Here is a 101,500-nt window from a genome sequence, read left to right as displayed (position 1 = left end):
TTATCAAAACAACAACCAGTCAACCATTCAATAAAGAATAATTTAAATATCACAAAATTTGATGTTGTGTGAGGATACTTTCATAAGAATGTCGTTTGAACATCAACATAACATTAAATAAGTTCGAACTTAGTAATACAGAAAATTAGTAGCATATTTACCTTTTTATCCATTTAAATTCAAATGTTTTCTTATTTGTGAAAAATCGAAACACTTCACCCCTGAATTGGTTTGGTGCCAACACGAGTCAATTAATTAACTCGAGTCACAAGTTGACTCACTGAGTTTTCCAACTATGCTTGCAGGTGTGGTCACCAAGGTTTGTTTAGTAGAAAACAACCTTTCAATGATCTAATTACAACATATGAGCAGGTTTTTATAAAGCTTCAAAAATCAATAGTCCAATTTTTTTATAAATTTCAAGACTTATAACAAAATCATATTTTTCTCATAAAAAATACATAATTCAAGAATCAGTTCCTAGCAAATAGACCATGTTAAACACATATATTGGGGTCTGATTTAAAAAACAAAACCTGAAACATAAAGAATTAGCACCTTAAGCACCATGTGATGCTCTAAATATAATTAGTCATTAAGATAATAAATACGTAAATAGTAAATGATTAACTTTTAATCCTATTTATTTTCAATACGCTGGTGGCTCGAAGAAAAGAAAGGTAGATTTGAGCTTTAAGGTGGGATTTAGGACACTGTCTGTGGTTGAAATAATGGACGATGGCTACAGATGGAGGAAATATGGAAAGAAGTCTGCAAATATGGAACTTAGTAACATCAATGAAAAATCACAAAACAGAGATGAGAAACCAAAACCTACGAGAAATTCCCATGTAAATAAATCACGATCAAGCTTCTTACCTTATGCAAATCGTCAGTAATTCCACCACCACAGCCACCTATCAGCCTCAGACTCAGGAACGAACTCCGCACCTCTCTTTCCGACACAACACCCTAACAGGCACCCAATACAGGAGTCAAAATAAAACCCAACCTTAAAACCAAAAAAAGGAAAAAAAAACTAAACAGAAGGCAGAGCCATCTTCTGCAACCAATCGTTGCCGCCATCGGCCTCACCGAAGCCATCTTTTGCAACCAAGAAGGCAACAACTTTGTTTTTACAACATCAAAAGGGGATTTCTTCCCTTTTGCTTCTGTCGGGAGGCCGATGGTGGCTGACAGCGGTCGCCCTCGCTGTCGACCGACCGTCAGAGCCAACTGCCCAAGTTGGCAACCGACAACCATGATCGATCGCCGGTGGAGGGAGAAACCCCGACGAAAAAAAAAATGTGCTAACCCTTACCTTTGTTGGGGTTTCCATCATGGGTCGTCCTCCGGACAAGGGGGTCACCTTCGTCAGGGGTCGCCAATTCACTGGCAGCCTAGCATTTCGATGGAGCGAGGGAGGGGCGGTCGACGGAGAGCAGCGCGGGTGAGAGTGAGAGAGACTGGCGCAGGTGAGAGCCAAAAAAAATGAATTCATGATCTAGGGTGTTTTATATCAACATTTAGCGACGGATGGGTGACAAATTGTTTTCGTCGTAAACGCCATCACTAACTAGCGATGAAAAACAATATGTCGCTAAGTGCGTCGGGTTTTACGACATAAAACTTCGGTCATGAATCTGTCGCTACTTAGCGACAGACTTGGTGCCATAATGTTTTTCGTCACTAATTTCATAAATATTTACGCAATTAGCGACAGATGGTTTGCTCTCACTAATCCGTCAAAACGTTGCGACGAAAAAAATCTGTCACAAAGTTTCATCGCTAATTAACATTTTTCTTATAGTCTCTCTCTCTCTCTCTCACACACACACACACATATATATATATATATATATAGATATATATATAGAGAGAGAGAGAGAGCTGAACATATTAGGCTCCATTGCTTGTTCTGCCCCATTTTGCCTTATAGATTTTAAGTGTTTTATGATAGATCTGGACCGTTAGATGTGTTCAACATTATCTATTTAGTGGGAATCAACTCTTAGATCATGTTTTTTTGACGAAAAAATATGATTTTATGAGCTAGGAAAAGCGGATACCTTCATAGCCATTGATTTTAAATCACCTGCAAAACCTGTTTGCAGATCAGATTCCGGTGATCCAAATGCTGGTTCCCACTAAACAAAACCTATAGATCACATCTACGGTGTTAGACATGAGAAAAAATACTTAAAACTATGATTTTTGAAGGAGCCTAATGAGACCTAACGAAAAGGGGGCCCAAGGTATATATATATATATATATATATATATATATATATATATATATATATATATATATATATATATATATATATATATATATATATATATATATATATATATATATATATATATAGAGAGAGAGAGAGAGAGAGAGAGAGAGAGAGAGGGTAGGTTTTCGTGCCTACCGCATGCCAACCGAGCTTTGAAAAGATTGTTTCTATTTTTTCTAAAATCTGACCATATAGATGTGATCTTCATGCTTGATTTTGTGAGAATCGACTTTTGGATCGTCCGATTCCAACACCAAGTTAGGTTTTTATAAGATTAAAAAATCAACGGTCTACAATTTCATAAAGTAATCAATGCTTAAAAAAACAATTCTTTCTCAAAAAAACATGATCCAATTGTGATTTCCTAGTAAATTGATCATCCAGAACACATCTCTGTAGGGTCAGACTTTTAAAAAACAACCTGAAAACCCCTATCCAAGCTCGCTAAGCACGCTATAGGCACAAAAATTGTCAGGCACCTACCCTTTTTTCCTATATATATATAGATTGCCCATCTGTATTTTCCAATGAAAGTAAATCCTGTTCGGTGCTGACATACGGGCTACCTAAGGTTTCCAAACCTAATGACTCGTGAATTGGCTACAGTTGTGACTCCACCAATCAACTTGTTTATTTTCTATAACCATTTATAATCACATGAAAATATTTGATTTTCTCTTAATGCTAAGAAAATAGTACATGTAATACATAAACACAGAATGCGAAATAGTTAAAAGAGTTCATATGCTACAAAAGGAAACAACATTCACTGTCTATGACCTGCGGAAATCAGGTGAAAGACAAGTGCAAACCCGACATTAGGTACTATGCAGGCGACACAAGTTCAGGTGTTTCATAATTTCACTCCAATATGCAAAACTAGACATTTAAGAACTAAAAGGTGCTTTTTTCATATTTTGATGACACCAGGAAAAATTAAGAAACAGAAGCATGCCTGGTTTCTGTACAAAATCAGGCTCTACCCCATTGCGATTGATGTCCATGTGGTTTGGAGTCACAAATTTCCCGACAGTCACAACAACACCGGATCCATCATGGAGTTCAAATACTGATTGGATCAATCCCTGCTGAAACGTTGAAATGAATGAGAATGACATGCCCCAAGGGGGGTTGCTGTAGTGGGGTGGGGCCTTCTGTTGACCAGTTTATTGAACGAGATATTGGCACTAAACTTACATTCAAGACTGTTATTATTATTTATTTTATTTTATATCTATGCTGAACTGTTGCAGGCCAACATCTCATAAATCTGGAAGTGGAAACTTGAAAATCTTTCTTGTCCATACACTCCCACTTCCATCATTTACCAAAGAAAAACATATCATCAACTGTGAACGTTAGTACATGTTCAATTTTGGCTTATTTAGCATAGAAAACTATGTCAAGGAACTGCCGTAAATTTGTGAACATACAAACATGGCATCTAGCCTGCTGTAAGGTGAGCTACACATTCTACGGTGTTAATTCTTGTATCAGTTTTCCAGTTCCATCTCCTCTTGCCTTCAAACAACAATTAACTTTTATCCATAATTCAGTCAATCCCTTTCATTTTCTTTAATCTTAACCTCATTCCACTTAGCCTCTGTTGCTCATCAAAATGTTCTCTCTTTTCCATGAATTACCACAATCTGATCATAGATTTATGAAAAAATCTTCCAACTCAATAGAAGTAGGCTTATGCATCAGGTAAAACTAGCTAGTCACATGAAAATTATCCATTTTTCATCAATTTACAATTTCATTGGTGTTACTCAACCTAATTCATATTCTAGATATTCATTTTCATCAGTTCACAGTCCCAGTAGTGTTGCTCAACTGAACTCACATTCTCGGTTGGAAAATCTGTGTACCCTGAGATTCACAGTAAGAATTTTTGTCATCTTCATGCTCACGTACACTTATAGATCAGAAATGACCTTAGCAAATGCACCTACCTTAATAACTTAATAAGCATGCACTTTAGGCAAAGAGGAACACATCAAAACGATTGTACTCCAGATCTTCAGCTAGCTTATCATTTTACATTGATTACAAAAGTTTTTCATTTCAGAAAATCATCAGTTTCCAAAGCAGTGGGCAAGAAAAGCAAACTATTTCTAGCGCTTTGTCCCCCATGAATTGTATTATTCTAATGTTAGGTTCATTTAATCATTATGGACATATGCAAAACTTGTATCAGAATGGGGTACTTTTACAGTTAGATGTTCAAAATTTAGAGAGGACCATATCATTACTTTCTACTATTAATTTTCAGGCTTATTTTCTGAAATTTATCAAGATGTGTTGGATGGCTTATGTACGTTACATTTTATTAATATCTGATTTTGAAAACCATATTTTCAGATCCAGTTTTCTGCCTATACAAAGTTACAAACCACTTGATTAATTTTACCACTGTTCATGCTCAAACCAATTTTAGGTTATAGTTCTCTGTTTCATAGACCTCTATATACCTACCTATTTGAGATTGAACATGATCTGTTTCTCTGGTGCATCCTCTGTAATGACTGCATGTCATTCTTCTCTTGTTATTTCTCACAAAATTGAACCAAATTAGGCACTTTACATAATTTTGCAGTACAAATTACAATTAAAAAAAAAAGATTTTATCAAGTTAAAGATACCAAATAAAATAGGTAAAGGCATTCAGAGACCATAATCACAAGATGGGAAACAGGAAATATATGAAACGAGATATCTAATTGATAAAACAGCCAAAAGGATATTGAACTCAACCTCTAACCATGACTGCCATGGTAACAAGGGGTGCAGTGTCAACAATAATACTTTGTTGGACCTGAGGATCCCTTCCAGCAATGTAAATGACCTGCATGCATCCTGAAAGGCAAGCTGGGGTTAGGCAGATCCCACCACTTATTATTCAACGTAGCACTGGGGTTTGAACCTGCAACGTCCCACCACAAGGAGACGTGCACTGACAGCTCCTACCAACCACGCTGAGCCCCCATTGGTATAGTCTTTTAATGATTGGTTGTATGACATCCAATGATTGGACTGAGTACCTTGCAAGGTGCTCCATCTGATTACTGGATCTTCTGGCCTTTTGATGGTCCAATGATTCAGACTGAACATTAATTAAGGCTCTGTTTGGGAGCCGTAGCTGATAGCGATGACGGGAGTCTCAAGCATCTCCGTTGATTGGAGTCACGGTTTTGAGAGTAGAGACGAAGATGGGAGCGGTGTTGGGAGTAGGGGTGGCAATTGGGTCGGGTTGGCAGGTTAGAATACCTCAACAGTCAACAGAACACGACCCATTTATTAAATGGGTCGGATGTGGCAAACACAAACACAATCCATTTATTAAACGGGTAACCCGACACAATACAGTTCACCCGTTTAATAAACGGGTCGGATTGACACGACAAGATTACACGACATGGCGGCCCGCTTATTAAACGGTTCAACCCAATAACATAGACACGATAACCGACCCGAGTAACCCGAATAACCTGTCTAACTGCAGGGCTACCCGTGTTGCCGAAAGTAAGCCATTGCAGGAGGTGGGAAACCTTCACCGTCTCTGTCATTGCTTTGTCGAGAAGGAGCCGTGAGAGACAACGACTGAGAAGGACATCCTCTCCCTCGCCATCGTCGCTCCTCTGAGCTGGAGAGGGTTCGGCCCATCTAGTTCACCGTAGATCACCCGCAGCTCCGACTTCTCTTCTCCCAATTAGGGTTTCTTTTTCATTTTTACTTGTAAGCATTTATTTAAAAGAAATAATTTCAGTTTTGGTGCTGAAATTCTTTTAAAATTCTAGATCAAGTCTCATATATTATTAATAGATTGTCCTGAATAATACAATTAGAAACACAAAAACCAGTTGCCGGTTGACGGGTTCGTGTAAACGGGTTGACATGCCTGCCTAACCCGTTTATTAAACGGGTCAAACGGGTTGACGGGTTGGCATACCCCAAACACGAACACGACCCATTTAATAAACGGGTTAGGCAGGTCGACCCATTTACGACACGAACCCGTTTAAGCCAAACCCTAACCCGGCTAAGAAGGGGGTTGGGAGGAGAGAGTCTTATAAATGGGTGGATTTCAAAAAACATTATCATGAGGATGTTGTTATCAAATCATTTCATCACCGCTCCCAAACAGAGCCTAATTGTTTTAAAATTTACAAGTGCCAAGGATTAATTCTTCTCTCAAATGTCTTAGTTTTCATTATTTAATTTCATGATTTAGTAGCCAACAATGAGGTGTTTTGGTGGTTCCTTTTTTATTAAGTGTTCCAAGCCAATAAGCTTGCCTAGAGGGGCAAAAAGACCGGATCTGATATCTGTTATTTCCAGTTTTGGCTTTTTAAAACAAGATTAAATGTAAATTCAGATCAGATTTGTTTCTGCTAAATCAGATTATTTTCAGACTCGGATCATATTTGAATCATTACTTTAGGTGGCACCTGATTCGGACATTGACAAAAGAAACCGATTCAGTTGCATTTTTTTGTTCATGTAAAGAACTTTTTTTTAATCTGTTTTTACTGGATCCAATAATATCACACATATTTCAGATCCAAATTCAGCACTAAATCTTTGTTGGATCTGGATTCAAATCTACTGTCTGCATTTGAGATTTGGATTCAGATCTGTAATGATCTGGACCATACCAGATCTGTAGATAATTTAGATCTGAATTCAACCCTACCTCTTCAGATCTGTTTTGGATCTGGATTTGAATTAGAATTACTGTTTGCAAGAGAGAGAGAGAGAGAGAGAGAGAGAGAGAGAGAGAGAGAGAGAGAGAGAGACTTGCATAATGAATATGGATATCCTAACACAACCACTCATCATTCCCGCTCATGTACAGAACCAACAGCAGCAGTACCACCACCACCACAACCTTACAGAAGAGACTACTGATTAACTCACAACTGCACCCATCATCCTAAAAAGATTCACTTTCCGGGGACGAAGTTGGTGGCGTAGGCCCAAGCGTTGTTGTTGACAGGGTCAGCAAGGTGGTCGGCCAGGTTCTCAAGAGGACCCTTTCCGGTAACGATGGCCTGCACAAAGAACCCGAACACGGAGAACATGGCAAGCCTGCCGTTCTTGATCTCCTTCACCTTCAGCTCCGCGAACGCCTCCGGGTCGTCAGCCAGACCCAATGGGTCGAAGCTCCCACCAGGGTAGAGAGGGTCGGTCACCTCACCGAGCGGACCGCCAGCAATGCGGTACCCCTCGACCGCACCCATGAGTATGACCTGGGTGGCCCAGATGGCCAGGATGCTCTGAGCATGAATCAAGCTCGGGTTGCCCAAGTAGTCGAGCCCGCCCTCGCTGAAGATCTGAGCTCCAGCTTTGAACCAGACCGCCTCTCCGAACTTGACTCCGTTCCTGGCAAGCAGCTCGGGGAAGACGCAGCCAAGTGCACCCAACATAGCCCACCGGGCGTGGATCACCTCAAGCTCCCTGTTCTTGGCAAAGGTCTCGGGGTCGGCCGACAGCCCGGCGGTGTCCCAGCCATAGTCACCGGGGAATTCACCGGTGAGGTAGGAGGGAGGCTCACCGGAGAATGGGCCGAGGTACTTTACACGGTCTGGGCCGTACCAGGGGCTGCCGGAGGAGATGGGCTTGGGCTTGGCGGCTGTCTTCCTCATGGTGACACGGCCCTCGCCGAGCACCTCGGAGGCAGCCGAGGGTGCCAGGTTGACCGCCCGTCCGGCCAGGGTGGGCGAAGACAGAGCCATGGTTGCCATGCTTAACACTCTCTAAGTTTTTTTTTTTTTTTTGTGTGGGCAAGGGAGTGGGTGAGAGGAAGAGATGGTTTGGGTTCTTCTTATAGTTGGGGGAGAGGAATGAGTATCCTTATCCCTAGAAAATCTAAATATCCTTCCTTATTGGTTGCCAAAAAAATGGAAATCTCGTCGGAGCGATACACTTGGCATATCTTTGAACCACAAAGAAGGCAGATATTTGGTCCAGATTCCAAATTTTCGGGTGGCAAATGTAATCCAGAATCTCTCTAAGCAAATCAGAACCTTCCACGTGGACTTCATATCTTGATGCGTATTTACTTTGCTCAAACTCGAGTACGAATGGCGGTTGCTGAGTTGTCGTGGTGTCATAATAACTAGGGGAGTCACTTGGTCAGGTTTGACCCGGACTCGACCAGTATCAAACGTTACAGGGTTGGTATTATGGTTTGGTGATAAAAAAAAGAGGTCTGATTAAAAACTGGGTTGGACTCAAGGGATTCGATTAGTATATGGAGTCGGGTATGGTTTGTAAAATTTTATATCAGATCCGAGCCCAACCTGATTTCCTGCTAAGACCCATGATTTTCAATATACAAAAAAAAAAAAATATTATTTTACCCGGTATGATTTTCAATATACATTTATCCTTCTAGAATATGACAGTTTTGCTCTTGCCTTTAAAACAGAGAGAGAGAGAAAACAAAAGGACTATTACGGAAGCCTCTTGGAAAAAATGACCTTCAAAATTTTGTAGTAGGAACTCCTACTACTTTGCCCATGCTAGCTGAACACATTCATTGGGTGAGATTTGGTAAAAAAAAAAACCACCCTCCATGAGTTCCAACCACGAGTTATTCATTTCAAGTTTTTCCAACATTGCACATAAGGGTTTCAAACGGATGGGATACGGGCTGAATCATGACAGACCCAAATCCAAAATGCAAAAAGTAGATCTAAATCTGAATCTAGGTTCAAATCAAATATGATTAAAGGGGGTTGAAACCAAATCCAGAATATATGTAATAAAATTGGATCTGGAATTCCAAGGAAAACAAATTAGAAATCCATCTACTAATGCTTCCGTCCTGTCTTGGTTTCCACTGCAGAGCCAGGAATGACCAAAGTGAGCTGAGACCCACCACTATCCAACCTAACATACTGATCTGAATCTGGTCCAAATCCAGAAACAATCCAATTTGCCAAATTCATAAATAACATGTCAAGTTTGGATTGAATATCCAGTTATATCCAATCCATTTGCGCCAAACCAAAAGCCGCTTGATACAAATTTCTATTAATGACAAGCTTTCAACCGGACTAAACACAGTAGGCAGCATACGGGACGGGGCCAGAGGGTTTAGCATGCAGCATAGTCCTACCTAGTAGGTGTTTTCTATTATCTTAAACATGGAAAAATCAAATTTAATGTTTGCTTGTGCAATTTAAGCCGCTGATTTCTCTAATCATTTTAGACCCTCCAAAAATTCCAAAGTAGGTACTTCGGAAGAAAGCCAAGAAGGTAGGTTCAGATTTTTAACAGATGAAAATTGTAATTTAAGTCTGAACGACGAATCTGAGGTTCTTGGATTGTGGGACCTGTGGTACACACTTCGAGAGGTGATAAGCCCTGTTGGATATGATGGGGAAGAGATCTGAAGTTTCTCGTGATTGTGGATTGAGAAAAACAGTAAAAACAAGGTTAAACAACTAAAATCGGGCAAATACAGTTTGGACTCGGTAAGTATTTCAGGTGCGGTTTCAGTCAAGAACTAAAAGGACCTAGTCCAAAACTGAAAGGACCTGGTTCTAGCGTAACCTAAGAATATGAGTAAGAGTCTAGAATATATTCTAAACACAGGGAAGGGTTGTTGATGGTCAAGGGTTACAGGTTTAGGGAATTCGTGTATTTTGGATACTTGACAGGATGCAATTTTGCGCTTCGGGGTTTAGAAAATCAACAAAAGTTATTCTAAAGTTAAGGAAGGGCTGCAAAGGTACCTTGGAGGTCTGTAGTAGTCTGTTATAGAGTTTTTCACGTTCTGAAACTCGGATACATGATATGCAATGTGAAGACACTACTCAACTCACTGAGATAGCAAAAAAGTACAGTTTGGAATACTAGGGAGAGCTCAGAGTCTTGAAAAGAGTTGGACGTTTAACCCTAGGAGGTTTGATATGTTGAGAACTAGGGAGGTCGTGAGAGATGAGAGAGTATAGAGAGAAACAAGAAAGAAAGAAGAAATAGAAAGACAAAAAAAAAAGTTTTGAGAATTTTACTTAATTAATCAATCCATAAAAAGAGAACCCCATATCTCTATTTATATATGGGTGGCCTGTGATAGAGTTTATATTTAATCACCTTATCCAAAGGTATAAAGAATTCTACTGAAAAATAAATATTGAACAATAACTCTAAAGTCCTTCATTTGACAAGACTTCTTAAAAGAACAAATCAACTAAAAAGACTTTAATAATTGACCAAACTTAATTAATGTTAATTACTTCTAGAACTAGGGGATGCCTTTTAAGACTTTTCGACATTATACAACCCTACGTGGACACCACTTCTTAATTGTCATACCTTCGGGGCTTACCAACATATCCATCTTCTCCTGCTCTTGATTGAGATTTTGAATCTTTGACTTGTCAACCATTAAGAAAGCAATGTAAGCTACCATGTCATCACTTTTCTAGGTCCTACCTAGGCCTCGATGACCCACAATGTCTGTGGGGGAAAACATGTAGATCCTGAAGCTCAAATTCATACGATCTTCTAAAATTCAGGTCATGAACAACACTTCTGAAACAAGAAAAATAGTCTGTCTATTGCATGTTTTCCATTGAGTAAACTATGATAAACACATTTACAACTTACAAATGTAACTATGATTTTTTTTCTAATACACTCCACTAGTCCCAAGGAAAAAAGTTCTTCCATACGTCATAATTTACTTAATGCCTGTCACAATTTTGGTGAAAATAAATGGGCAAATGAATTGGTTGAAGATCAGCTCCACAATCTCTTACATGAAGGTGAAAATGGTAACTACAAAAGTCTTGGGAAAAACCACCACCGCAATGGTTACCCATGTAGTCAATGAGGTCCAGTGTCAAGTTGAAGGCTCAGGATCGAATCCCGCTGCATTAAGACTACCATTGCTTTATCACGGTTGGGGCACATAAGTTTAGGTGGTCATGTCCTTGACCCATAGTTTTACCGTGCAGGTAGGTGAGCCCATTAAAGGTGTGTCTGATCGCTTGTCTTGCAGAATGTCGAGATCGCGGGGGGTGTTGTGGCGATCAAACGTCATGAAACAATGAAACATTGTCCCCTTTGGTTACGCCGAGAATAGGACAGGAGGAACATGACTTTAAAAAATGGGTGGAGGGGATCTAACCTCTCTCTCTCTCTCTCTCTCTCTATATATATATATATATATATATATATATATATATATATATATATATATATATATATATATATATATATATATATATTATGCAGTGTTTGGGCAGTGAGGCCAACATCGACGAAAGAAATTCTCTCTCTGTTTGCTTTGTTCTTCCCTCTTCTTTGTTTCTCTCTCTATCTCTCTTGCTCTCCTTTTTCTTCTTTCTCTCCCTTCTCTCTCTATCTCTCCTTTTCTTCCTTCCCCTCTCTCTCTCTCTATTCCCCTTTTTCTTTCTTCGTTCTTCTTTAATTAGAGCTCTTAATCAAATTTCTTTAACTAAGGTTTTTATATGATTAGGGTTTTTTTCTTTGATTTTCATTGATATAGGTTTTGAGTCAAATATCTTTAATTAGAGCTTTTAATATTTAATTTGATTAGGGCTTTCCTTTTATTTGATTAAGTTTTTTATTAGGGCTTTGAATTAAAAAATTTTAATTATGATTTCTTATACTTAATTTGATTAGGTTTTTCTTGTATTTGATTAGAGTTGCTTTTCCTTTGATTAGAGTTTGAATTAGGGCTTTTTATATTTAATTTTATGGTTGTTTGATTTTTATAGTTTGTTTTCTTGTAGTTTAGGATTTTTTTTATTTATGATTTATTTTCTTGTATTTTAGGATTTTGTAATTTATTTATGATTTTTATATTTGTATATAAAAATATAAATTCTTATTTTTCTCAAATTAACCAAAATTTAAATATTTTTCTTACTTGGATCCAGTTTGAGATACATATTTGGGGCAAAATTTTTAATTTTTTTATCAACTTTCATAATTAGATCCACTATGACACTGATCAAAGCATTTATATATCAAAAAAATATGAATTCTTATTTTTTTCTCAAATTATCTAAAATTTATAATTTTTTAGTCTTTAGATCTAATCCAAAATTCATATATGTAGTTAAAATTCATAATAAACATGTTAAAACACTCATATGATTGGGCAGATCAAGTCGTACTATCCAAAACAAAGTTATCTAATCCATTATCCATAATTATTCAAGTTGACAATACAACATAAAAATCAAACGCTAAACACAAGGCACACAACTCCTTATCTAGTTGTACCAAATATTGGACGTAATACAATTGTTACAAAACAGATTATGTTCTATTGTAAGCAATCAAACACACCCTAAAGTGACCAGGCTCTTGGTGAGTGTTCCTTGGTCATAAAAAAGAAAAGAAAGACTTGGCAAAAACCTCAAACAAAATGCGACCAATGACATTAATATCTGGGAATCCTGACAATATGAATTTCTTTGAGTTGAACATTGCAGTTAAGCCTACGTATCAGTGTACCTCAACTCCACAAGCCAAAGCCTGTAACAGATCTTACAACCAGTAATAGGCCTTTCGCTGATTGCAATATCACAATCGGCATAATAACAACGCCTACAGGCGGGTAACTATAATTGAGAACTTATCCTGAAACACAGGTAGAGCTGCAAGACAAGCCAAGACTGGTGTGACATGCTTGAGTTAGGCTCGTTTCGGTGCAGCTTGGGCTTGATCATTTATGTAAACAAGCGGAGCTTGAGCCTAATACCAGGCCTAACTAAATAAGCAAAGCCCAATGAGCAGAACTCAAGTACAATCTGTTTAAGTTTGAACAGGTTTTGGCTAGTTAGTTTATACTAAACCATATAAAATTTGGACCATTGTTTTCAGAAAATTGATTGTCCACGTTTAAGAAGTTGTCAATGCAAAAGAAAACAGTAAGTGTCTAGGGCTATGAATGAGGGACAAAGATGTTCTTTGTCTACCAAAACCAATGTTGTATCGTACCATATATGATACAATACATATCATTACTATGGGCAAACGATACACACTCATATCATGACATCAGTGTGCATCATATTGGTATCGAATGTATTATACGATACAAGACCATACTTTAAAATTAGTCGAATCATAATTTTTATTTTTTTGGGTTTTAAAGACCTCTTAAAGGTGACTTTTTCATTTGTGTATAGCTCATTAAAGAGGTATCCATGCATCCCAAGAGTCGTGAAATCTTTTTTTAATTTTTATTAATTTTTTATAAATTTTATATATTTTTTATTAAAAATTTATGATTTTTTATGATACGATACAGATCTTATTTTGGGCACGACCAATACGAATAACAATACAATACTTACAACCTTGACCAAAACAACTAGAAGACGTGCCAATTTTGTATGACCACTGATCTTTGATGGCTAGGAGCAGTTTATGACATGAATAAGAGTTTTTGGCAGCAAAAGGTACCCACGATTTCCTGTCCTTTGCCCTTCTCCCATTTGCTTCCTGTTTTTTTTCTCTCTTTTCTTTTCTGTTCTCCCTTTCAGTCTTGGATGTTTGATGAATAGCAGTTGAACTCACTTATTACTGTTTTTAAACTTCTGAAGATTGATATCTATCAGTAAGATGGGTGATTGTTCCTATATTCATGCTCCAGCTTGAGCTCAGCCTGTTTAAGTTGAACAAGCTGAGCCAACCCAAATTCGAGCATGGGTTTTAATCCACAAGCAGAGCTTGAACAAAACCTCTTAAGCTTGAGCTGAGCACAAACAGGCCCCTATCTAATTAAACCTAGCTTGAACAGCCCAGGCTTAAGTTTTCTTAGCCTCATGTGCAGCCCTAAACATAGGATAGAAGGCAACTGTTTTATCAGCAGCATCAGTCGATCTCAAAATCAGTGATAAAGAAACAGTTGAAACAGGCACTGTTAGTTTACTGTTTCTTACTTCACAATAACAATGATTTACCCAAGCACAAAGGTGGCACACAACTCTTATTCCAAACAAAAACTCAAAAGCTGAGGCAAAACCAGTCGGAAAGTTATTGGTTGCCAAGGAGATTAAGAATATAAAAATGTATTGGGTCCCATAACACAAAGAAATTGTACTAAAAAACGTTAACATTTATCATACAAGTTCAACAAGAAGCCCCATGTCCCCAAGCATTTTGCAACAGTGACCAGATCTAGTCCAGACTTGAAACACCACAAAAGCACACCACCAATTCACAAAGTTGTATTCAGCAAGAGAAAGAAACAACTAAAAAAGAAAAAAGGAAAAAGAAAAGGAGTAACATACAAACCTATCGAAGAGTACAAGCCATGCGAGATTGATAGGGCCCATTAACATGTGCCTAGTCCATGGTCGGTGTAAACTGACACCAAATCATACCGATGATATCACTTATATCGAAGTATGGCAAAAAAATGATACTTTTCAGTGTTGGTAGTTTACAAGATAATGCTCTCAGGTTTCGTGTGAAGGTAGAGCAGTTCCAACCAAGGATGAGCCTATTTGGAGCATAAGAGGGTAGACGGCTGAATTCTTTATCCCCCCTACTCCTAACATTAGCAGCATAATCATCCAGCGTGGCTCTGATTCCTTTCCATATCTGATCCTCACCTTGGGAATCCAACCATAGTGAGTACTGGGAAGGGGTAAGCTTGTTTCTCTGCATTGGTGACTGCAAATCATCTGGATCTCGAGAATAAAGGTGAAGAAGAATTACACTAGGAGGTAGTTCTTGCAGAAGTGGCGATGCAACCAACTGGGATGTTTCCAGAAATATAACAAGCCGTAAAGCTCGAAGAGCACGATATGGTGCACCTAGCTGTTCAACTGGGAATAAATTTTGCTCCACCACCAGTTCCAGCTCTGCCATATCCTTTGCCATTCTAAGTTTGCCTGATTCTGAAAGAGGCCTCACAAGAGCCGCATGTCCGACAAAGAATACAAGAACTCTAGAAGCCGTTCTCCTGATAAGCCTGGTACAGATTGTCTCCGTAGTTGTGCCAACAGCGTTTGACAGTGATGAAGGTAGCAATCTAGATAGGAACTCAGTTCTGAAGTGAATTATGGCCTTTTGCAATTCATCCATGTAACTGGATGGTACATTATCCACTGCAGAATCGATACCCTGTTCCCCAAAATTCTGTTCATGAATCTTCAAGATGCAGCTCTCAAGGCGATCTACCATGGCTTGAAATAATGTGGTTAAAGAATCACAGGCAACTTCATATATAGCACCCAAAGATGGAGATAGAACCTCAGCAGCAACAGCTGGCAGGCTCAACACCATGGATGTGATACGTGAGTGAACTTCTTGCAAATGCTGACAGAGTGTGAAGTTTTTAATTTGTGACGGGCTTGCTGGTCCCATAACTTGGCGGGATTCAGGACCAGTGGACATCTGTTTCAAGGGAAATGATAGATTAGAACATAAACGGACAATCTTAGGAACTAAACCTATCAATGGAACAAATACAAGTATTTGCAGTACAAGGATGCAAGAATTAGAAGTTGACATGCTGGTCGTATTTACTTATCATTTGAAATACACATTATTCATAATAAGTCTGAGAATCCCAAAACTGGCAAGCATCAAAGAAGATTCAGCAAAATTTCTAAATCTCTGCATAATGAACATAAGAGCAGCAAAATGGGAACAGGAAGGGCAATAGTGTACATACTTGAGAGTGCATTACATGTTGCACAATGTAAGGGAGATAAATGAATTTGAATGGTGAAAGTAATTTGTCAAAGCAAATTCAAGATATTTCAAAATATAATGCCCCATGAGATCTTCTGAATGGTACACCATGCTCAAGAAATTTCAAAATATAATGTAAGTAGTGATCCAGTCCTTTGACACAATATGGGTTCCATCCTACATTGAATCTCAGTCAATCAACCGTTAGGGTTGGTCTACTGATCTAATTCTAGACGTCTGCTTGATTGGACAGTTAGGATGAAACCCATCAAGGACTAGATTTTTTGTGCTTTCAAAGGAGAGAGTTACGAAAAGTGGCAGGTGATAGGAAAATTTGGAGCCTATTTATGCTACCATGACACTTATTTGATGTTTGTTTTACTGATGATGAGAAAGAAAAATAAAAGATGTTTGTTTCACTCCTGGTGAATAAAAACAGAAAAAGATGCTAGCTTAGCAATTTCTCATGAAGGTTACATGAAACAAACAAACCCTTAATAAAACATGAGAAAATGCAAGCTGCAATCGTAATCTTCATCTACGAATGGTCCTCCCTGGAATCCTGTGATTCTTGGTCACAAGGACGACATTGTGACCAACAATCACTTCCACTTTCTCAGCTGTGATTTTCTCATCCCACCCCACCTTAAGGGTATCAATGGGCCAGATTTGACTAGGGCCCAACCTGTACCAAACTCTATAGGGTTAGGATTTAGTGATAAATATCAGATTAATATATGAAGTTGAGTATGGTATGCGAAATTTCATACCAAACTCAGGCTCGACCCGAGTTCCAACTAAGATCTGCAATTTTTCAATGTAAAAAAGATAAAAAAATATTATTTTACCGGGTCTAGTTCATGTAATTCTTATAGGATCCGAGTATGGTTTCTCTTATGATTGGACCCAGGTCCGGACCTGGTACCATCATATCAAATCAGGTCTGGGTCTGGTTTTACCTGGGTCCAAACCAAACCCAAACGGTTGATACTCGACCAAAGTAGATGTGGAAGGTTTTGGGTTTAAGAAATTGTTTTCAATGGATTTGATTTTAAAATCCAATTTTTTCCCTTTTGAAATTTGATGAGAAGTGATTGATGGGAGAACATGTTGTGCCTTATGACTCGTTCAAATTCACTCTACTTGTGAAATAAATATACACAAACTTAAAAAAAAATTTGTAACCTGAACAAACCGTATCGGATCCGAAGACCTGATCATGCTGTCTCAGCCTGCCATACCTGCGGGGTATTTACATGTCAAGTCATGCCCTCTTCTACTAGGGGAGGGGATCATCCCTATATTCATTCCCTAATGTCGTATCCCTTGCGAGATTTCACATTGTTGTAGGTTTTCTTCATCAAATCTGGCCTGGCAGATGAGATTGTCATGATTCATTTCATTTTATAAAGATCGATATTTTAAACGTTGGGATTTAACATATGTGCAGGATTATGATTAACATATCAATGGCTGTAAAAAGTAAAAACACCAAAATCTTATGATTAAAAATTTATATTTTTTTGCTGAAAAAAACCCTATTCTTAAGTGAATTTCTATCAAATCGATCACACCGAGTTCACTTCATTTACGATATCAGATTTGATCAAAATAATTTGTAACAAAGAGATATCACAAGAGGGGTGACATTAGTGCGGGTCGATGGTTGTGGTTCACTATTGAGATATGCAAACAAGTGGATCAAGGTATAGGGCCCATGTCTTTATGCGAAAACCCCACTAATCCACGGATTTAAAGTCCTATTGTGGGGGTGGCCTAGAGATCCTTGGATCTCAGATCTGAGGTTCTGTGGTCAAGATACCTCCAATCTGAGATATGAGGGATTGGAACGGACTCTTAGGTTATGAAAATATAGATGAGCTCCTAGCTACTACTGGACTCTCTGAATGGTTCATGGGGACATCTCATATATGGCCAATTGTACTTGGGGAATACAGTACAATTACAACATCTATTATATTAAAACCTGGACCTTCCAAGTCTACGAAATCCATTCTAATTTTCTAGAGTATCTTAAAACAAACAAAGAAAGTGGAATATCTCAGCTTTAATCTCCCTGCATCCTTTGTTCAAGCTTATCTTGATCAAATTCATGAGACAAATCAAGCCTTCCCTAGGTGTAGTCAAATTTTTCAGAAATGGATCCTTGTGATCCTGCCTGATACGCAGTTTTAGCTTCTTTAAGTGGATCAGGTTTAAAGTTTTTTCTTGTTATAATCACATCTTTACACTGTAGGTTCTCAATCTATTCTAATTGATTCTGCACGATTATCTGATGGTTATGGATTCAAGATCATAACTCAGATCCATGTTATTTACCAAATGTATATTATCATGTAGAAAAAAATTGTAAGGGACGGGGGTAAATATAATGTGTTTGGGTCAAGGGTGGACTTTGGGTTTTCCTAAATTCAGGTCCAGATCCTACAACTTCATATAAAAATTACACTAGACATTGGTTAAATCTATTTTGGTGAGTTTGTATTGGATTTAATTCTCGCCCAGTTTGCTGAATAATCCTCGGCTGGAGATTGAAAAGCCTAAGAAACATCAGCCAAATCAAGTTCGAGTATGGTTTTGAGATTTTTTTCTTTTTTGTATTTTTACACGGAGAAACTCCCCACCGCATCAGAGACCTAGCCGCGCTGGTCTGTTATATGCATGAGATTTTTTTTTGTTCTTTTTATTAGTCAAGCCAGACGATAACCCTGTGAGATTTGAACTTAGGATCCCTCAATCATGATATTGTAACCTAACCATCCAATTGTCTCATTCGACTTGGCTTTGGCCATGGACTTTCTCATTCATCAGATAATGAAACATTTGTAGAACAGCAAGTAAAATAGATTTTCCTTCTTTAAAAAGCACAATAGCATAAATAGCAGCATACAAACCAGCGAAAGAATCAGCAATGTATCAAAATGATTATTGTTGAAACACCAATCCTATTATATTCTTCCTCCTTTTGACATGTATCTATGCATAGACGCATCCAGCATAACCTGCACATGCAGGAATGATTTGTCAAAAGCTCAGCTTCAGCAATGGCGAAAGATGTCGGCAACCAAATACCTGCTATTAAAAATCTTCTAGAACTTTCAGTTAGTCAGGTGATATGCCAAATCACCGATCTTTAGCGTTCTGATATCATCATCACCGCCGTTCATTGTGAAGTCCAGATCAGGTGCATTCACATCTCTGTACCTGACCACCCTTCATCTGCCGTTAGGCCCCGCATCTGTACAACAGGATATGGAGGGTGCTCAGGTGCTGCAGCAGATTGCATTTGTGTTATGTGATTGCATCTGATCCTCATTCTTTCATTGTGCATCCACACTGGCGGCCCGCCATTGATCGCTTAAATGATTGGTTACGATGCCAAAACACCGAAGATCAGTGATTTGGCATATCAGCTGATCTGCCGACGACAGGGATCGCAGAGATATTGGTGTTGGAGTCTCTTACTGGGGTCCGTGGCGGTGATAAGAGCAGAGCCTCCAAAGTAGCAATTCCATGCGTTCCTTCCGCTGGAGCTGTAGTAAAGGTTCATGGCAACAGAAGCATGGTTGATTAGGGTGTCGGGCCAAAAGCAGGGGCTGCCTTTCGCCAACGCCCGGCAATTGACGTGGGGTTGAGAGCATGAAAAGTTGAAGTTCCTGCGGAGAGTGTCATCGTCTGAAGAAGGCTTGGCGACACACCAGGTCTTTTGCCTATTTCTTTGTGATGACGTGAGATCGAGCACATGTTCATCAATAGTGACGTTGTTCCAGATCCAAGCAGGTTATATGTCCCCCCCCCTTCCCCGAACAGGGCCGGTAGCTCCATCTCATGTTCGGGGTTCCCAAAGAGCGCCACGTATTTAAACATGTGCATCTCGTATCCCCATGTTTGTCAGCATTAATTAGCATTGGAGTTTGATGTAATTGCAAAGACTTAAGTACCCTCTCTTCCATTGATGCAAAAAAAAATGACGATTCTAGAAAAGGAGTGGTTGTAAAGACTTAAGTGCCCCGAAGATGATTATTTAAGACTCAGTCTCTGCACTGCAGGATTATCCGAGAAAGAAATCTCTCCTGGAGGAGGCCATGAACATCAACCCTCTCACTCTTTCTCTTTCTCCTTTTGTGCACATCCAACAAAAGATCCAACATTGCTCCATCAAGCACCGACTGACCTGCACATTGACTGTTGTGGAGCCTGATTCAGAGTTTTTACTCTTACAGGAGGAGGGTTTGGGGGCTCTTCCCAGCGTTGGTAGCATCATTCAACTAAATGAGTTGTGGATCCTGATTCAGAGTTTTTACCCTTACAGGAGAGGGGTCTGGGAGATCTTCCCAGCGTGAGTAACATCATTCAACTTGAAGAGTTCTGGAGCCTGATTCAGAGTTTTTACCCTTACAGAAGGGTGGTCTGAGGGTTGCTCCAAGCGTGGGTAGCATCATTCAACTTGATGAGTTGTGGAGCCTGATTCAGAGTTTTTGCCCTTACAGGAGGAGGGTTTGGGGGCTCCTCCCAGCGTGGGTAGCATAGTTTTTGCCCTTACATGAGGGGGGTCTGGGGGCTCTTCTCAGCGTGGATAGCATCATTCAACTTGATGAGATGTGGAGCCTGATTCAGAGTTTTTTCTCTTACAGGAGGAGGGTTTGGGGGCTCCTCTCAGCGTGAGTAGCATAGTTTTTGCCCTTACAGGAGGGGGCTTTGGGGGCTCTTCTCAGCATGGGTAGCATCATTCAACTTGATGCGCTGTAGGATTATCCGAGAAAGGAATCCCTCCTAAAGAAGGCCATGAACATCAACCCTCTCTCTCTCCCTTCTCTTTCTACTTTTGTGCATATCTAACAGACAATCCTACACTGCTACATCAAGCATCGACTGACCTGCACACTGACTGTAGCATGGTTCAACTTGATGAGTTGTGGAGCCTGATTCAGAGATTTTGCCCTTACAGGAGGGGGGTTTTGAGGCTTCCCCCGGCGCAATAAAGTGTTTTGTTTAATCATGGTGCTCACGTTTCCTTCAGTTGTTTTTTTGCTAAAGGTTTTTGTAACACCCTTTTTCACAATTTTTTTGTTTTTTTTTTCTGGTTTGAAAATGGTGACTTCTGAAAGTTACCGTTCAATTTCAGGAAATGAACCTGTTACAGAACCTAAAATTTTGTAACCAGTTCCAGTTTTTAACAGATTTGAAATATCAAATGAGTTTATAAAGTCATAAAAATTTCTAAATATAAACTAACTAAATAAAGAAAGAAAACCCTTTTTACAGATTTGAAAAATGATCTCCCGTTGGGGAGATATGACTCTTGCAAAATGAACAAAAAACCTGAGTAACTCAAATGATATATAGTGTGACAGAGTCTTGATTTTTTAACAAAAACAAGTATGAAATGACCATAAAAATTTGTGAAAATTGTCAAAAATAAACTAGACTCAATAACGAAGATGTCACTTTTTACAGATCGGAAATTTGACCTTTGGTTAGGGAGATACGCCCCCGACAAGTTAGTCTTGATTCAAATAACGATTTACGTGTGACGGTTTACTAAATAATACTACAAATCGCTATAGACCTCTCTCAATCTTCCCAATTTTAGCAGAACCATGGCTAGCAGAGCTTCTATATTAGCTTTCGCAGGTAAGGAGGTGCTTCATTGCAATTTGAGGATATGAGAAGTGCTTGAGCCCTTAGCAGAGGTGAACGATCAAATCCATGGGTCTGATCCATGTGTGAGCTCAAAGACGATAGAGAGAAAAATGTGAGGAGAGAGACAATAGAGAGAAAGAGACATTAATGAGGGTAGGGATGTCTGGAGAAAAAAGAGAGAGAGAGAATCAACTTTATTTCGTAGGAGTTCTCCAGACCTCTATATGTAGCATGAGGTTCTAGAGTAGAGTCCTAAATAATAAAATTAAACTACTTTGTCATGATTTTTATTCTAATTAATAGTTTCAATTAATTAAAAAAAAATTAATTAGACTCTACCTAATTAACTTGACAAACATCTAGAGAGGGAGGGATGTCCCAACCTGTTCCTCTAATTAGACACACCCTATATGGGCTCCGTTGGGTGGATCTTCTTGGTTCTAATGTGGACAATATTCAATCACAAGCTTCTACATCAACATAATGAACCACGCACAAGCTGAAATCGCCCTCTATAGGCATTGTGGTGGCTTATGAGATTTGAAGAGTGAATCTTGAGGTGTCTCCTAAAAATCGGGCAGTAACAATGACTTCCAAAAAAGGCATTATGGGTGGGTGCCTCCTTCTAAGGGGATCTCTTTAAGTCTTGCAAGTGAATGCTAACACAAAAATCAGGCTTAAGCATCGGCGGATCCACCTTACAAGCAGATGTGTGCTATGTAGATGAGAGGAGGAATCACTCTCACACCTGTTTTGGAAGTGTACCTATATGTACATGTTGAATCAAGCTTAGAGAGAAACTGTGATTGTGACAGCTTCGGCTTCTCTAGAGGTGTTTTGATTGCAGCACAATTGAATCCAAGAGGTAAGTGCTGGAAATTTATTTGGAGAGTTTGGACTCTTATGGCACGGAAGCTTCTATGGAATTTGAGAAACCAACGAATTTTTCAGGGTCTGCATAGTGACCAAGCAGTCCTTCTCAACCAGCTGAAATGTGAAGTACCGGAGAAGGCCAGGAGGAAATGGCTAGGCTGCTTACTAGATTGGATTGGGAGGAGCATAGCGATCACATAGTGAACGTGACCACTGTGATCAGTTCACATTTTTCTGTAAGCTTTGTTTTATTTTGTAGTGTCTCTTAATCTCTGTTTTCTGATTTCTGGTGTGCCCTGTTTGCTGTGGCATAGGCTGTTCAGTTTTGCTGTTTTTTGCTGCTCTTGTAATGCAGATACGGTGGGTGTGATATCTCATCACTCCTGAACACCAATTCTGCTCTTACTACCTTTCTTTAAAAAAAGATGATACAAGTTAAGTATGACAACAGCTTGTACCAGTTGTCCAAAAAAGACCAACATTTTGTCCTCGAATTATGTACAGCCCAAGAGGACATCACAGTAAAGATAGGTCTCCAACTATTACCCTCTACAGAACTTTCCAATGCTATTTTCTGCATCAAATTATGAATAAAAAGATCAGAAAACTGAATGCATGCCCATTTAACATGTCCCCATGTGTGATAATGTGTGAAATACAATGCATGTTTGATTAGTAACCAATCTACCATCATTATCACCATTTCCTTATTCTGTTAAATAATTTATCAAATAATAGAAACTAACATCACCAGTTATAAACTTCAAGCTTCAGTACCAACAGAAAGAATCACAATTGAATTTTCAAGGAAATAAAAAGAACACACCTTAAGTATGAGAAGTTACATGTTGAGAAAGCCAAAAGTAGATCGAAACAAAAGGAGCAACTTGCCAATCTTGTGAACCTAGAAAGTGGAACTGGACCATAATCCTGGTTTATGCCCCAAAACTATCAGCGAAAGCAACGCATTCAAGCATAAGAAATTTGAAGTGATAATATAGTGTGGGAGCACACGCACACACACACCATTAATCACCACAGTTTTTAAAAAATATATCTTTTTAAAGTTAAAAATAATAGAATTTCGACCCTAAATCTATTAAGCCAATAGCTCAAACTAATTCATTTGTAAAATAAATAATTGCTTCAAACAATAGCAATAGGATTTGAACTTGAAACATGTTGCTGCAAGCTAAACACTTCAACCATCTTCACTCTATGATATATAATATATGTAAAATATATTTATTATTAATTAACTATGGTATGTGACCTGATCCAAGCCAAACATTGTTCACATTCGAGCTTGTCGAGCCCATTTAACGAGCTCCATGAGCCAAGCCATGAGCCGCTCATCTCGTTTCTCGGCCTTATTGGAGATGATGAACAAGAACGAGAGGAATGGGAGGGGAGGAAAACAGGCAAGGAATAAGGGCGAAGAACAGGCAAACAAGAGGGAAAAGACAAGCAGAAAGGGGGAAAGGAGAGTTGCAAAGGGAGATGCATATCGACCTTCCCAGTTAGTAACCAAAATTTGAAAGGAAATGATAAAGTATGAGGAAAGCCAACATCATGCAACCCATCACTTCACAATTCGAATCACAAGTACGGTAAGGAACCACATGACATTACACACATATACATGTAAATTTTTTGATATTGATGAACCACGTACAGAAAATAATGTAGCACATATGGTTGGAAGCTTCTAAATGATTGGCAACAAAGTTGTGTCACTGAATTTCCAGCAACCCCTCTGTTTGGGTTCTTGGAGTTGAGATACAAGAGGAGATGAAAGGTGAAAAGATCATTGTGCATTAAGCACCTGATCACCCTCCATCTTGGGGACAGGCCCTGTCAGTTGTGGCCCAAGGCCTGATGGAGGACCATCAGGTGGTTAATGCACAATTTTTGTGCCATGTGATTTCACCCGGACTCATAAAAGGGGATTTGGTCTCCCGAATTTCAACTGTATCGGTTCAAGGATAAAGTTGCAAGTGCATCCCTCTCTCTCTCAACACTATAAAAATTTCATGTCATTTAAACAAATATAAAATTAAAACTCTAATTCTTACATCATCAATTATGAATTTATTCTAATCAAGCATGTATAATCATGTTTAATGTTAATTAAAAATACAAAAATACTTAAATTAAATATCCATCTCATTTAAAAATAAAATAAAAAACTAAATATTATTCAGAAAAAATACAATAAACTCTAAAACCTAATTAAATATTCATACTATTTAGCAAAAAACTAAATAAAAACCTCATTCTTAGAAAACATTATTCATAGTTTTCGTACATAAGCTAATTGAAACAAAAAAAAAATAACAAAACCCCTAAATTTCTAATTAAAATATTTTTTCTATCCCACAAAGGCTTCACCCATCTCTGTTAAGGATGACTTGGGAATGTCACCAAGGCTCTGTTTGGGAGCCGTGATGACAAGAGTGATGAAACCGGTGGATTTGGCAACAACATGTTTTTGAAATCCACCCATTTATAACACCATATTCCTCTCAACACTGCTCTTCTCTCCTCTCAAAATGGCGACTCCAATCAACAGAGTCGCTTGAGATTTGGTGAATCCCCCGTCACTGCTCCCAAACAGAGCTTATGTCAATGTTATCAGAACTGGCATCAAGGACAAATCGATTTTCTAAACATTTCAGAGGATCAGCTGATTCAGACTCTAAACCAAATCGAGCTGAATCCACCAATTTTTAACCAGCAGATTATACTTGTCAACAAAATTATTAAAATAGACCCTAGGGGTTTGCCGTATTGGGATGGGGCCTAAGCCTTTTGACGGACAGCCTAAGTTCAAATCCCATGGGAAGTCGCCCCCTTGCTTAAGCCGAAGCTTGGCGACTCCTTAGGGTCGAGGGGTAAGCCCAGTTTTACGTTGATCACAGGATAGCGATTGTAAGTACGGCAGGCTGAGCCAGCAGGGCTAGGTCTCTACGCCTGGGGTAGGTTTGTCTGAGTAAAAAATTTATTAAAATAATATTAAAAGTATTATTAACCTTTTTAAAAATATTAAAAGAACTGAAACAAAATTAAAGGCTATTTGCAACGATACCGACAACAACAGCAATGGTTTTACCAACCGTAAGTCTGCTAATGTGCAACCCGTGAGGGCGGATTTTCCCTTGCCACAGCTAAAAACGAAAAAAAAAAAAAAGGATAACCATTTTTTTACTGCGACGTTTGAAAATCACCTTACCTTAAATGATAAGATAAACGCACAAGTAACCCTCACCGGGTAGACCAACAGAACAAACGGTCCGATAAAAACGTCAGTTTTTTACTACTAGTTTTACCCAAGGCTCGCAACTGACCCACAACGTTATATCATGACATTAAATTCCGCAACTGAAACCCAATTAAAATATAGGAAAAAAAAAAACAAGAGGAAACCGGAAGGCCATCACGTGCGTTACCTTTTAGTGTCGCCTCCTTCCTTCCATATTATTCTCCTACCACCATGACCAAGCCCACATGGTAGAAACGCTTATCAAATATAGCCGTTGGTTGTACTCCTATTTAAACCCCCCCTCTCCTTCACCACCATATGAGACATCACTCTCACCAAGCTCAAGGAAATACCATTCAAGTTTGTGAGCACTTCTTCTCTTTGGTAATGGCAACTAGAGCAGCCCTGCAGCCTCCCTTCTTCAACTTTGGTCTTATGCTACTCCTAGCCTTTGTTCTAGGTAATCCTTACTCTCCTACTAGTTTGTAATCCTTGTTTTTGGATCTCTTTTAGTTCCCAAGCATATGGGACTGATCTGTTACTGCTATATCTGACTATGGTGGCGATGCTTTCTCATTCTTTCTCTTTTATGCTTTTGCAGAAGTTGGGGTGAACGTGGCGTATGGTCAGGTTATGAACTTTTTGCACGCTTTCTTGATTTTAATTTCTTCCATGCTTCCTTATGAAGGTTACTTTTATTCCCATAGCGACGAACTTTTCATGAAAGCGTCATGATACTAGAAAATGTTTTTTGGCACATTTTTATCAACAAAATATTGGTAGAAATAAATAATTTTAAAGTCTGAAAATACGAAAAAAGAACCGCATAGTGGCAAATTTTCCACGAAATTATTATGTAAAAAAACTTTTTTTATCTCGCTTTTGTGTTGGCAAAATCTTGGTAGGCATAGATCAGTTTGAAAAATATGAAAGATACAATAAAAAGAACGAGGTCTGAAAAAGATTACCGATATTTTACTGATATTATGCCAATCTGAATGTAAATATGGTGAAAATTATCCTTTTTTTAATCAAACTATCACCTGATATTTTGTCACATAGTTAAACCCATCGAAATGCTAAAGTTTCTGCAAGTAGCGGCAGCCTAGCTAGAACCCTTTTTTTTTTTTTTGTACGTTTCTATGACACGCCAGCTGTGTGTTCCTGCCACCTTCCTAGGTTAAAAAACAAAAAATAGTGCAGGGATTCACCTTGTTAGGTTAAAAAAAAAAACGCTCACCTCACCATACTACGATTGTCCATTGTTCCTACGCACTGTTGCCTTCATTATGATAACACAGAAAATGGCTATACGTGCTGTGAGTTTTTTTTTTGTTTTCCCGTCACTGACAGTATCAGTGAAGATCTGTCATTCTGTTTTACTGAGTGATGTGTATAATTAACTGAAAACAGAATGGAGGAGGAGGGCAGAAGACATGGTGCGTGGCGAAGCCATCTTCGGATGACAGCTCGCTGCTCAACAACATCCACTTCTCGTGCTCTCAGCCAGGAGTGGACTGCGGGGTGATGCAGAAGGGCTGTCCCTGCAGCCTCCCCGACACCCTCATCAACCACGCTTCCGTCGCTATGAACCTCTACTACCAGGCATACGGCCGCAACCCATGGAACTGCCACTTCGGCAACTCAGGCCTCATTGTTGTCTCCAACCCAAGTATGCAATCCCAATCCGCGCATTCCATATTTCATTGGTTCATTTTTTTTCGCTTCTGGCTGTTTGACAAACAAAAGGCTCCCTGCATCTGAGACTGTCAACCCGCGTCGGGTAACAAATCCATCGGGGATCGAGTTCAAGTTTTGGTTTATGTCACTCAAGAAAATAGAAGCCTAAATCAGACAATATGCTCTCCTTTGAATGACACTCAAAACCTAAAAGTTTTAAGAGGAGACCTGGTCTTGTTAGCCACTTGGATTAACAGAAAACCAAAAGTGTTATAAAACTAGTTTTTGTCTGACCATGACAAACTGAGTTGGCTAATAACTCGGTTATTGACAAACCAAGTTTTGTTCGCTCTCCGTCATTGAAATGGGACCTAAAATTAAATTTTTCTTGGAATATAAATGTTCCCTTAAGAATACATAGAAAATACTTGTCACGAGCTAGGTTGGGTCAGACATCCAACAAAAATCAAAACTCAGACTCGACCCATGGACCCACACGTATTAGCCCAATCTATTGACAGCCCTGCTGGCATCCACTCAATGAAACTGCGTACAGCATCACAAAAGAGTATGGGAGAAAATGGGCTTCCTTTCCTTCTGGCAATATTTTTTCCTAATGACAATATATTTGGACAATGTGCAGGCTATGGAAGCTGCATTTACGCTTAGAGGAGCAAGATCTCTGTGGGAAGGTTATCCGTAGTTCTCTTTGAAGCCAATTCTGCAGATAGTAGAAGCACCATCCCCTTGGAACTTGCACACACACAGAAACAATGTACTTCTTTTTATTAGCACTAAATAGTTCTCATCATTTACCATGAAATGAACTTGCACTACGGAATTATGACAACTTAATTTCATTTCTAATCAATATCATCTTATTGTGCACGATGGTATATGTCCGATCAATATCACAAATCTCATTCCGGGGAAAATCTATGGAAGGGAAAATCCCGTGATATTCTGAGAATTTTGCTTTTTCTCATGAAAAACTTGGAAACATATCAGCAGGTAAGATCTATATATATGGGTAAATATTGACTACTAATGAAGGTACAACAGACCAATGAGCTAGAAATCATGTGAGTGACTCTATCTAACTACACAGATGCGTTCAGCTTGGATCGTTCTCTTCTGATGCAAAAAATGTGTTCTTTGGAGTCATGCAATTTTGGCACATTGTGGGCCATTGATTTTTGGAGCCCTTTAAAAACTTAGTTATCATAAAGCACATGATTCAAAACAAGTTTCCTACTAAACAAACCATGTAGAACAAAACAAGTTTTCTACTCGTTACTTGTTTTATGACAAAATTATTGCGCCATAGGGCTGGGAACATGACAAGCAGACACAATGCATGTTGTGGTTTGGGGTACACCTTCACAAGCATTGGACATTACTTCTTTTTTTTTGAAAAGCAAGCTGGGGTTAAGCAGACCCCGACCAGTTATTATTCAACTTACCATTGGGGTTTTGAACCTGCAACGTCCCACCACAGGGAGACATATAAGAGACTTTACTATACATAAAAATATAAATCATATAAAAGTAGAACAAAACTGTTTTCATTGCATTGATATTGCAATAAAAACATTGAATTCCCATCAAATCCTGGACTCCTCAATACGATGGAAAAAAAGTGTGTTTTTTCAAAATAGGTGATATTTTAAATAACGGTCTTTCAGTCACATATTGGCTGTTTTGAGAATACCACAATTTCTCAAAATATCAGTGATTTTTTCATATTCACAGCATAGCATGAAAAATGCATGCAGGTGCAAGGTAAGAACAAAAGGAAAAGCCTTTGACAGAACAGCTCATAGCAACAGTTTGCAAGGTAAGAACAAAAAGAAAAACTAGGGTCGACTTCAATAGCTTTTCATATTATTATACATAACTGTTTTCATTGCTTGATATTGCAATAAAAACATTGAATTCCCAGCAAATCCTGGACTCCTCGAATACGATGGAAAAAAAGGTGTGTTTTTTTCAAAATAGGTGATATTTTAAATAACGGTCTTTCAGTCACATATCGGCTGTTTGAGAATACCACAATTTCTCAAAATATCAGTGATTTTTGCATATTCACAGCATAGCATGAAAAATGCATGCAGGTGCAAGGTAAGAACAAAAGGAAAAGCCTTTGACAGAACAGCTCATAGCAACAGTTTGCAAGGTAAGAACAAAAAGAAAAACTAGGGTCGACTTCAATAGCTTTTCATATTATTATACATATGATTATTATCAATATATATATGAATACAACTTCACTAGGGTGCGCTTCAAAAAGAAAGAAAATGTAATGCACACATAAGTATATCATCATCTCATATGGTTCCATAAGCAAGTGAATCCCATATGAAAGGGCACAATGAATATGACTTCAGGAGGGCTTTTAAAGAGAATACTGACACAGACGCAAACAGCAGCAATGGCCACCATTGAGAGGATGGCAGGCTTGTAGTGTAGCGTGTGGTATCATCATCTCATATGGTTCCATAAGCAAGTGAATCCCAATGAATATGGCTCCAGGAGGGCTTTTAAAGAGAATACTGACACAGACGCAAACAGCAGCAATGGCCACCATTGAGAGGATGGCAGGCTTGTAGTGTAGCGTGTGGTATCATCATCTCATATGGTTCCATAAGCAAGTGAATCCCATATGAAAGGGGGCACAATGAATATGACTTCAGGAGGGCTTTTAAAGAGAATACTGACACAGACGCAAACAGCAGCAATGGCCACCATTGAGAGGATGGCAGGCCTGTAGTGTGGCGTGTGGTACCGCCCCAATCGGTAAAGAGATTGGCGGTCACAGAGCTTGCACTGAAGTGCATCTGTTCTGCTCATGTCAATCTCAAAACCATAAGACCTCTGCTTGTGCTCATTAACCAAAGACTCCGGAGCTGTTTTGGATGGGGTAGTAGAAGCACTTGACATGTCAACTATTACATGCCCAACAGTAGATTTCTTGTTTCTCTTCTGCAAAATTAGCTGAACATAGTGATCATGGCCTCTCTGCAATGCATAGCCTTCTGGAGTGAATCCAGCTTCATCCTGGTCACTCTCCCAAGTATGTAACCAAAGCTGTAAAAGGAAAGAAAAAAGACATTACCAATTACAAAGCTATGAAAAAAAAAACACTGAATGATCATCATGCATTTCATGTTAGGAAACCAGGAGTACCTCTTCAGGGCCACTAGTCAAGATATCTAACACTGCTTCTGCACCTTCAATAGAAGCTGCAAGATGGAGAGGAGTAATACCAGATGGTCCTCTCTTATCCACTCTAAATATAGGTGAAGCGAAGGACTGCAGTGTATTCGCCAGAGGCAGCATATTCTGTCCGGGGACATAATTCAAAAGGAATTCCACCATTGGTCCACAGTTTCGGCCAACTGCCCTATGAAGGAGACCAACTTCGTCTAAAAGCTGTTCCCTGTAAGAATTGGAAAATCTGATTTTCATATCAAATAGAATATCAAGAAGCTTCTTTATAACAGCACACCAATCATGTTCAACAGAGAATTCCAGAAGCCACATGATTTTCAAATTGGATGGATCTGAGCTTTGATGGGTTGGAAAGTGTAGGTCATATGCCAAGCGAAACCGCTCCAAAAGCCACCCAAAATCATGTAAAAACTCCAAAGCCTTGTCTCCTTTTGTGCCAACAGAAACACCACCATCATCTTCCATCAAACTCTCCAACGTACGGATTTCAGAACAAACATCTTGCTCCGCGACTATGAAAGGCAAGAATCCAGTACTCAGCTTCTGGTCTTCAATCTAAAGCAATCATAGTAAAAGGGTCTATTATCTGGCTTTATGAAATCAGATGTAGATATTGTAATGAGATATTGCGGAAATATAAAAAGTGCATACAAGCACATACAACAATGAAAAAGAGACAATATCACAAGTCCACGAAGGGACAATACAAGCACAAGCCTTTAAGAAGGCAACAATATACAAAGCCTCTTATTGAAAAGAGAGAAGATCTCAAGAATGAAAAATATACAAGGGGATCACCCCTATTTATACAAAAGGAAGAGGAGAGAGGAGGAGGCAAAATGCCTCAAAAGGGGAGCCAAAAAGGGGGCTCCCATGGAGTCGTTGGGAGCCCCCAACGGTCACATTTGTGACCGTTGGGGGCTCCAACGACTCTATGTTGGAGCCCCTTTTTGTTATTTAAAAAATACAAAAAATAAAAGGAAAAAATAAAAAAAGAAAAATACATTTAAATGAAAACTGAAAATAGTTGTTTTCTAAAACAACTATTGTGAAATTACAAAACTACCCCTATCGGGTATTTTGTAATATATAGAATATATATATATATATTAGATACATTTTAACACCCCCCCTCAAACTTTACGGGGAGATGACAGAAAGTTTGTCAAGAAGAAACATGAAGCAAGGAGCCGGAAGAGCTTTAGTGAAGAAGTCCGCCAACTGATATTCTGAAGTGACATACGGAAGAGAAATAGTTCCTCGCGAGAATTCGTCACGGACATAGTGGCAATCCATTTCGATATGTTTTGTACGCTCATGAAAAGTATGATTGCTCGCAATATAGATGGCACTCTTGTTGTCGCAACAAAGCTTTGAGGCTTCGGTGATATCAACTCCCATGTCTTTAAGCAAACTGCGAAGCCATACAAGTTCCATTGTCGCGGTTGCCATAGCCCGGTACTCAGCTTCAGTGGATGATAGTGAAACTTTCTGTTGCTTCTTGCATCGCCAGGCAATCAAAGAGTCTCCTAAAAAAACACAAAAACCAGTAGTTGAGACTCGATCATTGGGATTACCTCCCCAATCTACATCAGTATAAGCAAGAAGATTCAAGGAAGAAGAGGAGGATAGAAATAGCCCTTTATTGATGGTATTCTGAATGTAGCGGATGATTCGGAGAACAGCACTCATATGCACAGTTGTAGGAGCATGCTGAAATTGGCTAACAGAGTGAACCGCATGAGTGATATCTGGTCTGGTGATGGTTAAATAGGTAAGAGACCCAATGAGTTGTCTGTAAGGTGTAGGATCTTCCAGAAGAACCCCATCCTCCAACCGCAATTTGGCATTAATAACCTCGGGAGTCTCTACTTTCTTATTATCGGAAATCCCAGACTTAGAACATATATCTGCAGCAAGCTTCATCTGTGACAAAATATATCCTCTAGGAGAATATGCAACTTCAATTCCAAGAAAATATCTGAGAAAACCTAAGTCAGACATATCAAAATTATTTTTTAACATATTTTTAACATTAATAATACTATTTTGATCATTCCCAGTGATAATCATATCATCAACATAAAGCAACAAAATTACGATACTAGAACCTGCATGTTTAACAAAAAGAGCAGTGTCAGTATAACAAGAGTGAAATCCTAACTTTATCATGATATCACTGAAATGATCATACCAAGCCTTAGGAGCTTGTTTAAGGCCATATAATGCCTTTAAAAGCCGAAGAGTTTGACCTTGCTTAAGATTTATTCCGGGTGGCGGATCCATATAAACTTCTTCACTTAAACTTCCATTTAAAAAAGCATTTTTTACATCAAGTTGATAAATATGCCATTTTTTGGTTGATGCAACAGCTATTAAAGTCCTAACACTGGTCATTCGAGCTACAGGAGCGAATGTTTCTTCGTAATCAATGCCATATTCTTGGGAGTATCCCTTAGCAACTAATCTAGCTTTATATCGTTCTAAAGAGCCATCGCTTTTAGTTTTAACTTTGAAGACCCAGCGACAACCAATAGGTTTTTTGTGTGAGGGTAGATTAACTATTTCCCAAGTATTGGCCTTTTTTAGCGCATTAAGTTCAACTTGCATTGCTTCAACCCAATGAGGTATAGATTTAGCTTGATTATAATGTGCCGGTTTAAAATAAGAGTGTAAGGTTATTAAACATGCCCGATAGTTGGGAGTTAAGGAATCATAGGATACAAACCTATTTGGAGGTATTGATATTCTAGAAGAATGCCTAACTTGTGGTTCCTAGGTGGATTCAGAAATTTGAGAGTATTTTTCGAGGGCACTAATAGGATTTTCTTGATTTCTTCTTGAGTAAACATTTATATTGGTATCGCTATCATGAACATTTATATTAGAATCACTATCATTTGAGGGTGTTATGTCAAGAGGGGATACCTCACGAGAATCATCAATGTTTTCAAGAAAATCTTCTTGTATGTCATCAATAAGATCATATAAGAATATATAGTCAATTTCATTTGTTTCTTCTAGTTTATCAAAACCGTTTTCTTCTTCTAGAAATGTTACATCTTTTGAAATATATAATTTATCATTCTTAAAATCATAACATCTATACCCTTTTTTATTTTCACCATATCCTAGAAATACACATTCAATTGCTTTTGGAGATAACTTATCCCTTTTGTGTGATAGGACAAAACATTTGCAACCAAAAATACGAAGACGATTGAAATCGGGTGAAAATTTAAAGAGTTTTTCATATGGAGAAGCATTTTTTAACTTAGAAGAGGGCATTCTATTGATTAGATAGATTGAGGTTAAGACGACTTCGGCCCAAAACTTCTTTGGAATATTCTTAGAAATAAGTAATGTTCTAGCGGTTTCAATAATGTGCCTATGTTTCCTTTCCGCTAGGCCATTTTGTTGGGGAGTCCTAGGACATGACTTTTGATGGCAAATGCCATTTTGGGTTAAATAGTTTTGGAATTCGTGAGATAAGTATTCGCCACCGGAATCGGATCTTAAAATAGATATGTTACTTTGAAATTGATTTTGAACATTTTTATGAAAATCTTTAAAGAAAGTAAATACTTTCGATTTATGACTAAGGAAATAAATCCAAACATACCGAGTAAAATCATCAATAAACGTGACATAATATGAATAACCCCCTTTAGACATAACCGGAGAAGGCCCCCAAACATCCGAATGCACCAATTCAAAAGGCCTTGATGAAAGAAAAGTTCTAGTTGAAAATGGAATAGACTTCATTTTTCCAAAAATGCAATCTTTGCAATTAATTTCTTTTTCCTTACAAAATTTGTTTCCAAAAGGAAAGAGATACATTTTGGAATAACTTGGATGACCAAGTCTTTTATGCCAAGTTGCCATGTTTTTTTCTTGGACATAAGAACAAAAAAAGTTTGTAGGGAGATCAAAATGGTCCATATAATATAGGTTTCCCTTTCTATGGCCTTGCCCAATCCGCTTCCCGGACCGGAGATCCTGCACAAAGCAACCATTAGATGAGAAAGATATTTCACATCCATGGTCGGCAATTTGAGAAACCGAAAATAGGTTTAAATTTAGTTTAGGAACAACTCTTACTTTTGGAACACAAAAATTTTGTGAATCTTTAAAAAAACCAATACTTGAAATTTTTAAAAAAGTTCCATCGGCCGTAGAGACACAAGAGTCCTTTGAATTGGTGCAAACATCAACAAGTGCATTTTCATGAGGGGTCATATGAAAAGAAGCTCCGGAGTCAAGGATCCAAGAATACGTACCGGGTGAAGATGATGAAGCAATAGCCGCACCCGATGTGGAGGAAGAAACTTTTAGCATTTGTTGGAGAGCCATAGATATTTGTCCAAGAGTTTCTTTGATGTCATTGTTCTTGCCTTCATCTTCTTTGGTGGTGGTTTCCTCAAGAGAAGCCACTTTAGGCTTGAAGGTTCCAATAAGCTTAGGACAAGCGGGTCTAATGTGACCCGGCTCATTGCAATAATGACAAACAATCATTTTTCTTCCTCCATTGTAGTTTCCTTGTTTCCCAAAATGAGGAGGCTTATAGGTTCTAACATTATTACCCGGTTTGGATACGGCAAGGACTTCATCAACATGCTTACTCATGCCAAGCCTTGTCTCCTCTTGAGTGATTTCGGCAATAGCATCCTCAATAGGAGGAAAAATAGATCTATGGAGAAGTGAAGATCTCACTTGCTCAAATTCGGGACGTAGCCCAAAAAGAAATTGAAACAATCGCTCTTGTTCCATTTGTTTTTGCCTTAAATCAATGTCTTTCATAGAAACCCATTTTGGCTCCAAGAGAGTCAATTCATCCCATAGTGGGTTTAAAGCACTATAATAGTCTTGAATGCTAGAATCACCTTGCTTGGTGGTTCTAATCTTTTCTTGCAAGAAGTATGCTCTTGCAAGATCCTTTTGGGTATACATACCCTTCATAAAGGACCAAGCCTCATTGGCTCTACGGAATTTAGCTATATTAGCACATACCTTAAGCTTCACATTATTCATAAACCACACAAGGATTTTTGCGTGATTGCTTTCCCAATCTTCCACTTCCTTTTGATGACTTTCAATGGCCTTGAGGCGAGCATCTCCTTCAAGAGCCTTTTCTTGACCTTCTTCAATCTTCGTGAGCATAAGCTTAGGTTCCGGAACGGAACCCATGACAAAACCCCAAAGCTTCTTCCCTTTGAGATTATTTTCCATTGCCGATGCCCACATCATATAATTCTTTCCATTGAGCTTGAAAGAAAGGTCAATTTTTGTCTCCATGATGTTGCCAATAAGTGAGAAGATATCTATTAGATATGAAAAAAACACGAACCACACCTTTCCTTCAAGAATCGAGTGGCTCTGATACCATGTAATGAGATATTGCGAAAATATAAAGAGTGCACACAAGCACATACAACAATGAAAAAGAGACAATATCACAAGTCCACGAAGGGACAATACAAGCACAAGCCTTTAAGAAGACAACAATATACAAAGCCTCTTATTGAAAAGAGAGAGAAGCTCTCAAGAATGAAAAATATACAAGGGCATCACCCCTATTTATACAAAAGGAAGAGGAGAGAGGAGGAGGCAAAATGCCTCAAAAGGGGAGCCAAAAAGGGGGCTCCCATGGAGTCGTTGGGAGCCCCCAACGGTCACATTTGTGACCGTTGGGGGCTCCAACGACTCTATGTTGGAGCCCCTTTTTGTTATTTAAAAAATACAAAAAATAAAAGGAAAAAAGAAAAATACATTTAAATGAAAACTGAAAATAGTTGTTTTCTAAAACAACTATTGTGAAATTACAAAACTACCCCTATCGGGTATTTTGTAATATACAGAATATATATATATATATATATATATATATTAGATACATTTTAACAGATATGACCAAAATTACTTGCTTGAAAAGTAAAGTCATCTCAACATTACTAACCTCGATAAATCCTCTGCCACTTAGCTTTGGGAAAGAGCAAGTGAAGCTGAAACAATGGATCTCATGGCATTCAAAGCTATCAATTGATAGATCTTCCTCTTCACAGCAAAAAGCAGAATCACTTTCATGCATTAACTGCTTTCCTTGGTATGCACAATATAACCTACAATTACCATAGTGAAAAATGCCAAAGTACAACTTTCAATCAAGCATAAACACACGATCACTCAAATTAATGTGACAGGAAGAAATATTCATTTGACACACCTTTTGCTGCTACTTGTGAGGTTTGTGCCTTTCACGGTAAAAGTTGCTCCTTCAGAAAAGGAAACAGCAATAGGTCTAACACTCAAGATCATGGGAGCATCTTCATGACTTAAAAAGAATGACCTGTCTAACAATACTTGACCTGCATCATCATGTTGAGCATTGGACAGTCAAGTAATATGCGCTGTAGCGTTTATATTGTTACCCAAGGATGATTCATACCATTATATAGGAATGCAAGCTGATAACCAACTTTGGCACATATCCATCCAGTTGTCCAGAATATGTCATTAGAGTCTTTTAAAAGCTTTTTCAATCTGGGGACGAGATTCCTCGAAAGCTGGATAAGAAAAAAAAAGGAGATGCTCATATCCTTTCAGAATATGTTGAAATATTGATGTTGAATTATAAGCTACCAATGTAATTGGATAAGAGAAAAACAAGCGGCCTTAGTGTTCTTCACATCTAAAAATACCTCTTCCCATGTTTTCCGTGGTAAGCGAGCATATATGGTTAGAACTATACAACCCGGACGGATGTAACTCTCAATGTCAGTTGGGCTTTGAGACAGCCAGCTAAGAATCTAAAAAGAAAAAAACAAAAACAAAAAATGCATGACTTAATTAAACCAACTTTACAAAGGGACTGCTACATAAAATCATCAAATATATGTCATGTGAATTCTAAACAAATAAAACCACATTATACCACAAAAGTACCTGACTTCGTAAAATGTAAGGAAGAGCACTTGGATCTTTACCAAACAATTTGAAGATAATCCGCTCTGTACAGCACTGGAAATGAAAAAGGAACAGACAGTGATTGTGGGTCTAGCTGTGTGAAAAAGAATGACAACAATATCTGTTATAACATTTAAATTTCAGACTGCAGGAATTAAACAAGTAGCTACCAGGAAGCACACAATGGTCAAAACATATTCTTGATATCCATCAAGAAGATGTTCTTAAACAAACTAGGAGCTGCAAGCTCAAAAGGAGTTTAACATGCCAAAAAATCAATTATTAGAACACATGCTACAGGTTACTACATCAATTAATCGATCATACAACATTTGTGGTTCCTTCCACTTTTCCAACATGCATGTACTTTGAATTTTCACAAGGCACTACTTGAGTTATAAATCAATTAGAAAAAAGAAATGAAGAAAGGTATCTAAACAAGATGGGTCTATACCTTTTTCTAAAAGTATCTAAACAAGGACCTATATTTATAATTCATAACTATAAAATAACCGGCTTTTATGATTGTTTAATGAACAACAAACTGTAAAAGTATCTTCAACAAGATACTATAATCAAGACCCAATGTCCTTGATGGAAGACAAGTGCACTCATGCACAATAAGAACACAAAGAACACTTGTGCACAAAAGCACAAACCAATCAATCTCACAAATGCACTAAGAAAAATGAATAAAAGCTTTATTGAATACTTGGGCTTTGACCCAAAGCCATACTAAAACTCAAGGGGGAATACCCCTATTTATACACAATGAGAAGCCATGGAGGGGCTCCCAATATGATCGTTGGGACCCCCCCAACGGTTATAATTATAACCGTTGGAGGGCCCAACGATCATGCAGGGTGGGCCCCTCCATGCGCCAAAAAGCAAAAAGAAAGAATAAAAGGAGAAAAAAGAACAAAGGAAATAGAAAAAAATATAAGGGAAAAATTACATACATATTCTAAAGAAGAATATGTGTAAAATGATGAGTATACCCCTACGGCTAAGGTGAAATAAATATATATATTTTATATATATAATAAGTAGATACATATACATATATTATATATATGTATATGTATTACCTTATATATATAAAATACATATTAGATTACATGATTTGATTACATAATTTAACACCCCCCCTCAAACTTAGGGCAGGATGACCGAAAGTTTGTCAAGGAGAAAGTTGAATCACGGAGCACACAATGCTTTGATGAAGAAATCTGTCAACTGATATTCTGAAGTGACATATGGAAGGTCAATGACTCCTTTCAGGTAGGCTTCTCGAACATAGTGACAGTCCATCTCAATGTGCTTAGTCCACTCATGGAAGATATGGTTTTTGGCAATATAAATTGCACTCTTGTTGTCACAACATAGCTTAGTGGGTCATTCTAATGTGATTCTCATGTCTTCTAGTAGCTGATGAATCCATACAATTTTAATGATAGTAGTTGTCATGGCACGATATTCAGCTTCAATTGAGGATAAAGACACTTTCTGTTGTTTCTTGCATCTCCATGAGATCAGCGAGTCTCCTAAAATCACACAAAAACCAGTGGTGGAGTGACGGTTATTTGGGTCACCTCCCTAGTTAGAGTCAGTATAAGCAATTAATTTTAATTCAGAAGAAGAGGATAAGAATACTCTCTTATTTAGTGTACCCTTTATGTATCTTACGACCCGTAAAATGGCACTCATGTGAACCGAAGTTGGTGCACGTTGAAACTGACTTGCAGTATGAACTGCATGAAAAATATATGGTTTAGTAATACTTAGATACATCAATGATCCCACAAGCTGTCTGTAAGGGGTAGGATCAGAAAGAGGACTACCATCATCAATCTTCATCTTAGCTCCCACTATAGCAGGAGTTTCAAAAACCTTATCATCTGTAATATCAGACTTGTCGATAATCTTAGAGGCAAGTTTAGTTTGAGACAAAAAGTACCCTCTATGAGAGTATGCTACTTCAATACCCAGAAAATAAGTTAGAAAACTCAAATCTGACATTTCAAATTTATCTTTCAAAATTGATTTTATGCTTTTAACCCCTTTAGAATCACTACCGGTTATAAGCATATCATCCACATACAAAGGTAAGATTACAATCCCTGCATTGGTTTTTCTAACAAACAAGGCCGTGTCAGTGAAACAGGAAGAAAACCCATTTTCTAACATTACGGAGTTAAATCTATTATACCAAGCCTTGGGGGCTTGTTTTAAACCATAAAGTGTTTTTCAAAGATGAAGCACTTTCCATTTGGGAGTCTTCATTTCAGGTGAAGCATTCATATATACCTATTCATTCAGATCGCCATTTAGGAATGTGCTTTTAACATCCATTTGATAGATGTTTCACTTGTTGATGGAAGCAACGGTGTTGAGACATCGAACAATGACCATTCGGGCTACAGGAACAAAAGTTTCTTCATAGTCAATCCCATATTCTTGACTATATCCCTTTGCAACTAAACGAGCCTTAAATCTCTCAAGGGATTCATCGCTCTTAGTTTTTACCTTAAATACCCATCTACACCCGATTGCTTTCTTACCCTTAGGGAGATCTTGGAACTCCCAAGTTTTGACTCTTCTTAGAGCACAAAGTTCATTATCCATAGCTTCTACCCATTCAGAACATTTTAGTGCTTCCTCAAAATTTTTAGGTTCTACGTAAGAATGAATGACACTAAGACAGACCCTATATTTAGCTGAAAAAGAGTCGTATGAGATAAATCTAAAGGGAGCTTTCTTAGGTCTTTCGGTTCTTCGCAGGTTCTCTTCTCTAGGAGGAACAGGCCTACTGGTGTCATCATATCTTTCAAGAGCACTTTTGAAGGTGTTTTTATCTCTATGAACATAGGTGATGGGATCTCTAGATGATTCCTCATTGATATCTTGATGTGGCGGAGAGAGCGGGTGATAGTTTCCTCGATTTCATTATCACTTGAGTCATTTTGAGTTGACTCATCATCACTTGTATCATCATCTTTAGCTAACAATTCAAACAGAAAGGAATAATCCACATTCTCATTTTGAGTTTTAGGACTTTCAAAACTACTAAGATTTTCCAAAAAAACTCGCATTTCTGGATACATATAATTTGTCATTTCTAATATCATAACACCTAAAACCCTTTTGGGTTTCCGATTAACCAAGAAAGGCACAAGGGCCTTTGGAGAAAGATTATCATTTTTATCCATTAGGACAAAACATTTGCAACCAAAAACCCTTAACCTGCTATAGTCAGGGTTTTTTCGTATAATTTTTCAAAAGGGAAAATTTTGTTTAAATTCTTTGATGAAAATCTATTTATAAGATAGACTGAGGTAAGGGTTGCCTCAGCCCAGAGGTTTTTTGGAATGTTTTGTGAAATAAGTAGAGTTCGAGTTGTTTCAATAATATGCCTATACTTTCGTTCGGCTAATCCGTTTTGTTGAGGAGTTTTTGGGCAAGATTTTTTATGGAGAATACCACAACTTTCAAGATAACTCTTGAATTCATTTGAGAGGTATTCTCCTCCGAAGTCGGATCTAAGAATTTTTAAGTTTTCATTGAATTGATTTAAAAGCATCATATGAAAGGTTTTAAAAGTTGAAAGAACTTCATGTTTATGTTTGAGAAAATATATCCAACAATACCTAGTGTAATCATCAACAAAAATCACATAACATGAGAATCCTCCTTTAGATATCACAGGAGTCGGACCCCATACATCGGAATGAACGATTTCAAAAAGTTTTGTTGTAAACATAGATCTTTGATAAAAGGGTAAACTTTTCATTTTCTCAAGAATACATTCATTACATACAAAATCTCCTTTACAAAGGTGTTTAGCAAAAGGTAAATATGAAATTTTAACAATGTTGGGATGTCCAAGTCTCTTATGCCATACATGAATATCCTTATTTTGGACAAAATTACAAAATTGATTCTTGGGAACTTGAAGAGAGTCAACATAGTAGAGATCTCCTCTCCTAGAGACTTCCCCAATCAACCTCCCGGACTGACGATCCTGTATCCAACATTTATCAAAAGAGAACTTTATATCGCAACCATGGTCCGAGAGTTGAGAAACCGAAAGCAAATTCAAATTTAGTTTTTGTATGAATCTAATTTTTAGAATAAAAAAATCTTGTTTTTCAAAATTGCCTATTCCTTTAATTTCAAGAGATGTTCCATCCGCCGTTGAGACAAAAGATGGAAAAAAGTTTTTAGAATATTCGGAAAGAGAAGAAGCACTTGGGGTCATATGAAATGATGCACCGGAATCTAAACGCCAAGATATCTTATCGGGGGGAGAAGAGGTTGTCATGGCGGCTCTGGAAGTTCCTCACTTGAGAAAAGGTTGAAGAGCTTCCATAATTTGTTGTAAAGAGAAAAACCCATTAGAAGAGGATGGTCGTTCTTCCGGTTGAGATGTGGTAGCCATTGCAAGTAATTTCTTCCATTTTGGGCAAATAGGTTTGATATGCCCTGGTTCTTTACAAAAACGACAAATTAGTTTACTATAGTCTCTCTTTCCATTGTGCCCATTTCTTCCTTGATTTTTATTCTTGAAGTGAGGGGGTTTGTAAGTCCTCACATTGTTACCCGGTCTTGAAACGACATTCACTCCCTCACTCTCTTCTTGTATAGAGGAAGTAGCAAGGATGCTAGGTTTGCTCTTACTAATACCCATACAGATCTCTTCCCCACTCAATTTAGTAATAACATCTTCAATGGAGGGAGACGTGAAAGAAGAAAAAAGAGAGGACCGAATTTGTTCAAATTCGAGTCTAAGACCATTTAGGAAGTTAAAAAAAGATCTTTCTCAAGTTGCTTATGTCTAAACTCGATAGCATCACCACTCCATTTGGGTTCTAGCATAGCAAGCTCGTCCCAAATGGAGGACAATTCGGCAAAGTATTCCCGAATACTCATCTCATTTGGTTGTAGGCTTAATGCCCTATTTTGAAGGTAGTATTTGTGCGATAAATCTCTTGATGTATACATTTTTTCAAGATATAGCCAAGCTTCGAAAGCTTTCTTGAATTTGATGATGTTGGCATTGATCTTAGTTTCAACGGATGAGAAAAACCATGAATAGATCTTGAAGTTCTTCATTTCCCATTCGTCATGTTTCTTTGAGTAATCTTCAAGAGCTCTTTACCTTTCTTCTTCTTCAAGAATCTTTATCTCCTTTTTTCATAATAGTAATTTTTGGTTCGGGTTCCGGTATCGAACCTTGAACATAGCCCCAAAGCCCCTTCCCTTTAACATGGGCTTCCATATTACCGGCCCAAACATGATAGTTTGAACCATTGAGTTTAAACCCAAGGGAGAAGTGGGAGTCTTTTTCGCTCATTAGAGATGATAGAAATACAAAAAGAACACGTACCTCAATAGATTTTTAAGTCTTTCTTAACAAAGAAGACTTCTAAAATATTGGTCGAAGGAAATGATCCACTCCAATCTTCAATGGCTTGAAGGCACGCTTTTCAAGGCACCCAAGAAAGTGGAAAATGCACGAGCTTTCTTCCTAAAACCAAGCCTCTGATACCATGTAAAAGTATCTTTAACAAGATACTATAATCAAGACCCAATGTCCTTGATGGAAGACAAGTGCACTCATGCACAATGAGAACACAAAGAACATTTGTGCACAAAAGCACAAACCAATCAATCTCACAAATGCACTAAGAAAAATGAATAAAAGCTTTATTGAATACTTGGGCTTTGACCCAAAGCCATACTAAAACTCAAGGGGGAATACCCCTATTTATACACAATGAGAAGCCATGGAGGGGCTCCCAATATGATCGTTGGGACCCCTCCAACGGTTATAATTATAACTGTTGGAGGAGGGCCCAACGATCATGTTGGGTGGGCCCCTCCATGCGCCAAAAAGCAAAAAGAAAGAATAAAAAGAGAAAAAAGAACAAAGGAAATAGAAAAAAATAAAAGGGAAAAATTACATACATATTCTAAAGAAGAATATGTGTAAAATGATGAGTATACCCTTACGGCTAAGGTGAAATAAATATATATATTTTATATATATAATAGGTAGATACATATACATATAATATATATATATGTATATATGTATTACCTTATGTAATAACCTCAATTTTTATAATTATTTATTTGAAAATAACAAGTATTTTTCTAATTTTGGGCCTCGGATCCGTTATCGGATCCATAAATAACCCACAAAAGGGTGTCAAATTATACTTATAATAGTAATTTTTAATTAAACAAATAATTAATAGCATTTATAAGAAGAAAAATAAATTAATTTTAGTATATAGGGGGGGTCGGATCCATAGTTGGATCCACCCGGATCCAACTGAGGATCCACTGTGCAGGGGCGAACCAAAACCATTTTTGAAATGGATCTGGTATCGCGGGTCAAGGGCTCGGACCCGGACCCGATGTCACTTATTAAGGGGGGGCGTGAAACAGAAGCCCGATAAACCCTAACAGAAAAAAAAAAAGGAAAGGGGCAAAGAGGGGGGGGTTACGCAGAGCGTAACCGACCTCCCCCCCCATCTCGGCGTGAAAGGGGGGAGGGGTCTTGCCCGATAAGAGGGAGTGGAGAGGGGACCCTCTTCACTCAGCCTCATCTCTATCCCTCGCCTCTCTCTCCACTCAGTCCCTCAATCTCCCTCTCCCTGTCTGCGTGCGCACACCGGAGGAAGAAGAGGTCGCCTGATAGTGCTGCGGCAAACCGCAGCCACCAGTAGCCACCAACAGCCACCAAAGTCTTCCAGCAAGCTCCCTTCTTCACGGCAGCCGCGGGGAGCGACACCAGCCGTCTGCGCCTGCACGTCTCGAGCCTCCGATCGCCGGAAATCTTCAATAAGGTACGGTTCTTCTTCGAACCTGGGTGAGGAATCGAACAGGGGTTCGATTCCATACGTTGATTTGGGGGTTTTTCTTGATAAACCCTAAATACCCAAATCAAATTGATTTGGGGGTTTTCTTAATATGCCCTAAATCTTGAAATCGGAAAACAGTGATCGCATATGCTTATGATAACAGTAATCGTACATGTTATGAAAAAAAAAATATGTTGTTTCATGTTGCAGGACACTAGTGCATTGGTAGGAGGCGACAGGCCCAGCCGACCCAGTCGGCTGGGAGCTGTGTTAGCAGGGCCCCAGCCGACCCAATCGGCTGGGAGCTCTACATCTTGTGGGTCGGGCCATAGCAGGCCCAGCCGACCCAGTCGGCTGGGTGCTGGCCTGTGACTCGTATGAAAAAAAAAAAAGAGGGTTTCCTGTGTGTGCACTTGATCCCCTTTAATGAAAATCTTAGAGATTTTTAACGGGTGTTTCGGTAGATGATGTTTTTGGATGTTGGTATCGTTTATGGAGCTATATAGTCTTTGGATCTGTTTGTTTTACTTGTTTTTCTTCATTTTTGGATTTTCTTGTGGTGTTTAGTATGATTGTATTACGTAAAGAGGTGAATTGCTTAGGAAAAATAAATAGCCTGGACAGAGATTTCTAATTTGGGCGATTCTTCCAAGTTGGTGTTTGTGAAATAGCAAAAAGAATTGTTCTGGGCACATAAACTGTTGGGTTTCAGTGTTGCTATTGAATGGGGAGGAGGTTATGAAGGTTGTCAGAGATCCTAATCAATCAGATTTGGGGGATTTGGTTGCCATTATCAAATTAAAATAAAACTTTATTTGGGGTTTTGTTATCATTGTATGTGCATAGGGAGAGTCATGTATAACCTGACTTGGGTAGGTTACACGATGGGCATTAGGTGCATCATGAAGTTTCTTGTAGACAAAATCTTTTTATGCTATTGGATTAAAATGTTCATATTAAGCCGTGTACATTGATGTGATTGGTGGCTGAATATCATTCCTTCATATTTTGATAAGTATGATAATGTACTGCTATACTTGCTGCTGAATACGCAAAAATTTGAAATCATAACACCCAGACTTATGAAAGGCTGCATGATATAACTGAAATTGGGTATTAGAATGAGAATCTAAAACTGAATGTTGGAATGCCATTACACAGCTCAACGTGTGTTCAGTTTTAAAACTGCATATATTGGCCTGCGTATTTTGCCTTGTATTCTTGTACTGAAATTTCACTAGACTGATAGTTAGTCCGTAACCTGTCATAATGGAGTTTTCACTTGAGTTGAGCTGGAAATCATATGGTCCTTCCACACTCTTGCTTCCTTTATTCTTCTTATCTGTGCTTGATTATTACTAAATTAATGTCTTCATGGCATAGTTATACCTGAAAGGAATCTATAACCTGTTTCATGAGAAGGATGATTTGTTTTGTTCTTGCTGTTTTCATTTGGGGTTATCAAGCCTCCGAAATCTATTTAAAAATTTGTCTTGAAATGTCATATTGTGATGTGCCAAATAGGAGGACAGCATTATTAGGTACACATAGCCGACCTCCATTCTTTTGTATAGTTCCCCATTCATATTCGGTAAACTGGGCACAACTGTTATCATTAGAGAATGGGTTCATTAGTATTTTCTGTTAGGCAATCTATGGACATAAAATGAATAAAATGAAGCATGACTAACTAGTTATACTTGTTAGTAATCATTAATGGGTCAGTGGTGTATAACAGTGCTCATGTTACACTGTTTAGGGAGGATGGATACATGAAACTGAAATTATACATATGGAATGTATCTTGCTTGTATGTCCCTAGCTGAACATTATATTTTTTTGCTAGAATCCATGTGTTATTTAAAAGCTTGTGTATTGGATTGAGAGAAAACACTTGCCGTGGAGGTTATGCTTTCACTAATTGTTATGATTATGGTACGCATGAGCGTGAGCATGATTCAATTATTAGTAAGTCTTCTTGAACATGTACACTTGATTTATGTGTGAAATGGTACATGTACACTCACACACTTAAAGAAACCATGGATTGGTTAAGACCCATATGTGATGTAGGTAACACACACATATTGAAAATGCATATGAATGAATTATGACATGCATATGTTTGGGTTTATATTTGCATGAATATGTATGTTGTTTGGCATTTTGGCTTAGTGTTATAAAGGAAACACTGTTATGGTTTTATTATGTGATGCACCGATGGCCAAATTGGACCATCATCGGCCTGGAGTGTCGTGGGTTGGTTTTCTTTTATTTATGTTTCTAAATGCATCACTTGGCACATTACTACACTGTTCTAGTGGTGGATACGGGCTGGAGTCCCGAATGGGTCCCCGCAAGGGAGGATGCGGATTCTTCACTTTACTTTTGCATATTGTGTTGCAAACTTAAAGAATAAATTAAATAAAAATATAATGAATAAGAACAGTGTAATTTACATTCTGGGATATCTCATCTGGAGTATGAGAATCTTGGATATCCGGTCTTGGGGAGACTGTGAGGATACAAAAACTCCATGTGCGTTGTTGCCCCTGAACCCGATATTGAGGTTCTTCTCCTGGCCACGGTTTTAGGGAGAACCCGCCACTTTACCCGAGAGTGGTGTGTTAGTCATAGCTGTGAGTTTATGGTACCAAGGAAGTGGCACTTGTGGGCGTGGGGTGTCTCTTGTGTCCCCGACATTAGATGTGAAGGTCTAATGTTCCGATGGATGGTGCTGTTTCCTGATATCGGTCGAGGGCTAAGTGGGAACCCAGTAATAAAATACAAATTGTGTGTTAAGCTACCCTGGGAACCTACTTGACCTCGGGGTTTGTACCCGTTTGGTGTATCCGCGGGCCACGGTAATAAAAAAGAGGAACTTAAAAATGTGTGCATTTAATAGGACATGCATATGGAAAGATGGAATTTAAATAAAAGATAACCGAAGAAATCATGCATTGCACATAATCATGCATTTTTCTGTTACGCATTAGATCATGCATGTTCGAATCATTCTTGATATCATGACATCATTTGGTGGTAGCATACGCTTTACTTTATGAAATCATGCGGAAAGGTTTGATCATTTAGTTATTGATATATAACACTGTTTACTGTTCTTGACTGGTGATTAAATGCAATTATTGGTAGTCATGGATATTTAAATGTTGCAAATTTTATATCTGCACTCACTCAAATCACTGCATGAAATCTTATCCATGTTCTTTCTCTCACCTGGTTTCTTTAGAAGTAGTTGTGCTCAGAATTTCGGTTCTGACACCCTACTTTGTTGGTTTTTCACAGGAATTGGGGGACAGTGAAGTTGGACATGCATCTGGGGATGGATGAGAGTCATACTTGAGCTTGACGGATTCAACAGAGGACAGAGTGGCTCTTTCTTTTGTCTTTTAGTTCTTTTAATTTCTGCAATTGCCACTTTACTTTCAGTTGAAGAAAACCTTGTCTTTGAAATTTTCTTACTCATTAATAAAAGAGTTTTAGTTGGTTATTATGGATGATAATTGCAACTTCGTTTGTGGTGTATGGCTATCCAATGGAAAGTGGAACTGTGAGGACCCCAGGTCTTTGGAAAGTTTTCCGCAACTCCTAGAAAAAAAAAATTCCGCATTTTTAAAAGGGTATGGATTGGGGTCGTTACACCTTATATATATAAAATACACATTAGATTACATGATTTGATTACATAATTTAACACAAACATGATGTAATTTTTATTTTTTTGGTAAAAAATTGTTTCAGACATTTTCAGCCATAATGCTTTTAAAGGCCTACGGCTACAAGGGACCTCTTTTCTCCTCCTAAAGCATCCATACAAGTGAAAGAGAAGGTGTACAATCACCAACAACAACAAAATACATCTGTAAATGGTGGAAGTGGTTGTCTTGGGCTACTGATGCAAACATCCATTGCAGATAGGTCTAGTAACCGAGATGAATGAACAAAACATGGGCTGTTCAGGCTCAGCTACTTTGCAGCCAAGTATTGCTCCAAGCTCAGTTCATCTTGCTCGAGCTCGTATGAGACTGAGGGAAACGGGCTGAGCTTGAACTGGCTCATTTAGGTAAAAAAAACCTTTTTCATTTATGGGGTCCATAGTGAGAGCGGAACCCTGAGACTTGTTTCTTACAAGCAAACCCATCAAACAGGATGAAATACCATATCCTTGTGGACATTATATGACACAAATACTATATAAGCTCACCTAAACAAGCCCAGAGGAGCCAAGCTGAGCCAAACACCAATCGTTTGTGCTTGGCTCACATTCACTACACAAGCTGCTCATAGCTTGGCTGGCTGAGCTCATTTGACAAGTCTGAATGAGCTTTATATGAGCCGAACTGCAAGCAACTTTGTTCATTTAGCAGCTCTAATTGTAGATGGCATGATGCTGTTGTGGAAATTATGAAGAGGAAGAAAAGGAGCCTGTGCTGCCAGAAAATACTGATGTCAGATGAAAGATGGAGGCAACGATTTTGAGTGAGCAGCACTGAGTAAATCAAAGAGATGATGGGAGTGACAGTGGACCAGAAAACAGAAGATAAGAAGGGGAGGACTAGGTGGTGAGTAGAAGATACCAGTACCAGGTGGATGATAAGAAAATGAGTTTAGGCTACTAATGCCAAATGGATCGTGTAAGATGTTTGGTGAGGGAGACAGTGGTGGGAAGAAGGGAGGAGATGCAATAAGCGTCCAATAAAAAGAAACAAGTATGAGAAACAAAAACCAAAAGGAAAAGGGAAACACGCATCTATTAAAAAAAATGTTTGGCTATTGTGTGTGTGAACTAATAAAATCCATCCACTAAGGGCTCTCATGCATCAACAGTTATATAATATGTTCATTCAACTAAAGGCACCAAGACAAATTCAGTAAAATTGAAATCACTCCTTTTCTCTGACTACCAAAATGAGAAGTATCAATAGCCATTGCTATAGAAGTGGAATGTTATATATCAATATTAGAAAAGGCCTCAGAAAACTTCGTACCTGAACTTCCCCACTGGAACTGGATGGTGACTTATCCGATATTGAGTCTGAGTTCCCACTCGTTTGTGGACTTACTTGGCCATTGTTCTGGGCTGAAAACAGAGGACAGCCAGAAGAACCAGAATGGATCCTTGCGTTCAACTTTTCTGAACTTGTAGCCGGTGACAACTTATCTGATTCTTCTCTTTCATCCTCGCGCTCAATATATATGCTATTCAGGTCAAAATCATTAAACTTGACATGGGTCCTTTCCCACGTACTGTTATCCTCAATATCTAGTAAAACATCTGGCCGTTTTTGTTTGTCAAGAATTATTGGAAGAGATTCGGGTTTATCATGAGAAACACCAACATGGATTTTACGCGAGTCCCCTGCTGCTCTTAGATTGAAATGTCCTGATTGACCACCCCTCATTGCAGCAGAATCTTGAATAGCAGTAGCTGCAGGTACCGCTTTTGCAGAGTCCAAAAGCTCAGATGATCCAGGAGCAGTAAAACATTTAAGAGAGTTGGAAAGAAGGCCAGGCAACCCTTGAGAAGATGTCCCATTAGAGGGTTCAGCACTTTGCGTGGATTGGAGTGACCGAACAAGTTCAGGCAACTCTACTTGTGAAGAATTACCAGCAGAACCAGTAAGCATCCTCAGAAGTTGAAACACAACGTCTTCATCATTTTTCTGGTCTGACTTGTTTGCTACAATTCCAGAAAGACAGATTCAATACCTTATATAAGAAAAATACAAGTTTGTTTTCATTACAAGCTCTCTTGTGCTCTCTTGTTTTCTGCTTTTCTCTCTTATTTGAGTGATTTTTCTTTGGGCAAGGGATCTTTTTTATCAGTTTAAAACCATGTGTGTGGTGAATTATGCGAACCCATTGTAGCTGATTGTGTTGTTTGTAGTTTTACAACCATTTGTGAGGTGAGGTGTGTGCACCTCTTGTGGTTGTAGTTGTTGTTTATTATCAGTTTAGATAGCCAGTTAGGCTGGTGCATGGTCACTGGCATGGTTCTTGCTGACATTAGTTTTTTTATCATTTGTCCTATGCATTGATACGCTTGGATTTTGATGTTGAGTTGGATCCATGGAGGTCAATCAGGCGATTGCTTGTGTTGCACATATCATGTCTTTTCTTATGATGTAAAATTCATCGTATGTGGGATTCCTAAAATCTCTTCATGTATTTTCTAATCCTTTTCGCTTTCTTTTTGTCCCTTTATGGGAAAATGATATTATTTTTTTGAAAACTCCATTAGCATGCATTGTGCATTACCATGTGCTTTGGTTGCATAGATTGACATATATTTATATTTATTTCATATTGATATTGTTGTTGAAATCTATATTATTGTGATTCTTTTGAGCCTTTGCATTTCTTTGAGACATTGAAGTATTGGTTTTATACACATGATGTTTGGTTATTGGCATTTCAATATTGTTGTTTACAATTATTGATGATTTATATCTTCGTATGAACTGTCCATCTGTCATTGATGTATTGTTTGAGCATGTTTGCTTCTTGATAGTCTATATCAGTGTTATCAAAAACGCGCCTTGAGGCACAAAAGGCGTGCCTCGCCTTGAAGCGCGGCCCTCTGTACCTCAAGGCGCAAGCCTGAGGCACAATTTTTTTTTTACAACAAGACTTCTGAGACATAATCAAAAAGATTTTTGTAGGTTAGTCTCATATATTTTTCAGTTATTTCAGTTATGTAATCAGTTTCTTAGTATATTACTATATTTTAACTTTTGTTGGTTAATCTCGTATATTTTTCAGTTATTCCAGTCATGTAATTAGTTTCTTAATATATTTTAACTTTTGTTGGTTAATCTCATATATTTTCGAGTTATGTAATCAGTTTTTTAGTTACTTTTAAATGTTAATATCATATTTTTTAGAATAATCTCATATATTTTAACGTTTGTAGGTTAATCTCATATATTTTTCAGTTATTTCAGTTATGTAATCAGTTTCTTAATATATTTTAACTTTTGTTGGTTAATCTCATATATTTTCCAGTTATGTAATCAGTTTTTAGTTACTTTTATATGTTAATCTCATATTTTTTAGAATAATCTCATATATTTTAACTTTTGTAGGTTAATCTCATATATTTTAACTTTTGTAGGTTAATCTCATATATTTTCCAGTTATTTCAGTTATGTAATCAGTTTCTTAGTATATTTTAACTTTTGTTGGTTAATCTCATATATTTTCCAGTTATGTAATCAGTTTTTTAGTTACTTTTATATGTTAATCTCATATTTTTTAGAATAATCTCATATATTTTAATTTTTGTTGGTTAATCTCATATATTTTCCAGTTATGTAAACGGTTTCTTAGTATATTTTTTCTTTTATTGGTTAATCTTATATATTTTTCAGTTATGTAATCATATTTTTAGTTACTTTTATATATTAATCTCATATTTTTTAGAATAATCTCATATATTTTAACTTTTGTAGGTTAATCTCATATATTTTCCAGTTATTTCAGTTATGTAATAAGTTTCTTAGTATATTTTAACTTTTTTGGTTAACCACATATATTTTCCAATTATATAATCAGTTTTTAGTTACTTTTATATGTTAATCTCATATTTTTTAGTACTTATTTGAGATTTTTTATTTCTTATTGGTTGTTATTTCATCAATAAAGCATTTCTTTATTTCTTTATATTTTTAGATATTTTTTATAATTTTTTTAAAGTTTTCAAAAAAAAATTGAGGCTTACGATTTACGCCTCACCTCCTATGTCACACGGACTCAGCTAAGGAGGCGCCGCACCCGAGTCGACACGCCCCGACACGGGTGAGCTTCGGACTCGGCTCGGACTCGGTCAACGCCGAGTCGGACTCGGTCAACGAGTCGAGGCCGAGTCCGTCCACTTTTTGGATTCAGTCAACTTTGACCGAGTCTATTTTTGTCCATTTTTAGGACAAAAATGTATAAAAACTAAAAAAATTATCTTTTATATTTTTTTAAAAATATATATACTTTTAGAACCCAAACTGCACAGTCTTCACCAGACTGTGCTCTGCACAGTCTTTACCAAGACTGCGTCTTTACCAGACTGTGCTCTGCACAGTCTTTACCAAGACTGTGTCTTTACCAGACTGTGCTCAGCACAGTCTTTACCAAGACTGTACTCAGTACAGTCTTGGTCTTAGATATATTTTTTTAAATATATATATATATATACCCGTGTCCCCGTGTCCAAATTTTTTGAAATTGAGCCGCACCTGCACCTGCACCCATGTGACATAGCTCACCTCGGTTTTTGGTGGAGCGCCTCGCTACGCCTCAACGCTTTTCACAACACTGGTCTATATTAACAACTAATTATAATTTTGGTCCCCAGTAATTTAATATTTTGTTTTACCTTTGGAGATATGATCTTGTGAATATAGGTATTTGTCTTATCGAGTTTTTGAGAAATGGTTTCAATGTTATCTTAGTATTTCGTAGTTCTTATTTAATGGGTCATCATATTTCTTAATTACTTCAAAATATTTTGAATTAAGTTTACTAGTGTATCTTTCTTTTAAACTGTTAACTCTTGTTTCAATGATTATTAAAAAAGTTTTTGAAATATTTTTAAATAGTTTTTTTTCCTTTTCTCGTCATTGTTTGAATGATTATTGTATTTTCTTGTATTTTGGTATGTTTAATTATCGGCTCTTCATATATATATATATATATATATATATATATATATATATATATATATACATCTAATATTATAATTATTTATTTTATTTTAATATATATATATATATACACATTGTGTTATAATCCCTTTGTTGCAGTTGTTGCAGTTGTTGCTTTGTGTTACTTCCTCATTGCTGCAACTAAGGAAAGTCATATATTGAGCCAAAGTACCATGGACATTTGAAGATTAAAGTGCTCGGAATTCTAATGATAACTGAAGTTTGAAGAAGCCTTGGAACTTGAAGATTTCATTTTGAATATTATTTATGGAGGCATTTGAAGACCTTTTCTTATTTTGTTTTTGCAAACTTTTGGTTTTTCACCGTAAGTTTGAGGAGAGGTGTTAAGATAAATATAATATTATGGTTTAGTTACCGAGGTATACTTATCGGTGTTGCCTTTGTATTTGTTATTCTTTGTATCTTTTTTGTTTTCTAGGTATACCAAGGTATGCCTATTAGGTATTTAGTATTTAGATTAAGTATAAATAAATGTATACTTGTAAGGTTAGAATAGGTATATTTTTAATTTGTATTTATATGTTTTATTTTTTAGTGATTATTTAATAACTAATATTTTTGTAATTTTATTTTTGTTAAAACTGTTTTGATCAAGCTAGCTATCAGGACCAATGTTGTAAGTATTATACCGTGCGTATGATACATACCGTAACTATGGCCTAACTTGATATGATACGCACATATCGACTGTATTGTACGGTACAAGTCTATATTGTACCGTATAGCATGATACAAAGTATATTGTACGATACGTGTCTGGCGCACTTTAAAAGAGCTGAAACTCAATCTTTTTTAATTTTGGGTTTTAAAGACCTCCTTATGGTCGATTCTCTCATTTGTTTAGAGGCCTTTAGAGGAAAACTCACTCACCCTAAGAGGCGTGAGAGCGATTTAGGAGCCGATTCGTGCTCAAAGGAGAGGGTTTTTGCGAAATTCTCATGTAAGAGTGCACTTCCATCATTTTTTCACTAAGGGAGTGGGCTAAGGTAACAAATTCGCATTCTTTGCTTCCCATTGAATCGTTTTGGGGGAAGATGGCATCAAATGATCCGGCATGGCAATGAAGCACTCAAGTAATGAGTAAAAACTGATTGAAAATCGAGTCCAACTATTGTCATTATATTATTTCAGTTGGTATCTCTTAGTTTAAGCATCATTTAGCCAGGACACATCACAATGTTGTCCGCTGCATATCAAGGGATTTGTCACATGTCGTAAAATGGCAATCCCAACAATTGCTTACTAATCTAAGAGAAAAAATACACGAAAAAGATGAGTGAGACAAAAATGAGGTATACGCAACCCTATGAGGATGTGTATGATGATGAACTCCCTACTTTTGATCCTACAACCCCTAGCATAACATAAGAGAAGAAAAAAAAAAGAAAATGATGATGATGATTGAGGTTATATTTTAAAAAAACTTGGTAAAATAACACATAAGTATTCATAAACTTAGTTATTTTGTTTTTATTTATGTAATATGAAAGTATGAGTCTTGTAGCATGTTCTTAATTGCAAGATATTTAATATTTTGCATTGTTGTGAGATATGCATGCAATATTATTCATATTAGTTGATGTTTGATGATGCCTTATGCAGCTCGTAGAGATAAATGCTTCATATGTGATTTTATGATTGTATTTTGTGCAATTCATTATTGTTTTATGTGTTATGATTTTTAAAGATTTTTTGCTAATTTTTTTATTTTTTTAGAATTTTTGAAAAAAAAATATTAAAATTTATGATTTTTTTATGATATGCTACGATACATATCTAACTTTGGGCCCGACCAATATGGGTAACGATACACTACTTACAACCTTGATCAGGACTATGCCTAACGACTAGTTGGAGGAGGTCCATCTAACCGTTAGGCTAGTTACTCCTTTTCTCTTTCTCACTCCCTTATATAAAGGGTGTGTATGTGTATGCTTAAGTGAGAGAGGATGGATGTATATTGAGTGTGTATGCATGGGTGTTGTAGTGGGGTTTTTCTTGTATATTTTTTGTGTTTATTTCACATCAAGAAAATATTTAGCTTTTTATATCTTGTTTCTTCTCTTGTATTTGCATGGCTTATTATATCTAGCCAAATGCATATTTATAATGCATTTGGATTTTGTCTATGTTATGTTTAGTTTCGTGTGTCTTGGGTTCCGTACCATTTCGTGACAAATATATATAGTTTACAGCTGCATATGTTCAGTGCTTTAAGGGGGAAAACAATAACAAATGGATATAGCTCCCGTCAAAAGGAAAAGATCTAACAGATTGGTTGGTTCTTTGGTTGCTTTCTTGTAAAATGCAGTAATATCCACCCTCTTGGCGGAAGACTGCGCTTGACGAAGGACCAGGACCTGATGTTGATCCTGAATGTCCTGATTGGAACATGGTTGAATGCTACCTTTCAGAGAAAATGTTTGTTCTGTGATGACTGAAGCTGAATGTTTAGGAAAAGGTTTGGACAAGATTTCTGGTTGTTCTTCTTCATCCTCGATTAACAAGTTCTTGTCAATATAGTCCTGAATGATGTTCTTAAGGATAAAGCAGTGCTCGGTGTCGTGCCCCACAGTCCGGTGAAATTTGCAGAATTTGTCAGTCGATTTGCTCATAGCGACGGGGGGATCTGCCACTTTGGGGAGTTTTATCATTCCCTTTGACATCATATAATCCAAGATGTCTTCACGGGACTGCTCTAGAGCTGTGAACTCTCGATTGAACCTATCTTTCTCTCTACTTTGGAATTTTTCCTTTTAGAAAATAAAACACGTTATTCTCATATTAATGTGCTTCTTACTGATTGAATTCTTATTTTTCTTAAGAACAGTTTTTCTTTATTGCATAGTTTGGTTTTCTGCATCGGGTCTGCAGGTTATTATTATTAAAAAAAAAAGGCAACAAAGTTCTCTGAAATTCAAATATTTGTTCTAAATTTTTTATTTTGTTTGCTCTAAAGTGAATTTTCTTTCCGGTCTCTTAATCTTCCTAGTTTTTGCTTCCTATCGACTATGAATTCATTTTCTTCTTCTCAATCTGGCCTTTCTTCCAACTTTCTCAGTCAGCTTGTGTCTGAGAAATCATCCCATTCATAAGAAGTCAGGATCTTTCTGGGCATCTGGATGACTCTGTTCCTGTTCCTCCAGAGTTCATATCACAAGAAGGAAAGAATAGGGAGGGTGACACTTCAATTACTTTTGTTCGAAATTCAAAGTATATATCTTGGATGAAGTGAGATCAGGCTTTGGTTGCCTACATCACTTTCACTCTATCACAGGAGGTACTTGTGGCAATCCCAGATGACTGCTCAGCTATGCAGTTATGGCATCGTTCTGTTCAGACGTATTCTCAAGTTTCTCAGGCTAGAGTTTTATTTTTAAAGAAAGAGTTTCAAATGTTGAGAAAGGACTCCATGACTGTCATGGAGTACTTAAACAAAATGAAGACTATCACGGATTAGTTGGTCATCGTGGGTTGTGTGGTCAATGACAAAGATATGTTGCAACAAACTTTGAGTGGGCTGGGACCCGATTATCACATGATGGTTACTTCTTTGCTATGTTTGCCAGACTTACCTACATTTGAAGACCTTCGGGATAAGCTCTTACAGTATGAGATGACTTTGAAGGGATTCTCTGAAGGTATTCACAACCCCATTGGAGCACACAACGTTCTTGCCACGGGAGTTACCTATGGTCGAGGACGTGGCAGGTACGAATCTCGAAAAAGGGAAGGTCAAGAGAGGAATGGACAAGGAGCTCATGGAATATTACCCACTCCTAGTATACCTCCTAATCTGCAAAGGCAAAGGACAATACCTGCTTTCTCTACAACAAAAGGGGGCACATCAAGGCAAATTGTTGTTTTAACCCGCAAAATAGAGGAAAACAATTAGAGACAAGAAAGGAAACAAATACATTAAAGAATAGTGAAGTTAAAGAGTTGTTATTATCTGCATTGGTTGAATTGAATATCAAACAGAATGATCAAGGCACTTGGTATGTTGATTCTGGTGCAGCCACTCATATCGATGGTGATGCTGGTAAGCTCCTAAATCTTGTTCCTTATATTAGCAGAAATAATATAGTCACTGGAGATGAGTCTCATTACCATATTTCGCACATTGGAAATTTTGTAATTCCTATATTCAACTCTTCTCTTGCCCTTTCAAATGTCATTCATGCTCCTAATATCAAGAAAAATATTGTTTTTGTCTCTAAGCTTGTTGATGATATTAATGTTTTAGTTGAGTTTACTCCTTTTTTTGTTCATGTTAAGGACCTTCACACGAGAAAAACGTTCGTTGAAGGAAAACAAGGGAATATGTACGTGTTCCAAGAGAATCCTTTCTCTCGTGTTCAACCTGATGATTCCATCTTGAAGCTCACATCATCATTTTCAGTTCCTCCTGAGAGTGCTTTTAATATTTCTAAATGTACTGAGCCGAATCTTTGGCATGGTCGTCTGGGTCATTGTAGTAGTCGCTTGATTGATAAGCTTGTTTCAAGTAGTCTTATTCCCAAGTCAAGTCTAAATTTAAGTGTTGATAATAAAAAATGTTCTAGTTGTCTTCAATGTAAGAGTCATGTTTTTCCATTTCATTCCATTAATAAAAGAGCTTCAAGACTATTTGAAATTATATGTTCTAATGTTTGGGGTCTGGCTTCAGTTTCTTCCATGTCTCGCACTAGATATTATCTCATTTTTGTTAATAGTTATTCTCGATATACATGGATCTTCTTTATGAAAAGTAAATCTGAAACCTTTAAGTTGTTTCAGAATTTTCATTCCTTTGTTCAAAATCAATTCTATGAGAATATTATTTGTTTCCAATGTAATGGAGGGGGTGAATTCTCTTCAAATGACTATTAATTTCCTCCAGACAAATGGAATAAGTAGGTTAGTATCTTGCCCTCATACACCTCAACAAAATGGGATTGTTGAACGAAAGCATCGCCATATTGTCGAGAGTGTAATGAGCATGATGCATGATAATAATTGTTAAAATGTATCATTCGACAATTGTAATATTATATATATTTTATATATATAAAGGATAATACATATTCATATACGGTATATATGCATATGTATTATCCTAATTATATATATAAAATATATATTTATCTATTTATAGGCATAGGGGTAGTTTAGACATTTCACAATTTTTACGCATATTCCATTTGGAATATGTTTGTAATTTTATTTTTAATTTTCTTTTTTTATTTTTCCCTTTTTTGTGGTTTGCGCCACCTAGGGAGGCTCCCCAAAGAGTCGTTGGGGAGCCCCCAACGGTCACAAATGTGACAGTTGAGGGCTCCCAACGACTCCTTTGGGAGCCCCCTTGGTGGCCCCTCTCTTGTGTTATAAATAGGGGTCTCCCCCTTTGTATTCTTTACTCCTTGGAGGAGCTTATGCTCCATTGTATGGGGTTTATACCCCCTTCTTCCTTCTTCTTCAATAATATTCAACTTGTGACTTTATGTCATATTTTTGCCCCTTGTGTGGGTTTATGTGTTAGCACATTATGTGCTTGTGTTGTTCCCTTTAATGGGTTTATTCGCACTTCATGTGCATGTGGTATGGGTTCTTTACTGAACCTAATGTATTCAAAGCCACTTTCTAACATGGTATCAGAGCAAGGTTGAGATCGAGTTGCTCTTTGGTGCATCGGGAAGCGTGGTATTCAAGAAATTTTTAAAGAAAAATGGTGAAGTATTTATTTCTCTCTCTTTTATTTCTTAAAGTTATTAGGTATGCATTCTATTTCTTTAAGTATTGTATGAAGAATTTAATATGTTTTTTTATGTGTATTCTTTGTCATTATGTCTTTTTATAAAAATTTGAGTTACTTGATACTCTATTGAATCTTTTTCGTATACATACTTTTTCGTATGTTTTTCTTTGAAAAAATTGAAAATGATAACTTGTTTGGCGAAAAATTAGATATATGATTGCTCAAAACTTAATGGGTCGGTAAAGATTTATGACCATTGGAGCCTTGAATTTATATTTTAAATCTAACTTTGTTTATAAGAATACCTTTTATATATGGTAAGTCTTTAAAGAAAGGTATGTTAAGATTAAAATGTTTGTGAGATGTAGTTTTTCGAAAAATGCTAAATTCCTTAATAAATTTTGATTCACTTACCCAATGTGTCCTTTTTATATGAGCAACATTTAATTAAGAAAGTTTTTTTTTATATAATTCCGGTTGAATTAAGTTTTAAAATAGTCTTATGGAATATGGTGATTTTCTTTGCATCTTTATACTCTTAAAAGATTTTTCAATTTGATTTAACGAGCTTGTCTCATTATAAAATTTATGGTCTTCACTAATGTTTGTTGCGTACTTATTACATTAGGAGTTCGTAATAATCTATTAAGTCATGTTTTTTGATAAAACTTAAAAGCTTTTGAATTTTTCCTTAATAAATGTTTAATTTTATAGATTTATGCCATAGTACAATCTTACTTTATCATAAGGTTTTTTTAACAAATCTATTATTCTTCTTTGTTGGAATTTCTCTCACTTTAGTGGAGTTTCCCCCTTCTTTGGGAATTTTGTGTGTTTTGAGCTCTCTTTAAGGAGCCTTTCGGTCCTTATAATCTTCTTGTGAGTATATACTCTTTTATGAAGATTTCATGGTTGTTGTGAGAAGATTGTTTGTGAGCATCATTTTTTAAGTTACAATAGTGGATTTCATAAGATTTTTCAAACTTCACCATCTTTATGAATGCCTATATTGGCCTAAGTTTGTTATTTGCTCATTCAAGATTATTGTCATTTAAAAATCTTGCATTGCATAAAAGTGCATCTATTATCATTTGGTGTGCATTTAATTGCACTTTATATCTATCATAGTTGAGGCTTGTTTTTTACTTTTTGATTATTCAAAATCGGTTCTTACGCATGATGTTGCTTAATATTTCATAATTGTGTTAGTTGCATAATAAGTCTTTTTTGTATAAATGACTTCTTTTGAAGATTAAGCATAATTCATGTTTATGCAAAATTGTTGTTATAAAGCATATTATTGTGATTGATTATATTGGAACCTTTGATTCAATTTTTAATCGGTCCTCTTTTCTTTGAAAAATGATTCCTAAAGTGTTTATTGTCTTTTTGTGGCATTTATATTTGTCCATCACATGTTTCTTTAATGCATCATTGTTTTGGCCTTATTATTGTTTTATTAGAGATGTTTGTTGAGGTGAGTTATGGGCACCTCGTGTTATATCATTTTAAATTGTCCAAATTGTCATATTATAGATGGTGGTTAAGGTGAGTTATGGGCACCTTATGACTCTAGAATGATTTGGTATATGATCTCTAATTATGAGTGTGACACTCGTTGTTATGTCTTTTTAGATTGTCCACTTACCATATTATAGATGGGGGTTGAGGTGAGTTATGGGACCTTGGGACTCTAGAATGATTTGGTATATGAGTGTGTCACTAGTTTGATGTTGGTCATTGATCTTATGGATGCTCTTATTTATATATAAATGTGATGGATATATGATGTTTGAAACCTTAAAATATTTTAAGGTATATTGAAATCAAGGTTTTAGGGATTATTGTCCAACCTTCCATTGTTTATGAAAATTATGAGTGCATTTGCACATTTGTGATTTTGTGCTTTTGTGCACAAGTGTTTCATATGTTCTTGGTGTGCGTATGTTCACACATTTATTTTCAAGAATATTGTTCTATCGGTTGTTGTATATTGTTGAAGATACTTTTACATAGTTTATTCCAAAATGTTATTTTTATGGGTATTCTTTTTGAAGAATATTGTTCTATTGATTCAAGGTTTGATTTATATATATGTTTGTCATTACAAGTTTGATTACCTCAAAAGTCTTCTCCTTTTATGCCCCTTATCTAAGTGTCATCATATGTAGACAAGAATTTTATTACACATTCGTGTGTTGGTAGCCCTTTGTTGGCTTTTGCTCTCTTGGTCTAGTAGCTGAACACACTTGTCTTGAGTGTTATTTTATGTAGACAAGGCACGTTGATTCACACCATGGTGTGTGATTTTAGTCCATGTTGGCGTTTGTGTCATTGCTCTAGTCGCTGAGATGTATGCCCATGGTTGGCTTATTTCATTCATTTCAAGTGCCATCTTATGTAGACAAGAGATGTATTGTGTTTTAGCCAATGGTTGGCTTGTTACTCTTGTTCTAGTAGCTGAACATACTTGGTTTTGAGTGTATTTTTACGTAGACAAGAGATACTTTTGGTCCATGTTGGCGTGTATTCTCTTGTTCTTGTCGTAGATGCACTCATTTCAAGTATTATTATACGTAGACAAGAGGTTCTTTTGCACACCTTTGTATGTGTCTTTGGCCTTTAATGGCATTATATTTATATTCTTGATCTAGTAGCTTATACACTTGATTTATGGGTTTTGGAGGACTAATGAGGTAGTTGTTTGTATTGGATGAACTATTGTTGAAATTTGCAAAATTTCATTCATGCCTTGTGTTTTAAGATATTCAAGTGAATCATATTTTTGATATGCATATTTTAAAATCAAGTTGATTTTTTGGCATTTAATCTATATATTAAGTGCTTATGGTATTTTGGCCACTTTTGTATGCAAAATGTGTCCTTTTTTGTCAATTAAGTGAGATTTTCCTAAATGGGTAAGATTCTCTACTCAAATAACACTATTCGTTTTGCCTCGTAAATAAATTTAAAACCTTGTGAACTCTTGTGTTTATTTTTGTCTAAAGTATGCATGGAGACTTCGTTTCTCTTGTTTGGCACTTCATTACATGTTTGAAGCATGTTCATTAATGATTCCTTTACATATTAATTCATTTCATGATAATATATGCATATGCTCTTTATGGCATTTTAGGATCTCATTCAATAAAGTATATGTTGAATATGCCTCTTCATAGGATTATTGTGGTGTCCCTTAGTGGACTATTTTGTTATTCCCCCATTATGTGGTTGTGTTTGTCCAATATTGGACCTTATGAATGCATTATGCATTCTTACAATATGTTTCCGCTCACTCTTTAAACATGATATATGATTTTGAAAACTTTGGTTTTTTAAATTTTCTTTTCATGCTAAAGTAATTATTCTATTATGCATAAATTTTGCACCTTGTTAGGAATGTTCTTTTTTTAGTAAAGTGCAAAGATATTTTTTACTTGTTCTTTGTTGTTGTTCCTTAGGATCTTGAAGATAAGAGGAAAAGAAGTACCTTGGATAGATCATGGAAGGTGCTCATCGTTAAAGACATTGGAGGAAGACATTTACAATGGCATTCGTACTGAAGGCTCTTGAAGCCTTGAGATTCTTCCTCTTGCTTTCTTCAATCTTTTCGTTCCCCCACGCAAAGCTTGAGGGGGGGTGTTAAAATGTATCATTCGACAATTGTAATATTATATATATTTTATATATATAAAGGATAATACATATTCATATATGGTATATATGCATATGTATTATCCTAATTATATATATAAAATATATATTTATCTATTTATAGGCATAGGGGTAGTTTAGACATTTCACAGTTTTTACGCATATTCTATTTGGAATATGTTTGTAATTTTATTTTTAATTTTCTTTTTTATTTTTCCCTTTTTTGTGGTTTGCACCACCTAGGGAGGCTCCCCAAAGAGTCGTTGGGGAGCCCCCAACGGTCACAAATGTGACCGTTGGGGGCTCCCAATGACTCTTTTGGGAGCCCCCTTGGTGGCCCCTCTCTTGTGTTATAAATAGGGGTCTCCCCCTTTGTATTCTTTACTCCTTGGAGGAGCTTATGCTCAATTGTATGGGGTTTATACCCCCTTCTTCCTTCTTCTTCAATAATATTCAACTTGTGACTTTATGTCATATTTTTGCCCCTTGTATGGGTTTATGTGTTAGCACATTATGTGCTTGTGTTGTTCTTTAATGGGTTTATTCGCACTTCATGTGCATGTGTATGGGTTCTTTATTGAACCTAATGTATTCAAAGCCACTTTCTAACAATAATCTTCCAGTTACCTTTTGAACAGAGGCTTTTCATACAGCAGTCTATGTCATAAATCGATTGCCCATGAACATCTTAGAAAACAAATCACTATATTTCTCTTTGCATGGTGGGCATCCAAATTATCATGATTTGTGTGTATTCGGGTGTGTATGTTATGTTCATATTGACAGTTCAATGCGGCACAAGTTTCAGGATAAGGCCTTACAGTGCAAATTTGGGGAGTATGCTGATGATTACAAAGGATACAGATGCTATGATCTCGTGAGCAAGCGCATCAAAATATCCAGAAATGTTGTGTTTGATGAATCAAATTTTGGTCATAATGTTGGCACTCCTGAAATTGAAATTTATCACCCTTGGTTGAACTCAGATCTCTTTTCTAGTATTGACGATGTTTGTTCTTCATAATATAATCAAAAAGATGAGGGAAACGTGTTTACTGCTGTGAAAAGGACTCAGGAAAGTGTGATTTTCGAACCACCATTGGCCCCCGAAAGGTATAAAGGCATTGTTTACTCTCGACGTGAGAAGGAGATACTCCCCAGCTCTAATCAGGAGCTCAATTCTCCTTTTGTTTCCATTCAATCACCTGTTCACAGAAGGTCTACCCAGCCTCGACATCTTATTGATAGGTGGGTTAGTTATGAGAACTTCACGATGAATTTTCAACTCTTCTTAACCTCTTTGGGCAAGAAAGATCAACCCACGACATTTTATCAAGTAATAAATTCTAAGAGATGGATTGAAGCTATGAACGAAGAAATGAAGGTTCTTCATTAACGTGGCACTTGGGATATAGTTCCCAGACCACACAATCGAAATGTGGTTGGGTCAAAGTAGGTGTATAAGATAAAGTATAAGCCGGATGGTACTATCGAGCGATACAAGGCTAAACTAGCTGCCAAAAGTTTCACACAAGAGCAAGGACAAGACTATGATGAGACCTTCAGTTCGGTCATGAAAATAGGCACTATCAGAATCATACTATCATTGGCTATTGAGCACCAGTGGACTCTCAGTCAAATGGATGTGAAAAATGCATTTCTATATGGAACTCTGAAGGAGGAAGTATACATAGAGCAGCCCATTGGGTATGCAGAAGGGAATTCCAAAGAATATGTGTGCAGGTTAAAGAGAGTTATATATGGTCTGAAGCAGGCTTCTCGATCTTGGTTTGACAGTTTTTCTCTTGAAGTGGAAAAAATGGTTTTAGTCAGTCTCTTCTTGATCATTCTCTTTTCATATTCAAATGCAAAGATATAGTTACCCTGTTATTGATATAAGTTGATGACATTATCATTGCAGGTAACTCTAATGAACATATTAAACAAGTTAAAGAACTCTTGAACAATAGATTCAAGATGAAGGATCTTGGTAAACTGTAATATTTTCTTGGAGTAGAAGTTGATAGGACTACTGAAGACATGACACTTACCCAACATAAGTATACCATTGATGTTCTTAACAAGGCAGGTATGATAGATTGCAAGCCCCTAAGCACACCCAGTGTACTTCATCAGAAACTCAGTTCCCAAGATGGAAATCTATATGAGGACCCTACAGGATATTGCAGGATAGTAGGAATGCTTCAGTACCTTACCTTCAGTTGGCCTGATATTGTCTATTCTGTCAATCAGGTATCTCACTTCATGCATGAACTACATATTGGGCATATGGAAGTTGTTAAATGCATTCTTCGATATTTGAAGGGAACTATTGGAGATGGTCTTGTGTACAAAAAGACTATGCATGGCCATCACATGCATAAACTTCTTACTTACACATATGGAGATTGGGCAGGAGATCCAGATGAGCGTATGTCAGTCTCAGGATACTGTGTTTTCATTGGCCTAAATCTTGTCTTCTGGAGCAGTATGAAACAAAAAGCCATAGCCAGATCGAGCACAGAAGCTGAATATAGGTCAATGGCAGCTGCTACAGCCGAAGTAACATGGATCAAACACCTGTTGACAGAAGTAGGAGAATCAATTTCTAAATGCATTCTATTGTGTGACAATCAAAGTGCCATCAACATGTCGTTTAATCCTATTTACCATAGCCATGCCAAGCATATTGAAATTGATCAACATTTTGTAAGACAGAAGGTCGAAGAGAAGAAAATTGAACCAGAATTCGTTCGGACTGCTAATCAAGTTGCTGACTTGTTTATAAAGGGGCTTATCAAGGACAGATTCTGGATGTTAAAGGCAAGTTGTTCATGGTTCAAAACCATGTACAACTTGAGGGAGGGTGAAAAGACGTCATTCACGACTGGTTTGGATCTCAGGATTCAGACCCAATTCGGTTTTATTTTAACACATGCTTATTAATGGTATACTGTAATTTTAACCTGTTATGTAATGGGTATTTTTGTACCCTAATAGTTGTATCAACACATACTTAATGGAAAGCCAATATTGCATACCCTAATTGGGTTTTCTGCAACCACCGACGCCTCTTCTCTCCTCTCTACTCCTCTTCTTGTGATTGAATGGTGGAATACCATTTTCTAACAGTCGATGCCAGAGGCATAACCCTAATATATATATATATATATATATATATATATATATATATATATATATATATATATATATATATATATATATATATAGGATTAGGGCAAAAAAGAGGGGACATAGAGGAGAGACTAGATTAGGGCAGAGAAGAGGAGAAATCACCGCCCTAACCCATCTCCATCTTTGAGTCAAAGAAATCATCCTCCAAACCCTCAAAATAGCTCTCGTTGATGGCTGTCAGTTCCTCCTCCACCGTCCCTTTGATGATCCCGCTCTCGAATGCCTCCACCTCCGCCTCCAGTCGCTCCTCCTCCTTGGCCTCCTCCTTCCTCTCCTCCGCAGCTAGCATGTGCCCCTCAAAGAGAGCCATGTGCCCAAACAGCTTGTCCTTCCTGTAGAAGGTCATCCTGCAGGAGCATGCCCACCACGTCGGGAGACGGGAGGCAAGGGGGATGTCCATCGATAGCAAGGTGAGGGGCGTCAAGGTTGAGCGTTTTGCAAGGAGGAGGAAGACGACATTGCTCCTACCCTATTGAGCATTAAGATGGGGTAAAGAGGGACGAAACTCGAGAATCTTTGAGAAGGGGTAAAGGGGCAGGGCGCGGCGGGGCGGGGCAGAATGGGTCAGGTCTAAAATGCACGAATCGAGCCTATCGAGCCTTATCAAGCTCTAGAGACCAATCAAGCTTGGCTCGTTTGCTTGGACCGAGCCTCAGAGCTAGTACAAGCTCGGCTCATTTACGGCACAATCTAAGCCCAAGCCGGTCCGACTCGTTGTGCATCCCTAGCCACACCCCTTGTTACCAACCCATATATAAGGTAGATAAGCCAATTGGGTTTAAACCTTTCTCCATAGGATCCATGAGATTTATGCAAAAGTCTTGTGGGTTTGGACATGTATTTTCATTTTTTGCATTTAATCTCACACATACAAGCTTGTATTGGGTCGGGTCTAATTGCATTGCTTGTATGGTTTGGGATCATTCTTGAATTGGGTCCAAGGCCACATACGTTGGTATAGGGGTAAAGTGAGTGATTGTAAAGGGTATTTTGGAGATAATAGGTAATTTCTTAAGGAAGCCTTCGAGGTAGCTTGGGGAGCAAGCAAGCCCGCTCTATAGATGGGGGCCCTATATACTCATTTTCATATCTTTGGAGTCATAATCCTTTGAGAGTTCTCTCTTGAGTTCTTCTCTTGGTCTTCTCTAGTTCTAGTAAAGGATTTGGCCTTAGTTTCTAGGAGAGCCTAATAGCTAAGGATTGGCTATAGTAAAAGAAATCCAAGTATTAGACATTACCCTGATTCATTCCCATCTAAGTCAAAACCGTTCCCTAGATCCATTTCTTACTTACCTGATCCACTTGATCTACCCATAAATCCGTCATATTCTCTCCAATCCTCATTCAAATCTCACCAAGACTAGTGCAGTTCGTATCACCCCTTAGTTCCTATCCACACACACATAGGATTCTGGCCTCAGCAACAAACCCAACACCAATTCCTTGTCAATCCAGACTATGGCCAGCCTAGACTCTCTAGCAATCACCTCATAATAAATCAAGTAGAAGTCAATGTCACACAAGTCATAGACTCATAAGGCACAATAAGCAAAAAAAGAAAAACATTAAACAAAGTAATAGAAAATAAGAAATCAGGACAACATAAGACATGCACCACACCATTCTCAATATCACAAGTTGAATGCCAAGATACAGAAAGCAGTGCAAAACATTTTAGTGCATTAGAATAGCAGAATAATAGCAGCAGTGGATAATGGTTTCAAAAGTCATGGAGGAAAAAACAATAAACTAGAATCCCTGCAATGCTGTATAAGAATGAAAAATGAACATGTAATAGAACCAAAGCCATTGTTAGGCAAACACAAAGACTAACAATTACTCACGCACCTTGGCTTTTCATCTTTTTCATTCAGGATAGCATGACTATCTACCAAGTTGGTCGCATGTAGTTCAAATAAGGATTAATGATGATGGTGATGATATTTAGCATGGCAAGATGAAAATATCAGGCACAAGCACAACTGTAAATAACTCATTCTGGGAAAATTAAAGGATGCGATAATCTATCTCAAAAAATTAGACTCACAAAAGGCATTAAAAAGCAATTGCATAACTGAGACATACTTCAATCACCATCCAAAGTGACTTGATTAAGTAATTTAAAGACAGCAAGTTTATATATCTTATTAAGGCAAGATATCAATAGAATTATAAAACTACATCCACGTAACAAAATATGAGCACAGAGATCACATGGAATTTCCTAAAACTCACTGTGCAAAGCTGAGAGGATCCTTAGAACGCTAATTAAGACATATTTGCTAATATGTTCATTATTTAAGGGATTGGCACCAGCAACAGACTGAATATTAATCTTCCTTCTTCGGTTGTTGTGACCTGCCAAGCGTCTCCTACAGCTTCTCTTCCCTTCATCAAATTCTTGTAGCATGTGAAACCTACACACATTGACCAGAAAATAATTCAGGGTTACTAAAGTAGCAGATAATTTCACAAAAATAGCTTTTTCATTTTTCAAGAATGATAAATGATCTGCATTTCATCTGACTTATTTCATTACATCAAAGGAATAGGACTCACAAAGAATTCTGCCTAATTTTGAATTTTTTATTAAAAGGAAAATAATCAAGAGAATAACATTCATTAGCTCAAGGCCTATCACCAATATGTAGCTCCATTAGTAAGTAGTAGAAAGACATGTTGATCATTATCCACCTGTAACTGATTGAACTTCGCAGGCATGCATAAAGAGGAATAAGGAGCAGAAGTGTCATGTTTACATTGTTGAAGTGCAAATATATAAGAATGCCCTCATGTATCACATGGAAAGGCTAGAAATAGTTTGTGTCCATAATGTAACTTTCTGCCTGCCAATTTTTCCATTCAGGCATAGATGACCACCAAATTGATGTTCCCTAGCAAAATTTGGACGCTGTTACATTTAAAAACGGTAAATTTAAGATCAATCCCACCTTTGCAAATATAAAATTGATAAGTCACGACTACAAAGTTTATATATGCTGTATGAAGCAAAAGTACCAAGATGCATGTTAACATGACAAAAATAATCTGAGAACTATACAAATGAAAATATTGTGCAATTCAATTAGATTACAACCACCAAGAAGTTCTACGCAAGACTAGCAAGAGGGGAAACGTGAACAGAATAATAGTGGAAAAGCATAAAAGTATAAGGTTCAAAATCACTGATTCATTCACTCGACTCTGTTCTTACTTGACTTAAATGAGTCTTCTGTTCAATAAACAAAATGAACGAAGCACAATTTTCATTCTCTCTTAGTGATTGAATCACATTTGTGGGAAGTCTTTGTGAACAAGAGGATTGTGAAAAGTGAACTTCAAAATCAGGAGCATGAAATCGCAGTTTCTACATCAAACATTCAAGAGACTCCAAGTATGCTAAAAGCAGAATAATAATCATCTTTGAACTGATTGGGTGCTAAAAGAGAACATGAAGATCAGTACGAGAACAAGAAAAGTCTTGGGCCATAACCTGCTGCACTGTTGACAGAACCTCTGTATGACACCTCCAAGGCTAACAGTTGTGGACTTGGCATGCATCTCGCACACCTTATGCCGTCTATGATAGTCCTTGGCATCGTGAAGATCAGCATTACAATCATCGACCTGGCAAGTAGGATGATTCGATACGGGCAACGGTGGCTTAGACCTCCTCCCATCTTTCCCTTCGCATTTCCCATTCTCTATCCCAGGAATCGAATGGTCATTCCCCGCCCCAAGTTTCAAAGACAGGGAAGCATCCGCTATCTCGAATTCACCATCCAGTGAAACTTTCCTGCGCTTCTCCAGTGTCGCCGTTCCGTCCCCAGCCTCATTCGATGCGGCATTCAAACCGGATGGATGGCTGATTCTATAATTACTCGTTGTGGCATTGGAATTGGAGGGCTTAGCAATGAACAGATTCTCATTCCATCGCCAATCATTCGAATCCCATCCGTGATTTCGCTCGACACCCATCAGCTGTTTTCCCTTCTGCATGAATTCCTGAGTAGACGAGGCCCGAATTCTGCAAGGCTCGCCTTCCACCCCCGCCTCCGATTCCGCCATAAAGAGCAATAACAGGGCAAGCAATCAACCCATGCTGGACAAAACCTAAAACCCAACAAACACCAACATTTCCTGCACACTAAATTGCAGCAGCACCATCATCTGAAAACCCCTCTCTGCACCCCAACTGATTCAGTGCACCCCCAAAAAAATCTACGTTACGCCCACATAACCTTTAACCCAGACAAGGGCGCAACCCTTTTACCAACCTCCTACCGTCCTTGAACACCTTTATCAACAGATCCAGCACTCCATCATTAAAAATCAACCAATAAACTGAAAATAGAAAAAGAAGAATGTAGTTTCCTTCCAATCTTAAGAAGCAGAAAAACCCATTTTTGCTGCCAAAAACATAGAAGATAGAAGGGGTGACCAGACTCAAATAGACATCATGAACAGAAAAAGGGGATAAGAAAGCCGAGAGGAAACAAGTTGACCTGGTTGATATTCTTTAATTGGTTGAAAAAAAAATACTGCCCAAAAGAAATTACCAAATCAAATTAACCCACCAAAAAAAAGGGAAAAGGAAAAAAAGAGATCACCTGCTCTGAAAGTTTTAGAGAGAGAGAGAGAGGAAAGAAGCAGCAGGCCAGCACTCGTGGGGCTGGAGAAGGGAAAAGGAAAAAAAGAGATCACCTGCTCTGAAAGTTTGAGAGAGAGAGGAAAGAAGCAGCAGGCCAGCACTCGTGGGGCTGGAGAGGAAACCAGTGGGCAACCGAACCCCCTATTCAACCACCAATCATGAGTAAATTTTTTTTCTTTCAAATGTTTTAGAATGGGGAAGAATGAATTGACCAAATTTAGACTCCAAGAGTGTCAAAAGAACAAAAGAGTGTCAAAAGAACACGTGCTTTCCCTGACCCATCCGTTCACTGACTGTCCCCACCTCTCTCTCTCTCTGTCCGTGGATTAAGCCGCTCGGTGTCTCGAAATCAATTCTGTTATGCGTGAGTTTTTTGCTACGATCGAAGATCATTTACTGACCTTGGTCATAGATGATTTGCATATCACTAACGTCTGCCCTCAATCTCCTTCGATCGGGGGTTTCTCAAACTGGGCAGGGTGGTCTCCCAATAAGAAGACGTCGTCGGCCTTCGCTTTCTGCATCTGACGAGTATGGGCCTCTCCTAGATGGTCTGTGAAGATCCGCACTCCTCGAAGATTTTCAGACTTTCAGTTATGAAGATCTTGTGTTGAAATATTCGAAAACTAAATTGCCCCTCCAAGCATTTTTTCCTAGCAAGTTTGATCCGTCAAGAAAAGCCTTATCTGATTGCACTTTGTAAAACAAAGATGATGAACATCTTGAGCTCCGTCGTCTCCAAAATCTTGCATGGTGCATATTTCTTCTTCAAGCCTACGATTCAATATGCAGGAGGCCTCCTCATCCTCGGGAAGCACTCTCTAGCCTTATAACGGGTGGACAAAAAAATATTTTTCATATCCATTGTTCTTCCCCTACCGCCAAAGACGGCACCAGCTATGGTCACAATAGTGTACAGTCCTCACCGCCAAAGACGTCAGGAGGAGTTCTGGTCGGATTTGAATAGGGTCATTACTTCATTCAGGGACCAACATATTATCATGGAAGATTACAACTGCCTTCTATTTCCTATCGACTCAAGCATTCTGATTTTCTACTTGGCTTCAATGAGGAGCTTTCAAAACTTTATTCAGATGAACCGGTTGTACCTCGTTCCCCATGTAGGTGAAGCTTTCTCTTGGACCAATCGGCGATCTAGACTGTGCTTCCGTCTGCTAAACAGGGTGCTTGTTTCGTCAGATCTGTTGCTCTATTAATGACATTTAATGTTGTCTTCTTTCATCATTTGTCTCAGACCATAGTCAGATTGTTATCCAATGGGGTCAAGTCTTTACCGGCAACAAATCCTTTAGATTTGAGCAATGGTGGCTTAAGAATGCGGGTTTCGAGTCGTTAGTTCAATGATCTTGGAGTAGACCTTGTTATGCGGACCGGGCGGCTACACGATGCATGGTTAAGCTTTTTTCGCTTATCCTGCGACATCATATCTTGGCTTATCTCTAATAAAATAAGCAAATACTAAAATATGGGAGATTGGAAGCGCATCTATCAATCAGTCTATCTTGGCTATGACCTCTATAAATGCATCAGATATTGAAAGCCTAAATGTTAGATCAGCCGAGCTGACTCTTCTATTGCAATCTTAACGTCTAAAAGATGAGATTCGTTGGAAGCAGCGTCAAGGGTGACTTGACTTAAAGCAGGTGATGTGAACACAAGGTTCTTTCATTCTTTAGTATCTCATAGGCATCGAAGACATGTGATTCATTCTATGTCTATCAACGGTGTCTCCTTCTCGAGCTATCAGGTACTCCATGCTGTCACCAACTATTTCTCTAACCTGTATTCTTGCAGCCAAACTGCAGGTGGTTATATGAGTATGACATTATTTTTATCCATGGATTGGGCGCTCTCCAAGTCAATTCAGGTGTTGTTCACCGAAGAAGAAATCCTTTCAGTGATGTAGGATTCATCGGGGTAGAAGGCCTTAGGATTTGATTGGTATCCGATGGATTTCTTTCGTGTATTCTAGCAATGCGTTAAGAGTAACATTATTAGTGTCTTCACTAAGTTTCAGCGCAATGGTCGATTGCTGGTTAGTTCTCACCTAGCCATTGTGTCGCTTATTCCTGAGGAAGACGTATCAGATATCTCACGGTTCCGCCCTATATCAGTGTTAGGGGGTTTATATCGCATTATCGTCAAGGTCTTGGCTAATAGGATGTGGTCTGTCGCTCATAGGATTTTTTCGGAGGCTCAGTTCGCCTTCATTCCTAATAGAAGAATTCAACATTCCTTCATTTTGGCCACTGAAGTGTTGCATTCTCTCAAGATCAGTGGAGGGCATTTTTTTACTCTTAAGCTCGACTTCCATAAAGCCTACGACTCGGTTAATTGGCCGTTCATTTTCAACATGTTGGCGAACTTAGGCTTCGGTAGGCGCTTCTTTAGCTGGGTGCATGAGTTGGTAACCAATGCCCAGTCACAGATTCAGATCAATGGGGTAAAGTGAAAACCGTTCAAACTTGGTTGTGGTCTTCGGCAAGGATGTTCCCTGTCTCCTTTACTCTTCAACGTCGTCTCTTAAGGCCTTGTGGTTTTGGTTAAGAGGGCAGTAGAGTGTGGTCTAATTGAGCCTCTCGGTATACAGGAATGTCGTAGTCAGATCTTGACCTACGTCGATGACATAATTATCTTCAGAAGGGCTTTCATTCAACAAATGTTAAGATTCAAGCTTGTCCTTTTTTTCCTATCGATGCCAGGTCTATCCATAAACTATGATAAGTGTTGTCTGTCCATAGTAAATGTTCATCCGTCAATGTTAGCCATGGGTCAACGGATATTCGGGTGCTCAATATCGAAAAACTCATTTTCTTATTTGGGTTTGCCGCTTCAGATCAGTCCTGTAATAACGACAACCTGGAGCGCTACTCTTTAAAGGGTTCAGAATAAAATATCGGGCTGGCAAGCTTCCTACCTTTCCATCGCTGGTAGACTGACTCTCATCAAGCACGTTCTAAATGCTATGCCAGACTTTTTTATGTCTATGTTCCTGATGTCTATGAGGGTTAGTAAGAAGCTAGCTCGGCTAGTGACGAACTTCTTGTGGTCTGGGCGAGACCCCAACAACAAGCGTCACCTAATCGGGTAGGACACCCTTCGACTTCATCTATATGGGGGGGTTGGGAATCAAGGATCCCAGGTTGAGGAGTATGATGCTCGTCGTGAAGCAGAGCTGGCTTGCGCACCAACCTAGATCCACGTGTGCAAGCATTCTTCTAGCTAAATACGGGGGTGTGAAATCGTTGGTGAGGGCTACAAGCGTGCGTCAACGAACAATGTCAAAGCTCGTCGATCATGGATCAAAGCATGGTCTGCAATTCTTTCAAATAATGAAAATGTTGACTCGCTCTTTGGATGCAACTTTGCTTCGAACGAATCTTTTCGCTCAAAAGAATGCTATCTCACTCTCTTTCCTTCAGGGGTGGACTGATTTTTGGCGAGCCTGATCTGGGGCAAGAGACTGACTCCTCAATCACGTTTCCTGGCATGACTAATCTTACACGATGGGGTGCAGACGGACAACTTCCTTAAATCAATCAGATTCTATCTGTCGAGTAAATGTGTGTTGTGCGAGGTGACCGAAGAATCTACGTTTCACCTTTTTTGGGAATGCACTGTTTTTTAAAACATCTTTAAGGTGACCTAAAATAAGCCGAAAGTCAGCGTGCGTCAGGAATCGTTCGCCAACGACATGCTGTGGGGTCCCCAGCCACTTCGTCATTGTAACAAATGACGGATTATTTGGCGAACTTGGCTTCTTTTATCTTGGTGGGGCGTATGAATGACCCGCAACAATGCTATTTTTCGGCAGTGTTCAATAAACTAGTGAACCTTATTCTGGCGGACGTGTATGTCATTCTGCGTATCAGCATCTCTAATCTTCAGCGCAATCTGCCTTCATGACCCCCTCGGCGATGCTTGTCGACTAACTGTATATGTATCTTTTTTTTGGGGGGGGGGCTCTTTGGCATGTCTTGGGTCATTTTTGGCTTTTCGGCAGGTTTAATGTTGGTTGAAACTGTTTCGTAATGTTGATGGTTATAGTCTCTCTCTCTCTCTCCCTCTCCCTCTCCCTCTCCCTCTCCCTCTCCCTCTCCTTCTCCTGCCAATCATCGCTTCTTTAAGTTACCAACAACACTAAAAATTCCAAAGAACCACACGGCTCTAAAATGGTGACCCACGACTCAGAATTTTACAGAACTTTGCCTGAAACTGAACATGGTGAATTCCTTTCTGAATACAACAATTCGCCTGATAGACTCGGCTGTCACACGACTCAAACATCAACATCAAAGCTTTGAAGACTAGTTTTGACTCGTTTGAAGTAACAAGTTCAAAACTTACAGGTGGCCTCTCTCTTTAACACAAGGTTGAAGATGAATGTACCTTCCAGTGAGCAAGAGAGACCTCAAGGGTTTTTACCAACACAAGGCTAGCCCATGTGCAGCCAACGACTGAAAGGTTTTTCCTTTTGCACTATTCCAAAAAAAAGAAGCTTTTAAAGGTTCATAGTATGTTGGCAAGCTCGCGGTTTGGTAGAAATCCTTGAAGTCGTCCGTACATTCAGCTTAGACGTTGCTGTAAGGGACGGCCTTGTGAGTTTTGATCCTTGATCGTTCCATGTGACAAACTGCAGTTACCCTTCATTTTTTTTAAAGAACTACAGTTACCCTTCATAAGAAGACTGAACTCTCCATCTTTTTTACTCTTTTTCTTAGTGAATATTTCCTTCACGAGTTGGGGACATAGTTGCCTGAAAGCTTTTAAAAACTTTCGAAATTCTCTTTGGAAGCATGAAACGAAACGTGCATTTGTTTTAATAGTTTGGGAACTTTATAAAAAGTTGGATTCTTTCATTATGAAACTGACCTTTCATTACCAACGCGGTGTGTGTGTTGCTTGTCTGGCAGCTGGAACAGTTAATGCACGTCACCTTGGGTTGGGACGTTGCAAGTTCGAACCCAAAGGGTATGCCTGTATAACAAGGTAGGGGTCTGCCTCTAACCCCAGCCTTTTCTGTCGAAAAAAAAAAGATGAACTTTCATTAATATTGGAGATGAACTTTTTATGTTAATAGATATTTTATTTTTAAAATATTTTCTGTTGCAACCTCAATAGAATATATTATCTATTGTAAAAACAACATATAATAAGATTTTTCTACAAAAGACTTAAATTTAATCTTTTTTTATATGTTAATTCTTGCTCATTCTTGTTATGCTTGCTAATGCATCATGCTTTACTTATTACGATATATTCTTTTAAACATTTTCTTTTAACTTCACATATTGATTCTTGTACCCACTTTTTAGTCTACAACTATGGATCAAGGAGCAAGTTTTTTTTTTCTTTTTCTTAATGTGCCCGTGGTATCAATTTTACCCAGTCAACCATGCAATTGCACCAAGTCTCAATCGATCACCATGTTGCAGTGCAACCAGTCCATATCCTGAAAGGTTCGGATCAGAGGCACCGTTCATCCATGTAATGAACGGCTGCCAGAATACCATTACACCTAAATCATGAATGATTCGACAAAAAAAAATTTGTGGGACCCATCTAATAAGTTATTTATTTATTTATAAACAGTATTACAGCATCCCTCACATGGTGTTGATGTAATCGGTGCTTGTATTTTCGCACCGTGTGGTTCATGAGATGCTGTCATGTGACTGGTCATTATGATACTACTTATGACGTTGGCAAATATATGGCTTTAGTCGACTATGCCTGCCTTTGGAGATTACGCTGGACTAATTGTGAAAACCGGGCTGGCGAACCTAGTTCATTATTATTTTATGGACTTTTTTATTTTTATTTTTTAATAAATATGCCTAAGGTTAGGCAGACCCTTACTAATTATACCCACGACTCCACGAGTATCGAAGTTATGACGTCACAACTTTACAAGCCCCTTCGACAGATCAGCGGAGGTACGTTTTTTTTTTTTAAGGCAAGATGCCTGCCAGATATACAACAATACCATTGGGTTTTGAACCTGCAATGTCTCAGCACAAGGTAACGTGCACTAGCTGCTCCTACCAGACAAGCGGAGCCCCCATTTGGTCTTGTGGTATTTGCTTAACGAAAAAGTGATAGTTGCGCAGCTACCAACGAAACCACGCTGGTCGGCCAGCATAAAAAACGCAAAAAAAATTGTTAAAACACACTTTTTCCACATTCTAGAGTTTTCGAGGCGTCTTTTAACCGCCACTAAAAGTCTCAACGGAAATTAAGGCTTTTAACAACGGTCAAAAAACTGTCACTAAAGGTCTCAGTTTTCGTTGGGACCTTCAGTGATAGTTTTTTTTTTCCGCCCTAAATGCCACAAATTCTGCTGATACCTAAAGGTGGTCAGAAATCGTCGCTAAAGGGGCAAAAACGTGCAAATAGCATGTTTTTGCCTCTTTTTTTTTTTGTGAACGGCCAGGGTAGTTGCACAGGTACTCCTTGCTTGATACTTCGAGTGTTAATTTTAACTTGATGCAATTAAGAGTAAGCACTCTCTCTCTCTCTATGGAAGCTATACATCTTCTTAGACAACTTATTGAAAGATATAGAGAGAGGAACAAAGATTTGCATATGGTTTTTATTGATTTAGAGAAGGCATACGATAGAGTACCTAGGGACGTTCTCTGGTGGACAATGATGAAGAAAGGTGTTTCTCTCAAGTACATTAGTATAATTAAAGATATGTATGAAGGAGTAGTAACCAATGTCCGCACTTGTGGAGGGGTGACAACCAATTTTCCGATAACGGTTGGGTTACATCAAGGATCTGCTTTAAGCCCTTTCCTATTTGCGATAGTGATGGATGAGCTTACGAGATCAATTCAAGAAAATGTACCGTGGTGTATGTTGTTTGCTGATGATATTGTTTTGATTGATGAGTCTAGAGCTGGGGTTAATGCTAAGTTAGAATTATGGAGACAGACATTGGAAGCTAGAGGTTTTAAGTTGAGTAAGAGTAAGACTGAATATATGGAATGTCGGTTTAGTAAGCAACGAAGTAGTGATGGGAGTGTAGTGAAGCTTGGTGAGCAAGATATACCGGTGAATGATTATTTCAAATATTTGGGATCCATCATTCAAAAGTATGGAGAAATTGATGGAGATGTAAATCATAGGATAAAGGTTGGGTGGATGAAATGGAAAAGTGCTACTGGAGTGCTGTGCGATCGTAGAATGCCATTGCGGTTGAAGGGAAAGTTTTATAGGACGACTATTAGACCCGCTTTACTATATGGTACGGAATGTTGGGCTGCCAAGAGACATCATATTCAAAAAATGAGTGTAGCTGAGATGCGGATGCTTAGATGGATGTGTGGAAATACAATAAAAGATAAGATTCGGAACGAAGAGATACGTAAGAAGGTAGGTGTTGCACCCATTGAAAATAAGATGCGAGAGAATCGTTTACGGTGGTTTGGACATATTCGGCGAAGGCCTAATGATGCTCCAGTTAGAAGGTTGGAGAAATGGGAAAATATATTAGTTAAAAGAGGTCGGGGTAGGCCTAGGAAGACTTGGATGGAGATGATAGGAAAGGATATGAATGCTTTGAACCTCACCGAGGACATGGCGTTGGATAGAAATGATTGGAGGAAAAGGATTCATGTGGAAGACCCAAAATGAATTTCTTTTTTGGTTCATATCGCTGACCCCAATTGTTTTGGGATGAAGGCGTAGTTATTGTTGTTGCTCTCTCTCTCTCTCATATTATCATTATATTTTTGCATCATCATACAGTTTGAGATATTTGTTCATTCCGATTAAGCAAACGTATATGCATCTTTTTTTCTTTCCCTTTCATAACTTTAAATGTATATAAACTGAAAAAATTTAAGCCAAATGAGGGCGTTGGCAACAAGCTTACAAAGTTGCATGCCGAGATCTAATAACTTGATTCAAGGGGTACTGTGGCTAATTGGACGCTTGTAACCTTTTTGCTGTTGGGCTGGGAAGAGAATAATTAAATTTCTTAGTTCTAATAATTATATCATAACCATTGCCATTAAAAAATATCCCAGCTACTAGTTTCCAAACAGGTCCTTGGTGGACCTCGGTATTTCACTCATCCCAACAGATGAGGATCGAGGACAGGACAGGACAGGACATGTCCCATCCCATGTTGGGCCACTTTCATGGTCCATGCCTACCAAATAACGCAAATGTGGGAATGCTGGGCCCCATATCTCACGTTTCCTCAATAGAGATCACTATTCTCTTTACTTTTAGTGTCTTATACCAAGACGAAATTCTTTTGTCTGATATTCCTAAAACAGATAAAGGATATTTCAGCACCCAGCTCTCGTCACTGTAACTACCAAATAAGAAACCCAGTTGAACTAACTCAGGTAATCGTAAATTAATTATAATAAAACTACTAAACTGCCATACCAACATAGGTTAAAAAAATAAATGGTAAAAAGTGATGTTCTGTATAAATCTTAACCAGAAAATTAAGTTTAGGTCCCTGCTTGACAGTTTGAGTGAAAAGTTGGGTCCTGAAATATTTTCTCAAAAATGTAGATCAGCTTTTGGAATATTGAATAAAAATATGGGTCTCTAAATTCAGTTTCTCAATAACTAAAATATAAGAATCAAGTCTAAAACTTTTTGATTTGCAAATTAGTCTCTTTGTTGTAGTCCATTTGCAAAATGATCCCTGCCTTATGCAATTTTTGCAAATCCATCCTCTTTTACTCCACCTTTGCAAAGTGATCCCTAAGGCTAAGAGTCATCCCCACCCTATGACTGCAGCCATTAGATGGCTATAAAGTGACCATTGTGCTCTCACTAACGTTTTTGCATAACATTAGTGAGGGACTGTTTTCCAAATATAACCTGAACAGTCACCTTAGACTCTATGAAAAGATGATTTTAGCACAACTAAATGAAAAAGAAAAATGAAAAATATTGGAATGGTGAAAAAAAAAATAGTATATAAGGATTCAAAATCCAAAACATTAAAAGGTTTTCTAGAGATTCAAAACTCATAAGATTAAAAAAAAAATCATATGCTACAAAAAGATTAAAATTTTAAATATTTAAGAAAAAAAATCAAAACTACAAATTAAACAATTTTGAAGAATGTTGATTGTGGTTTGAATGAATTTTTATTGGACTAGGACTCACATTGCCATGTAAATATGTCTCTTTTAAACTTATTTTGGAAACCATATGAGATGAGAAATAAGAACTATATGCGATTTCTTGACGAATAAGGAAAAAATAAATAAAAAGAGTTGGGGGTTCTCTCGTGACCTTAGCGTGTGAGAGGTATCTACCTAAAGCGAGGGCAGGGGCGTAGTTAGGATTCATGTGAGGGGGGGGGGGGGGGGGCAAACAGGGGTGTAGAAAAAAAATTATTTGTGCGATAGTCGGGGGGCGGGGGCAGCGCCCCCGGAATTTTTTTTTTTGAGATAAAATAAAAATGGCTACAATTATTAATAAAAATCTATTTCATATGGACAAATCAAACTATTTGCTGCAGTCAGGGCTGGGCTGGGCTGGGCTACAAAAATGGATACAAATCTATTTCATATGGAATCAGGGCTGGGCTAGGACTGGGCTTTTAAAAAAAAATAATAATAATTTTTAACTGTTTCGGGAGGCAGGACTGGGCTACAGCCCAGTCCTGCCCCCCCTTAGCTACGCCTTTGAGCGAGGGTATGCTCTCTTTTGAAAAGTGACGTGAGGTAAGGGTTTTTTCTTTTGGTATTGAGTTTTAGTGAGAAAGAGGGTGATTTGATCTCTTGGGTGGCTATCTCGCGTCTGGGCTTTCTCTAAGGTGTTGAGAGAAGTGGCTGATGGAGAAAGAAAGAAAGAAAGGCCGTGTGTTGACCTTTGCTTGACAAACTAATCATGGTCAGCATTTAACCATGATTAAACTAATGGCCCTTTGACAGAATAACCACTCTGCAACAAGAAGAGGAAGATTATAGACGAATTTGCAAAAATGCATGAGGCAAGGGTGATTTTGCAAATTAATCATAAGGCAAGAATTAATTTGCAAAAAACCCAAAACTTTTATCATGTTAAAATGATTTTGATAAATTGCACACTTTGTAGAATAGGTTGTTTTCACCATAGTAGAGAATGAAAAATCCAATGACAATGAGCCATAGATAGTCTACATGTTTGGTATGTCAACATTTGGTTTATTGCTCTACCCATTGTTGAAGAAACCCCTGTCACTTCTGCAAATGCCATTAGTCCACAGTCAAGCTTGATCCCTTACACACGTACCATCAACCATCATGTGTTAAGGGGTAAAGGGTTGGTGTCAAGTTGGGTTCAGGTATGGTTTTATTAGACTCAAATTTGAACCAGGTCTGAAACTTATATGCAACCTAGTCTGACATAATCAGCTTTGTATTTTGAAATTGGTATATGCTATGTCTTTCAATGCCATATGAAATTATCGGGTTAATTTGGATTTCTATCAACAACCAGTCTGCTTTAGGTTTTGGAACTGACCCAACCCATGAGTTGGTTTAAAACTTTAAAGTCCAACTGGTTCAGTTCCTCAATTCGGGTCGGGTTGGGTTTACCTGACTCACTGGTATACCTTTATTGTGGCTTCATTATTTGCTTTTATCATTGGCATGAAAGCTACATGCTCAAGACAGACATTCAATGTCAATGGTGGCATCAATAGAAGAGGTGAGAGATCATGGGGTCTCGAGTGTTCTCCAGAGTCGATGATATACTACCCATTGACAGAAACTTAGATGATGCTCAAAACTAGAAAGAAGAGTATTGGCACTGCATCATGTTTTTTCCTTTTGATTAAAACGGGGTTTTCACGTAAAAAGTATTATCTTGTGGTTAGCTTGTTTTTGTTGGTATTTTATTCTCTATTGATTCCCTCATAAACGGTTAGGCATTGCTTCTCAACAAATGGTATCAGAGTCTGGTTTATAGTGTGGATATTCATGTAAGAATCGTAACAACCACTACTGAAATTATTAGTTTTTAAGAGAAATAATTGAATGTCAGATGTGCGGGAAGGTGTTAACTTAAATATGCTCTTATAGAAGAAGCGACTAAAACATTTTTTTCTTCTAAAAAAATAAAATTATGAATTAACTCTCAAAGAATTACATCAAAGATTCTAAGTGATGAGATATCACTGATCAGGATGAGAAGGTGATTACATTAGATGATGCTCACTCATCCCATTAGTAAAGAGGTTTATGGCTAGTATGATGACCTTAATTGCTCAAAAAAATCCACTAAGGGGAAGTCCTCCTCATCAGTCTAGAGAAGGAGACTGTTGACTGTATAAGACTCTATGTAAGTAACACTTATATGACTTTTTTTGAGATAAAATAAAAAATGGCTACAATTATTAATAAAAATCTATTTCATATGGACAAATCAAACTATTTGCTGCAGTCAGGGCTGGGCTGGGCTACAAAAATGGATAAAAATCTATTTCATATGGAATCAGGGCTGGGCTTTTAAAAAAAAATAATAATAATTTTTAACTGTTTCGGGAGGCAGGACTGGGCTACAGCCCAGTCCTGCCCCCCCCTAGCTACGCCTTTGGTGACACCAACAGCAAGGCTCTCAGGAGAAGCCACTGGTATCAAAATCGTTGTGTGCTGGTCATTCTCTTCGGGCTTCTCACTGTCATCGTCGGGGCGGGGGAGTGGTACAAGGAAAAAAAATAGAGAGTTCATGATAGGACAACCATTTTTCTCACATTTTTTCACTCTGTTATTCTCATGCTACACAAACAAGCAAAAACTTTTCATTTGAAAAAGTTAGCGTATCAAAACATCTCATAGGCAAACTTTTCTTTGAATAGGTAAATAGCTTGAAAAGCAAATACATTGAGGTCCAATATTTAACATATTAGCATTTTCTTGTAAGCCGTTACTAAATGGTTCTGCACTGAGGAAGGTCTTCACCAAAATGGAACAATGTTGCCTAGCTTGAGACTATCGAAAAAAAAATGTTGCCTAGAATGTCACTCTTTTTTTTTACAACCATAGTGTCTAGATAAAAAAAAGGGGTGGGGTGATATGAGCCACAGTCATAATCACAAATGTCATTCTCAAGAAAATGTAGGTGAGGTTAAATCTCATGACAGTTTGAAAAAGCTTATTTTTCTCAAGAGATTCTTGAGAAAATATTGGTTTATCTAAATATATAATATATAAAATAAATATAAAAAATTTAATTCGTAAAATATAAGAAAAAAGTATTTTTATCATGTTAATATCAGGTTAAAAACACGATATTTACAAACATATGATATTTTGAAAATATGGTATCTTTCATCACGAGATTTTCAAAAAGTTGGTGAGAGTTGTGAGTCTGTGACTATGGTTAAAGAGAAAACAAATCCCTCCCAAGTTGCACCGTGTTAGTTGGTTGGATGTTTGGTGTACAGCTAAGTTGACTATCAACCAAGTTCCAACCCACTAAGGTTGACTCAGTTTGGCTAACCCTGTTACCCTAGGCAGAAGTGGACATGGTGCAACTGGTCACTTAATTAGCATTGTAGGTTCATCCGATTCATCCTTTGGATGAGTCTTATCTCATTGAATTTGTGTTGGCCAATGAGGCTACAGTAGGGCTGCAAACAGATTTGGACATGGTCCGGATCCTTTGAATCGTTACCTGCAAAACAAAAACAAAAAAGGTATGATTAAGGCCTGTAGCAAAAGTGAGGCTCTACGGCAAGGCACGGATTGATATGAAAGAGCCTGCTTCATCTGAATCCGATTCCGAATTTGTGTAGCCAATCTGAACCTAAGTTCAGAACCATAAAAGATCCATCGATGCAAAATTGAATCAAACAGTGATACTAGATCAGGTAAAAGCAGATTTTTTTTACTCGGAGAAACCACCCCACGATCATAGACCCAGTCGCGCTGGCTCTGCCTGCCATACTTACCGCAGGTAAAAGAAGATTGAAACCAAAGTTTTTTTTTTTGTTTTTAGATAGGCCGAGCGAAAACCCCATCAGAGACAGCACATTGATAAGTCTTAGTTGGCAAAACCAGTGAGGTTCTACCAATGGGGGCTCCGCTTGTCTGGTAGGAGCAGCTAGTGCACATCACCTGTCTTGGACGTTGCAAGTTCAAATCCCAATGGTATGGTATCGTTGTATAACTGGTAGGGGTCTGCCTAACCCCAGCTTGCCTTTCAAAGAAAAATAAAACCAGTGAGGTTCTTCTCCTTTCCCCCTCCACTCCACCAACCCCAAAAAACAAAAAAAACAGGGTGTACACCATAGTGACAAACGTTAAAAATGAAAAATATAGTTTTTGAAAAAACTCACGAGAATTTGGAAAAATGTTCATAAATCTCATATTTTTTTTGGCAAAATCTTGGCAATAAAAAATTAAGCCTCCCTCCCCCGCCAAAAAAAACAAAAACAAAAAACAAAAACAAACATAAAATCGTTTCTTAGATTTGGTAGGAAAAGGAAGAGATTCCTTTGCTTCCATAAATGAACAAACTGCCCATATGGGCCATTAAAGCACATGATATCATGTTTTTTGAACCAGATATGATCTCTCGAGACCTTTTACCTTCTCTTCTCTCCTGTAACTAATATAACCTTGAAGTGTTGTAACACTTTAACGTCAGTCTGTCCATCTACCTAAATAAAAAAAGAATTAATTAACAACTCTCTCTCTCTCTCTGGTGAAGTAATTCCTTTTCTTATGTGTTTTTATATATACCATTCTTTTTTTTGTCTTGTTTAGGTCAGTATTGCTACTTGCAATGTCTTTTTTTCTTTTGTGGTGGGAGTGAAAGGTTTGTTTTTTCCAAGTGCATTGCTATCTTATTAGGTTGAGCTGCTTCCAGCCATTTCAGAGAAATTTTTTGAATTATTATTTCTGAAATGTATCACAAGTTTCCTTTTGTTTTTTTAATTTGCAAATATTTCTTAGTTATTTATTTAGGAATATTTCTAAAAGGGTTAGAAATAGAAAGATCCCATGCATTTGCTCTTTGCTTATCGACACTATATACTGGTGGTGCAGTCATTTGAACTAGTGGTCAAGATTTATCAACATACTTGAATTGGTGGTTGGACGGCCTTAAAGGATCAATATGAAGTGTAGTTTGTCATCTTAAAGAATTAACATTAGGTGGTACGGTAATCTAGACTTTTATTCTTTTTTCCCTTTATGCATGCATGTCCTGCATTCTGTTTTATTTCATACTGATATTTGTGAAGCCAAGAAGGGTTGATCATGTAGTTGAAAATGTATATGTGCTAGTTGACTTGAACAAAAGACAGAAAAGCTTTTTGAGTAAGAGGTATATGTGCTAGTCGACTTAAACAAAAAAAAAAGAAAATTAGTAAGAGGATGCAAGTGTTGTGAATGCAAAAATCCTATTTGGATAGCAGTAGTGGTTGGTCCATGGCAAAACTCAACTTCATAGAATGTTTGGTTGGGTCATGAATTCATTGTTTAATCTCAACATGAATGGTGAAGCTTATTAGGAATTTTTTAAATTTAAGTTGTCTTTATCTGTTAAGATGTGTTTTACATGTTTTTCATAATTATAGGTACCTGAAAACAATGGACACTCACAAATTTTGAATTTAATTTTTGAAGGTAGTGACAAGGAAGAATTTATCGAACTTGAGAGGAATGTCATCCTACAGTTAACAAATATAAAGGAGCATTGTATAAGTCATACAATAGTGAAGTAGAAGCAAAATTTTGACTCAAGGAGTATGAATAGAAGAAAAAAATACGAGGAAAATCATGTAATTCGATCAGTATGACCATCTGCATCTTGATTATATTTTTGTTTCTTGTGTTCTATATATTATAATCTACATGAAGGCTCTTTATTGACCTTCGAATAGTATTTTGTATTAATTTGGTTAAATTAGTGGTATGAATCGTGTAAGATCATTAAACTATTCTTAACATGGCTTCATTGCTTTTAATGTGAATTTGCCCTTATTTTTTAGCTTATGAGATGGTCTACATTTTCATCATGGTGTTTCATGTCAACACCACCATCAAACAATATGATGACCGTGGAGAACATGACAGCAAAATGTCCACTGAGGAACATGGCTACAAAGCCTCTCATCGACCAGAATCTCCAACTAACCTCATCTTCATATGGATTGCAGTGATCTTTGAACCAATCTCAAGAATTCCTAATGTAATTCATTAACCCAAAGAGTTTTTTGTTTTAGAGAAATTGTAACAGCATTAATAAGAGATAAGAGTAACAGTAGGTTGGAACCAGTGACGAGCAGTCACCGAAGTTCAGAAACAGAAAAACAACAGAACATAAAATGCATATACCAAAGGTGAACAACATGAAAACAAAAAATAAAGAACCAGTCCAGTCCTCGCCAACCCACCAATCATCCCAGCTGATGACAACCAGCCCAGATACTGTCTGAACCTTCACCAGCCACAGCAAATCGACTTCACCTAACAATTGAAAAAAACACAGTAACCGAAAAAACAGCATGTCTGTTTGGCAGGAAGCCACTTCTTTCGAGTTCTTTCTGTCACCTCCCATCGTAACCCTTCCAGGATAGCAGCTTGGTCGTTTTGCAGACCCCTGAATATGCGATTGTTTCTCTCATTCTTGAGGAGGTTCCATGCTGTTAGAGACCTAACTCTCCAAATGAATTTCCATCGGTTACCTTTGGGGTTTAAATGCGTTGCGATCAGTACCTCCCTGAGGAAGACAAAGCTGCTCCAGTCAAGACGAAGGTCCCCCCATGTGTGATCCAGCATGCTACGCATGTAGCCACACTCCCAGAAGAGGTGGGAGAGTGATTTCTCATTGCAGTGACAGAGAGAACATCTACTAGCTAGTTGAAACCCCATCTATTTCAATAAGATCTCTATGTTAACCTTGCCGAGCAGAATCTGCCAACCCATGAGTGATCCTCTGAATGGGAGGCCTCTACGCCACAAAGCCTTGTCCAGTAGCCATTGCATGAAAGGATACCCCATCACCCGGTACAGTGAGGAGGTTGTGAAGCATCCATCGCTGGTTAACCCCCACTTGACCTCATCTTCACGCTGCATGAGCGAGAGGCCCGATAGTTCTCTATTGGGTGGACCACTGCTGAAATACCAAGTTCGTCGGGTCCCTGCACAATACAATATCCCAAGTTCCTTAAGAATCTGACCAAACTTGCTGGACTCTTGAGAACTTGCCTCTTGTTGCCTCATAAAGGTCAGGGAAGATATCCTTAAGCCTTTGATCACCCCACCAATAGTCCTGCCAGAAAAATATGGCACTTTCGTCCCCAACTATCATGCGGATAGCCTGACAGAAGGCATCGAGAACCATGACCCACCATTTCCAAATGCCCGAACCTCTTTTCCATTTGTGATTTACAGACCAATCCCAAGGCCAACAAATCAGATCATATTTTTCCAAAAATATAATGACAACTCTCTCCTCCTTCCTACAAATTCTCTATACCGTTTAGCTACAAGTGCCTTGTTGAAGATATGGATATTAAGAATCCCCAAACCCCCTACGATTAAAAGGTCGGGAGATGAGTGACCATCTTACCAAAGAGGTAGATGTGTCATCTGCCTTACCAGGCCAAAATGAATCTCTGGAAAATAACGATCAAGAGCCTTTCAACCTTCTTCAGTAACCTGAAAAGTTGCAAAAAATACAATACCACAAGAATAATGTTGAACTTGACTATTTTAATATGACCCACCCTCGATAGCGCACGCCTAGACCTTTTCCCTGACCTTATTTGGTAGGGAACCTTCATCGCAATTAAAAACATTGGTGGCCAAGTGTTTCAACTCACTAGATGGGTCATTCAATACCACCACTTGAATTTTGCTTTCATTCATGTGTAGCCCTGCAATTTTTGCAATGCATCTAAGAATCACCCAATAAAACCACATGTTTTGCTCGGTTGCCTCCCCAAATACTAGTAGATCATTAACAAATAATAGGTGAGACATCCTTGAAACACTTGGAATTCCTCTACAGGGGAGAGCATGGCAGAGAGAGAGAGAGAGAGCCTCCATCACAATAATGAATAGAGGAGGTGAAAGTAGGTGCCCCCTGGCGTAAGCCCCTCAGAGACTTAAAAAAAAAACCTTCTCACCATTAATTGATACTACAACTGAGGTTTCTCAAGTCATCAGAGTTAGGAGAAAGGGGCTACCATAATTATCCTAGGTGGTAGTTGCCTAGCATTTCTGCAGAAGTTGGATGCATCCATAGGCTATTTATACCTTTGAAGATTTACTCTCTTGGTCACTGGTCGTCCCCTTAAGAACTAACTTAGTCAGTCATCCGGGTATCATAAAACACATAGCATAATAGACTTCCAGATTGATCTCGATTGTTTCTATGTTTCGTGTCATACGTATACTTACATGACCAACTAATAATCAGAACAAAATATAACTTACTCACACTACAGTTAGATTAACGCCCCAAAATTTTGACCTGTGATTTCAAAAACCTTATCGAAAAACCTTTCAAAGATTTAAAGTTTAAAATTTTAAAAACGACAGCGGAAGACATTTAGAAAGAAACACAAGTCAACAATCTTGGGTACGTTAGCTGAAAAACCATCATTCACATGTACAACAACTTAAAAGAATTTAAGAAATAAGGCAATAGATTTAAAAATCTGCAGTTTATTACAAAATGAGCATTTTGTCCCAAAGTTCAATAAATCTAAAGAAAACTCCAAAAAAAAAACTCAGAGCCAAGCCGCCAGCAGAAAGAAGATAAATCTTGATCCATGTTACACCGCGCCATCGACCGCCAGTGAAGTTCTACTCCTCACCTGCCCATGAAATGGGTCAGTTTCATAACAAACCAGTAGGTGCACGAACAGATAAGTAGAATGAAAATAAAACAAGACATTCATGAGATAAGCAGTTATGATATTTAAGCAATTAAAACAATTGTAGTCTATTCTAACAAATGTAATAAGTGAAAGAGTTGTTAGTTGAAACAATTTAAGTTTCAGTCATCTACAACTATTCTTTAAGTTCTGATATTAACTGGCTTGTGGGTACGCACAAACGCGAAACGTAGAAACAGCCAAGACCGATCCGGGGGTTTATTATGCCAGGTGTTTTCATTAACCCGGATGGCTGACTGAGTCCGCTCCTAAGGGGACGGTCAGTGACCAAGAAAGTAAATCCCCAAAGGCATTCGTGGCCCATGGATGCATCCAACTTCTGCAGAAGTGCCTGGGAGTTATCACCTAAAATAATTTATGGTAATCCCAATTCCCCTAACTCCGATGACTGGGGAAACCGAGTCTTTTGCCCGTGGGGTGGTTGTTAACAACCTGTCCATCAGAGTCTTTGTACCATCCATCCTCTCCCTTGATGAATCGTGAAGATTGGATGGGTACGACGGGGGTTTCTTAACCGCCGCCCCATCCTACATGCTCTGGTCCATTAGACCCACTCGAGCATCTTGCCTGTGAAGGCGAATGATCACCATTTATGTGATCTCAGCATTGTGCTAATTGCACTCATCGAGGTTGCTACAACCTCATCCTCCAACCATCGTAACCCACATGGGACGTACTTGTCCAAAAGTACGGTGGTACCTCCCAAGAGGTACGACTACGATGAGAGGGAAACATATAATGTTTTATGAATCTTTTGGTTCATACATGACATGTTTTGCTTTTCTGAGCACTTGGCCTGTGGAGCCCGATATTATCACATCAAAAACAATAAAGTGTAGATTTCACACTTCAATATACTTCATGATCTTACATAGAATTCATACCGTACCTGCCTTAAGGTTTGATTACAATAGCAATTGCAGTGGTTTTGAGTCTATTCACAAAGTCTACCTTAAGTATGCAGTTTCAAAGGAATAAGCATGCATAATCGACAATTATAAATTAAGTAATCCCACACGTAAACAGGCATGCTAATTAAACTACTTGATTCTTTCTAGAATGAGTCTACCCAACGAATTTACATTATGCAATTTCAAAAGAATCACAAAGAGTAAAACTTCGACCAACCAATACTTCTTCAGATACGCAAATATGCAAATAACTATTCTATCTCAGAAGTCTTATTTTATTTTGTTCATACATACTATTCGTGTGACTTTTCCCTACCTCAGGATGTCGTGCAGCTGCGTGCGTCTACGCATGTAGATGATACGAGGCTCAGGCCGCGGAGCCAGAGCAGGGGTCCGATGCGAGGTCTGCAATAGTGCTACGTTAATTATTATGCGGAAAAGTAGAAAAACAAGCCTGCTTATAGGAAAAGAGAGAGGCAGCAGGGGTGTGCCCCTGCTAGCCGAAATAAGAAAAACGACAAGGGGCGAGCCCTTGTCTGCAGACAGCCGCGGGGTGACAGGGGCTGAGCCCTCTGTCAAAAACACCAAGGCGGCAAGGGGCAGCCCCTGTCGAACACAACGAAGCGGCAGGGGCTGAGCCTCTGCCGATAACGACAAAGTGGCAGGGGCTGAGCCCCTGCCGGCAACATCCAAGTGGCAGGGGCTGAGCCCCTGCCAGCAACATCCAAGTGGCAAGGGTTGAGCCCCTTCCAGCAGCATTAAAGTGGCAGGGGCTGAGCCCCTGCCGGCAACGTAAAGTGGCAGGGGCTGAGCCCCTGCCAGCAACGTTAAAATTAAAGTGGCAGGGGTCTCGGCCCCTGCCTGCCACAAGAAGAATGGTAAGGGCCTTGGCCCTTACCTGACGAAAATCGAGAAATGGCAGGGGCCCAAGCCCCTGCCTGTCGAAAATGGGGAATGGTAGGGGCCCCAGCCCCTGCCTGACGAATTAAGGGACGGCAGGGGCCTCGGCCCCTGCCAGATACACCCACAAATGGCAAGGGCCTCGTCCCCTGCCTGGCAAAAATCATGGAGCTGCAGGGGGTGTTCGGCCCCCCTGCGTGCCGTGGGTCAAGAGCGGCAGGGGGGTATTCCCTGGCCTCCCAGAAGTCAAGAGGTAGCAGGGTGGGGCGAGCCCCTGCCAGCCCAGCAAGACCAAAAAGGGTGACAGGGGCATTGCCCCTGCCAGCCGAGACAGACAGGCGGCAGGAGCACCACCCCTGCGCGCCAAAACCTCAGAGGCAGCGGAGCGAGCCCCCGCTGCCGGGAAACATGCAGCGGCAGGGGCATTGCCCCTGCCTACCAGTTATCGCGAGATGGCAGGGGGGACCCACTCCTGCCAGAGAGAGGGCTCGAGACGGGGGTGACAGGGGGCAGCCGACCTCCTGTCGGATTCCCTATCACCCCCAGGGATGAGGGGGGTGTCACAGGGGCCTCGGTCCCCTGTCGACATTCCGGCGAATCCCCAGAGGGAAGAGGGGATGACAGGGGCCTTGCAGGCCACCTGTCGGCCCTCCGATGAGTACCGGAGAGGCGGGAGGGCACGGCAGGGGCCGTGCGCCACCTGTCGGCCTCCCGGCGAGGTGACAGATAGGGGGGGGGGGGGTGAGGAAGAGAAGAGGGAGGAGAAGAGAAGAGAAAAGAAAAGGGCATCGTACCTGGGAGTGGTGGCTGGCGTCGGCGGCGTGCGCAGCAGAGAGGAGCTCGGCGCAAATGGGGGCGAGGGCTGCGAGAGGGAGGCGTGACTCCCCTCGCCCTCCAACCTCTCTCTTAAAGGCATAGGGGGGGCAACGAAATGGGAAACCCCTGGCGGGTTTCCCTAATCTGCCCGCAAGCGAAGGGGAGAGAAGGGGGGGGGGTTGCAGCGCCCGAATGCTCAGGTTTTTTTTTTAAAAACCCTAATAAAAAAAGGGGCCCGGGTCGGGTCCGGACCCTACCCGGCCCGGGTCCAAACAGATTTTTTTTTTAAATGGGGTTTTACATGTACACTTTAGTGATGTTACTATAGTTAACTGTACTTGAGCTTAGTTACTTGTGTTACTTTACTTCCTGCTTGTGATATTTGATGACATGCATGGTTAGTTCTATTACACTTATAACTATTTATTCTGCTTATTTCTAGCTTTATGTTCTTCATTGTCTTTATGGGGTCCTACCAGTTTTTCGCGAGACTGGCTCATTTTTATAGGTACAGGTGACGATTAAGTTCTTCAGACAGCTAGTAGCGCGATGCAACATGGCTCGTGACCTCACTCTCCTCTCTGGTGTTCTGGCTACCTGTTTTGGCTTATACTTTTGCTCATGAGGGAAGAAAACCCCTAATTTTGTACAGACTGAAATTTTATCAGTAAAATATACTTTTTGTTTATAAACCATTTTGTTAAAGATGATCTTGCTAAATTTTTATGCTAACACGCTAAGAGGCGTCAACTTGTTCTTCTTTTAAAATAAAATTGTGTTTTCGCTGAATTATGAATTTAAAAACTCTGAATTTTTGAAAGATTTCTTTAAATACTTTTCATAATTACAAGTTGAAACACCCAAACCGAATCAAGTGAGTAAATTTTTTTTGGGTCAAACCGGTTCAGACCGAATTAGTTCAGGCTGAACCGATTCAGATCAAGTTTGCTTGGAACGAACTCGTTCAACTCAAATCAGTTCAGAATCGAACCAGTCTGGATCAAACTGGGACACATCGAACTGGTCCATACTGAACCAGTTTGGACCAACTGAGATAGACTGAACCAGTCTGGTTCACAGTTTGGATCCAGTCTAATCTGAATCAAACAGATTCTGGATCCAGTTAATCTAGACCTGTCTAAATGGAACTGGATCTATAAAGATATGGGTTCAAATTCTGTCTAACTATTCTAGATCCAGAACAAAACTAGATATGGTTCAGATCAATATTGGATCTAGATCAGAACTGAATCTTGATCTAATTGAATGAATCAATTTTAGATCCAGATCAGAACTGGGTCAGGATCCAGTCTGATAGTTCTAGATCTAGATCAGAGTTGAATTCGGATCCAACTCATTGCTGGATGGATCAGTTATGGATCCAGTCAGACAATTTTGGATCCATATCAGAAATGAATCTGGATCAAGTGTGTGATTTAATTTTAAATTTTGAAAATAATTATTGAAATGACCAAAAAGCCCTTGTGTGTTTCCAAAATCCATTTTGGTAAAATGGATATTACTTTGCACGTCGAACTCAAAATTGAATGAGATTTGGTGCATTGGACTCGTATCATAGAGGAGAATCTATTTATTTTCTGGTTTTGATCAAATCTGGGACATAAAAATCAAGGTTTGATGAGTCAATTTGGGGGAGGTATTTTAGAAATTTTGTTAAAATATAAGAGGTGATGTGTATTAATACGTATATGCTTGTGTAATGACTAGATCTTACTGTTAGAGTATCTTGAGACTCGATTGCGACTAGAACACAATATTCATATTCGAGGTAAGAGATATTATAAGTAAATTTTAGATGTAAATAAATATTTTTACGTTGCATGTTATTTTAATATTATGAATTAGCATAATAACTTTTGAGTGTGATCTTAATGTACATAAAATAACCATGCATGATATTATGAGATGATTGCATATACATATTAGTTGTGGTATATCATGTATATTAGAAAGAGATTATTTTGTGATAGCATATCTGTGTAATAAGTTGCTAATAACATGCATCATGATGAGATTGTAATTAGATTTGAATTCTTCTATTTTATTCATGTTGTGAATGGATATATTGAGATTAGCATGCATAACCCTTTAAATCTTGGAAGTTGTGACTTATAGTAAGGGCTACCTGATTCACGATCATAGTGCAGCCACCATGGAGAATGGGCCACCGGTGATTTAACGATGTGTAAACCCTACATCGTTGTGTGCTTATTATGAGATAAGTGTGAGTCTCAATGTCATTCTAAGATTAAAAACTAAGATCTATCGTGATCATTTTACGATATCACTCGTGAAAGAATGAGTGAAATACCACTTTAAGAATATGGTTTAATGTGTTGAACTTAGTTTATAACTTAGGGTTACACTCACATAGTATTTGGAGACTCTAGACGACCATAGATGGTTGTGAACCATTATAGTTAGGATATAGCATGAACCATATCGAGATCGAGATTGAGCCTGACCTTCGGCTAGCTACTGGTGGGGTCCTTTTTTTGTTTCACTATAGTGCCTGGTACTTCGGAGACCATTGAGAGAATATGGTTCATTGTCTAGCCAACATATATAATTGGGGTATTCTACGCGGGTTGCTACTTCCATAAACATCTATGACCGGTATAGTCAACTTAGGATTAGTTTGGTATGATAGAGGTTTTAAAAGAGTAATTGGGGTAATTAAAATACGCAAACTTGTGTGGTGTATAAAAAACTAAAATCAGACTAGGGGCATAGAGCCCACTACAATTGTAAGTTTAAGTATTTATTTTCTTATAATTATTTCTTACTGGGTTGTAGACTTACCTCCTGTATAATTACAACTGTAGGTTTCCGGCACACTAGCATATGTAGGACATGATCGACTTCTTCTTCGAGAGAGTACTTGGTAGGTTTATCTTTTTTGTCATTGAACATTCTTGTATTTGTTATTTTCTTTTGTTATGAATAATGAACATTGTGGAAGAAAGTGAGTTATTGAAAAAAAAATTAGTCATGTTTTCTCTGTGTGAACTCTGTATGCTTTCCCTCTGAAAAGTAATATCAACTGAACTCAAACTCCTGAGATCCCAGATCAAGGTGTTACAAAAACATTATAAACTTGTCTCAAAGACATATCAGTTTGGCTAGAGGATGTTAAATGCCACATGGGAAAGCATCATGGCATGTTATGAGACATGTCTAATATAATTTATAATGTTATTTTTTTATTTTTTTATTCATAAATATGTTTTTAAATATTAAAATGATTTTTCTATGAAAGACTGGAAAGTACCTTTGGAATCAACGACTTAGTTGCACTAGATCAACCTGTCATACTTATTGTCACCTTCTTGATGGTGTAAACCCATGTCACACCCCTTGCCTCTAGGGAGTTGCCCAACTTTGATTGAGCAAGGGCTTAGTCCTTGCCCTCAATAATGCAATGTCCCTCATAGGAATAGAACCCTGACTGTCCGTCTAGGAGCCAAGGCTCCCTCTACGGTGCCAAACCCCTTGGGGCTAAATATTAAAATGATTAAAACTATATTTTCTATATATTAGATATTTAAAGAATATGAGGCCTTGTGTCTTACTTTTTATAAAAATTATATATTTTTGTTTGTATCACATCCTTGTCCATGTACCTATTCACGTGAGAGTTAAGTCAGTCAAGAACATTAAAAGTTAAGAAGTTGGTTTATTTAGCAAGTAGCCAAGAGATTCCCAGGATGTCTTATCATGATGGCCATTGGGGTTGTATATTTTCTGTGGAAACAATTGTTTTGTTGGAGATTTGAATGGGAGTGGTGAATTAGTGTTTGATTGCTAGAGTTTATTGTTGGTTTTGGTAATTGCTGTCAATAATTGTTTATTAAAATTTTGATAAACTATTCTGATTGTTTCAGACCACTATGTTTTTCACTTAGTTTTATATGATTTCTTTTTTATAGGCAAATTGGGGTTAGGCAGACCCCTACAAGATATCTATTAAGTTATATGTGACAAAGGAATTTGAACCCGGGCCTTCAGCTTGGCATAAGACCCCGCTTACCACATGTGATACCACCTTACCTCTTTTCTCTCTTTAAGTGCTTGTAATGGGTTTTGCTCTAATATCCTTTGTATACTAAGAGATACAATACTCCTTCCTTTGCACATGCTTTCTTTTGTTAATAGAAGTTTATGCTCACTTGTCTTCTTACATCTTCTTTCCTACGTTTAGGCACTTGCCAAGTGATTACTTATATGCTTGAAAGGCTTGCCTCCAGTGTTGAGAAGCACTAAGGTATGCCACAGGGGCCTTCACTTTTAAACCAATGACAAATTGGTATCAGAGTCCTATTGAAGCTAAGATAGGAACTCAACAACCAATGTCGAGCAATCCAATGATAGTTATTGAACATGGCCCCAAAGAAGAGAATGAAGTTGCTCAATGGAGTAAGGTTCCTCCCAAAGAAGAGTTCCTAGTCGATGATCGTGTGAAAACTCTAGTGCACATTGCCAAGCTGACGAACCAACTAGAGCAGTTGGTTCAAGATGCAAACGATGCTTTTCATATGCTTGATAATGAGATCAAGTCTATTGTGGAGGAACATGCTGGAATGGTGAACACTATAGTTATAAAAATGAATATGATAAGAAAAAATGACCAGCTAAAGCAATAATTGAGTACTGCCATAAATTGCATATTAAGTTACTTGAACATGTAAAGTATAAGGGTACTCACAATTTAAAGGATCTCAAAAAATTTATTTACTTGATGAAACAATACCTCAATGTTGCAAGAATCGAAGAAGATGCGAACATAATGTGCACCACGATGATGTACCTTGTGGATGATGTGATGTTGTGGTGGAGACATTGCCTAAGTGATGTTGAGTGTGGTCTCATTGTGATTAACTTATAAGATGATTTAAAGCATGAGTTGTGTGACTACTTCCTGCCCAAGAGTGAAGAGAAAATGATTCATATTAAGTTATTGACATTGAAGCAAATTGGGTCAATTCACGATTATGTTAAGGCGTTCACCTCATTTTCGCTTGTTGATGTTGGACAACTATGAACAAAGTAAGTTTGACTGTGTGTAAAGCTGTCAACTGAATGTATTTAGTAAGAAGTTTATTAACCACAATGACACGCAGAATGTTGACCTATCCAATAAAAAACAAGACACTAACCATTGTACCATGAAGCTTATTATTAGTCATTTTTAGATTTTTTTTATATAAAGCTTAAATTGTAATAAGTTAATCAACCAAACAAGCACTCGACCCACTAATAGTGCAATTGAGCCTCTTTGGTTCCTTCGTAGTTGACCCGATAAATATGTAGTTGACCCGATAAATATCTGAAACCAAACTAAATGCAATTTCATTTGACCCAAAAGCTAATTTGGTTATAGTTGACAAAAGTTTTACTAATCAAGAATCAAGATGAACTAGTTGCCCTATTAGTGGGGTGAGTACTTGGGTTGATTGACTTATTGTAATTTAAGCTATATATGTATTTTTTTTTTAAATGACTAACAATAAGCTTCATGGTATAATGGTTGTCTTATTTTTTGTTGGCGAGATCAAGGGTTCAAGTATCATTATAGTCAATAAACTTTTTTACTAAAATACATTCAATTGACAGACTTTGTTCATAGATTTAGAATAAGGGAAAACTAGTAATTTTATTTTGTGAATTACATGGGTAAAATGATAACTTCAAAACATGAATTAGGTTAACCCAAGAAAAATTGAATGCTAGTTTATGATTGAGGTAATTTGATTAAACAATAAAGAAACTTTGGTATGCATTTATAAACTCTTAAACATTTGGTGTTCACATGAATTAAGCCAAAGTGTTTGGGGGTATTTGAAAATTTCCTTTTACTAAACACACAAACTCTCCCCCAACTAAAACTACAAGTTCTTGAGCAAATTCATAATTGTTATGAAAATTAAGGGTGCAGAAGCTATAGTGTTTCAGTCTTTTTTTAAACCCCAAACCCTTAGGGTGCCTTTGAATCCAGGGTCTGACATGATTAGAGATCCTATAATCTCTAGTCTGACACCAGGGTCATGATAGAGACCCGCTAGGAGGGGTTGTACACTCGAATCGGAGGTCCAAACGAAGGGGGCGGCAATGGAGAGGAGAGTGATATGCATGGGAAAAAGAAGGGAATGCGTTTGAGAAAGAGAAAGGGAAAAACATAAAAGAGAGATAGAGAGGGATATGAGAATCTCTTCGAGTAGAGTCCTAAGAAGCCAAGTTCTCCTTTCAAGAAAGGATATCGATCTCACTAAAGAAGTAAGCCAAAAGATACTTTTATGATTAAGTAAAAAATAACAAGTAGATATAAGGCTTAAATAAAAAATTGAATATAAAATTAGGAAATAAAGCAAAAATGAATCAAATGAGATAAGGAGGAGGAAATCAAGCTGGACGTCCGTATCAAAGGGGGGGGGGGGTTCTCCACATTTTTTCCTTCAGGTGGTGTCTGTCACGGGCTAATTTTCGCTCAATAAGCCCATGCGGCGCAACGGTCCTCCTTGCCGTCACAAGCCTTCTAATCGCTATCTCATAGCCACTTTTGCCACAGACATGGAATAGTTCACAACCTGTAGCACGCTAGACTAGCCAATACGGCCAGACTAACGGCCACAAGCCACCCACCAACACTTTCAATGTACTGAATCAGAATATTGGCCCTGTGCGCTACCCCGCGCACAACTGCCTAGCGGAAGCTCTTCAAGCGCATCTTCAAATGTGTTCCATGTTATCAATGCCACTTTGTGCATAGTCGTCCCATACCAACTAAGCACTTCCGAGAAGGGCACCAACCTGCCTTAGCTTGGCATGCCATGGTGCACATCGCAGCTCCATGCGCAAGCCAGTTGAAACCTCGCCACTGAAGGATCCAAGTCTTTCGACCCCCAGTCCGAAGACCAGTTGATGATTTCATGCCATAGTGAAGAGCACCACCCAAACTCATTCGCTGGTGCATAGGCTCTCTCTTGCCTAGCCCCGAGTATCTTTACTCAGTTGGAATCACCTAGTGTGACTCCTGGGGGAATTACTCCTAACCCACACGCACCCCCGTGCGTCCAATCGCCTCGCGTGGAACTTCTACAAGTTGAGAGGTTCTTTAGCACTCTCCAAAGGCAACACCCTCTGGTCCGCTGGCACTGCTTAGCCAAACAACGCTCCACGTTTGTGCCGCCATACAGCGATGCACTAACGATGATATCGTTGCCTATTGCATGACATGCTACCACCGCACGTCACCGATCAAGCTGACGCATACCGCACGTTCTTACGCTCGATGCATTTTCCACTCAGTAGAGCTCCGCACTGCTCATGCCCCATTCCAAACTCGACCCGGGACATGCTCCCCCACCCAAGCCATTATACGTCCTCGATAATGTTGGTATAGGTAAAAATGCAGTTAGCTTGATCTGCCAGTTCCCTTTTGTGTTAACTTTTGGCTAACTTCTTTTTCTTCCAACTCAACTTGTTCTGGTGTCCATCCACCATCTCCACAATCTTCAATATGCCAAGTCCCATACCTTAGCGCATCTCTGATCGCTTAGACAACAGTCTTCTGCTTTCTCGCAACGAGCATTCCATGCTCGTGGAACCCCAGTGTAGTTCCAACTCAAGCAGGGCATTTTTGCTTGCACGACAAGCTTGTCGTCATGAAGCTCATGGCTGGGTTGCCTTCCAACCTCAGCAAGAGCACTTTGAGCCCTTTGTGATCCTCTCAGAGAAAGATGACCACCAATGTTTCTCGCATAGATCTCTATTCCTTTAGGACAACATTTATGATTTTTCAATGATCCATCTAAGTCCTCAAGTGGGAAATGCTTTGCTGGAGCATTAACCCAATGTGATCCTTCAGAGTGTCTTCGTGGCACTCGTCCTCCTCACATAGGCACCTTCGGCCCAATGCTGCTGCGTCCTCCTCACATAGGCACCTTCGGCCCAATGCTGCTGCTCCCCTCCCGAAGCCCTCATGCTGCAACTCTCTTCTAGAGTCAACAGAGAATTTCCGCAGGGATCAACGATCCAAGAACAACAACTCTTTCCGCACACACACTTCTCAGAGAACTTTCAATTTAAGGGATCAAACCGACGAGCATCTTTGCTCAACGTGGGCACTCCACTAACCTACAAACTTGGGAGAGAGCACAAGTTTTATCAAGTCTCCTCGACCCAAAGGTGCAAATCCTTCCAGCCGAATCCAACGTGCATTCTCCGCATGCACAAGGCAAACGCTACGCTCCACTCGTGAGCCTAACGCACAACTGGTGAAAATCTTTTTGGTTTATTTGCGTTCCCTTAGCCAGCAACTGAACAGCAACCTTACGCTTCAAAATATCGTGGTAAAGATGTCCCATACCATCCAACCACTACTTTGCTTCAACGATTCGATTCACCAATCTTCAGTTACGCAATTTTGCATCGCAAGAATAAACCATCTTTGTTCCTTTCAGTGTCGCACATGAATAACAAGGTCTCCGTGAACCTTTTCTTTTTTAGTGTATCTTGCTCAAGATATCGATCTGCTCTGATGCCAATTGTCAAGGGCTAATTTTCGCTCAATAAGCCCATGCGGCGCAACAGTCCTCCTTGCCGTCACAAGCCTTCTAATCGCTATCTCATAGCCACTTTTGCCACGAACATGGAATAATTCGCAACCTGTAGCACGCTAGACTAGCCAATATGGCCAGACTAACGGCCACAAGCCACCCACCAACACTTTCAATGTACTGAATCAGAATATTGGCCCTGTGCGCTACCCCGCGCACAGCTGCCTAGCGGAAGCTCTTCAAGCGCATCTTCAAATGTGTTCCATGTTATCAATGCCACTTTGTGCATAGTCGTCCCATACCAACTAAGCACTTCCGAGAAGGGCACCAACCTGCCTTAGCTTGGCATGCCATGGTGCACATCGCAGCTCCATGCGCAAGCCAGTTGAAACCTCGCCACTAAAGGATCCAAGTTTTTCGACCCCCAGTCCGAAGACCAGTTGATGATTTCATGCCATAGCGAAGAGCACCACCCAAACTCATTCGCTGGCGCATAGGCTCTCTCTTGCCTAGCCCCGAGTATCTTTACTCGGTTGGAATCACCTAGTGTGACTTCTGGGGGAATTACTCCTAACCCACACGCACCCCCGTGCGTCCAATCGCCTCGCGTGGGACTTCCGCAAGTTGAGAGGTTCTTTAGCACTCTCCAAAGGCAACACCCTCTGGTCCGCTGGCACTGCTTAGCCAAACAACGCTCCACGTCTGTGCCGCTATACAACGATGCACTAACGACGATATCGTTGCCTATCGCATGCCATGCTACCACCGCACATCACCAATCAAGCTGACGCATACCGCACGTTCTTACGCTCGATGCATTTTCCACTCAGTAGAGCTCCGCACTGCTCATGCCCCATTCCAAACTCGGCCAGGGACAGTGTCAATCCTATAAATTAATAAGTATGCCCCCGAAAATTCTGATATTGCCGGAAAGACTGCTTCTTCTACCCCTGTACATTCTCTCAATTGCTTGGTCTTTGTTCTTTTATTTGCATATGACTGAACTACCTCTTATCTTAACCCAATTCTCACTTACACCCATATAGGAATCAATAGACCCATTCATCTAATAGGGATCTCCAGATCCAAAAATACCTAAGCTAACTGGGTCGAGATGCTATCAGGTCGGCCTAGAGATCGTGTCACCCTTTATTTTAATGATCTCAAATTCCTCAAATAGAGATTTTTTTTTTTTGGATAATCCAAGGGAAAACCTTCCATCACTATCAGCACCTTGGCTGGCCTCCAATTGGTAAAACCTCCCGCCAACTTGGTAACATTACAAGTCGCCCCTACCAGATAGGTGGAGCCCTTGTGGGTGAAACAAAGGGATTTGGTATTCCGTGTTTGAGTGCCTTGGATCCCTGGCATGGGGCCTACGCCACATGCCAACCCAGATTTGAGACCCGAGGCATTCAAACGCTTCCTTAGGTTATAAAAGTGCAATCTTACCATCCAACTATATCACTCGACCTTACAACAGTACAATCTTGATCATCAAGTTGATGACCATGGACCCTTGGTAGCTTGATCCAACCATGGAGGGGGTTTAACGATCCAAATCTTGCAGTGCATTGTATGGGAATCTTGTAAGCATAATGGCAAATGCCACATTTAGGGGCTTACCCGGTCAGGTCAGACCTGATTTTATCAGGTCTAAAAGTAAGACCCAAACTCAACCCAATCTAATTCGGGTTTGAGTATATATAGGGTCTGAAATAACTGGATCCCATTTTGATTTGGGTTGGGTTCGGGCCTGAGTATGACTGAAAAAAGTAGACCCATATAAGTTAACATGTTCGGGACTTAACGGGTTCAGGTTTCAGCTCGGGTATGATTGGTATTCTAAACCTAATTACACACTAATAAAAAATATGTAAATTAATGAAATCAACCAT

The 101,500-nt window shown here is 38.5% G+C and overlaps 4 protein-coding genes across 5 annotated transcripts; 1 reads left to right on the top strand and 3 right to left on the bottom strand.

Moving 5' to 3' along the window:
- Positions 1 to 7,085: 7,085 nt before the first annotated feature.
- Positions 7,086 to 8,099, bottom strand: LOC149834164 (chlorophyll a-b binding protein 2, chloroplastic). Its single transcript, XM_090011263.1, has one exon. The coding sequence runs from the start codon at positions 8,030 to 8,032 to the stop codon at positions 7,232 to 7,234; it is 801 nt and encodes a 266-aa protein (XP_089867389.1). The 5' UTR covers positions 8,033 to 8,099; the 3' UTR covers positions 7,086 to 7,231.
- A 6,641-nt stretch (positions 8,100 to 14,740) lies between these two features.
- LOC149834163 (conserved oligomeric Golgi complex subunit 5-like) lies at positions 14,741 to 15,683 on the bottom strand. Its single transcript, XM_090009293.1, is given in 2 exon segments — positions 14,741 to 14,810; positions 14,812 to 15,683. Coding segments are annotated over 2 exon segments (942 nt in total).
- A 6,687-nt stretch (positions 15,684 to 22,370) lies between these two features.
- LOC149834162 (major pollen allergen Ole e 10-like) lies at positions 22,371 to 28,196 on the top strand. Its single transcript, XM_090009292.1, has 4 exons — positions 22,371 to 22,512; positions 22,780 to 22,880; positions 27,196 to 27,454; positions 28,106 to 28,196. Exons 1-4 carry the CDS (start codon positions 22,371 to 22,373, stop codon positions 28,129 to 28,131), a joined length of 528 nt encoding a protein of 175 aa, XP_089865418.1. The 3' UTR covers positions 28,132 to 28,196.
- Positions 28,197 to 29,660: 1,464 nt separating this feature from the next.
- On the bottom strand, positions 29,661 to 70,837 carry LOC149834161 (squamosa promoter-binding-like protein 1). Of its 2 annotated transcripts, none has more exons than XM_090011262.1 (11): positions 70,460 to 70,837; positions 69,343 to 70,193; positions 68,085 to 68,266; positions 49,535 to 50,226; positions 37,636 to 37,710; positions 37,392 to 37,499; positions 37,139 to 37,256; positions 36,917 to 37,058; positions 36,650 to 36,812; positions 30,649 to 31,248; positions 29,661 to 30,549 (listed from the first exon to the last, which is right to left on the bottom strand). In XM_090011262.1, exons 2-11 carry the CDS (start codon positions 69,915 to 69,917, stop codon positions 30,094 to 30,096), a joined length of 3,111 nt encoding a protein of 1,036 aa, XP_089867388.1. In that variant the 5' UTR covers positions 69,918 to 70,193; positions 70,460 to 70,837; the 3' UTR covers positions 29,661 to 30,093. The 2 variants fall into 2 exon arrangements, with proteins under 2 accessions (XP_089867388.1, XP_089867387.1); XM_090011261.1 differs by having other exon boundaries at positions 70,554 to 70,675.
- Between the last annotated feature and the right edge of the window lie 30,663 nt (positions 70,838 to 101,500).

Source organism: Nuphar pumila, chromosome 6 (genome assembly GCF_984573655.1).
Source record: "Nuphar pumila chromosome 6, dmNupPumi1.hap1.1, whole genome shotgun sequence".
NCBI classification, from domain to species: Eukaryota; Viridiplantae; Streptophyta; class Magnoliopsida; order Nymphaeales; family Nymphaeaceae; genus Nuphar; species Nuphar pumila.
The sequence above is the reverse complement of the archived record's forward strand: the minus strand, read 5'-3'. Positions and strand labels throughout refer to the sequence as shown.

What these genes read in the sequence shown, in the direction of transcription:
- LOC149834164 (XM_090011263.1), bottom strand. Translation starts at nt 8,032, where the DNA reads ATGGCAACCATGGCTCTGTCTTCGCCCACCCTGGCCGGACGGGCGGTC.
- LOC149834162 (XM_090009292.1), top strand. Translation starts at nt 22,371, where the DNA reads ATGAGAGGAGGAATCACTCTCACACCTGTTTTGGAAGTGTACCTATAT. An exon ending in AGCACAATTGAATCCAAGAG is followed by an intron (nt 22,513 to 22,779) that starts GTAAGTGCTGGA and finishes TTTATTTTGTAG; the next exon opens with TGTCTCTTAATCTCTGTTTT. An exon ending in GCTCTTGTAATGCAGATACG is followed by an intron (nt 22,881 to 27,195) that starts GTGGGTGTGATA and finishes AACTGAAAACAG; the next exon opens with AATGGAGGAGGAGGGCAGAA.
- LOC149834161 (XM_090011262.1), bottom strand. Translation starts at nt 69,917, where the DNA reads ATGGCGGAATCGGAGGCGGGGGTGGAAGGCGAGCCTTGCAGAATTCGG. An exon ending in GTTCCAGTGGGGAAGTTCAG is followed by an intron (nt 37,711 to 49,534) that starts GTACGAAGTTTT and finishes TTTCATTTCCAG; the next exon opens with TGCTGTACAGAGCGGATTAT. An exon ending in GCTTGCATTCCTATATAATG is followed by an intron (nt 37,059 to 37,138) that starts GTATGAATCATC and finishes ATGATGATGCAG; the next exon opens with GTCAAGTATTGTTAGACAGG.